Source organism: Lissotriton vulgaris, unplaced genomic scaffold, assembly GCF_964263255.1.
Source record: "Lissotriton vulgaris unplaced genomic scaffold, aLisVul1.2 SCAFFOLD_1931, whole genome shotgun sequence".
NCBI classification, from domain to species: Eukaryota; Metazoa; Chordata; class Amphibia; order Caudata; family Salamandridae; genus Lissotriton; species Lissotriton vulgaris.
Window position 1 is genome coordinate 127,363 of NW_028248650.1, and position 144,179 is coordinate 271,541.

Genomic DNA, 144,179 nt, shown 5'->3' on the forward strand with positions numbered 1-144,179 from the left:
AAATATTTAAGGCTATTGCAAGTTATTGTTAAATCAGAAATCAAACGTGCAAAATACCACAAACATACTGGGTTTGAGAATAACACAAGTGCGTTATCAACCATGTTGGCCCATCAGGAAACGCAGTCATGGGATGTAGACAAATATATCCCCGACCCACAGACAGTAACCAAGAAAGAAGAACCTGACACATGTAATGAGCGCTTTAGTTTGTCATCGCTACTAAAGCTTCATCAGCGAACGCACACAAGAGAAAAACCATTCAAGTGCAGTGACTGTGTGAAGAGTTTTTGTAGGTTATTAGAACTACAAAGACACCAGCGAACACACACAGGAGAAAAACCATTCAAGTGCAGTGAATGTGTAAAGAGCTTTAGTAGGTTATTAGAACTACAAAGACACCAACGAACACACACAGGAGTAAAGCCATTTAAGTGTAGCAAATGTGAAAAGTGCTTTAGTCAGTCATCAAACCTACAAAGTCATCAGCGAACACACACAGGGGAAAAGCCATACCATTGTACTGAATGTACAATGTGCTTTAGACAGTTATCACAGCTACAAAGACATCAGCTAAAACATTATGGGGAAAACCTCACTACGAAGACAACAGCAATCACACACAGGGGTTCAGTGAATATGCTTTGTGCATCACCCAGTAAAACTGTCTTGATTTGTTTTGATCCTTTTAAAATCTTTGTTTTAATCACGCTTCAGAATTGCAAAATAATGGATTTTATTTTGCTTTCCAAACTGCTGATATATTCTGACATAAATCAGCAGTTAAGAAAGGTTAAATAGTGTGTGTTAGAAAAAATGACACCCTACAGCCTTTCCTTTCACACTCTATTCACACCAGCGAGATTGACACATAGTTCACTTTAAAAACACCAATCGCTTTGGAATCAGAGTAAGAAAAGTAAACACCAATCCCCATGTTAACAGCGTAAGCAGGAATTTGTCAGAGGACAACGCCGTAAGTGTAACCTCTGCCTTTAAAGCACAGCAGATGTGATGAGATAAATACAAAATGTAAAGGCACCGTCATTTGTTACTCTTTCACGACACCCCAAAAATTAACTGGCAGCCCACAGTTAGGGGAATGCTGTTCTATGATATTTATTGATCTACTGATTGGAATATACATGAATTCTAAAATAAATGTTAATCGATTAATTTACTCAAATTCTGTCAACTCTTCTGTGATTTTCTTGCTTTTGGAGAGAGAGTGCTTGAAATATATGTCTACGTTCCTCCTCATCAGGAACGTGTGAGGGACCCAATGTACCACTGTTGGTCCGTCAAAGCTTAAAGTGGTGGGCACAGAGACTCAGCTGGAGGGTTTCAATATCATACCTGTTTATCAATACTACTCATCCTCACTGATTGAAATAAGTGACTGATCTGGTTCCCTCCTCCCTTGTCCACTAGCTGGGGGTGGGGGAGGGTCAGTATCATACCTGTTTGTCAATACTACTCATTCTCACTGATTGAAATAAGTGACTGGATCTGGTTCCTTCCTCCCTTGTCCACTAGCTGGCTGAGTTCAGCATACATTGTAAAATAAGGTTTTCATGATCTAAACAACAAAGGCAAGGGAATCACGTAGGTTTTATGATCAAAGGAGAGAGAGAGGAACCAGAGACGCTAGTTATTTTTCCCTAGGGTATTGTAGTTAAAAAACAAGAACTAGCTCTGTCAGTGTGCCATGTGTCTGTGTGGGAAACCATTTGTTTTTTATGAAGGTCCTCACCCACCAACCTAGTTGGTGGCATGCTTCATCATCGGGCCCCACTCGTGGCACCGAGTGTGCCTCAGGTGTGCTGTGACGCCAGATTACTCCGGAGCGGGTTTTATTGAGTTGTGAGTGTGCTATGCGTGTGTGTTGCATGAGATTTTAAAATACTGTCCTTGGGGTCCCAAAGATTGCTTTATTGGTGGGCCCCAGGCAGTAATTAAAAACAAAGGCTTTGGACGTGCATGGTAGACTTATGGTCTCCAACGTCCAGTGCGGTTGACTTTCAGCCAGGCCTTTTCTTCTACTGGCTTTCTTCAGGACCTATTATGCGTATCGGTGTTACAGGGATCTTTATGTTTGTCAGTGCCCTGTGTGTAAAGCACGCGCTAAGGTGCTTGTATATGCAAGAGGTATTTCCTCTCAGTTTGTACCTGTTAGGGATTTAAAAGAGAGACAGACAAAAAAACACATCATGTAAAGGCACATAGTATTCGGCCATATACACGAAGTGAGTCAGCGCCAGGTGCCTAAACGTGTCAGCGAATAAGGCGGTAGTGTTGGCGCTGGTGGCGGAACGTGGCATGTAGCCGATCTCATTATATATGCGATATGGGTGCTAGTGTCTAAATGCGGTCAAACATTGCTGTGAAGCACTGCTTACACCTATACTCAGGGGACAAAGCTCCATGGACCTCTGCCGGGGCCGGGACCTTTTTGCACTCTGGAATCAGTGGAGAGAAAATGAAAATTCATTGTGTGGGGGTGGCTTCGGCCATGTGCTACAGGCGGTAAAGGCAGCATGACTGGCAGCTGTACCACGAGCGAGGCCGGCCTCTCTTACTTACTTCGCATGGTCTCCAGACCCGAAAGGAACCTGTTGTCCGGTCGTGAGCTCTGATGGAAATGAGCTCCTGGAGTTGCGGCATTTAAATACCTTAGCGGTATCACAGGTGTAGTTCATTGCTAGCAAGCAGGGACTGAGTGAGTAGTGTTCTCCCCGATCTCGCGCTGCTCACAGGAGGCGTGTCATGAGGGGTCTGTATTATTTTGGAGATCATAGTAGTAGAATGAGGTTTAGGATGAGTCAGAGAGTGGAGACAGGCAATATATTGAGAGAGGTACAGGGTGAAATATAGGGTAGTGCATTGGATATACCATGGCTAAAACACTTTCGCAAAGGCAATATCTCTTTGATTGGTCAGACCTATTGGCTTTGCCAAAGCTTGTTATAATTTAACTTTATGGTCCACTTGTATTACGGCAAGAGCAACGGCCGTTATCATTTCACTCCCAATTGTGCCCTTTTTGAGGTGCCGTTTTGGAAGCGTGCTCTCTAGTCTTTGCTAGTTTGGATATGCCATCCATCCACGCCCTATTTTTGACAGGCAGCAGCGAGAAGCACGCTAAAGGTAAGCCTTTCTCCGTCCCTCTATGCCCAGACAATGGCAGAGCCCAGGGACACTGCCCAGTCTTCTTTCCACAGTCGATAAGCAAAGACTCAATACTACTGTTGAATGATTTGCATCTGTGCAGCATTGAACCTATTAATTTGAAGTTCCTCACTAGTGCAACCGAGCAGCTAAGGCGCAACACACACATTTCATCTTTACCCTCTCTCCCCGTATCTTCTAGAATTTCTAATCGAACTGTACATCATACTTGTCAGAATCTCAATATAACATGAATTCTAATCGATGTCTGATGGTTAAACCTGTGCCCGAGGGGAGGAGCCTGGACGACTCATTTTGATTCTGCAGGAATAGCAGAAACCGGCTTAAAGCGAGCTCGGACCCTGATCTTACATTCTTCCTGGTTATTGTTTCAAATTAGCCAAAGGACCCATATGATTATTTACAAAAATAAATGTTTAGTCTCCTCATTCACTATTGAGGCATTTTTATTTACAGAATATATTCTCAATATTTCTCATTCAAAATGTCATTTAATATAAATGTATCCAATAAAATGGCACATGCTCTCTGGCCCTGTGAAGAACGTTATTACTTCAATACCGGAGTCGATCTCTCTAATCTAGAAACTAACAGTTTTAGCTTGCTTTAAGAATTTAATCTCCATGTGGACAGGGAGTCTGACAGGGAACTCATAGAAATGCTATTTATTCAGCCTTTGATTTGCTGTAACTTGTACAAGGATCAACTCACTGAGCAGGCCATATTCTTGCCCTTGTCTCGTACTCCAAGCTTTCGTCACCACTCTTTCTACTTTAGAACTGACGTAGATGGACTACAAAGCAATATTGTTGTCAATCAAGGAGAGAGAGCAAAATCTGGAAAGCCTTTAGAATTTCATTGTATTGCCGCGGAGCTTCTGTTATTCATTGTAATCACTCGCATTGCTGCCCCAGGACCTTCCCCGACCAGTCGCTGCCCGGGCCGCTCTCAGCCGAGCATTGACGCTGAGAGCACGGCCCCGGGGAGGCGAACGTGGTTTTGGCGGCCATATTGGGGGAATTGAAGCGCGCGGACGCGCTCTAGTCGCCCTTAAAAGGGGACGTCCCTCCTTACCGCGCAGCGGACGCGCATAGCGGACGGGCCGGACTCTAGCCGGAGTCATGCCAGAGTCCTGCCCGTCTGCGCCCGTCAGCACCAAGGAGTCGCCAGGAGCCTGGCATGCTGTTCTACCCCCCAGCACATCTTCTGATGCCTTTGGGGATCTGCTGGGCTTTCTTACATCTCTTAGGCCCCCCAGACAAGCATGCCATCATACTCTTTCCCCTGAGCAACTGTATCCTGGCTTTACCTGTAGCTGCTCGATCACCTCCTGCGCGCTTAACCATGCATACGTTGCTAAGCCCTCTAGGGCCCGGGTGAGACATGAACCCCTTCCTCCTCCTAAAGAAGTGGGCTTTCTTATCAACGCTCGTTCTCTGGTTAGTAACAACGTCACATTTAGAGAATTCGTCTCGGAAAGAAAACCCCCCTGGGTCTTTGTCACCGAAACGTGGGGCTCGGACTCTTCCAGCCCCGATCTAATCAATGCCCTCCCTAATGGTTATGCCATGGTTAGACAGGATAGAGAAGACCGCAGAGGGGGTGGAATAGGGATTGTCTATAAGAATTCTATCACTTGTCACATAGAGCCCCTCCCTTCCCCCAGAAATCCTTTCAGGCTCTTTTCTTCTCTCTTAATACTTCCCCTACACAAAATTTTGCAGGCATTCTTATCTACAGACCCCCGGGCTCTAGGTCCCCATTTGTAGCCGACTTACTTGAAACAATTGAACCATTCATTAATAGGCCTTCTCTGACTATTCTTGGAGACTTTAATTTTCATTTAGAAAATTCCAATTCTGCTGACACTATATCACTTTTGGACGCTCTTGCTTCTCTTGATCTTCCCCAAAAAGTGTTATCCCCTACACATTCTGCTAGTCATATCTTGGATGGAGTTTTCACTAATGACCCCAGACTAGGGATTGGGTCCCCTCTGCCCCTCTCCTGGTCAGATCACTTAGCAGTTCCTCTGGAATTTCTTCCAGTTCCCCTTTCTGCCTCCCACACGGACAGGAAATGTTGGGTTTTAAAGAGGAACTACAGGGGTTTGACCAACGAATCTCTTGGCCCTTTTTTTGCCAGCTTTAACCCTCCCCCCTCTCAGGATATTGACACCACCGCCAGTGAGCTTGCAAGTACCATTTCTCTGGCTATTGATACCTTAGCCCCTCTCAAATCTCATTATTGTGCTAGGAAAAGTCCGTCAGCACCTTGGTACTCTGAAGCTCTTCGACTTCAGAGACAGGAGTGTAGGAGATTCGAAAGGCTGTGGAGAGCTCAACTTGATGCCGATCTTCGGATCAAGCATAAAAACCTCCTTACGAGCTATAAAGCAGAAGTGTTAGCCGAAAAACAAATGTACTTCTCTAAGCTAACGTCATCTCTTTCCTGCCCTGGTGAGCTCTTTAAGGTGGTAGAAAATGTATCCCAGGTCCAACACCCTGATCCCATAATACCTTCTCAAGAACTCTGTGATCAGATTGCCACTTTTTTCCACACCAAAATCTTGGATATTTATACTGCCCTCCAGAGTCATAATCTTACCCATGTCCCCTATCCCTCCTTAGATCAGCCCTCAGCCTCCATAGATACCTTGACCAACTTCCCTCTTCTTTCGACTGAGACACTGGACAAATTACTAGACTCAACCAAGTCTGGCTCCCCTCTGGATCCCTGTCCCCTTAAAATTCTTAAAAATTGCAGGGATACCCTACTTCCCCCTTTGCTGGAAGTTATGAATAGAGCCATCTCCAGTGGTGAATTCCCTGCCCCTTGGAAGACTGCCATTGTCAAGCCCCTTTTAAAAAAGGCCTCCTTGGATCCTGGGATTCTGAAGAATTTTCACCCCATTTCTCTTCTTCCCGCTCCAGCTAAGATGTTGGAGGCTCATTTAAACCACCATCTTTGCGCCTTTATAGATAAGATCTGCCTGCTTGATCCATCTCAGCATGGCTTTCGAAAGGCACATAGTACAGAGTCAGCCCTTACAGTGGTGGTCAATAACATCCGCGTCAAGGTTGATAGTGGTCAGACCACTCTTCTGATCCTACTCGACCTTACGGCAGCATTTGACACCCTGTCCCCCACCATTCTGGCCGCCCGCCTCAGTGAGACGGGGGTGAAGGGGCTGGCTCTCAGCCTCCTCACTTCTTTTCTTAACCATCGGGAGCAAAGGGTCAAACTGGGTGACTTCCTTTCCAATGCCATGCCTTTGCAATGTGGGGTACCACAGGGCTCCGCTTTGAGCCCCACATTGTTCAACATCTACGTGGCCCCACTTGCTAGACTGGTAAGATCTTTTGGACTGGAAGTACTCTCATACGCCGACGACACTCAGATTATGGTCTCCTTGTCCCACTCTGTTGAGACCACGGCCCTAAATTTCCGAAACTGTATGGAAGCTGTGGCAGGCTGGATGGCCTCGAATTTTCTTAAATTGAACGGGGAGAAAACAGAGATCTTGATCTTCGGGGGAAAAAAAGAGATCTGGTCAGATGATTGGTGGCCCCAGACTCTTGGATCCTGTCCCCAGCCTTCCCTTTCTGCCCATAACCTGGGAGTCATTTTTGACACCTCACTTGCTTTTGATAAGCAAGTAAGCAGAACTGTCGCAACCTGCTGTGGGGTCCTAAGAATCCTAAGAAAACTTACTCTTTACCTCTCTCCTGATGCCCGGAAACAGGTGGCAGTTGCCCTTCTATCCTCGCGACTGGACTACTGCAATGCTCTTTACCTTGGCATGAGCGCTAAACTACTCCATCGCCTGCAGGTCATCCAGAACGCGGTAGCAAGATTCGTTGTCAACGCCCCCAGACGTTCTTCCGGGACCAGGATCAGGAGAAACCTTCACTGGCTCCCGGTGTATGCCAGAATAAAATTTAAAATTCTGACCATCACCCACAAGGCTCTTCACGGTGCTGGCGCTGAGGGCATCAGGACTTTAGTGTCGTCCTATACCCCAGGCAGGGCACTACGCTCCTCCGGTCAGTATCTGTTGTCTATTCCCCGAATTGCCAAGGCGAGATGGGGTGGTAAGGCATTCTCCACACTAGCTCCCAGACTTTGGAACGAGCTTCCCCTGGAACTCAGGGGCCAGGATTCCCTGCTGCTCTTCAGAAAGGGCCTCAAAACCCTGCTCTTTACTGAAGCCTACTCTTAGGCTTTTTCCCACCTCCTTTTCATTTCAGTACCTGGCTATTTTATTCCATCTTTTGCGCCTTGACGCCTTTGGGCAAAGTAGCGCTTGTATAAATCGCCTTTCATTCATTCATTCATTCATAAGCCAATGAGTCGTACAGCATTGCTTATCACCCATGGTCTAAATTGGGCCCTCTAAAATTGATCCCCTGCTTAGAGCATACTGTGCCTGAGCCAGTCAGTCAGTCAAATTAACTTTATTCAATTTGATAAAATCATACAAAGTACATTAAAACGGTATTATTTACAATTAAAAAAGAATTAAACAGTTTCATTTGTAAACAAGTTAATTTGGCAAAATGTATGCATTAAAATATTTAAAAACACGTTATGTACATCAGTTTTCCAAATTCATACTCCTTCTGGCTCTGGTTGCTGCCACAAGGAAATTGGCCATGGTGAAAGTAATACAGATATTGCCCAATGATTTTAAATATAGCATGGCTGGTCTCACCTGGGAGAAACCAGCTTCTCTTAGGACTGGTAGCAGGTATTTTTTCCTTTGCGCAGAGAAGAAATCACAAAACATAACAAAATGTAAACTGTGCCTGAGCCTCCTGGTAGCATCAACAACTATGTAGATTAGTTTAATGAATGGATCACTGTTAGAAATGGGGTCTCTAGTTTGGCAAGTGCTTGCACCTTTGTCCAAGTAGGGACCCTTCTTCCTAGTTAGGATAAGGGAGTTACACTCCCAAAGTGACCCCTGCTCACCCCCTTGGTAGCTTGGCACGAGCAGTTAGACTTATTCTACAGGCAGTGTGTAAAGCATTTACACATAAACAACAGTAATAAAGTGTAAGTACTACAAAAGGACACCACACCAGTTTAGTAAAATATCCAATATAGACCAAAAACGATAAAAATCCACATTACAGTACTTAGAAATCTTCAATATCAAAATAACCTTGAAAAACAGTTCCTTGAAGTCTATAGCTCCGCCCGGGGCTATCGCGGCGTCATGAACAAACAAATCCAAATAGTTCTGGCTGACCGTGGCGTTGCAGGTCAACTACCTTTTAGAAATGCAGGGCGTCAGCGACCTCTCTTGAGCTTCCGAAAGTACGGCGTCCACAGGCGTCAGTTCCGTAGGTCGGTTCACAAGTCCTCGGGCCCCACCAGCCCCTCTGTGCCCGTCACTAGGTCCCCTCGCCCTTGTGTCTCCCACCGTGATCCCAAGCTCTCGTGTGCTCATTGTTATGACCCCTGCCTTGTTAATGAACAGTGACCCCCTCCAGCCCCTCTGTGCCCATCACTGTGTCTCCTCGCCCCGTGTGTCTCTCACCGTGATCCCAAGCCCCCGTGTGCTCATCGTTATGCCAAACCAGCTCTGAAGCGTCTCCATTGGCTTCCGGTGAGAGAACGTGTGATGTTCAAGGCCCTCTGCCTGGCACACAGATTGCTTCAAAACAATGGCCCCCCCAAGCCTGAAAAAATTTATCAAACCATACAAAGCCTCTAGATCCCTCCGCTCCGACCAGGAACATCTCATCGTCACTCCCAGAGTTAAGAAGGCCCGAACAGGAGGAAGGCGCTTCTCGGTCCACACTGCACGCCTCTGGAACGCCCTACCTCACTACCTGAGAACTGAACCCAACTACCTACGGTTCAGGAAGCAATTGAAAACCCACCTCTTTCCTTAACCTGTCTCCCTCCCTGCCCCCGCTGACCCCCAGCTGTACTGATCTTAGCGCTGGGATACTTACGGGTGACTACGCGCTCTATAAAATTAAATAATAATAATAATAATGACCCGCGCCTCGTTAATGAACAGTGACCCCCTCCAGTCCCTCTCTGCCCGTCACTGCGTCCCCTCACCTCGTGTGTATCTCACCATGATCCCAAGCCCCTGTGTGCTCATCATTATGACCCCGAACCTCGTTAATGAACAGTGACCCCCTCCAGCCCCTCTGTGCCCGTCACTGTGTCCCCTCACCCCGTGTGTCTCTCACCGTGATCCCAAGCCCCCATAGGCTCATCATTATGGTCTGGTGTGCCTTGTGTGTTCTTGAGGAGCCTCAGATTCAGCCCCTCATGCCAGCTCTGCCTCCCTCCTTCAGTGAAATACCAGCAATTTGTTCATTTTTTAAACTTCTGCAAAGGAACAGACATGACATTCAGGAGTGAATTTAACACCATGGCTGCTAAGCTGATTCCTCTCCTGTGCTGATATTTATAGAATCCCATGGTTCATGACGAGCTCAGCTTGTCATGAGCACACGACCAGTGTACTGCATGACGAGCTGAGCTTGTCATGAGCAGCGAAGGGGTTAAATGAGGACTTGTATTTCATTCAATGTGTGAAATGTAGACACAGCTGCTGCAATGACACTGGGCAGCGTCTTCTAATGTTCCTGTCGGTGATTCTTTATATTTGACAGGGCCGTGAATCCCCAAACCATAGCTGCCAAGGTTTCAGACTGCTATGCGTGACATTTTCATAATTTCACTGAAATTATGAGTGACATTTCAATGACTATGAGTGACACTGTCTTGCGGCGGGAAAAATCAAGTAATGAAGATTAGGGAAATAAATATCGGAAATGACCCCCATTTGAGCAACAAGAAACTGTAATAAGGTCTTAAAACTGAAGCAAAGCAGCAGAAATGGAAGGAAGGGCACTAACTGGAGACAGCAGCATGACTGCAGCTCTCAGAGACAGACTGCATGACTGAAGCTCTCAGAGACAGACTGCATGACTGCAGCTCTCAGAGACAGACTGCATGACTGCAGCTCTCAGAGACAGACTGCATGACTGCAGCTCACAGAGACAGACTGCATGACTGCAGCTCACAGAGACAGACTGCATGACTGCAGCTCTCAGAGACAGACTGCATGACTGCAGCTCTCAGAGACAGACTGCATGACTGAAGCTCTCAGAGACACACTGCATGACTGCAGCTCACAGAGACAGACTGCATGACTGCAGCTCTCAGAGACAGACTGCATGACTACAGCTCTCAGAGACAGACTGCATGACTGCAGCTCTCAGAGACAGACTGCATGACTGTAGCTCTCAGAGACAGACTGCATGACTGCAGCTCTCAGAGACAGACTGCATGACTGAAGCTCTCAGAGACACACTGCATGACTGCAGCTCTCACAGACAGACTGCATGACTGAAGCTCTCAGAGACACACTGCATGACTGCAGCTCTCACAGACAGACTGCATGACTGCAGCTCTCAGAGACAGACTGCATGACTGCAGCTCTCAGAGACAGACTGCATGACTGCAGCTCTCAGAGACAGACTGCATGACTGCAGCTCTCACAGACAGACTGCATGACTGCAGCTCTCAGAGACAGACTGCATGACTGCAGCTCTCAGAGACAGACTGCATGACTGCAGCTCTCAGAGACAGACTGCCTGACTGCAGCTCTCTGAGCAGAGACATTTTCCCCCTGAAATAAAACCAAACACGTAGGCCCACGGAAAAAGCTAAATATCAGAAATTACGCCCTTTAAAACAGTAGTAAGCTTTGGAAAGAGGTTGAAGCTTCTGCATAGCCCCTGAATTGCAAACTTACTAACCTACTGCCCCTTTCTAAGATGAATGTTACAGAAAGGGGACCCGTTTTAAAACTTCATGGGATATAAATTGCACACAAATGATCAATCATGGTTATTAAGAAATCATTTTTAGAACCATTAAATGTGAACTGTAACTCGTCCAAGTTATTATTTTTTTCAAGGGACCATTTCTCCCTTTTCCGTCTTCATACTGCTTTTCAAAAAGGTTTTTGTTTTGGCATTTATAAAAACAGAAGAGTTCAGGTCTTACAAGCAATATTCTGCATTGGCCGCATGTGGAGAGCAGGGCACGTGCACACTCCAGTACGGATGACAGCGCTAGGTCAGGTGTAACATGAAAACGCAGTACAGAACTCCCATGATCGCTTTTAGGTGACCTCAAGACACCACAATGTACTAAAATGCAATTGTTTAGACAAAAACGCAGTCATGTAGATAAGAACCGGAGTATGTGCAAAACAAGAGTCGTTCGGTATTAAAACACTCGTATCACTGCTAAACAATTTCCAAGCAGGCCTCTGCAAAAGGTTATGAAATAATTGCATAACATTATAATGTGAATGCAGATGAACAGAAGGCCCTGCACACATTTGTTTTCAGAAGTTGCTGTCAAGGAGAGCTACTACAGAGATACTGAGCACGTGCGCTGTGCTGAATTAAGTTCGCTAGAAGAAACGAAGAGAACCCGTTTACAAAATAGATTAATTCAGTCTAAAAACAAAGCTACATTGGCACAACTTAGCTGAATAGCTTAGACAATTGTGACAAATGAGGCCTCTGTCTTTACAACAATGGAATAAGACACCTACAATGTATTCGCATGTCTTGTAAAAAGAAAAAACTCTGCCACACCCGCTAGTTACATGAGGAAAGAGAGCGCACAAAGGGAACGTTGTACCACACATAAATCAAGACAATTTACAATTAAAAACATTTTAACTTTTTAAGGAACGCTAAAAATTGAAGATATTTTCCATTCTTATTGAACAATGCCACTCCAGGAAGCAAAAGCATATCCCGGACTGCATAGAAGAGGGTTTCGCTGTGAATAAGCAGCACAACCTTTTACTATTTAGTACAAACAACTCAGGTCACAAACTGGCACTGAAAGTATTAGGAACAGCAGCACTGGCAGCGCGCTAGCGCTATTAATAAAATGTAAAGTACACTTCGAAGAAAACCGATACCTCTCGAGGAGCAGAAATTGTACGGGCTCCTTCAGTCTCTCCCTCAGTGGATGGGGTCTGATGGAGTGGGTATTTCACCCACACAGGGGTCTCTCACTCAGTGGATGGGGTCTTAGGACGGAGAGGATATTTCACCCACACAGGGGTCTCTCACTCAGTGGATGGGGTCTGTGGACGGAGGGGGTATTTCACCCACACAGGGACGGTGGCGAGGGCGAGGTCAGCGTGTAGAAGGTGAGTCGTTTGTTGAGGTATGCTGGTCCGGTGTTGTGGAGTGCTTTGTGAGCGTGAGTGAGGAGCTTGAAGGTGATCCTCTTGTTGACGGGGAGCAAGTGCAGGTCTCTCAGGTGGGATGTGATGTGGCTGTGGCGGGGGATGTCAAGAATGAGGTGTGCAGAGCCATTCTGTATGCATTGTAGTCGTTTCTGGAGTTTGGCCGAGGTTCCTGCGTACAGAGCGTTGCCGTAGTCCTGCCTGCTGGTGATAAAGGCATGGGTGACTGTCATTCTGGTCCCGGTAGGGATCCATCTGTAGATCTTGCAGAGCATGCAGAGGGTGTTGAAGCAGGAGGAGGATACAGCGTTGACTTTCTGGGTCATTGACAGCGATGAGTCCAGGATGGACCCCAGATTGCATGCGTGGACAGTGGGAGTCGGTGCAGCTCCCTGTGTGGCTGGCCATAAGGAGTCGACCTAGGCGGACGGGGTGCAGCCGTCTTGTCCGAGTTCAGTTTCAGGCGGCTGTTCTTCATCCATTCGCCGACGGCTTTCATTCCTTCATGGAGGTTGGTTTTGGCAGTGGTGGGGGCCATGGTGAGGGAGGGGATCAGCTGGGTGTCGTCGGCATATGAAATGGTGTTGAGGTCATGCGATCGGGCTTTGTGGGTGAGCGGTACCATATAGACGTTGTAGAGTGTTGGGCTGAGGGATGATCCTTGGGGTACACCGCAGATGATCTTGGTAGCTTTAGATAGGAACGGAACTATAGACACGGGCTGGGTGGCTGGTGTCGCAACATTGTATGGGGACCCAGCCTGCTCCTGGCAACTAGGGTGCTACACTAAAAAGACCACGCTGCTGTAGTAGGGGCCAGTGGCAGCCATGTTGGAAGTAGAGAGCACCTGCACCCTAACACAGATTAGCTATGAAAAGGTGCCCGAAGACCTAAGGGCCAACAAAAAGTAGGTGGAAAAAATTAGGCAAGGGAAAAAAATCACAGGGAAAGACCACCCTAGGGCTGACAGGTCTAACACCCAGCCTTCGTGGGGTGGACATAGCGTGGTGTACAGCGGCTCACGAAAACGTCGGGAGGAGCTGGTCAAGGCAGAGGCCGAGGTGGTGTCTCTTGAGCATCACAGTCAAGAGGCGAGCGGGGGTCTGGTGGTGTGTCAGCTGTTACACGCTCAGCAGTCGTACGTCTCTCTACTGTTAGACGAGACCCACCAGGTCTGGCTGGCGACAGGGAGCAGAATCTGCCAATGGGGTGACAAGTCGAGTAAAATGCTACATTGGCTCTGCCAGGGGGGTTTTCTTCCACAGGCCCTTCCAAGGGTGCTGGATGCAAATGGGGCGCTGTTAACGGATCCCCGGGTCATAGGGGAGAGCTTCGCCACTTATTACGTGGATCTTTATGCTTCACGGGAATGCCTCCCAGAGGAGACAGTCGAGAAGTTTATCGCGGATCTCCCGCCTAAAGCAGTGTCCGACGATACGCGCCAGCGGCTTGAGCACCGCCCTGGGAGAGCTCAATGCAGAGAAGGCCCCAGGCCCTTACGGGTTTCCCGCAGAGTTTCATCATCGCTATAGTCTACAGTTGGCCTCTTACTATCAGGCGGCGGTGGAGGAGGCTAGGGAGATTGGCCGTCTCCCTCCACACTGGCACCATGCAGAAGTGGTGGTATTTCATAAGCCGGGCCGGCCTCCGGGGCAACATGCCTCCTACCACCCCATTTTTCTCCTTAATGTGGAGGCGAAGGTTCTGGCCAAGGCCCTGGCTAACCGCCTTCTGCCGTATATCCCTGAGTTGGTTCACCCGGATCGGGCCGGGTTTATGCCCCAAAGGGTGACGAGACATAATATACAGCGGGCCCACGTGGCCCTAGCAGCTGTCCGGCAAATAGGGGTACAAGCGATGCTCCTAGTGGCAGATATGTACAGGGCGTTCGACTCCCTGAGCTGGATCTATCTGTTCGCCCTGCTTCGTCGGCTTAATTTTGGCCCCCGGTTTTTGTCATATGTTAATGTTAATGTTAATGTTAATGTTAATGGGACTTCTAGAGCGCGCTGCTCCCCTGAGGTGTCCTGGCACTATGCACTACCTACTAGAGAAGCTGTGGCAACCGCTGTGGGCGGGATTCAGTTAACTAAAAGCCAGGTTTTTAATCCTTTCCCGAACGACAGCAACTCTGTCCAGTTCCTTAGGGTGAAAGGAAGGTAGTTCCAGGCTTTGGCGGCGCAATGCCAGAAACTCCTACCGCCCCATTTCTGTTTATTGAAGCGGGGGAGTACGACTTGTTTCGCCTGCATGTAGCGCAGAGCTCTTCCGGGGACATACCATTGAATGGATTGCTTAAGAAGTCAGGGCCAAGGCCATTAAGAGCCTTAAAAACTAAGCACATGGCCTTGAACTGGATCTGAGATTTTATAGGGAGCCAGTGGAGAGCTTTAAGTCCTGCCCTAACTGAAGCAAACTTAGGAGTCCCCAATAGCAGTCTGGCTGCCGCATTCTGCATGGTCTGGAGCAAGGCCAGCTGTCTCGTCTGGATGTTAATGAAGAGGCTGTTGCAATAGTCCAGACGTGATGAAATGAGCGCTGTGACGGCTGTTTTCATGCTTTCAGGTGGAAGAAGGTATATTATTTTGCGCAAAATACGCAAGATGAAAAAGCAGGAGAGACAACCTTACTGACCTGATCACAGTATGTCAGTTTAGAGTCCACAATCACTCCGAGATTTTTCGCCCCGGCGACCGGCGTGGGAAGTGCGCCCATTGTGTCTGGCCACCAATCAGTGGTCCACAAGTGTGCTGTGTTTCCAAAGAGGATAACCTCAGTTTTCCCTGCGTTAAGTTTCGGGCAGTTTGACGCCATCCAGGCAGCAACTGCCTGCATGCAGTTGTGACATTTTAAGCTGGTCTCTGCCTCATCGCCTTTTTGAATAGATAACACAATTTGTGTATCGTCGTCGTATGAGATTAGCCGAAAGGCAAAGGATCTACTCAGAAGAGCCAGCGGGACAACATACACATTAAATACGGTCAAAGAACTGGCAGGCGCTCAAACTACAGCAACTGCCCGGCCTTTAAATAAGCAACAATGTCAGGACCTTGCTCTTTTTTTCAATGATAAAATTGATAACCTAATTCTAGAGATTAATAATAATAAGAGCGATGCCACCACCCAAGGAGGGTCTGATAACACCGCGATAGCCAAGGCCACCCTAGAGTGCTGGCCTCCCATTACAATGGAGGGTCTAAAGTCCATCATAAACACCATTAAATCAGGATCCCCCAGTGACCCAATCTCCATAAACGTATTAAAACAACTCAATACACCTTTTCTGGTAATAATACTAGACACTCTGAACACCTCCTTTGAGCAATCAACGGTTCCCACACTGTGGAAACATGCTATGGTGAACCCGCTACTAAAAAAGCCAACGGCAAATCCTGAAATTTTGTCTAATTATAGACCCATCTCGCTCCTATCAGTATTTTCTAAAATGCTTGAGAGACATGTCCACTCAGCCTTGACTCAATTCATTGAAGGAAACAATCTTCTTCACCCCTCTCAGTCAGGCTTCCGAGCTGGTTTCTCGACGGAAACAGCACTGCTGGGAGTCACAGAAAAGATCCGGAAACTCCTTGACGAAGGTCAAACGGTAGACCTCATTTTATTAGACCTCAGTACGGCCTTCGATACTATATCACACAAAAGGCTGCTAACCACTCTGGAAAGCACTGGGATATGTGGGGAAGCATTGAAGTGGATTAGCTCCTTCTTGGAAAAACGGACTTTCCAAATCATATCATCCTCAGCATGCTCAGGAAACTTTGCTTCACCGCACGGAGTACCCCAAGGCTCAATTCTGAGCCCACTGTTTTTCAATCTGTATGTAAAGCCACTGGCAGATCTAGCAGATAAAGCAGGTCTAACTCTTATGACCTATGCGGATGATTCACAAATCATCTTCTCCCTTTCAGAATCTAGTACATTGTCCCCTTCACATCTCAAATAAGGTCTCAGTGACATATTCAACTGGATGACTAGCAACCAATGGAAATTAAACAGAGATAAGACAGAGGTTATTTTACTGGGAAAACAGAAGGATCTGTGGAATGTCTCCCATTGGCCTATTCAGATGGGAAATCTCCCTACACCGACCACCCAAGTGCGTAACCTGGGGGTTATGGTGGACAGCACTCTTTCCATGAAGCCACAGGCAGGCAAAGTGGTGGCTCTATGTTTCACCATATTAAAATGGCTCAGGAAAATCCTCTGGATGCTGCCCATCTCCACCCAAAAGACCGGAGTCAACGCCCTCATTACATCTCGGCTTGACTATGGAAACATCCTTTACCTCGACGCAAATAAAGCAGTAGTGCGGAGACTACAGCTGGTTCAAAACTCGGCTGCCAGGTCGCTTTGTAGAGTCCCAAAAACCGCCAGTATCTCTGGCCACCTACGAGATCTACATTGGCTCAGGGTCGAAAACCGCATCAAGTTTAAAGCCCTGAGCTACATGTTCAGAATAAAAGCGGGTACAGCGCCTAAATATCTTCAAGTCCATCCTTACACACCTAAACGCAACCTACGATCTCAATCCGCAGCAAATTTCTGTGTACCCAGATTCAAGTTGGCAAGAATGGGTGGTAGATCCTTTTCATACTTGGGTCCATCCCTTTGGAATACGCTACCTTCCCATATCCAAAAGGAGGAAAGCTACTTAAGGTTTCGTAAAAACATCAAAACCTGGTTGTTTGAACAATAACTTACTAGGTGACCTGTAATCTGATGTGCTCCGTCGTGGCGCCGGGAAACCCTTGTTGGGTAGCTGTGCGCCTTATAAGTTTGACATATAAAAAATAAATAAATAAATAGAGTTGGGCTAAGCGAGGAACCCTGTGGGACTCCATATGTGTGGCTGCTGTACACTGACTTGACGGCGTCGGTCCGCGTGGCGGGTGCAGTGTCATCTGGGTTCTCCATCCACTGTGGCACCAGGCAGGGGTGGCTCCTGTTGCCCTAATTATTCGCTCGCGGCCTGGGTGCGCATTGATGCACAACTGAAGGGATTTGAGTGGGCGGCGGGTCCTTCGGATAGGATCGCGCTCTATGCAGATGACGTCCTCTTCTTTTTAACGGCCTTGAATAAGTCGGGCCGCGGATTCTGGAGATCATGCGGATCGTTGGGGAGACGTCTGGGCTCTACATGAACCCTCGTAAATCTATGCTATGGGTACTGGGAGCGTGAGATGGGGTGGGTGCCTGGGCGTCCATGCTGCAGGTGGTGGTAGGAGACATCAGATACCTGGGCGTTTCCTCTCTGATGTACCAGCGGTATCCTGGGAGCGGAATGTGGTGCCAGTCTGGGAGCGCGTTCAGGCGGATCTCAAAATTTGGTCCTGCATGCCACTGATGATCTATGGCCGATGTGACATATTCAAAATGGTCGCACTCCCACACCTGCTCTATCAACTGAAGAATCACCCATACCCGATCACGTCCAAATGGTTCAGACTGGTCAACTCTGCTTTGGGGCAGTTCCTCTGGTGGGAGGGAGCGGTGCGTGTTGTTATTGTGGACGTGCATCCATTCTACATACTGTGGAGGGCTAGTGACCTTGGATATCCTTTCCTACTATCAAGCCTGCCACCTGTTGGTCCTCAATGAGTGGTGGTACAGGGACAGAGAAGACCCAGTCTATGCAGTGGAGCGACACCTGATGGGGCATTCCACTCTCCATACAATTCTCTATTCCGCTGAGCTGCGTGGCGCATTGCCGCTGGCGACAAAAGTAGTATTCCAAATTTGGCGACAAGCCCTGAGGCATATGGGGTGGTGGAACACTCTCACGGATAAGAGCCCCCTATGGCACAATGGACGCCTACCAGCCTTGGCAGCTCTTCAGGGTTTCCGGGGCTGGGACGCCATTGGCGTCTCCACCCTGGGGGATGTTGTGTGTGATGGTTCCCTCAGGTCGTTTCATGACCTTCAGGTGGAATTCGGCATGCCTCAGTCGCAATTCTTCCAGTACCTCCAGCTCCGGCCGCGGTCGCCCCCAGCCTGGAGGGCTCGACTCAATTCCTGAGTTTAGTCCACTGGAAGCGAAAGTTTTCATGGGTGACCTAGAAACCAAAAAGATATCAAGAATTTACCAGACCTTGGTCACTCACAGCGCGACTCAACTGGGGAAACTGTGGAGGTATGGGAGGGAACTGTGGGGGCTATGGAGGAAGAAGACTGGAGGGAAGCCCTTGCCGCACCACGAGGGGCGGATATAGCGGTTCGCCTCTACCTCATCCAATTTAAATATCTTCACCGTGTCTACTTTACTCGGGTGCGGTTGTGGCGGGCGATGTTGGTTGCGTCCCCAGAGTGCCTTCGGTGTCGCGGGGTTGAGGGCACCTTTTTACATACTGGTGGTGGAGGAGTGTGGCTCAATGGTTAGAGCGGCAGACCCTGATGCAGAGTTCTGGCCAGGGACCAGGGTTCTATTCCCGCCTCGGCGGGGCCTCGGGCTCAATTTCCTCGGACCTGTTAATTCTCGCCTCAGTGCCTATTCTAATCACGGGCCCCACGCTGCAACTCTGGGCAATAGCTTGCTTAGCCTCCACACCGGCCCCAACAGCGCTAAGGATGCCTGGCTTCACCCTGGGGGTGCCCAGGAGTGGACACTTCACAAGGGAAAGCCAGGAGGGGTTCCACAGCGGTATGAGTATCAGTGCCAGGAAGCCGAATAGGTGACACCGCAAGGTGACCGTCTAGTGACAGTGCTCTCTATAAGTACCATGACATTTACATTTACATCCTGTCTGGCAATCCCTATCATTAGACCGGCTCTGGAGAAATATCTTTGCTTGCCTTTCTGAAGTTCTGGGGTGGTCGCTCCCACGTACGCCTCAGCTTGCTCTATTACATGTGATGGAGGGATGGGGGTAACATTTATAAACGGCACCTTCTCCAGCTGGGCCTCACATTGGCGAAACGTGACATTGCCCGGATGTGGAAAGATGCACGAGCGCTTTCTGTGGCTGCCTGGAAAAAAGTTTGGACTTCAACATGGGGCTGGAGCGGCTGATCTTTGTGGAGCGGGGACGCCCGCGTAAGCATTACAAAATTTGGAAGCTGTGGGCTGACTATAGGGGCCTGTGGCTGGAGCCGCCGATTGAACTAGACGATGTTACGGTGGATCGAGGGAGTGGATGGGAGGGATGGGTCTGGCTCGGGGGGAGGGTGGTCGGGGGAGTGTTTGTGCTCGGTGTGCATGGGTCTCGGTGGTGGTGGCACAACCTGGGAGGTGGGAGGGGGAACAGTTGGGGTTCAGGGGGATGTTATTCTTTGTAATACTCATGGTATTGCTTGTTTTGTTTTTGCCACAAAAAGGTCAATTGCTGCCATTAAACTATGTGATGTGATACTGCAGTAGATTCTGGTGTGCAGAGTTGTGTTCTTGGTGCAACTTAATAAATAATTTTTTTTTTTAAGGACACTCCGGCGTACCGGGAGAGACCCAGACTGGAGCACAATCACTATAATCGGAAAGTTCTAAGCAATCTTGGCAGTCAGGCCACAATTTATCCGCCATACGTAGGGTCTTTAAACAAAATTTTTTGAAGAATTTAGGAGAGCTGAATTTATACATGAAACCTGGCTCCCCTACCCCTACACGCATAGCTTTGAACATTCGGCCTGTCAAAGAGTCATCTGGGGAAAGCAATAACATCCAAGAGTTCTTTAATTAGTAGGCCCAACAGTACAACGGAAGATCTGGTAGGCCCATTCCCCCTCGCTGAAATTCTCGTTAGAAATGCGCATGCGCGGGCAGCCGCGCATGCGCATTAGTAGCCAAGATGGCGGCGCGGTTACCAGAGGGAGCCCCAGAGACGCAGCCGACAAGGTAAGTGGTGTTTATTGTTTTTAAAATCATTATTTAAGTATTTAGGGAGGGCGGGAGGGAGGCCGGTAGTATTTAGCGGTGTTGATAGTTGGGCCTTCTATCATCTGGTATTTCAATGTCCCACATAATTTGAAATGTAATTTTTCCGTAATTCATTCCTCGCACAATAACTGTGTGTTTGCTGATGTCTTTGTAGGTTTTCTAATCGACTAAAGCTCTTCACACATTCACTGCATTTAAATGTTTTTTTTTTCTCCTGTGTGAGTTCGCTGATGATACCTTAATGCTGAAACTACTGTCACACTCATCACAATGATAGGGTTTTTCTCCCGTGTGTGTTCGCTGATGAATTTGTAGGGATGATAATCGACTAAAGCTCTTCCCACATTCACTGCACTTGAACAGCTTTTCTCCTGTGTGTGTTCGCTGATGTCTTTGAAGGCTTGATAACTCACTAAAGCACTTTGCACATTCAGTGAACTTGAATGTTTTTTCTCCTGTGTGTGTTCGCTGATGACTTTATAGCTTTGATAATCGACTAAAGCTCTTCCCACATTCATTGCACTTGAATGGTTTTTCTCCTGTGAGTTCGCTGATGTTTCCTTAATGCTGAAGAGTCGCGAAAACTACTGTCACATTCACTACAATAATAGGGTTTTTCCCCCGTGTGTGTTCGCTGATGACTTTGTAGGTTTGATAATTGACTAAAGCTCTTCACACATTCACTGCACTTGAATGGCTTTTCTCCTGTGTGTGTTCGCTGATGTCTTTGAAGGCTTGATAACTCACTAAAGCACTTTGCACATTCAGTGCACTTGAATGTTTTTTCTCCTGTGTGTGTTCGCTGATGACTTTGTAGCTTTGATAATCGACTAAAGCTCTTCTCACATTTATTGCACTTGAATGGTTTTTCTCCTGTGTGAGTTCGCTGATGTTTCCTTAATGCTGAAGAGTCGCGAAAACTACTGTCACATTCACTACAATAATAGGGTTTTTCCCCCGTGTGTGTTCGCTGATGACTTTGTAGGTCTGATACCCGACTAAAGCACTTTGTACATTCACAGCACTTGAATGGTTTTTCTCCTGTGTGAGTTCGCTGATGATACCTTAATGTAGACGAGATGCGAAAACTACTGTCACATTCACTACAATGATAGGGTTTTTCCCCTGTGTGTGTTCGCTGATGATTTTGTAGGTATGATACCCGACTAAAGCACTTTGTACATTCACAGCACTTGAATGGTTTTTCTGCTGTGTGAGTTCGCTGATGATACCTTAATGTAGACGAGACGCGAAAACTACTGTCACATTCACTACAATGATAGGGTTTTTCCCCTGTGTGTGTTCGCTGATGATTTTGTAGGTATGATAATTGACTAAAGCTCTTCACACATTCACTGCATTTAAATGGTTTTTCCCCTGTGTGTGTTCGTTGATGTCTTTGAAGGCTTGATGAATGACTAAAGCACTTTGCACATTCACTGCACTTGAATTGTTTTTCCCCTGTATGTGTTCGCTGATGACTTTGAAGGTATGATAACTGACTAAAGCACTTTGCACATTCACTACACTTGAATGGCTTTTCTCCTGTGTGTGTTCGCTGATGTCTTTGAAGGTGTGATAACTGACTAAAGCACTTTGCACATTCAGTGCACTTGAATGGCTTTTCCCCCGTGTGTGTTCGCTGATGTCTTTGTAGCACTGATAATCGACTAAAGCTCTTTACACATTCACTGCAATTGAATTGTTTCTCTCCTGTGTACGTGTGCTGATGAAGCCTGAGTAGTGATGACATACTAAAGCTCTTGGTGCATGTGCATGATTCTTCTTTCTTGGTTACTGTCTGTGGGTCGGGCATATATTTGTCTACATCCCATGACTGTATTTCCTCATTGGCCAACATGGCTGATTAAGCACTTCTGTTTTCTCACACACTTTATATGCGTGCAGTATTTTGCACATTTGATTTCTGTTTTAACAATAAATGCAATAGCCACCAAATATTTGCCACACTCCTAATATGTGGAAGAAGTCTTTGTAGGGGATTGTGCCTTCAGATTGGATTAGGGCTATGCACGCGTGAGGGTAAAAATGTATCTTCCTTCTGGCCCGCGCAAATTAGGACAGTCTATGGTATTGAAGATACAAGAACTCCTCTTTCCTTTACCCGTCAGTTGTCTGGCTCCGCTCTGTTGTGCTCTTCTCTGGTTACTGTTGTTTGTCCAGAAAGAGTTTAAAATTCACCTAGAGCACGGAATGATGGCTTGTCATCATATTAGAAGACAGAGCTCTGCGGTAATCACACCATACAGATCCCATGATCAAAGTTGGTATTGGACACTTGTTTATACAGGAGGCGGTTTGTTATTGTTGTTGCCTTAATTTTCCTAAGATCATTTCTTCATCTTGTGGCGTGGAGGTGCACAGCTCAGACTCTTACAATCACTGAACTGCCCTTGATGCTTCATCCGGGATCTGTCAGTTTGTGTGCAGGTTCCTCTGTCGCCGACTACGCTGATGTTTTGCTGAATACTGTAGCTCATTATTTCTGCTATTATTGAAGATTTACAGCATTCGCTTCATTATTGATGGTCATTTCATACAGCCAAGGCTTGTTTTCTGTTGGATGTAAAGATATTGAAAATTACTAAATTGAAACATATTGGAATTATAATTCACAATGTTAACTGCTTGTAAAAGACATTTCGGGAGAGATTTACCAAATATCCACGCAATGCAGCACAGCCCTCCCCCCGCGAGGCTACGCTGCATTGTACGACAGGGAGGGAGTAGGAGAGCACCATATTTTCAAAGATATGGCTCTCTCCTTCCCTTTCCCTTGCGCCCAGCACTGATTACAGCAGCCCTGCGCCATGCACACACCTTTTTTTTTTTCTTCAAATTATTTTTATTCACTTTTGTAGCAATAAAAAACTTCACAATACATCAATCGCTGTTGGAGGTGGTACAACAGTGCAGCCCTGCCAATAGAATGTATACATTAGTTTGCGTATATACAGACTGAGGGCATGGGGTCACACATAACTGATGCAGCGTGAGACCGGCGGGCGGTACTCGAGGGGAAGGAGGGGGGGGGGGGAACTAGGTACCAGTTGTGGGAAGAGGGAGTTTGAGACCATAGGTCATGTGACTACAGGGAGATGGGAGAGAATACCCTAATGAGGGGAGAAGCAACTAGGGGAGGGGGGGAAGGAATCAAAGGGGCGAAGGCTGAGGCAGGGGGGCAGAGTTAAACGGATTGTACTAGGCATATCTGTGACGAAGGCAGCGAGGGGGACAATGAAAAGGGGGGGAGAACGTAGGGCGCCCAGCTGGGGAGGCAGGATGCGAGGAAGGGATGGAAAATTAGGCCATGTGCGTGTTAGAGAGGCGTTGGTGCTGACGGGGACGCCGCAGTGTGTTGTGAGACGGTCGGGGCGTCGCGTCTGTGGGCTTGCAGGAATTGATGGGACAGTGTGGCCCACTCTAAGGATATAGGGTTCTTCCGCTGGCCCCTTGCCTCCTCCTCCCGCAGTGTATCTTCCTCTGCCATAGCCCATTTTTTTACCGCTCCCACCCATGTCTCAAATGAGGGGCCGGCAGCCGCCCGCCATTGCATGGCTATGTTCCTTTTCGCTAAGAGCAAGGATAGGGCTGCATATCTGACTTGTACCTTGTGTGTCTTCGGCCGGCGGAAGATTCCCAACGCAACTGCCTCCCAGGAGCGAAGGTCTGCGAGGCCTGTGAGGGTGCAAAGTGAGTCAAGAATGGCCGGCCAATAGGATTGAAGAGTCGGGCAACTCCAGAACATGTGTAGGAAGTGTGCATCCGGAGAATGACATTGGGGGCATAGGAACTGTGTGTCGGGAAGAACCGCTGTAGGCGTGCAGGGGACTGATAGGCCCGGTGTAAAATATGGAATTGGATATTTTTTAACCTTGCGTTTCTCGAGACTTTCTTTGGGAATTCGAGCACCCTATCCCACTCCCCGTCGTGAAATTGCCGTCCGAACTCGTCCTCCCAAGTGGCCAGCAGAGTGAGTAAAGGTTTGTGTGTGAGTTCCCTGATTGACTTATGGAGCCAAGTGACAAGGTGCCTGCCGCAGCCCATGTAAAGGATGGAGTGGATTACGGGGTGTGTTGCAGGTTCGCCTGCTGTTAGGTCACCATGTGGACGGAAGCAGTCAATGAGTTGGTGGTGCGTCAGAAACTGTCCGGGCGGGAGGTCGTGGTCCTCTTTAAGTTGGTCGTACGGACGAAGTTGGCCCTCTGCAAATAGCGTCTCCGCTTCCGGGATCCCTGATTCTGTCCATACGTGCATCATGGCGCTCGTGAAGTATGAGTCCCCACGCGGCCAACCCACTAGTGGTATTTGGGGGAAATAGCAAGGAGTCCCTGGCGCCAAACGGTGTATACGTAACATACATCGGCGGGCAACCGATACCTGCAGAGGATATGTCCGGCGGGGCTTGGTACCGGGGAGCAGCATGCAACAGAGTTCTGGTGTGGGGATAGGGCCGTGTGATGTGTGAGTTTCCCCAGCGTGTCTGCCAGCCGTCCAGTATGACAGCCACTGGAGGTGCGCTGCTAGGAAGTATGACTCGAAGGCAGGGGCACCCAGGCCTCCCCGTGTGGTGGGTAGTTGAAGCTTGGTGAGGGCTATTCTATGCCGGCCGTCTCCCCACACCAGTGTGTGGAGTTGCGTGTCCAACTCCCGGAAGAAGCTTCTAGGTGGGACAACCGGGAGGTTGGTGAAGTAGTACAATAGTCGGGGACGATGACCATCTTTGCAAGTGCTACACGACCGATAGGGGCCAATGGGAGGTGTTTCCAAAAGCCTACCAAGGCTCGGATGCTGGCGAGGACTCTGCCGTGGTTGCCCTCGTACATATCAGTGGGCGACCGATAGAGGCGGACTCCCAGGTACCGTGAGGCGCCCTCGGCCCAGGAGAGGTGCTGCATACCGATCTGGACTTCTCGAGGGTTTAGGGAATGATGCAGGGAATACACCACCGATTTCTCCCAGTTCACTCGGAGGCCAGATGCCTCTGCAAACTCGGAAAGGATCATCCATATGGGGGTTAGGTCCCTGGTGATGTCCCGGACATATAATAAAAGATCGTCCGCATACATGGAGACACAGTGAATCGTATCAGCTATGGGAATGCCCCATGCCGTGCCCTCCTGGCGCAGGCGAATCGGCAATGGCTCTACGGCTAAGGCAAAGGTCAGTGGCGATAGGGGGCAGCCCTGTCTTGTACCTCTTTTGACTCGTACCGGGGCCGAGATGTATTTGCCAAGTCTGACCCGAGACGTCAGATTAGTGTAGAGCAGTCAAGTGTATCGTGTAAGGGTGGGACCTATTCCCGTCCGGCGGAGTACAGAAAAGAGGTATGGCCAGGTCACAGTATCGAAGGCTTTTTCGAGATCTCAGATAATACGGGCGTCGCCCACTTGGTCCTGAATATGAATGACTGGTCTGATGTTCTGGGATGTGTTCCTGCCGGGGACAAAACCGTTTTGGTCTGGGTGTATTAGGGGACGAAGTATTAGTTCAAATCGGGTGGCCAGAATTTTCACCAGGATTTTGCAGTCCGCTGAAAGGAGTGTGATGGGGTGGTAGGAGGATAGCTGTTGCGGGTCTCTGTGCGTTTTGAGAAAGGATACAATCACAGACTCTCGGAGAGAGCTCGGGAGCTCCTCCCGCTCGAGAGCGTCCGTGATCATGGCTGTGAACCGGGGGGTCAGCAATGTGGAGAAGGTACTGTAGTACTCGAGAGGTAGCACATCAAGGCCTGGGGCCTTGTTCCGAGCTAGGGAACGTATCGCGCTGGAGACGTCGGTCGCTGTGATTTTCACATCCAGGGTGTCCCTGGTTGCTTTCTCGATATGGGGAAGTGGCAATGAGTCTAGGAATTGTGAGGCCACATCCTGCTGATAGTGTGTCTGAGTGCTGTACACGGCGGCATAATAGTGCTGGAACGCATCTAGTATGTCTTGTTGAGAGCGTACTAGAGTGCCCGCGGGGGACAGAACTTCTGTAATAGGTGTTGCATCCGAGTCTTGCCCTGCCAACCACGCCAGTAGTGTGCCCATTTTGTCCCACTCTTTGTGGACGCGGGCGGCATATTCTCGGAAGTTGAACTTGCGCATATCCGCCAGAGCGGTGGTGTATTTCGTTTTGGCCTCAGCCACCTGGGCCGCTGTAGCCGCTTGTGCATCCTCCTTCTTGGTGAGTGTTGCTAGCGTACGTTCTGTGTCGACGAGTGTGCGTTCAAGCGTGCAGCGGGCCCCCGTTATCTGTTGAATGCTAGCGCCCGTGCCACTACTTTGAATGCGTTCCATTCCACGAGTCTGGTGGTGGCGGTCCCGGTGTTGGAAGTGAAATACTCTTGGATCGTCTGCGCATGTTCATGTCTGAAGACCTGGTCTGTGAGACAGTCCTTCGGGAGGCACCACGTGGGTACCGGAGGGTGGGGTGGTCTTCAGCGGATGCTCAGGTTGTGTGCGTCGTGGTCTGAGATTACGCGGCCTAAGTAGTCAGTGGGTTGGATCATGGGTAGTATTGACTGGGTGCATAAAAATCTGTTGAGTCTTGTCCGCAGATTATGCGGGATGGAGTGGAATTAGTACAACTGACTATGGGGGTGGTGTGCTCTCCAAGCATCTACTAGTGACCAGTGTGTGACCCAGCTACGGAATCTTCTGGTTCGTGTGTGGGCTGGGGAATGTAGGGGTGGAGGATGGGACCTGTCGAGTGTAACGTCAAGCTCACAGTTGTAGTCGCCCCCTAGTATCCATGGGAGCGTGGCAAATTGGGCCAGTACGCCCGAGAGGGAGTCCCAGTATCTATCCTGCTCTGTGTTGGGTGCGTAGATGCTACCTAAGAGGATTGGCCACCCATCCAATAGACCCTCCAACAGAGCATACCTTCCCTCCTTATCCACCACCCTACGTGTCTCCCGAAAGGGGGTGCCTGGTCGAATCCAGATGAGTGCACCGCGCGCATATGCCGAGTACGATGTGCCAGCGGGATCTTAATTTGTCTGACTCTACTGCTGTAAGATGTGTTTCCTGTAGGAACGCGATTTGAGCTTGTTGGTGCTTAATATATGCAAAGGCCGCATATCTCTTTCGCGGCGTATGTAAGCCGCGCGCGTTCAGGGTGATTATATTAATGTCTGCGTGCAGCATGGGATGGTATGAAAAGGGTGGCTCGCGCCTAGAAGTGGCTGCTCGCATACAGGAGATATGGGCCTGTCTGTGAGCGTGTTGGTGCTGTGCGTGGGGATGGCCCTCGCTTGCTTTCCACCATGTGTGTCATCTGCCCATATGTGCATGCCTTCATTGGGGTGCAGGGAAGGTGAGAACAGGGTAAACGAAACCAACAACTGCATGGGAAAACTGTCCCAATACGTGGGGCGCATCGGCAAGCTCGATGAGTCCAAACCAGCTCTCCTAGAACCGGGGAGCGAACAGTTGAGTCTTGGGGGTGGCAGGCTGGGCCTGCGAGGCAAATTCCTTTTCGGGCGTTTGCAGGAGAAGCGGTCGTCCAATTAGGGTATACAGTGTCCATCATGTCCTGACCAGGGTTGTGGGTGTTCTCCAGGGGGAGAGTGCCCACTCGCCTTGGTCCTCGAGCTGGGCATATTGTCGGGTTGTGGCCAGCGACATCTCTATTGAGCAGAGTCAGCGATCAAGGGTGTGACCGGGACCATGGTGATGGAGTCCGATGCGGGGTGGGGTGAATTACTGTTGTCTTCACTACTTGATGAGAAAAGGTGCGGGATCCCCTCGATGTCTTCCCCTGGTTGGGGAGCCTCAAGGTCCGTGACAGCCTGAAGGGCTCTATGGCACTCCTGCAGGAGCTGCTCCAGGTCCGGGGATTCAACTTCTCGGCGCTTGGTAGGATCCCTCCAATTCTGTCGTCCCTGCTGTTGCGTTTGCTGTGTGGCACCCTTCCTATTGCGGGGTGTCCTGTGGTCGCGTTTCTGTGGCTGGGTTGCAGGCGGTCCGCGTGTGCAGTGGAGATCAGCCCAGTCGCACGCCTCCTCGGCCGTGGAAAAGAAGTGTGTGGAGCCCTCGTGGATCACTTTCAGGCGGGCCGGGAAGAGCACAGAGTATTGTACTTCATTCTCCCGCAGGCGCCGTTTCACCTCCAGGAATGACGCCCTGAGTTTTTGTACCACCTTGGCGTAGTCCGGGAAGATCATGACATGTTGGTTTTCGACCTGCAGAGGGCCCGCACGTCTTGCCGCCTGCAGCACTGCGTCCTGGTCCTGGAAATGAAGGAACTTCGCTAGCAGGGGGCGAGGGGCGCTGCCAGGTATCCGATTCCGGTTAGGACCCGGTGGGCCCGTTCCAGTGAGAAGAAGGTGGTGCGGTCCTTTGTCGGGTGAAAGATTTAACCCAGGCCTCCACATATTCGATGGGGTGTGTTCCCTCGACCCCCTCCGGCAATCCTATTACGCGTATGTTGCAGCGCCGAGAGCGTCCTTCCAAATCGTCCACCCGGTTCTCTACCGCGGCGAGGCGGTCCATGGCCGAACGGAGTGTCGACTGCTGGGTCTTCAAAATGGGTTGAATGTCTGCCAGGGTCTTCTCCCCCTCTCGGACCTTATCCGCCAGCTTTCATTGGTCGTCGCGGAGTAAGTTGATGTCTGTGGTAAGAGTGCCCAGGCGTTCCTCCATAGATGCCCTGGAGAGTTCAATGGCCGCCAGGACTTTGTCTAACTTGTTCGATATGGTGGGGTCCTGATGTGGCGGGGGCGCCTTGGTGAAGGTGCTAGTGCGAGGTTGCTTTTCTGGCGCGGTTTCAGGGACCGCCGTCTGTTGTGTGGCCTTTGGCTTTCCCATGGCGATGATCTGGGGTACAGCGTCCTCGTTCGTTTTCTTCTGGCGCGGGAGTGGCGTTGGGGTGCTGCTTCCCTGCGTGGTAGCCGTGTGGCTCGCCGCCTTCTTGTGGTAGGGGGCGTAGTGCGCCCTGAGACCGCCCGCGCCCCAGCGGGGCTGCCCCGCCGTGACGCCAGTCGTGCTCGTTTGCTGGGGGCCACCGTACTCAGTGGGTCTTGCGTGTATCTTCTCCGTGCACCTGCGCTAGTAAAGAGGGCAGGGGGGTATCACCCCTCGAGAGCAGTCTGGTGCCTGCCCAAAGAAAAGTCCAGTGAGCTCCCGGGGGGCGCCGCCAGCTGTGGAGGTGCCAGGAATGGGGCCGGATCACTGCCCAGGTCAGTCGATCCCGGCCGCCATCCGAGGGTCAGGCAAGGACTGTTGTGGCTGTTGGTGTGCCTGCAGGTCTCTCTGGCCGTCGGTAGTATCCCGTGGCGGGGGGGGGGGAGGAGGGGCATGCAGGAGCGACTTCTGGGCGCCGCACTCACCCCCCAGAAGTCTGTGTGCCAGGTCAGGAGGTCTCCGCGCTCCGACGGAGTCTCGGCGTGGGCGCCATTTTGGATTCAGGCAGGCACCAATTCCAGCCGTTCCCAACCGAACTCCGCACCCCCGGTGGGGGTGTGAATTTATCCACTGTCCCCTCCTGGAAGTACGATGTATGTCGGGGGGGGCTAGGGGCAACCCCGCCTCCCGTAGTAGTTCGTTGCCGGGCGGTGATCACTAGTTCCCGCCGATTGCCTCAGACTGGTGCGGGGACGTTACCGGCACTCCGCCCCTGTTCAGCGCGATTCTTGAGGGCAGGGGAGGACACCGCGACGCAGGATCCGGCTCTTCACGGCCGCTGGGCCTCGCACGTTCAGGCAGGTCGCGGCTGTCCTTCCCCGTCCCTGTTAGTAGCGGGTCGCCGCCATCTTGGCCACGGGCCCGCGAAGCTGGAGCTGTGCTGCTTCGTCGCTCCTCTGGCGCGAGGGACTCGGGTCTCTCTGGCGCTCCTGGTGCCGCCGCCGGTCCAGGGTCTAGTGGATGTGTTCTGACCCCAAAAGGATAGCGATGAATGGACAGTTGGGCCGCCCGTGGCAGGAGCCTCAGAAAGCAGCAGCCGCCATTGTGGCTCGCTAAGCCACGCCCCCACACCATGCACACACCTTAGCACCAGAGCGCTAGGGCGTGTGTTTGTGTGAGTCCAGCACAAGTTTTGTACAGAAAGGACACCCTTCCTGTTCAAAATACTATGCCAGACACGAGGGAAAGCTTTTACCACTTTGAATGTGTGTTGCAGAGTGCAGCACGCATGCAAATTCAGAAAAGGAAGAAGAAATGACAGCATTTCTCCTTCCTTGCACCTAGTTTTGTTGTTGCACGAGAACACCCATGCACCAACCTTGGCAGGCCCCCATGGCACAAAGTAATGCCAAACAATGCTATGCGCAGTGTCACATTACTTTATTGTTATTTCCAGTGCTAAACAAGTTTAGCCCTGGAAAGTAAATTAGGAAACAAGATTTTTGCCATTTTGTGCCACTTTTGTGACGCAAACAGTGCAAAATCTTAGTAAATCTCCCCCTTCTTCTTTATCACTTTTGAAACTTAGCAAGGAATATTTCATCATACACAGATATTTAACTAAAAGTTCTGTTGATCAGGTGACATCTTATTAATGCCTGAAAAGGAGGGGATTTACCAGTGTTTACAGAGTAACTTAGCTAAGTAAGGGCACTCACGGAGCACCCAAGTGCTTGAGGTATAGCTTAAGATAGACGCATATGGTCAAGATTTCATTAAAAACAACAGTAGAGTATAGAAAAATAGCTGGATCAGGCTGGGCTGTAAAATTTCCAGTAACTCTTCATGAAGTATACCACAAAAATAACTCCAGTCACACACTTCTTCTCATTCTTTCCGATTTACTTAAGATCATCTCAAATACCAACTCCTGTCTTTACTCGCTGTTCATAAGTCACCTTTGACACTTTCAACAGCTCCCTTGGTTCAAGCATTTCTGGTTTCTTCTAACCTGGAAGATTGGAACATTATTGTGAGTTGAGGGGGGTTTCCTATCACCATAACATCTGTCCATCTCCCTGAAACTAGTGCAGCTTACAGAGCCTGGTTCTGGCCATGGAAGACAACTTTAAAAAGCAAGTCTTTAGTTATTCCTAAAGTAGATAAAGTTCTGTAAGATGCAGCTCCTTCTGGGGCTTTTGTGTAAAACAGAGTGAGGGGTTCAATGTAAACCCCATCCTTTACATTATAAGCGCAGATAATGCAAACAAATTTTGATTCATATAATTTAATATTCAACTATCTCAGTCATTTACTACTTATAGAGAATCCATCACAACCAATAATTTACCTGACATATCCCCGCAGCAGATGTGTGCATATTACTCTTTTCCCCCCTTTTCCAACATTACATGGCATCTGGCATGATGTTGTCCTTTTGGGGGCCAGGATGCCATTTGTGACCGGATGGGCATTTGGACGAGCGGGAGGAGGTGTCAGTTATCCACAGGTGATGCGGCATTTCTACCTTTCCATATTTCTCATATTCAAGTTGACCTAATTTCATGTCCTTCGGCCCCCCTACTGCCCTCTGGCTGCACACTCACTCTGTGGGGTTCTTCAGAAGTCAGATAATTGCTTCATACTCACAAGGCCATGGATCTCACTTCTTCTACAATTATTGCAGACAAAGGGCCTAGTTAGGAGTTTGTCCAACAGATTATTGCCAAAAAGCTAGGGGTGGGTGAAGAATTCCGCTCTGCCGGCGGAGCTGGCGAAGGTTGCCCACTGGTCCAAAAAACTCTATGTAGAACAGAGTTCTTTTCTCAAGCGGTTCACCAACGGTAAGGTGACGAGTGCTTGTGAGAAAATATAACGCGCTAGACCTCCTCCTGGTGAGATTTCTCATTGGAGGAGGTCACAGCAGGTCACGACAAGTCAAGTGTTAAAATCTGCCATTCTCGTTGATGAAGCTGCCATTCGATTAGAATATCAATTCGAGCGGCAGAAAGCAGCGGCGCCCTCTGGCATGACGCGTAGTGCTGTTCGTGCTGATTTTACAGTGGGGGTTAAATTCCTGGCACTAAAAATCAGTGAGAGCAGTGCAACTACAACCTCTGCCACTTGTGGAAGTCTGCAGAGTGCGGCGGAGTTTCCCTGGCACTTCGTGGAGTTCCACAGAGTAAAAATCTGCAAACTACACCAAGGCATTTTCAAAACGTGACAGATATCCTGTCTGCCTTATTATAATTGCTATAGGATGCAATGCATTTTTAATGGGGCGGGCAGGATACCTGTCACATTTGTGATGGAATAAACCATCCGCTGAAATCTAAATCAGGCTTTTGGTGTACATTGCGTCCAGTGTGGCTAGCTGGGCTTGAAAGATCTTGTTGTTTGTCGGTCTCTCACTGCTTTGAGGTCACCGCCAGGCAGAACTACTGCCAGCTGCACCCTGTACAGATCTTCCTTACGGGCAGGACATCCGTCAGCTGCGTCTTGTGCAGATCTTCCTTCCAGTCAGGACTTCTGCCAGCTGAGCCTTGTGCAGATCTTTCTTCCAGGCAGGGCTTCTGTCAGCTGCGCCTTGTACAGATCTTCCTTCCAGGCAGGACTTCCGTCGGCTGTGCCTTGTGCAGATCTTCCTTCCAGTCAGGACTTCTGCCAGCTGAGCCTTGTGCAGATCTTCCTTCCAGGCAGGGCTTCTGTCAGCTGTGCCTTGTGCAGATCTTCCTTCCAGGCAGGGCTTCTGTCAGCTGCACCTTGTGCAGATCTTCCTTCCAGTCAGGACTTCTGCAACTGCGCCCTGTGCAGATCTTCCTTCCAGGCAGGACTTCTGTCAGCTGCGCCTTGTGCAGATCTTCCTTCCAGGCAGGACTTCTGTCAGCTGCGCCTTGTGCAGATCTTCCTTCCAGTCAGGACTTCTGCAGCTGCGCCCTGTGCAGATCTTCCTTCCAGGCAGGACTTCTGTCAGCTGCGCCTTGTGCAGATCTTCCTTCCAGTCAGGACTTCTGCCAGCTGAGGCTTGTGCAGATCTTCCTTCCAGGCAGGACTTCTGTCAGCTGCGCCTTGTGCAGATCTTCCTTCCAGTCAGGACTTCTGTCAGCTGTGCCCTGTGCAGATCTTCCTTCCAGGCAGGACTTCTGTCAGCTGCGCCTTGTGCAGATCTTCCTTTCTAGGCTGGACTTCTGTCAGCTGAGCCTTGTGCAGATCTTCCTTCCAGGCAGGACTTCTGTCAACTGCGCCTTGTGCAGATCTTCCTTCCAGTCAGGACTTCTGTCAGCTGCGCCCTGTGCAAATCTTCCTTCCAGGCAGGACTTCTGTCAGCTGCGCCTTGTGCAGATCTTCCTTCCAGTCAGGACTTCTGCAGCTGCGCCCTGTGCAGATCTTCCTTCCAGTCAGGACTTCTGTCAGCTGTGCGTTGTGCAGATCTTCCTTCCAGGTGGAACTTCTGTCAGCTGCGCCTTGTGCAGATCTTCCTTCAGGCAGGACTTCTGTCAGCTGCGCCCTGTGCAGATCTTCCTTCCAGTCAGGACTTCTGCAGCTGCGCCCTGTGCAGATCTTCCTTCCAGTCAGGACATCTGTCGGCTGTGCCTTGTGCAGATCTTCCTTCTAGGCTGGACTTCTATCAGCTGTGCCTTGTGCAGATCTTCCTTCCAGGCAGGGCTTCTGTCAGCTGTGCCTTGTGCAGATCTTCCTTCCAGGCAGGGCTTCTGTCATCTGCGCCTTGTATAGATCTTCCTTCCAGTCAGGACTTCTGCAGCTGCGCCCTGTGCAGATCTTCCTTCCAGTCAGGACATCTGTCGGCTGCGCCTTGTGCAGATCTTCCTTTCTAGGCTGGACTTCTGTCAGCTGAGCCTTGTGCAGATCTTCCTTCCAGGCAGGACTTCTGTCAGCTGCGCCTTGTGCAGATCTTCCTTCCAGGTGGAATGTCAGGATTCGCCCTCTCGGCGGCTCCAGCAGCCTAGGAACTACATTTCCCATGAGTGTTAGGGGTTTTCAGGAAGTGACTTAACCGGTACCGGATTCCATGGTCCTTGCGCGTAATTCTGTTTGTTTGGGAACCTTCGGCGGCGGTCGGAGGTGTGTCTGCAGGAGGGAGAGCGTCTGGAGTCAGGAAGCGTTCTGCCTTCCAACTTTCCCCCGTTCGTGAGTACGGAGCTGCTGCGCTGTTCGGCACCGGCTGGTGTCCGGTTTGTTTATGTTCGAATTGCGGAGTTCTGGCGAGGAGGAACAGTACTGTACTGCCTATCCGTTGCTGTTTGCCAGTGAATTCCTTTATGTTTAACAGGCATACCGAGTCAGAGTGCGGCTGCTTTTGTCTCCGTATGAACATCCTTTGTTTATTGACCACAGACATTACAGCGGGTTACTGTGAGCGGCTGCCACGTAACGCCGGCTGTGTGGGAAGATTGTTATTTGCATACGGACTTTACAGCGGGTTACAGCGTGCTCGGAGGCAGCGTAACACCGTCTGTTCTTTGGAATAGGGTTACTTTTGCAGGACAGTACAGCGGGTTACTGCGGGCTCGGATGCAGCGTAACGCCGGCTGTCATTGGGATCCCTTGTTTTTTGCAAAGAAGGAGCGGAGCCTTGCTGTGGACGCAACCGCAGGTTACCGTGTCTAGGAGTCATCATTTGGGGTGTGAAAGATGCTGTGAGGATAACAGCATTGTTTGCTTTCTTGTATACATTCTGTACTTAACAATACTAGGTAGGGGTGTCTCACCTTACAGGTTCTCAAGGTGGGCCATGGTTCTCCAGTATCCACATGTTGCATCCTTGTAAAAGATGAAAATAATCTTTTGCATTTCTGCTGTGTACAAGCAGTGAAGGAAGGGTGCACAGTCCTGTGAAGTGATCAAGTTGCATAACAGGGTATGGTGTGTGATGAAGCATATTCATATTAGGTTGCATACAGTACATACAGACTCTGATGTTTGACTCTGCTTTCTTCTTCAGATGATGTCATATGGGGGTCTTTGTTGATGTTAGTTTAATTCGTGTCCCAAGGACACAGGTATTCTTGAACTTTCTGAATTAGCGAGAATTGAAGAGAGTAGATTTGCTTACCCTTGTTTAATTATTGTGTTTATGTTTTTCAGAGCCTTTGTCCCTGCTGACCCCTCCCCTACCTGGTGTCCCTCGCTTGATAGCTCGAAGACCCTGGGGGGTAACCCCATGTCAGGGTGCTTGGGGATGTCAGGAGATGGTCCTTTATTCTTCTGCTGCTGAACCCTGCGGAGCCAGTCCTGACATGGAACTTCTGTCAGCTGCGCCCTGTGCAGATATTCCTTCCAGTCAGGACATCTGTCGGCTGTGCCTTGTGCAGATCTTCCTTCCAGGCAGGGCTTCTGTCGGCTGTGCCTTGTGCAGATCTTCCTTCCAGGAAGGGGCTTCTGTCAGCTGCGCCTTGTGCAGATCTTCCTTCAGGCAGGACTTCTGTCAGCTGTGCCCTGTGCGGATCTTCCTTCCAGGTGGAACTTCTGTCAGCTGCGCCTTGTGCAGATCTTCCTTCCAGGCAGGGCTTCTGTCGGCTGTGCCTTGTGCAGATCTTCCTTCCAGGCAGGGCTTCTGTCGGCTGTGCCTTGTGCAGATCTTCCTTCCAGGCAGGGCTTCTGTCAGCTGTGCCCTGTGCAGATCTTCCTTCCAGTCAGGACTTCTGCAGCTGCGCCCTGTGCAGATCTTCCTTCCAGTCAGGACATCTGTCGGCTGCGCCTTGTGCAGATCTTCCTTTCTAGGCTGGACTTCTGTCAGCTGAGCCTTGTGCAGATCTTCCTTCCAGGCAGGACTTCTGTCAGCTGCGCCTTGTGCAGATCGTCCTTCCAGGTGGAACTTCTGTCAGCTGCGCCCTGTGCAGATCTTCCTTCCAGTCAGGACATCTGTCGGCTGTGCCTTGTGCAGATCTTCCTTCCAGGCAGGGCTTCTGTCGGCTGTGCCTTGTGCGGATCTTCCTTCAGGCAGGACTTCTGTCGGCTGTGCCTTGTGCGGATCTTCCTTCAGGCAGGGCTTCTGTCGGCTGTGCCTTGTGCAGATCTTCCTTCCAGGCAGGGCTTCTGTCAGCTGTGCCTTGTGTAGATCTTCCTTCCAGACAAGGGCTTCTTTGCTCAATGATCAGTTCAAAGGTCGGGAGAGGTGGAACTGGTCTAGGTCATCTTCTTTATTGCAGTTCTACTGGTCAAGCCACAGAGCTGGCGCTCTGAGATGAAGGAGAGTCTGGATTTTCTGGGCTCCGTGGAGCATTGAGACAGTTCTATGGCATCCAGCAAAACCAAGCGTCAACGCTACAAGTGCTGCTCCAAGGTTTAATTCAAACACTGCATCTGAACATCCCCTGGCAAATGCCAACTAGAGAATAGACATCCTGCCTGCACCAGCAGAGCGCAGAAAGCTTCTCAAGCACCTCGAGGTACATGGACTTTCTCTATCTGTCGTAACTGAAGATGTTAAACCTTGGTAACATCAATCCCCTTTGGACAAGGTCCTCCATTTTGCTATCAGCATGGGACTCATCCTGCGCATGCATAAACCCTCTAGTCCAGAGGTCTTCAAACCTTTGGATGCCGAGACCCCCCTGTCAACATTTTCAAACGTAAGGACCCCCTCCTGACAAACATTTCTAAACCTCTGGGCTATGAGGAAGGTGAGGACCAAATTAGCGACAGGCTTGACTAAATTGTGTGAGTAGAAAATGTAAATAATGTTCTGTGATGCTGCGTATTTTGGGGTAGCATTGCTTTATTATTTAGAATGTTTTTAAACATAGTACCAGTTTATAACCAAAATACAGCAATTAACATCAGAAAGATGTGTATTCAACCTCTGTGAAGGGCCTCCCAATCCGCAGGAATACGCGCTGCCACATTAGAAGCTCACCTGGCCATGGCCGGGAGCAGCAAGGGTGCATTAAAACCGTGGCGGTCTTGTGCAGAGTTAAGGAGTTTACCCATGCCCCTTTCCTCTCACCCCCTTCCTTCCATCCCTCTCTTCTCTCCTCTCCTCAACCTAGGATCCCTCTCTCACATTGCAGGCAGATGGTTATTAGCCCCAGGACACCTTTTGGTAACAGTAGCGCACTACAAATGTAAATAATAGGCAGAAACAGGGGATCCACTAGACCCGAACTTCAGGGGGGGGGGTTAACATTCCCAGCCAGGGCTTGTCCAAGCACTGGTCGCACACGGTGCAACAGTCTTTCCACCTTCTCCATGAATTCAATCACTACCACTCACCAACAATACACCTCATCTCTCTATAGCACCTGTCTGACAAACATTTCATTTCTTTATAGCGCTACTCATAGTTTACTCACACTCAGTTCTGTGATGTGCATGGTACATCTTCTTTGTACCAGGCACTTTAACCTTCTGCACTGTGTGGGTGACAAAAGTGCCCATGTGACTGCATGGTGAGCAATGCAACAGTGTGAAAGTAGGGTAAAAGGAGTGACTGCAGGGTGAGTGAGGTGACCATATGAATTTGGGACGAATTAGTGCATGGTTAGTGATGGCCTTGTTTGAGTGAACAGTAAGGGGGGGACAGGTGCGTGGAGTGTCACATGAGTGCAGGGTGAGAAGTGTGCCAGTGTGACAGCAGGGTGAGGTACAGAGTGAACAATGCAAGCAAATATTTAGTGCAGAGTGATCACTGTGACTTCAGGGTGAGTGGGTGAATGTTGTGAGTGCATGGTGATCAGTGTCCCGGCCTGGTCACCCACACGCTCCTGAGCCTCCCGCCACCCCAGCCACCGAGGGCCGCCGAGCCCCCTGCCTCCCGCCACCCCAGACACCCGAGGACCGCGCCAGATTTTCCCGCCGCCCCAGCCCGAGGCCCCGCCCCCCGCCAGCCGATTGGCTCCCGCTCCCGCCCCCCCCCCGCAGACCCTCCCTCCCAGCTCCCTCTTAAGGGGAGCCCGACCAGAGCCAGGGAGTGACCACTGCGCCTCCCGGCCTGGTCACCCACACGCTCCTGAGCCTCCCGCCACCCCAGCCACCGAGGGCCGCCGAGCCCCCTGCCTCCCGCCACCCCAGACACCCGAGGACCGCGCCAGATTTTCCCGCCGCCCCAGCCCGAGGCCCCGCCCGCCCGCCAGCCGATTGGCTCCCGCCCCCCCCCGCAGACCCTCCCTCCCAGCTCCCTCTTATGACGCCCCCAGAGCGACCGCGCAGCGGACGCGCGCAGCGGGAGCGCCGACTGAGCGCCGAAGGCGCGCCAAAGGTAAGCCCGTCTGCGCCCGTCCGCGCCTGGACCGCGCCCAGCGCCAGGACCCCTGGCCCCCGCAGACCCCAGCCCACCCGCCGAACGTACGACGCCGCCACCCTCAACGGACTCAAAGCCGGCCGAGTCCCGGGCTGCTACCGAGCCACCCCGAGACGCACCCACGGACCCTTCTGCTGCAACTCCTGCAAGTTCACCTGCATCCGGACCTGCTCTACAACTAAACCAACCAAGACGAGCAACAGCAGCAGCCACCTGAAATGCATCCTGCTCAACACCCGCTCCATTCACAGGCACGCCATTGAGGTCTGGAACCTGCTCGACACCACAGCCCCAGACGTCGCCTTCTTCACGGAAACCTGGATGAACGCCTCCTCAGCACCTGACATCGCCATCGGCATCGCCATCCCAGGCGGCTACAAGATCATCCGAAGAGACCGCATCAACCACACCGGAGGAGGCATCGCCATCGTCCACAGGAACACCATCCGCATCACGACCAACACCGATGACACCCTCGCAACCGCCGAGCACCTGCACTTCCAAGTCCACATCAACCCCAAAACCACCCTCAGAGGCACCCTCATCTACAGACCCCCTGGACAACGCACACAATTCAGCGAAGACATCGCCGACTTCATCAGCCCACACGCCCTCTGCTCCACTGACTACATCCTCCTAGGGGACCTCAACTTCCACCTGGAGAACAACAACGACCGCAACACCACCACCCTGCTGGACAACCTCGCCAACCTGGGACTCAAGCAACTGGTGACCACCCCCACCCACTACGCCGGACACACACTCGACCCCGTCTTCTCATCCAGCAAGGACATCGCCTTCAGCCACGCCACCGGACTCCACTGGACGGACCACAGCTGCGTCCACTTCAGCTTCGCAAGGACCACGATCCACCACCACCAGCAACAGGCTGCACGCAGGAACTGGAACAAGATCACAGCCGACCAGCTCACGTCCTCCCTGAGCATGAACCCTCCCACCAGCACAACGAACCCTAGCCAGGCGGCCACCAACCTCACGAAGTGGATCAGCGACTGCGCAGATGAGCTCGCCCCCCTGAGGACCCCGCCCAGTAGACCCGGCAGCAAGAAAGCCCCATGGTTCACCGACGAACTCAAGAGCTCCAAGAAGAACTGCCGAGCCCTCGAGAGAACCTGGCGCAGAGACCCAACACCGGACAACATGACTGCCCTCAAGCTCGCCACCCGAAAACACCACCAACTCATCCGCGCCACCAAGAAAACTGCATTCAAGGAACGACTGGACAACAACGCACACAACAGCAAAGAACTCTTCAACATCGTCAAAGAGCTCTCCAACCCCAACGCCGGAAACAACGACATCACCCCTTCGCAAGACCTCTGCAACTCCCTCGCCTCCTACTTCCACAACAAGATCGCAGACATACACAACAGCTTCAGCACTCAACCGACGAACACCACGACTGAACCACCGCCCCCCACCACCACCCTCCGCGCCTGGACTCCGATCAGCATCGAAGACACCGTCCGCACGATGAACTCCATCCACTCCGGATCCCCGACCGACCCCTGCCCTCACCACGTCTTCAACAAGGCCGACGCTGTCATCGCACCCCACCTACGGGACATCATCAACACCTCCTTCGACACCGCTACCTTCCCGGAGAGCTGGAAGCACGCCGAACTCAGCGCTCTACTCAAGAAGCCATCGGCTGACCCCACCGACCTCAAAAACTACCGCCCCATCTCGCTGCTCCCGTTTCCTGCTAAAGTCATCGAGAAGACCGTCAACAAGCAGCTGGCCGCCTTCCTCGAGACGAACGGATCCCTCGACCCCTCGCAGTCTGGCTTCCGGGCCAATCACAGCACCGAGACCGCCCTGATCGCAGTCACCGATGACATCCGAGCGCTGCTCGACAACGGAGAAACAGCGGCCCTCATCCTCCTCGACCTTTCCGCGGCCTTCGACACTGTCTGCCATCGTACCCTAGTACAACGCCTCAGCAACGTCGGAGTCCAGGAGAAGGCACTGGAGTGGATCATCTCCTTCCTCGCAGGAAGGACACAGAGGGTCCGCCTCCCTCCGTTCAGATCTGAAGCCACTGAAGTCATCTGCGGCGTCCCTCAAGGCTCCTCGCTCAGTCCAACCCTCTTCAACATCTACATGAGCCCCCTCGCAGACATCGCACGCCAGCACCACCTCAACATCATCTCCTACGCCGACCACACCCAAATGATCCTCTCCATTACCAACGACCCGCCACCGCCAGAGCCAACCTTCACAAAGGGATGAAAGAGGTAGCCGAATGGATGAAGAACAGCCGCCTGAAACTGAACTCAGATAAGACGGAAGTCCTCATCCTGGGATCCTCACCCGCCGCTTGGGACGACTCCTGGTGGCCCCCCGCCCTAGGCAGCGCACCCAAACCAACAGACCACGCACGCAACCTGGGCTTCATCCTGGACTCCTCCCTCTCCATGACCAGACAAGTCAACGCGGTCTCCTCGTCGTGCTTCAACATCCTGCGCATGCTACGTAAGATCTTCCGGTGGATCCCCACCGAGACCAGGAAAACAGTCACCCAGGCCCACGTCACTAGCCGTCTGGACTACGGCAACACCCTCTACGCCGGAACCACCGCCAAACTCCAGAAGAGACTCCAGCAGATCCAGAACGCCTCAGCACGACTCATCCTGGACATCCCCCGTCGCAGCCACATCTCCGGACACCAGAGGGATCTGCATTGGCTCCCGGTCAACAAGAGAATCACCTTCTGTCTCCTCACCCACGCACACAAAGCCCTACACAGCCAAGGCCCAGGATACCTCAACAGCCGCCTCAACTTCTACGCTCCCAAACGCCAGCTTCGATCGACCAGCCATGCCCTCGCCGTCGTCCCCCGCATCCGAAGAGCCACCACAGACTTGGGACTCCCTCCCGACCCACCTCCGCCTGACCCAGGACCACCTCGCCTTCAGGAAGCAACTCAAGACCTGGTTGTTCGAGCAGTGGCAGATCCCCCCCCCCCCCCCAGCGCCTTGAGACCCTCTGGGTAAGTAGTGCGCTATATAAATGCAATGATTGATTGATTGATTGATTGATTGATTGAGTGTGAGTGGATTATGATCACTGTGAGTGCAGGGTGAGCGGGTGAATGGTATGAGTGCATGGTGATCAGTGTGAGTGAATTGTGATTACGGTAAGTGTAGGGTGAGCGGGTGAATGGTGTGAGTGCATGGTGATCAGTGTGAGTGCAGGGTGAGCGGGTGAATGATGTGAGCGCATTGTGATCAGTGTGAGTGCATTGTGATCACTGTAGGTGCAGGGTGAGTGGGTGAATGTTGTGAGTGCATAGTGATCAGTGTGAGTGCACTGTGATCAGTGTGAGTGCAGGGTGAGCGGGTGAATGGTGTGAGTGCATGGTGATTGGAGTGAGTGCAGGGTGAGCAGGTGAATGATGTGAGTGCATTGTGATCAGTGTGAGTGCATTGTGATCACTGTGGGTACAGGGTGAGTGGGTGAATGTTGTCAGTGCATGGCGATCAGTGTGAATGCACTGTGATCAGTGTGAGTGCATTGTGATCACTGTGAGTGCAGGGTGAGTGGATGAATGTTGTGAGTGCATGGCGATCAGTGTGAATGCACTGTGATCAGTGTGAGTGCATTGTGATCACTGTGAGTGCAGGGTGAGCGGGTGAATGGTGTGAGTGCATGGTGATTGGTGTAAGTGCAAGGTGATTGGTGTGAGTACATGGTGCTCAGTGTGAGTGCATGGTGATCAGTGTGAGTGCATGGTGATCAGTGTGAGTGCATGGTCGCCCTGCCCTCACTGAAGGGCAGTAAAGGCAAGCACAGGAGGCTGGGAAGAGCAGAGCAACAGTGTGAAAAGTGACCATGACTTTTAACTTTGAAGGTATTTAACGTATATGTGGCCCCTCTGGCTGAGATTATTAGATCTTATGGGTTCTCACCAATTTCCTACGCTGACGATACCCAGCTGTTGTTTCCCTTTCAAACCATCACACCTGCAGTCATGCAATCTTTTCAAAACGGCATGAGAGCGGTGGCTGGTTGGATGGCCCAGAACTTCCTCCAGTGCAATGTGACCAAAACGGAGGTCATGGTGTTTGGAGGGGCCACCCTGCTATGGTCGCCGGATTGGTGGCCATCTGAGCTAGGACCTGTCCCATCACCCAAACAGACCATCAAAAATTTGGGGGTACGCCTGGACCAAAATCTGATTATGAAAGATCATGTCAGCCAGGTCGCGGGAACGTGTTTCCGCACAATTGGTCTCCTACGGCGTATCTTTCCTTTCCTTCCGAACATCCATAGGAAAACGCTGGTTCAGGCCCTAATCCTTGGACGGGTAGACTACTGCAACAGTCTACTCAGTTCCGCAAACCAAGAACAACTACGCAGACTGCAGGTGGTGCAGAACACCGCGGCAAGACTCATCCTGAATGTTCCTCCCCGTACTCCTTCTCGTCCCCTCCTTTGCCACCTTCACTGGCTCCCAGTGCAACAGAGGGTGAGTTTTAAACTCTGCTGCATTATGCATAAGTGCATATATGGGTCTGGTCCCAAATATCTAAAAGATATTTTTTTTCCTCTACTCTCCCGGACGTGCTCTGCGATCTAGCAACACTATGCTGCTACACATACCGAAAGTTACCAGAGCAAGGCAGGGTGGCCGAGCACCCTCCCTAAAAGGCCCCTTGCTGTGGAACTCTCTACCACCGCAGCTGAGACAAATCTCCAATCTTTTTTCCTTTAGGAAGAAATTAAAAACTTTCCTATTCACATCTGGTTAACCTGACCTTTTTCTCTGTCATCCCCTTAATACGATTTATCCCTCTTATTCAGGAGCCACGTGCGGAGATAACCCTTCGGGGCTGATTCAGGCGCGTTATAAGAATACAAATAAATAAAATAAATAAACAAATGGTGATCAGTGTGAGTGCAGGGTGAGCGGGTGAATAGTGTGAGTGCATTGTGATCAGTGTGAGTGCATTGTGATCAGTGTGAGTGCATGGTGATCAGTGTGAGTGCATGGTGATCAGTGTGAGTGCAGGGTGAGCGGGTGAATAGTGTGAGTGCATTGTGATCAGTGTGAGTACATGGTGATCAGTGTGAGTGCATGGTGTTCAGTGTGAGTGCATTGTGATTAGTGTGAGTGCATTGTGATTAGTGTGAGTGCATTGTTATCGCTATGAGTGCATGGTGATCGCTATGAGTGCATGGTGATCAGTGTGAGTGCATTGTGATCGCTGGGAGTGCAGGGTGAACGTGAAAGTGAAGGCGAGAATGAGAAGTGAGTAGTCTGAAAGCAGGGTGCATTCCCAGAAACTTGAAGCGTAGGGTTTCAGATATAAGTTAAACTATTGCTATAATGGCATTAATCAGGGTTTGAGGAGGAAATAAATAATGTGCTGATCCTGCAACAAACTTCCAGTCTAATGATTAGGGTTACCAGCTCATTATTTTGATGGCCCAGAAATAAGCAGTCACCTACAGCTGTATTTTTTGCACTTATCTGTGAATACTTAGAACAGCAAATATAAATAGAAAGCACTTTTAATTGTGTTCTAGGGATGCCTCAATGATCCATGACTAAAAGTTAAAGAGAATAAAGACAGAAAAGTCACATAACTAATTAATACATACTTTTTTTATTTATAACTCAATTTAGTGTCAAGAGCAGGTCTCTGCAGGATCTTTAAACAACACATAGCAGGCATGTTTCTTTTGGCAACCCAACTTTAAATTTCTTTTCATTAAATGCATTCTTACACTACAGCAGTAAGTGTAAAAAGACAAATGTAAGGAATAGCCAGAGTGGGGGCCAAGGGGGTACAGGAACCATAAAAAAAACTAAGCTTTGGTAATCAGTTAACAAAGGCATGTAATATTTGCTAATGGTCTTTAAAGACCTGTGAAAAACTCGGGCCGGAGGTAAGACACCAGACACTGCCCAGCCGAGGCCTCAGGAGCGCGAGCTGCACTGCAGCAGCCCGGGCCGAGACACAGGATGGGGGAGGAGGGGGGCTGAAGCCCTGGAGGCCAGGGCAGAAGTGACACTGTGAAGGCGCGACCCCCTTTGCATCGCTCCACGGCCCCCCTGGGGTTCGCGCCCCTGAGGTTGAAAGACCCCTGCTCTAGTCCGTATTGCATGAAGCTGTGTGGTTCACACCCAAAAGATGGCCCTCCACAAATTTCTGACATTTTCCTACACCCCCTGGACAGCCGTGGAAACACAGACCAACTACACGCTCTCAGGGATCACCCGTCCATCTGCCAGGATCAAGACTCAGATCTTTCAACCTTCTCTGTTACCGTCTTTGGAACGGCCCGTCTCTGAGATTCGTGGAAGCTCCACACTCAGTGAGCTCAGAGTTGCCTTGTAAAACCATCTCATGAGAGTGGAAGAAAAGAACATTAAGTGACACACACTGCACAGACATGTAAATAACTCTACCATTATCATTTCATGAACCATTGTCCTACTGCTGATGTTTCGACATGGATGTTTTGTCGTCTATCACAGCAGCTTCTTTATTTAAAATCTTACTCACTACTGACCTATGTACTGTTTCTGGCCCTACGACATCTCTGGCAGGCATGTTGTGCTGTCTCTTGCTACATAAATAGGAAGCAGATTGCTACTGCAGGAAGAGTGCAGTGTCCTTGCAGTCAAATGCACTTGATTGGGATAAAAGGTGTCATGTTTGTTAGAAAAGCTGCAACTATTAGAATAATAACACACCAAAAGCAGCGCATATAATTCAATATCACAGACCATGTACTAGAAAAACATGACGCGAACAATGCAATAACACAGTCCAGGCGTTAGGAGAATACAGCACAAACAATGCAATAACACTGGCCAGGCACTAGGTGAATCTGTCGCAAAAAATGCAATAACACTGGCCAGGCACTAGGTGAATCTGACGCAAACACTGCAATAACACCGGCCAGGCACTAGGTGAATCTGATGCAAACAATGCAATAACACTGGCCAGGCACTAGGAGAATCTGATGCAAATAATGCTATAACACAGGCCAGGCACTAGGATTGATGCAAACACTGCAATAACACAGGCCAAGAACTATGAGAATCTGAAAGAAACAATGCAATAACACAGGCCAGGCACTAGGAGAATCTGACGCAAACAATGCATTAACACAGAACAGGCACTATGAGAATATGATGCAAACAATGCAATAACAAGGGCCAAGAACTAAGAGAATCTGACACAAACAACGCAATAACACGGACCAGGCACATGGATTGACGCAAATAATGCGATCACACAGGCGAGGCACTAGGAGAATCTGATGCAAACAATGCAATAACACAGGCGAGGCAATAGGAGAATCTGGCACAAACAATGCAATAACACAGGCCTGGCGCTAGGAGAATCTGATGCAAACAACGCAATAACACGGACCAGGCACATGGATTGACGCAAATAATGCGATAACACAGGCCAGGCACAAGGAAAATCCGATGTAAACAATGCAATAACACAGGCCAAACACTATGAGAATCTGATGCAATCAATGCAATAACAGAGGCCAGGCACTAGAAAAATCTGATGCAGGTGAGCATGTAATAGCTGGCGGGATCTAGTGTACTGTGTGGACAAGAGGGTGGGAGGGCAAAGACTAGCTTCATATGGACTGAAACATGGGCAAAATGAGCAATATTTTAAGGAAGTATTTACCATATAGTAAATCATGCAGAGTCAGTTTTTTTGTTTTTGGGCCAGGAGTGGGATATTACGTACCAAGGGGTGTCAGAGAGATTATAATCTTCCCTTCAAGGGTCATCTGCTTTACAAAGAATTTCAATACGAGGAGTGTCTCTAAAAAGCAGCGACGGGGCATGCAGTGAGAGGGGAGAATGCAGATTGTCACTAACGTTATGGAACAGCACACAACTTTAGAGGCTACTTAGATACAAGGGAGACACCTGAAATGGGCTCTGCACCTTACATGAATCCAGAACAGGAAAGCGCCTTTACACACAGACCAATCATCCTAGGAGGGGCCGAGGGGAGACATAGTTTAAAGGAGTTTGTAAAGTTTAAAGGAGTTTGTAAAGCGCCTGGTGACGCCTCCCGGCGTGTCCCCGCGCTGTGGAGAGAGAGTATAAAGTAGAGAGATAGACCATTCACACTGTAAAGAGGCAGGTTTTCAACTTCTTTCTAAAAGAGGATTCATTACTCTCCAGCCTGATATCCAGAGGCAGGAGGTTCCAGTGCTTAGCCGCTAAGGTGCTGAATGATCTGCCTCCCATTCTAGCTTTTTTGGGGCAGGCAGTTCTGAGCAGACCCATTCCTTTGGATCTGAGAGATCTGTTGGGTTCATACACAGATACCAGACCCGACAAATAGGCCGGTGCTCTGTGATGAATTATCTTATGGCACCAGAGCATGGCTTTAAAGACAATCCTCTTACTGATAGGTAACCAGTGGAGGGCTGCTAGAGAGGGGCGTGAAGGGGCTCGGCGGGGAAGCCTTAACACCAGGCGTGCTGCCGAATTTTGTAAAACCTGTAGTTTTTTAATGTTTTTCTCCGATGTACCCATGAGCAGCACATTGCCGTAATCTATCCGGGACGTTATCAGTGCCTGCGTCATGGTACGCCTGGAGTTGATAGGTAGCAGGTCAAGGGTGCGATTGAGCGTTTTCATCACCCCAAAACATTTGCCTACAGTTTTTTTTATGTGGCTATCAAAGGACAGCTTATTGTCAACCCATACGCCTAGATTCTTCGCCTCTCGTGTGGGAGAGGGCAGGGGTCCCAGGCAACTGGGCCACCACTCTGCCGTCCATTTGACCTCATTGCCTCCAATAATGAGGACCTCCGTTTTTGTCCCATTAAGTTTCAGACAATGCTCAGTCATCCAAGTGGCCAGTTTGGTCATACAGGCATTAAAGTTATCAGCTTCCTTAGATGGAGCTTGGGTCAGAGATATGAGAAGTTGCGTGTCGTCGGCGTAGGAGACAAGCTCCACGCCGAACGATTGCACCACCTCTGCCAGAGGGGCCATGTAAAGATTAAACAGGGTGGGACTCAGGGCAGAGCCCTGAGGGACCCCCTGTTCAAGCATCACCCTGTCTGAGAGGAAAGTCCCTCTTTGAACTTGGAAGCTCCTGTTAATCAAGAAGGATTTCAGCCATCCCAGTGCCTTGTTGGTAACTCCCGCTTTGTTTAGACACTGTAGCAAGATGGAGTGTGCTACAGTGTCAAATGCGGCACTGAGATCTAGCATGATGAGGGCCATGGTCTTTCCCTCATCTGCTCCCTCTCGTAAGGATTCAGTGGCCCTCAGGAGAGCAGTCTCCGTCGAGAAGCCAGATCTGAAACCCGACTGGGATTTATGGAAGACATTATGGGTCTCAAGATGTTCCATAAGTTGATTATTAGCGATTTTCTCCGCTAACTTGGCCACATAGGGTAGCAAGGATATTGGTCGTAGGTTATCCATTATGTCTTGGCTGATTTTCGGTTTTTTCTTGATGGGTAACACTATTGCCTGTTTCCATTCCTCCGGAAGGCAGGAGGTGGTAAAGGAGATTTGTAGTAAGTGCCTGAGGTGAGGTTCTAATACAGAGAAGGCTTCAGCTAAGATTTTCGGGGGCGCCGGGTCCCGAGGAGATCCCGATTTGATCTTGTTGCACAATTTAGACAGGACTTCATAAGAGGGAACTACAAAAGATTTAAGACATTCAGGTGTATTTACAAGGTTGTCATTTTCAGTGAAGTCCACGGCCGGCTCTATCTGTTTGGAGAAGCTAGTATAGATTTTGTTGATTTTACCTGCGAAGTATTGTGCAATATTATTACAAGATTCCACGGAATCATTTTGAGCGGGGGAAGTCACATCCACTATGGATATTTCTTTATATATCTGAAACAGTTCCCTGGAGGAATTGCCTGCTTCCATGATACGGGTGTGATAGTGTTCTGCTTTGGCCAGACGTACTGATTTATAGTATTCTCTCTGTGCTGTTTTATGTTGCATTTTAGTGTCTGCACAGAAGTTCTGGCGCCAGGCTCTCTCAAGTTTCTTACATGCCGTTTTCAAGGTCTGCAGTTCTTGGCCAAACCAAGGAGCAGCTTTTTTTGACCTCCTGGCATTGGACAGGGTGCGACTGGGGGCTGTGATGTCCAGGGCCTTAGTGACGATATTATTTAAATTCTTATTAGCTGCCTCACAGTCGACCCCTTTAGGAGGGCCTTCGTCTAGGGCGATTTGAATGAAAGAATCTAGAGAGAAATTCTTCCATTTCCTGCATTTGTATCGCAGGGATTGATGACGAAAATGCTCCGTTCTGTCAAGTTGGACTGTGATGGGAATAATATAATGATCCGACCAGGGTACGGGTATAGGATCAGAGGTATACACTCCCTGCCAATTTCCAAAAATGGGATCTAGTAGGTGTCCTAATTGATGTGAAGGTTCTTTATTTTTTAAATCTAGCTGAACCGAGTGCAGTTCCATTCGAATATCAGCAGCGTCTTTATCTGAGTGATCTTCAAAATGAGTGTTGAGATCCCCTAGCACTAATAGTCTGGATTTCCTTAGTGCTAGATGAGTTATAGCCTCCATTAGGGTAGATGTAAAATCATACAATCTACCAGGTGGTCGATATATCAGAATGCCTGAAATGGAATGGTTAGGACCAGTGTTGATTGTGAAGGAACCGGCTTCACTGTGATCAACCTGTATGTGTGCTAGGGAACAGACTAGAGGAGCTTTCGTGGCTATGGCAATGTCGCCTCCTCTGCCGTCCTTCCTATCCAGTCTAGATAGGGAATAGCCGTTGGGCATGGCCTGGATAATGTCCGGGTCCGAGTGATCATCTAGCCAGGTTTCGGTCAGGAAAAGTATGTTAAGATTTTGGTCTTCAAGTAGATGGTAGATTTCTAGAGCGTGTTTGCGTAGAGATCTACAATTTAGTAATGCTGCTTTGATGGTAGAACCCGTGCTGGTAGCTGGGTCTTGAAGGATGGGTTCAAAACTGCACCTCATGCATTTAGTTAGCGACTGGGCAAGCAAGGTATGTTTGCAAGCGGCAGGCGTGTCAGGTTGTAGTGCAAGTAAAGCATGTCTGCCATACCTTATGGTGGTTTGAGTCAAAATACCAGGGTCTGTGGCCCCGCGCCCCGTCCGGCCGCGGACGGGCGCAGACGGGCTGGACTTTGGCTCGACTTCGGCGCGCTTCCGGCGCGCCCGCTGCACGCGTCCGCTGCGCGGTTGCTGGCCCAAACACATTTATGCTGGAGGGAGGGGTCGCTAGAGCGCTGACCTCTGCTCCCTGAGCCCGGATGTGCAAGGCTCCTCCTCGCCCTCCGCATCAAACGTCCATGATTGGACGCGGCGGACAAGGGCGGGAGTAGGAGAGAGACTAACTGACAGGTAAATGCAGAAAATCACAATAACTGTGTCCGATTACCCCACACTGAACGTGTTAAAAAACAGATTCAATTACAACATTTAAAAGCTTTCGCTATTAGAACAGCGCGAACAGTGCAGTAACGCGGTTGTAAGCGCTGAGTGAATGGAGGCTGCCTCTGCCACCGGCAACACTCTTCTCCACAGCGCGTACCTTTTTCTGCTGGTTTAAATAAGCTATCCACCTTCAGCGTCGCTAGAGCGCTGACCTCTGCTCCCTGAGCCCGGATGTGCAAGGCTCCTCCTCGCCCTCCGCATCAAACGTCCATGATTGGACGCGGCGGACCGGGGCGGGAGTAGGAGAGAGACTAACTGACAGGTAAATGCAGAAAATCACAATAACTGTGTCCGATTACCCCACACTGAACGTGTTAAAAAACAGATTCAATTACAACATTTAAAAGCTTTCGCTATTAGAACAGCGCGAACAGTGCAGTAACGCGGTTGTAAGCGCTGAGTGAATGGAGGCTGCCTCTGCCACCGGCAACACTCTTCTCCACAGCGCGTACCTGTTTCTGCTGGTTTAAATAAGCTATCCACCTTCAGCGTCGCTAGAGCGCTGACCTCTGCTCCCTGAGCCCGGATGTGCAAGGCTCCTCCTCGCCCTCCGCATCAAACGTCCATGATTGGACGCGGCGGACCGGGGCGGGAGTAGGAGAGAGACTAACTGACAGGTAAATGCAGAAAATCACAATAACTGTGTCCGATTACCCCACACTGAACGTGTTAAAAAACAGATTCAATTACAACATTTAAAAGCTTTCGCTATTAGAACAGCGCGAACAGTGCAGTAACGCGGTTGTAAGCGCTGAGTGAATGGAGGCTGCCTCTGCCACCGGCAACACTCTTCTCCACAGCGCGTACCTGTTTCTGCTGGTTTAAATAAGCTATCCACCTTCAGCGTCACTAGAGCGCTGACCTCTGCTCCCTGAGCCCGGATGTGCAAGGCTTCTCCTCGCCCTCCGCATCAAACGTCCATGATTGGACGCGGCGGACCGAGGCGGGAGTAGGAGAGAGACTAACTCACAGGTAAATGCAGAAAATCACAATAACTGTGTCCGATTACCCCACACTGAACGTGTTAAAAAACAGATTCAATTACAACATTTAAAAGCTTTCGCTATTAGAACAGCGCGAACAGTGCAGTAACGCGGTTGTAAGCGCTGAGTGAATGGAGGCTGCCTCTGCCACCGGCAACACTCTTCTCCACAGCGCGTACCTGTTTCTGCTGGTTTAAATAAGCTATCCACCTTCAGCGTCGCTAGAGCGCTGACCTCTGCTCCCTGAGCCCGGATGTGCAAGGCTCCTCCTCGCCCTCCGCATCAAACGTCCATGATTGGACGCGGCGGACCGGGGCGGGAGTAGGAGAGAGACTAACTGACAGGTAAATGCAGAAAATCACAATAACTGTGTCCGATTACCCCACACTGAACGTGTTAAAAAACAGATTCAATTACAACATTTAAAAGCTTTCGCTATTAGAACAGCGCGAACAGTGCAGTAACGCGGTTGTAAGCGCTGAGTGAATGGAGGCTGCCTCTGCCACCGGCAACACTCTTCTCCACAGCGCGTACCTGTTTCTGCTGGTTTAAATAAGCTATCCACCTTCAGCGTCGCTAGAGCGCTGACCTCTGCTCCCTGAGCCCGGATGTACAAGGCTCCTCCTCGCCCTCCGCATCAAACGTCCATGATTGGACGCGGCGGACCGGGGCGGGAGTAGGAGAGAGACTGACAGGTAAATGCAGAAAATCACAATAACTGTGTCCGATTACCCCACACTGAACGTGTTAAAAAACATAACATCTAATCCTGGCTTTACCACTTTACCTAAAGATGCTTGTAGGAAATGGGACCCCCGGCCGGCCAGGGCTTGCGCCACAGCCAGTCAGAGACCGCCACCCCTATGTAAAAACAACCCCCTGCTCACCCATCTAGGTAACGCGGCGCGAGCAGTCAGGCCTATCTCGGAGGACATGTGTGAAGCATTTGCGCATGCACCCACCAACAACAACGTCCCGGGCCTCCCACAAAAGGAACTCCACACCAAATATATATATGCAAAGAATCTTTGTATTAGGAAGGACACATAGGAACATACACTTTACAATGTGCCAGGGGCACTGCAGGAGTTACAAGGGAAAAAGGGTACAGGGCAGGGCCAAGGGGCCCCTGCCGGGTGTAGACATATCAACTGGGAACTTCCTAGCACTAGCAGTAGAACCCACTCTGACCAAGAATCACATACATGGGACATCGGGTATTCAGGGGAGAAGGGACAAGGTACATAACACGACAGAGGCCCCCATCAGCAGGACAACACATGATAATTCTCCGCATCACATTGATATTGGTCAAGAGCATTCCCCAGGCCAGCTGGCCTTTCTGGGACAAGGGCACCCCACAGTCTCGATGTCCAGGGCAGGCTGCTGGTAGCCTACACTCAACCTAAACGTGGCGGCTGCCCACGAAGTGCTGGGCAACCGTGGATGATGGGGACATCACGTAGGAGCCTCGCAGGCTCGAGAGGGCAAGGGACAATGGGGGAGCCCCTCGGGGCTCGGGTTACTGGGACCCGGGGTGGAGCCTCCTGGGCTCAGGAGGAAATGCGCCAAATGGGAGAGCCCCTCTGGGCTCGAGAAGCCAGGGGCCACGTGGGAGCCATCTCGGGGCTCTTAGGACAAAATAGTGGGCGGAGCCTGGCAGGCTTGTCTGAACAGCGGCCAAAGATGGAGCATCTCGGGGCTCAGGACCAGATATGGGCAAGCGGGGTCCCCCTCGGGAGACCCGGCATCACTGGGGGCCCCACAGGCCCAAAGGCACATCAGACGGTCGTTGGAGGGGAGGGGCGGGCACCGACAATGTGCCCCGACGCCCCCTCCTCGTAGCTGCACTCACCGGGTCGGGTGGCAGCCGTTGGAGGGGATCTCCTGCTCCATGGAACCCTCCAGGCGTGCGGGCGGCCTTTCCTTTTCTCCCCGGGCTCGCCTTCGCTCGGGGATCTCCCTCTCTCTTCGGGGGAAGCCTCGCTGCCGGCCAGGCGGGGACGCCCTCAGGGCCGGGCCAATCCCTGCGCGGCCCCGTGATGACGTCCCGGCGGCCAGGACCAATCAGCGGACAGCAGTGCTCTCTCCAGGGCCGCCAATGGTAGCGCGGCCCTGGGTAGGAAGGCGGGAGCAGCGCCTCCCCGGCTAACTCCGGGCTGCAGCGGTGATCACGGGGGAAGTGACGGGGGCCGGGCTCCCTCGATCATGTAGCGAGGGCGGGGGCAAGCGAGGTAGGCACTCGCTGGGGGCTCGGGCCCCCTCACACGAACGGCCAATTGCCGGGTGGCACCGGCTGGTGAAAGATAGCGCTCCCAGCGCTAGAAACCTCAATGAAGCGCCCCAAGGCGCTAGGCCAGCAGGAGAGCGCTCCCGAGCGCTCGAAGCATAGATGAAGCGCCCAAGGCACTAGGACAGCAGGAAAGCGCTCCCAAGGGCTAGTGGCATAGAAAGCAGAGTCCATAGGAAGTCCAGGAAGTCCGTAGTTCAGGAGCAGAGCAGGGCCCAGGGAGGCACGCCCTTCCCTGAGCCCAAGCAGCAGCACGACCCTGGCAGGGTCCCAAGCAGGAAGAAGAAGAGAGAGAGAAGAGGGCCCACCCTCCTTTTATACATGAGCTCCCTTTGTCTCCAAAGGGGCAGGCAGGGAGAGAACCAGCTAGAACTGGTTATAAGGAATTTCTTGTTACTGGCCAGGCTAGGGACACTGGACGCACCCCAGGGGGGTGGGGCCAGCCTAGTGGGGGAAGGCCCAGCCGGCTTCAGCCAATCATACGCCAGCACACCTACTGCACAAACGCACCAAGGTCTAGAAGTGGCACTTCCCTTCTAGTCACACACATGCCGCATACATCATCTTGTAGCATTCAACCTCACGAGCGCACACATACCAAACTCGACCCGGGCACGCCCCACGCATCAGGGACTACCAGAGCCACATACATTCCCCATGCATCCCTATGGGAGGCAGGTCTCTCTCACCACACACACACTCAGAAGGGGAATCACCATTCCCAGGTCACATATAACAAGCACAAAACTTCAGGGGTGGACCTGCCAGATGGGCCAAGTCCAACACATGCCCCTCCCAGCCCAAACGCAGGGCAGACCAATCACTACCGTGATGGACTTCCCTGCTGCAGGGCGATAAAAAATGGACGCGGCTCGCACTGCCGGACACTCTCCAGTTCTACGCCCCATGGACCGATAGACATACACAGACTAAAAATAATAAAAATTAAAAAAAATTAAATTAAAAAAAATGAAGACATAGGCCCAACCAGGCTACCCACCTGGTACTCCTTAGTTGTCCATGACTAGGACCAGGCCCTAAGCCATCCAGATACCACTGGTCCCTGCTAATCCGAAGTGGGGGGCGGTACCCCTGGCCCACAATAGCCATTCTCCACTCCCGTTCTCAGTGTAGCCATGACTACCACTGTTCCTTCCACCTAGGGTCCACACCCTCAGGCTTGCCAGAGGTCACGTGCAAGAATGCCCCACCCTACCTCTACTTCTGAGGTTCCGCGTTCTCCCAGGAGAAACACCCTCAGAACACACTTTCCTACTAGTCTTGGAACTTCCTCCCTCCACTGGTCTTCCACCTGGGAACTAAGCGTTCAGCTCTCCCCAAGGCAAGCTGCGGCCGAGCCAGTAGGTCTTCCTTGTCCGGGATACAACTTAACATAAATTCAACAAAAATGAGCCGCGGCAGCGCCAGCAGGTCTCAGTGTTCAGCTCTCCCCAAGGCAAGCCGCGGCAGCGCCAGCAGGTCTTCCTTGTCCGGGATACAACTTAACATAAATTCAACAAGATGAGCCGCGGCAGCGCCAGCAGGTCTCAGTGTTCAGCTCTCCCCAAGGCAAGCCGCGGCAGCACCAGCAGGTCTTCCTTGTCCGGGATACATCTTAACATAAATTCAACAAGATGAGCCGCGGCAGCGCCAGCAGGTCTCAAGGTTCAGCTCTCCCCAAGGCAAGCCGCGGCAGCGCCAGCAGGTCTTCCTTGTCCGGGATACAACCTAACCCAAATTCAACAAGATGAGCCGCGGCAGCGCCAGCAGGTCTCAGTGTTCAGCTCTCCCCAAGGCAAGCCGCGGCAGCGCCAGCAGGTCTTCCTTGTCCGGGATACAACTTATCATAAATTCAGCCAGGGCGACACCTGACGCCTAAAACACATTCAGCGGGGTACGGAACACATGATGCATCCAACACATTCAGCGGGGTAAGGAAGGACACTATTATCGTTGATTCAGCAAGCTCCCCATCCCAGAGAACTTACACTCCATTACTCAGCACACCTCAACATTCATCCACACACCGTCCCCTAGACTGGTAAGACAGTTTTCCACCGCCCCTAATTCCTCAACCTGACCCTTGTGGCACAGGTACCATTACTCTAAGGAAGGGACAAGGACCATACACACTTGAACACAATTACGCAACTACTACTGGATCCCACCCTTCTGGTGAATCCAGAAAACCATATTGTACTAGGGAGATTATTTACCCTCCCAAGCTAGGGACACCTAACTCACAGTGTATACACACACATTTTTCCACAGAGCGGACATTTAAGTAACCTTTAAAAACTTTCCACAGAACGGGGATTTCTATTAATCTAAAACATTTCCACAGAACAGACATTTTTAGCAACCTGACCTGACCCCATGTGGCACAGGTACCATTACTCTAGGGAAAGGACAAGGACCATACAAATTTGAACACAATTACGCAGCCACCACTGGATCCCACCCTTCTGTAAATCCAGAAAACCATATTGTACTAGGGAGACGATTTACCCTCCCAAGCTAGGGACACCTAACCAGAACACATTTTTCACAGAACGGACATTTAAAGAACCTTTTAAATACAATAATCTCCTTTCTTTGCGACCATTCACAATGCAGAGTTTTGTAGGGAGGCCAGTTATCGTTGTGGTACTACGCAAACACAAGTGCAGATCCCACCGCTGCCACCAGTGTAGGAAATGGGACCCCCGGCCGGCCAGGGCTTGCGCCACAGCCAGTCAGAGACCGCCACCCCTATGTAAAAACAACCCCCTGCTCACCCATCTAGGTAACGCGGCGTGAGCAGTCAGGCCTATCTCGGAGGACATGTGTGAAGCATTTGCGCATGCACCCACCAACAACAACGTCCCGGGCCTCCCACAAAAGGAACTCCACACCAAATATATATATGCAAAGAATCTTTGTATTAGGAAGGACACATAGGAACATACACTTTACAATGTGCCAGGGGCACTGCATGAGTTACAAGGGAAAAAGGGTACAGGGCAGGGCCAAGGGGCCCCTGCCGGGTGTAGACATATCAACTGGGAACTTCCTAGCACTAGCAGTAGAACCCACTCTGACCAGGAATCACATACATGGGACATCGGGTATTCAGGGGAGAAGGGACAAGGTACATAACACGACAGAGGCCCCCATCAGCAGGACAACACATGATAATTCTCCGCATCACATTGATATTGGTCAAGAGCATTCCCCAAGCCAGCTGGCCTTTCTGGGACAAGGGCACCCCACAGTCTCGATGTCCAGGGCAGGCTGCTGGTAGCCTACACTCAACCTAAACGTGGCGGCTGCCCACGAAGTGCTGGGCAACCGTGGATGATGGGGACATCACGTAGGAGCCTCGCAGGCTCGAGAGGGCAAGGGACAATGGGGGAGCCCCTCGGGGCTCGGGTTACTGGGACCCGGGGTGGAGCCTCCCGGGCTCAGGAGGAAATGCGCCAAATGGGAGGGCCCCTCTGGGCTCGAGAAGCCAGGGGCCACGTGGGAGCCATCTCGGGGCTCTTAGGACAAAATAGTGGGCGGAGCCTGGCAGGCTCGTCTGAACAGCGGGCAAAGATGGAGCCTCTCGGGGCTCGGGACCAGATATGGGCAAGCGGGGTCCCCCTCGGGGGACCCAACATCACTGGGGGCCCCATAGGCCCAAAGGCACATCAGACGGTCGTTGGAGGGGAGGGGCCGGCACCGACAATATGCCCCGACGCCCCCTCCTCGTAGCTGCACTCACCGGGTCGGGTGGCGGCCGTTGGAGGGGAGCTCCTGCTCCATGGAACCCTCCAGGCGTGCGGGCGGCCTTTCCTTTTCTCCCCGGGCTCGCCTTCGCTCGGGGATCTCCCTCTCTCCTCGGGGGAAGCCTCGCTGCCGGCCAGGCGGGGACGCCCTCAGGGCCGGGCCAATCCCTGCGCGGCCCCGCGATGACGTCCCGGGAGTCCCGGCGGCCAGGACCAATCAGCGGACAGCAGTGCTCTCTCAAGGGCCGCCAATGGTAGCGCGGCCCTGGGTAGGAAGGCGGGAGCAGCGCCTCCCCGGCTAACTCCGGGCTGCAGCGGTGATCACGGGGGAAGTGATCATGTAGCTAGGGCGGGGGCAAGCGAGGTAGGCACTCGCTGGGGGCTCGGGCCCCCTCACACGAACGGCCAATTGCCGGGTGGCACCGGCTGGTGAAAGATAGCGCTCCCAGCGCTAGAAACCTCAATGAAGCGCCCCAAGGCGCTAGGCCAGCAGGAGAGCGCTCCCGAGCTCTCGAAGCATAGATGAAGCGCCCAAGGCGCTAGGACAGCAGGAAAACGCTCCCAAGGGCTAGTGGCATAGAAAGCAGAGTCCATAGGAAGTCCAGGAAGTCCGTAGTTCAGGAGCAGAGCAGGGCCCAGGAAGGCACGCCCTTCCCTGAGCCCAAGCAGCAGCACGACCCTGGCAGGGTCCCAAGCAGGAAGAAGAAGAGAGAGAGAAGAGGGCCCACCCTCCTTTTATACATGAGCTCCCTTTGTCTCCAAAGGGGCAGGCAGGGAGAGAACCAGCTAGAACTGGTTATAAGGAATTTCTTGTTACTGGCCAGGCTAGGGACGCTGGACGCACCCCAGGGGGGTGGGGCCATCCTGGTGGGGGAAGGCCCAGCCGGCTTCAGCCAATCATACGCCAGCACACCTACTGCACAAACGCACCAAGGTCTAGAAGTGGCACTTCCCTTCTAGTCACACACATGCCGCATACATCATCTTGTAGCATTCAACCTCACGAGCGCACACATACCAAACTCGACCCGGCACGCCCCACGCATCAGGGACTACCAGAGCCACATACATTCCCCATGCATCCCTATGGGAGGCAGGTCTCTCTCACCACACACACACTCAGAAGGGGAATCACCATTCCCAGGTCACATATAACAAGCACAAAACTTCAGGGGTGGACCTGCCAGACGGGCCAAGTCCAACAATGCTGGAAATAAACACCAAATGTTACTTCTCGACAGGGCCACTATACAGGTTCTTATTCTGGGATTGTAGTCCCTCGGCCTCTCCCTCACGATCTCCACCACCCCACATGTGGTTTATTGCACTAGGAAACTGTGCAACCAGGAGACTCTGTGTTTAACCCTGACCTACAATTTGTAAAATAGTGAGCTTCAGGAGTTACTAAGTACATTTATGCCTCTCCCCCCATTTATGTCCAAGATCGGGGTATTTACAACCATCCTAAAGTTGTAAGTAAAACTGTGCTTTTAAAAATGGGCCCAGGCTGTGGTGATGTGTCTTTAACTAAAGATTCCTTCCAGCGGCTCCTGGAATGTTGTTGTTGATGCATCGCCAGGAGTGTTGTTGATGCGTTGCCAGGAGTGTTGTTGATGCGTTGCCAGGAGTGTACCCGACAGTTACGTTCCTGGTGCAGTTGGGTGAGTGGTGAATAAATCTTACCCTTAGCCTACCGATGACACGAGAGTTTGATTACCACATAGACATTGCTGGGGTGGGGGGTACAGAGAGCCCACTCTCATGGACTATTCACCAGAATGTAACATGGCCAAGTAATAACCTTTGGAAAAAGTAGTTCTGTGTTCATCAGACTTAAACTGTTTAGTACTAGGCAAATCCTCCTCTTTCTGTGCCTCTGTCCCCTTATCTGACAATGTATGTACCTAGAAGGAGGCTGGATGGAAGAAATAAACATGAAAGCCACCTTCCCAGCTCAAACCACCAGCATGGATTTCATTCACTCGTTCGGAGCTGCTTAACTGCAGGTCTCCGCACTGCATATCAGCATCTCTAAAGGCAAACACTGTTGAAGCAAAAGGAGGGGGAGAGTCCTATGATCCTCTAGAGCCTAGGCCGCTCACTAGAAAACAACCACGAAGGACAGGACAGGACGCTAATAGGATAAACCGATCCAACTCAAATATGAGGTCAACGTATTATTTATCGCCTTAATGGTGCAAAAGTCACTCTGGAATGAAATCAATACTATTCGAATAATCAATGTTCGATTTATAATAGAGGCATTGCTGTGCTGCAATAAAGGAAATCAGCGGCAACAATAGCTATTCTCACAACAAAGTGTACTTATTTCAAGATAGGTTTGCATATTTTACAAGAAGGGGATAAAGCGACAACTGATAGACAACATTATAAAGCTTATCGACTTGCCTTATAAAGGTTACTGGTACTTTTAGAACCACACAAAGGTTAAGGAAAAGCAGAAGTATCAAGTTAGACAGTGTATCCGCAATGATGAACAATAACCCCTTATTAATAGTGACCACATAACAACAGTCTCCAGGTAGGAGTGCCTAATTACAAAAGACCTGCTAATACGGTGAACGACTACAGTGACTATGACATTGGTCTATCAAAACATTTGAACTCTGCGTTTGTTCTTTTCATTAGGTGTTGATCCTGGAAGATATAGGCTGATGGGTTTCGGGCTTGTGCTTTATGCACGCTTCAGGAATTTGCAGAACGAATGTCACCCAAACATCGCACCATTTGAGGAGGCCTTTGGGGTGAGAGATGGTCGCCTAAAATGAAGCGCCATGATAAAAGAACTGTTCGAAGAAGCACTGGGGTTACCAGCTTCTCAAAAGGGCATGTCCTCTGTTTAGATAGCTGTCTAGAGGGCCAGAGACCTGGGTGGGGCCATCAATGTAAGCAATTGCCCGGAACCGCCATGGTAACTTATAACTCCTGGGTCAGTTTGCTTGTTTGGTGGCTGCAAAGAATCGTAGTATGCTGATATGGTTGGGTTGCTAACACGATCCACAAACTGGCATGTGGACACTCACTTCGGGATCCTTGCTGCCTGGCAGCTCCTGCCACCCAACGAGCAGGACTTTTATAGCTGAGATGTGTGCACCCAGCCAGGCTGTTCCAGTTGTGCTGGCATCACCGAGCTGCACTAGATGAGTGCAGACAATGGAGCAGACCACCCGAGGGTGCGACAAACCTGGAGGTTCACGGTGACAAAGAGTAATTCGTTTTAAGATTACTGTGAGGGTGTTACCAGTACTTCTTTAATGCAGTATTTTCATGGAAACCTTAAAAAAAGGTTAACACTAGCCACAGTATGATTGCGGTAACTAAACATGTAACATCTGATAGCACAGTAAGAATTTACACTTTTTCTCTTTTTACAAATTAGGCTCGACTGATCTTATACTCTGTACAGCCCATCCTATAATTTGTGTAGCCTATTTTATATTTAGTTTAATTCTTTCTTTAAACTATTGGCTTTCCTATTCAAAGTGCTGTCTCTCATAGGCAGACGTCACAGCACTGTAAAAATATACAAGTCACTATTCCCTAGTGCACCAACCAGGATTCAAATTAGCGACCCTCCAGTTTGAGAAGAAGACATCAGAAATTATAACACTAAGCCCAGTGCCCCAGGTGATCTGAATGGCGTCTGAGTTGAGCCCATTTACGTAAATGCAGGCCACAGGCTGTGTGCCCAGCAGCTTCATACGTGATCTCAAACTCCCTGACATACCAAGCCGCCTAAACGTCTCGATCATAAAAGGCTACTCCAGGGAGTCAAACGCCTTATCGGCATCAGCTGACTTCATGTTTGGGTTTACCTAATGCAGCACTGCGAATATCGTCGATAGATGAACCGCTGTGGATTTATGTGGGACAAATCCCAACTCTACATGGGAGATTATTTTCTCTAGTAGGAGGGATAGCCGAGTCGCATCACCTCAGGCAGGAATTTATTATCACTATTACGCAGTTGCAGAGGGCGATTAGATGTACACTTACAGGGTCTTTTCCAGGCTTAGGGGGCACTGATATGACTGCATCACTTATAGACGCCAGCGACACACCGCCCTTCAATGCCTCGGCATAGACCTCCTGGATAGGCCGCACCTCGACTGAACCCCCGGCCCAGGCCAGGCCTCAACTCCTCTTCACTCCCTGAACAGGTCTCACCTCCTCAGCACAGTACAGGTCTCACCTCTGCTGCACCCCCTGGACAGGTGTCAGGGTGCAGGAAAAAGGAATCAAAGCTCTTCTTTGTCTCGCAGTATCTGCCATTGAACCGGCATTGCAAAGATCACCCGCTCGCAAAAGGTCACGGGTGATTATAGCACGGACCCGGGCATTCTCCCCCAGTACTACCAACAGGGAAGACTGCGGTGGAATTTGTCGGTCTAGTCCTGAGTTCCTGGACACGGGCATGAGGTCTAGACCAGCTGTGAAGTGCGCCGGTTGATTTTAGAACCGAGGCACTTCACCAACGGATTTTCAGAGATTAGTCACGTTCTTTCTGTAGTCTAGTTTGATAGAAATAGTGCAATTTTGTGCCAGGCTTAGGCGCAGGTTCGGTGCGTCGGTTAGTTAGTTCGATAATTTAGAACTAGAGAGAAATACCAATTTAATGTAAATAGGAAAAAAGAAAAATAAAGAGAAGATTTAATACTTACCCATTGAATACTTCAGCTCCTGATTTCTTCGTCGCTTGGTTGGCAGCGGAGGCTCCAGAAGGTTTCTAAGGGAGAAGAAAGAAGAATTCAGAAAATAAGAAAGTAAGGCAGAGAGTGAATGAACGAATGAGTGAAAAATAATAAATGAACCCACAGAGTTAAAGGGTGCTAAAATGTTGTTTATAATGCAGGTTACCAAAGAATAAAGGCCCACATGCATCAAGCACTTTTTCATTCGCAAACGGTGCGATTCCTTAAAATCGGCCGTTTGCGAATGCAAAAGTGCTTTTTGGGATGCATGAAGCAATTTTAGAATTCGCAACATTGTTGCGAGTTCTAAAATTGCGGGTGCTTTTAAGAAGTCGCAGATGTGCGACTTCTTAAAAGCAATGCATCATTACTTTGAGAAGTTGAAATTCGCAATTAGGGTTCCAAATTTACCGAGTGGTTGAACCACTCGGTAAATTTGGAAAAAGTGTTTAAAATGTTGAAAATGCTTTTTTTTCAACATTCATGTTACGGACTCACATGTCCTTAGGACATGTGTGTGTGCAACATGATGCGAAAAATACATTTCAGGGGTGCATGGGGGGGTCCTTTGGACCCCCCCCTGCACCCATGAAATTTTCTAAGTGCCACTCGCAATTTGCATTGACTCCTATGGGCCTTTTGGCCCATAGGAATCAATGGGAATTGCGAAAATTAACTTAAGAATTCGGTATTTCTTTGGGATTCGGTAAAAATTACGATTTTTACCGAATCACAAAGAAATACCGAAAAAAATGATGCATAGCATTTTGCACTTCTTAATTTGCGATTCCTTATTTTTCGCAAATTAAGAAATGCAAAATGACACAATGATGCATGTGGGCCAAAATACTTATATTGAAGAATAGATGAGGAGTAAAAGCCACAGGCACTCTGGGTAAGGAAATAGAGAGAGAGAGAGAGAGAGAGTAAGAAAGTGGAGAAGGAATTGAAGGAAATTAGTAATGGTGTGCTTTTCTGGTACATCGATTTCCACTCATGCTTGAAGAGAGAGAGGGAGTAAGAAAGGCATAAAACGGAGTTCGGCAGAAAGTAAGAAGTAGAGTGGAAGAGCCAGAAGGTCAGGCAGTCTCTTCTCTGTCCCATTCCCCTTTCCTCCGGCTGGGTTCGCACGGCCACTAGTTATCTCTTCAGTTGGTGGCTGGGCTGTGGGAAAACCAGTGGTGGAATTTGGAAAATCTCATCGTTCTGCTCCGGGGACTGTCGGCACTGTGAGTAACCACGACCCTTGACAGAGTGAAGTGCCCACGTCAATACTCACCCGATCAGAATGGCTAAAGGGATCAATTAAAAAAAATTAGGAAATATTCTTAAAGAGATTCAACAAGAATTGATAGGAGTCAGGGAGAAAAATACGGTAATCAAATTTGTAATGAAGGCCCAAATTTTCTTAACTCAGTGCTCATTGTACTTCATGTGTCAGCCCACTGTCTTCCCAGATGCACAATCTCGTATAGCTTTCATCTTGTCGTATCTCAATGGAGATGCAGCTTCGTGGTCAATGCCCCCGGTCACCCAAGATTCACCAATTTTATATAACTTTGAGGAATTCAAGAAAGAGTTTTTGCGAATTTTTGATTGTCGGAAGGAGGCCCAGGCTACGGATAATGAATTACTGGAGTTGAGGCAAGGGAATCAAGAGCTTGTCACTTACCTGGCCAAATTTAACAAACTTGTTGTAGAAACTGAATGGCCGAAGGCCAAAAGGGCAGCCTTGTCCTATCTGTGTTTGAAATATGACTTAAAGGATGCTTTGTCACAGATCCCAAATCGCCCTACAGAAGTTTCAGCTTTGATTGATCTCATTTTAGAGATAGACTATCGACAAACAGAAAGAAGGGGTGAAAGACGCCGTGAATTTCGGCCCAGTGTACCACGCTTTGACCGGGTCAGAGCAGAGGTTGTTAAATCTGGTAATAAAGTACATGGAGTCAAACCTATGCAAATTGAAACTATTAGAGGCTCCCTTTCCAAAGAAGAGAAAGAAAAGCGTCGACAGAATAATCTATGGCTTTATTGTGATATAAGTGGACATTTTGTAAAGGAATGTCCCAAGAAGCCAAAAACCTTCAAGAAGGAAAACTCTCTGCACCACCAGTAGAAGGAGTTGAGCTGGTGGTTGCTAACAAGGATACAACTTCAATTTCTCATCAAGTGGGCAATACTCTACAATCTTCCGCTCCACACCTCATTCTGACGATGACCCTAAGATTTCAAGACAGAGTTCTTTCAGGAATGGCCGTGATGCTGGACTCCGGTGCTACGGGGAACGTTTGTCACCTTAAATATGCCTCGAAAATATGTTCTGAGTCATTACCTAAAAAGAGAAGTGAGGCAGTTAGGGCTGCTGAGGGTACAAATGTATCTTCCGGCCCAATAACCAGTCACACGGAAGTTGTGGAACTTGTCTATGTCAAAGGTCAAAAGGAAGACAATCAATTTAACTTGATCGGTGCTCCGCAGTTTGGAATCATCCTGGGTTTGACTTGATTAACTGAACACAACCCAACAATTAAATGGAGTGATCGAACCGTGAAGTTTAACTCAAGTTATTGTTTGGAGAATTGCTTCGGAGAAAAGCAAAAAGAGCAAGATGGAAATCCAGCGGCTTTATTATGCGAGCAAAAGATGATGGTGTGTGAGGTGCAAACTGTGAGTATTCCCGTAGAATGTCAAGACTTTGCTGAAGTTTTCAGTGAATTGGATTCAAAGAAGTTGCCCTCACATCGGTCGTATGACTGCAAAATTCGATTTGGAACCTGGATCTAACCTTCCTTGTAGCCAAAAGTATGTGCTTACTGAAGCTGAAAACCGGCATCTTAAAGATTACATTCAGAAATACTTAGAAAACGGGTTCATACGACCATCTCAGTCCCCCGTTTCTTCACCGTTATTTTTTGTTCCGAAACGTGACGGAGATCTGAAAATGTGCATAGATTATTGTGCATTGAACAAGATTACAATAAAGAATCGTTATCCTCTTCCCATGATTTCAGTTCTTCTTGATCAACTAAAAGATGCCAAAATCTTCATGAAGTTAGATTTACAGGGAGTGTGCCATTTAATTTGAGTGAGATGTGGAGACGAATGGAAAACAGCATTCAGAACAAAGTATGGATTATATGAGTACCAAGTGATGCCCTACAGTTGAGCAACGCTCCTGCAGCGTTCCAGTACTTCATTAATGATGTCCTGAAGGAGTTCATTGATCAATGCGCGATTGTTTACATCAAAAACATTTTGATTTATTCCTCATCAGAAGAAGATCGGCAACAGGTCAAAAGAGTTTTGCATTGCCTGAAGGAAAGTGAGCTTTACGTAAAACTTGAAAAATGCGCTTTTGGGGTGAAACGTGTGGATTTCTTGGGACTCGTAATTGCCCCAGAAGGTCTTACCATGGATGCTAAAAAGAATGAGACGTTCTTAAATCGGCCTCCTCCAACCTCAGTGAATGAAATACAGAGCTTCATCGGGTTTGCAAATTTCTATCGCAGATTCATTCGAGAATTTTTCCCGAAGGTACCTCCAATTACTAAATTGCTATGGAAAGGAGTACCTTTTTAATAGTCGGCCGAGGCAGAAGATGCTTTCCAGTTCTTAAAGAAGAGTTTTTCCACTGCGCCAATTCTGCTGCATGCGTATCCTACCCAACCGTTTTACCTAGAGACTGATGCTTCTGAACAGGCCATCGGAGGGGTACTTTCATAGAGACACTAAGAGACCGAACAGTTGAATCCGGTGGCACATTACTCTAGAAAATTGCAACCAGCGGAAATAACTGATACTATTTCAGATAAAGAACTCCTTGCTTTCAAAGATGCCTTCCAAGAATGGCAACATTACCATCTCAGAGCAAAACATGTGGTGCATATGCTCTCCCTATTATAAATTAATGTATTAATCAGTGGTTTCATGTTTGGCTATTTGGTTTACTTATCAGACCCTAGTCTAGTGCACTAAGTGTGCCCAGGGCGTGTAAATCCAAATGCTGCTGGTGGGCTTGCAGCACTGGTTGTGCCACCCACAGAAACAGCCATGTAAAATGTGTCTAAGGTCTGCCATTGCAGAGCCTGTGTGCAGTCTGGTACTGTCATGCTGACTGGGCAAGTGCACCCACTTGCCAGTCCCTAAACCTTCCCTTTTCTTCAGATCAGATACCCCTAAGGTAGGCAGGGTGCATTGTAAGTATAAGGTAGAGCAAGCCCTGATATGTGTGGCATGTCCTAATAGTGAATTACAACCATTTTCGTTTTTCACTATTGCAAGGCTACCTGTTCTCCATTGGCCGGAATGGGCTGTTAGACTTGTTACATTTTATAATCCTAACCGACCCCAAGAACATGGTAGAAAATGGAGTTTAGTAATAGTATGCCTGAACTCAGAATAATAAAACACATCTTTTAGTGAAGGTTATTTTAATATTCTCTGTTTGCAAATACCACTTTTAGAAAGTAGGTATTTGCTTGTCTAACTATTCAAACCTGCCTCTGCTAGTTTGTGTATTCCTTTGTCTGGTTTTGTGAGTAACAGGGCTGGGGGCTTCCAAGAGACAGGATGAGTCACCCAGTGGTGAATAGAGAGATCTGCATCTAGATGGGAGGGAGGAATTGCACCTGAACTCTGAATAGGGTTGTGCCTGCCTTCCACAATGCTGGCTCCACCTCTTGGGGAGCGGCTGATGTCTCTGCCCTGCACACTGAAAGAAGAGAAGGAGTCATGTAAACAAAGTGCTCCAGGACTGCACTTGCCTTCCACAATGCTGGCTCCCCCTCCTGTGCGGCGTCTGATATGCATGCCCTGCACTATGAAAGGAAAGGAGAAGTCTGGTAAACAGAGAGCTTCAGAACTGGTTTGGATTGGGCAAAGGCCCGTCTCCACTCAGAGAACAAAGGATTATGGGGTATAAATATTGGGACCCTGATCCCATGGAGTTAGATCAATTTGGACTACAAGAAGAAACCTTTACTGAGGAGAGGAACCTGAAGAAACTGAGGAGAGACTATTCCCAAGCTGAAGTGCTGCTTGGGGGATTGGCCTGCAGTGGTTGCCTGACTGCCCAAGGAAGGAGAAAGGAACTTTGTGTACTTTGCTTTCAACTTGTGAAGAATCTCCAAGGGCTTGGAAAAGAGCTAGCCTCCTGCTGAAGTCTCAGGGACAACAGACTTCAACCTCCAGCTCCCCAGAGTTTTTGTGGAAGTGCCTGCTGCTGTTTCTGGCCTTCTGAGGAACTGCGTGTCGCAAGGAGCTGGAACCGCGACTCAACGAGAAGAAGCGTGTTGCCGTCGCTGTGCCTGCCGTCGCAACTCCGAAGGAGGGTGTCGCCACTGGAACTCTCGCACTGCACCGCATCGGAGAGAAGCGTGCCGAAACAAAGTGGAATCGTGTCGCAGTCGCAACTCCGAAGGAGGGTGTCGCCGCTGTAGTTGATGCACTGCAACACATCAGGAGAAGATTCTCGCAATGAGGTCGGAGCGTGTTGCCGTCGCTGTGCCTGCTGTCGCAACTCCGAAGGAGGGTGTCGCCACTGGAACTGTTGCATTGTACTGCATCGACCAAGAGCACCTCGCATCCCCCGAGAAGCACGCCGCCGTCGGAGCTGCTGCCGTCGCATCTTGGATTTCGCCGCTGTAGTTGTCGCATCGTGTGGAAGCTCCACGCATCGTGGGAGAAGAGCGTCGCCGCTGGAGCTGCTGCCGTCGCATCTTGGATGTTGCCGCTGTAGTCCACGCATCGAACCGAGAACTTCTCGCATCCCCGAGAAGCGTGCTTCATCTGGAAGATCTGTTACAAATATGGTGGTCCTAGACGTGAACTTCCACACACAATATTTGATATTATTTCAAAGAAACTTTCTCAATTCTTATTCCACATGCGAAATCAATCCTGCAATGAAAAATTTTGGAAACAAAAAAGGAAAAAACACAATAGCCCAAAAACAGATGTCCAGTATACACACAAAAGAATTGTTCAATCGTTTTAAAAGTAGAGGAGAGAAGACTCTACTGTTTATTCTCAATAAAATTCCTCCTCATGGTACAGTATACACATATGCAATTATTATGAAACAAAGGGGTTACCAAAAAAGTAAGGTGCATAGAGTGAGAAGTTCAGTGCTCGTGTGAAAGAGAGAAAGGACCGAGAGGTCAGGGGATGGTGAATTGCACAATTGTCTTTGAGTCCAAGGCTAAGATAATCCTTGGTATGGTTCAACAGGAGCCTGCCCTCAATAGTTTTTGCAAAGAAATGTCAATGTTTTTGTCTTTGCGGCGATCAATTCGCTCGGAGCTTCGTATCTTCAGAGGGGGTGAGTGGGCAGGGGCATAGGAGATGCAGGCTCAATGCAGGGGAGATTGTCGACGTTTCGACCCAACGATTGAACAATTCTTTTGTGTGTATACTGGACATCTGTTTTTGGGCTATTGTGTTTTTTCCTTTTTTGTTTCCAAAATTTTTCATTGCAGGATTGATTTCGCATGTGGAATAAGAATTGAGAAAGTTTCTTTGAAATAATATCAAATATTGTGTGTGGAAGTTCACGTCTAGGACCACCATATTTGTAACACTCGATACCCAGGTCCTAGGACTTTCTTTGGGTTACCCCATATATAATAACGATCATCTGGAAGATCTTCACGTCTTTATTTCTTTGCACCTGAACTTTGTCACATTTCCCATCGCTGCGGCATTGCTTGTCGTGGAAGCGCAACGCAACCTAAGGTACATTGACGCTAGAGTGTTGCATCTAAGAACTGAACTGAATTAAGCTTAAATCTACCATCTTAAAGTAATCGTAGTGTGTAGTTTTGTCGTTTATGGTCTTGTGGTAACTCTATATAAAGTCTACTTATTTTTTTATATAAAACCTGTGTGGTGTCCATTTGTAGTGTTGTCACTGGGTTACTGTATGTGGTCACAACTGCTTAACTTACAACGCCTCGGAAATAAGTCTTGACTGCTCATGCCAAGCTACCTAGAGGGTGAGCAGGGGTTATTTTAGGAGAGTAATCCCCTTGTCCTGATTAGAGGAGAGGGTCCCTGCTTGTCACAAGTACCTACCTGTGCCAACCAGAGACCCCAAATCTAACAGAGATAGTTCCTGAAACTAAGATCATTGGAGCCACTAGTGAGAAAACTCTCGTAGACAAGGTCAATGAAGCCTTAACTTCTGAAGAAATGCGGACCTGGGCAGAGAAGGAGTCAACTCGAAAAATTGTTGATGGATTACCGTTTCATTCGAAGGCCTTGTACTTACCAATCAAATAACTTCAACAACAAGCATTGATCGACTGTCATGACAGTCCATTGGCTTGTCACCGTGGAATCCATCAAACGAGGAGTTGTTAAGGAAACAGTTTTGGTGGCCAGGGTTGTCCAAAGATGTTCGAGTTTATGTGGAAGGCTGTGAGATTTGTGCAATGGGGAAGACAGATAAGCTGGCTCCTCAGGGTTTATTGAGACCTTTGCCTATCCCACCATTTCCCTGGCACACTGTGACTATGGATTTGATTGTTGAAATGCGTTCTAGTCAGGGATTTAGGGCCAGATGTAGGTAAGTCTGTTTTACCGATTCATAAATACCGAATTTTACTGATTCGGTATTTATGAATCGGTAAAATAGAAGGGGGGAAATTTAGGTAGAATCGGTAATTGAATTACTGATTCTGTAAGAATCGGTATTTACCGAATCGGTAAATACTGATTCGGTAATGGCCATTGATTCCTATGGGCATTGAAGCCCATAGGAATCAATGGGCATTACCGAATCGGTATTTACCGATTTGGTAAATACCGAATGTTGCAAGGGTGCAGGGGGTGTCACTTTGACACCCTCTAGCACCCCAAATTCAGGCATGTGTGCCATGTGGCACACATACATGCCCTAAGGGCATGTCTGTGTGTCACATGGCGCAGGTGTGCATGCACACATGTGCATGCACACCTGGATTCAGTATTTTACCACCCAATTGGATTGGGTTGTAAAATACCGATTCTTAAAGCCCTGTGGCACTCTGACATGTGCCAGCTACATCTGCATTTACAGAATCGGTATTTTACCGAGTTTGTATTTACCGATTCGGTAATTTTACCGAATCGGTAAATACAGAATCGGTAAAATACCGATTCTGTAAATGCATGCACTACATCTGAAAACCCTAATACTGGTCAGAAACGGCCAAAATCGGCCGTTTCCGACCGGTATTATGGCTCCTACATCTGGCCCTTAGTTCAGTATTAGTCATAGAAGACGCCTTCTCAAAAATGGAGCATTTTGTTGCCCTGAAAGGGAAGTCATCTGCAAAACAAATAGTCACACAATTCAATCAAAGTGTTATTAAGATACATGGCATTCCAAAGGTTTTGATCACAGATCGTGGATCTTAATTTCTATCCCATTTTTGGAAGGCTTACACAAGGGGTTTGGGAATTGAGACACGTTATTCAACGAGTTTTAATCCACAAACAGATGGTCTATCTGAAACGGCCAATCAAGAGTTAGAAAAGTATCTCATACTGTTTCTCTTGGATCAAGAGGGAGAGTGGCCTGATCCTCTTTGGAACGCAGAGTTTGCACATAATAATGCTAAGAATGCCTATACTGTTCTTCCCCTTTCTACTTGAATTATGGAAGGCATCCAAATTCCTCTAAAGAAGTGTCGGTGTCTGCAGCACAAAACTTTGTACAGCATCTTAGCAAGGTACACGAGTCTCCCACCAAGAACTTAATGAAAGCTAAGGAACGCTACAAGCAAAGTGCAGATAAAAAAAGAAGACCTGAACTAGATTTGAGTACAGGGGACAGGGTTTGGTTAAGCACAAGAAACCTAAAGCTTAAAGAAAATAGAAATTTTCAAACCCAATTTATAGGTCCATTTCTTGTGGAGCAAGTGAATCCAATGACTTTCAAACTAAAACTACCAACACAGCTAATAAAAAACACCCAGTGTTTCATGTTTCCCATCTTAAAAAGGTTTCACCCCATTTGAAAGAATTGAGAAACAGAGAACCTATTTTAGTGGAAGGACAAGAAGAATTTGAAGTTAAAACAATCCTAGTTTCAAAGTCCATTCGAGGGAAAATCTTCTATCTTGTAGACTGGAAGGGTTTTGGCCCAGAGGATAGGTCGTGGGTGGAACAATCAGATGTTCATGCTCCCTGATTAACTAAGATTTTTCACTTGTAAAATCCTCACAAACCTCAGCCCGGAGGCTTAACCTTGCGAGGGGGTACTGTCAGGGTGCAGGAAAAAGGAATCAAAGCTCTTCTTTGTCCCGCAATCTGCCATTGAACCGGCATTGTAAAGATCACCCGCTCGCAAAAGGTCGCGGGTGATTATACTGTGGAACCGGGCATTCTCCCCTATACTACCAACAGGGAGGACCGCGGTGGAAGTTGCCGGTCTAGTACTGTTATCTTGGACACGGGTGCCAGGTCTAGACAAGCTGTGAAGTCGCCGGTTGATTTTAGAACCACGCACTTACCAACGGATTTTCTGTAGTCTAGTTAGATAGAAATAGTGCAGTTTTGTGCCAGGCTTAAGCGCAGTTAGAGCGCTTCGGTGCATTGGTTAGTTAGTTAGGTAATTTAGAACTAGAGAGAAATACCAATTTAAAGCAAATATAAAAAAATATGTAAAGAGAAGAATTAATACTTACCCATTGAATACTTCAGTTCCTGATTTCTTCGTTGTTTGGTTGATGGCGGAGGCTTCAGAAGGTTCCTAAGGGAGAAGTAAGAAGAATTTAGAAGATAAGAAAGTAGGGCAGAGAGTGAATGAACGAATGAGTGAAAAAGAATAAATGAACTCACAGAGTTAAAAGGGTGCTAAAATGTTGTTTATAATGCAGGTTACTAAAGAATAAAATACTTATATTGAAGAATAGATGAGGTGCAAAAGCCATCGGTACGCTGGGTAAGGAAATAGAGAGAGAGAGAGAGAGAGAGAGAGAGAGAGAGAGAGAGAGAGTAAGAAAGTGGAGAAGGAATTGAAGGAAATTAGTAATGGTGTGCTTTTCTTTTACAGCGATTTCTACTCATGCTTAAAGATAGAGAGGGAGTAAGGAAGGAATACAACGGAGTAAGGCAGAAAGGAAGAAGTAGAGTGGAAGAGCCCGAAGGTCAGGCAGTCTCTTCTCTGTCCCATTCCTCTTTCCCCCTGCTGGGTTCGCACAGCCACTAGTTGACTCTTCAGTTGGTGGCTGTGGGAAAACCAGTGGTGGAATTTTAAAAATCTCATCATTCTACTCCTGGGAGTGTCTGCACTGTCAGTAAACAAAACCCTTGACAACAGGCCTCACCTCCTCTGAACCCCCTGAACAGGCCTCACCTCCTCTGCACCCCCAGGACAGGCCTCACATCCTCTGCACACCTGGACAGGCCTCACCAAATCTGGACACCCTGGACAGGCCTAACCTTGTCTGCACCCCCTGGATAGGCCTCACCTCCCCAGCTCCGCCTGGAGAGGCATCTTCTCTGCACCCCTCAGGACAGACCTCACATCCTCTGCACCCCTGGACAGGCCTCTCCTCCTCTGTATCCAAGGACAGGCCTTACCTCCTGTGCACCCCCTAGACAGGCCTCACCTCATCTGCCGCCAGGACAGGCCTCCCCATCTCTGCTACACATGGACAGGCCTCACTTGCTCTGCTCCTCCAGGACAGGCCTCACCTCCTCAACGCCCCCTGGACAGAACTCACCTCCTCTGCACCCCCTGAATAGGCCTCACCTCCCCAGTTCCCGCTGGAGAGACATCTTCTCTGCACCCCTCAGGACAGACCTCACATCCTCTGCACCCATGGACAGGCCTCCCCTCCTCTGTATCCCAGGACAGGCCTCACCTCCTCTGCTACCCATGGACAGGCTTCATCTCCTCTTCTCCTCCTGGACAGGCCTCACCTCCACTAATCCTACTGGACAGGCCTCACCTCCACTGCCCCCAGGACAGGCCTCACCTCCTATGCTCCTCCTGGACAGGCCTCAACTCCACTGCTCGCCCTGGACAGGCCTCACCTCCTCTGCTCCCCCAGGACTGGACTCACCTCCTCTGCACCCCTAGACAGGCCTCACCTCCTCTGCAGCCCTGGACAGGCCTCACCTCCTCGGCACCCCTGGACTGGCCTCACCACCTCTGCACCCCTGGACAGGCCTCTCCTCCTCTGCACCCCTAGACAGGCTTCACCTGCTCTGCTCCCCCAGGACTGGACTCACCTCCTCCCTACCCTAGACAGGCCTCTCCTCCTCTGTACCCCTGGACAGGCCTCGCTTCCTCTGCACCCCTGGACAGGCATCGCCTCCTCTGCCCCCTGGACAAGCCTCATCTCCTCTGCACCCCTGAACAGGCCTCACCTCCTTTGCACCCTGGACAGGCCTCTTCTCCTCTGCACCCGGGACAGGCATCTTCTCCTCTGTACCCCTGGACATACCTCACCTCTTCTGGACCCCTGGACAGGCCTTACCTCCTCTGCACCCCTGGACAGGCCCCTCCACCTCTGCCCCTCCTCTGGACAGACCTATCGGTGAAGGATTATCATTAAGGACAGAGGAGCCCGGAGTTCATTCCACCTCATCCAGCACCTCTGACTCCACCCTGAGTCTCGGGGCGCTATGCACATTCCCTGAAGAAAGACACTGCACCCCTGGACAGGCCTCGCCTCCTCTGCAACCCTGGACAGGCCTCAGCTCTCATGCACCCCTGGAAAAGTCTTTCCTCCTCTGCACTCCTGGATAGGCCTCTCCTCGTCAGACCACCTGGAGAGGCCTCTCCTCCTCTGCACTCCTGGACGGGCCTCTCCTCCTCTTCTCCCCAGGACAGGCCTCACCTCCTCTGCACACCTGGACAGGCCTTACCAAATCTGGACCCCCTGGACAGGCGTAACCTTGTCTGCACCCCCTGGATAGGCCTCACCTCCCCAGCTCCCGCTGGAGAGGCATCTTCTCTGCACCCCTCAGGACAGACCTCACATCCTCTGCACCCCTGGACAGGCCTCTCCCCTCTGTATCCCAGGACAGGCCTTACCTCCTGTGCACCCCCTAGACAGGCCTCACCTCCTCTGCCCCCAGGACAGGCCACACCTCCTCTGCTACCCATGGACAGGCCTCACCTGCTCTGCTCCTCCTGGACAGGCCTCACCTCCTCTCCTCCCCCTGGACAGGAATCACCTCCTCTGCACCCCCTGGATAGGTCTCACCTCCCCAGTTCCCGCTGGAGAGGGATCTTCTCTGCACCCCTCAGGACAGACCTCACATCCTCTGCACCCCTGGACAGGCCTCCCCTCCTCTGTACCCCAGGACAGGCCTCACCTCCTCTGCTACCCATGGACAGGCCTCACCTCCTCTGCTACCCATGGACAGGCCTCACCTCCACTAATCCTCCGGGACAGGCCTCACCTCCTCTACACCCGTGGACAGGTCTCACCTCCTCTGCAGCCCTGGACAGGCCTCTCCTCTGCGCCCCAGGACAGGCCTTACCTGGTCTACACCCCTGGACATGCCTCTCCTCCTCTGCACTCCCTTGGACAGGACTCACCTCCTCTGCACCCCTGGAGAGGCCTCACCTCCTCAGCACCCCTGGACAGGCCTCTCGTCTGCACCCCTGGATAGGCTTCTCCTCCTCTGTACCCCTGGATAGCCCTCACCTCCTCTGCACCGCTGGACAGGCCTCATCTCCTCTGCACCCCTGGACTGGCCTCACCTCCTCTGCACCACTGGACAGGCCTCTCCTCCTCTGCACCCCCTTGGACTGGAGTTACCTCCTCTTTCATACCTGGACATGCCTCTCCTCCTCTGACACCTGGACAGGCCTCATGTCTTCTGCTTCCCTGGACAGGACTCTACTCCTCTGCACCCCTGGACAGGCCTCACCTCCTCTGCATCCCTGGACAGGCCTCACCTCCTCTGCTCCCCTGGATTGGCCTCACCTCCTCTGCATCCCTGGACAGGCCTCACCTCCTCTGCACCCTGGACAGGCCTCTCCTCCTCTGCACCCCTGGACAGGCCCCTCCTCCTCTGCTCCTCCTCTGGACAGACCTCTCGGTGAAGGATTCTCATTAAGGACAGAGGAGCCCAGAGTTCATTCCACCCCATACAGCGCCTCTGACTCCGCCCTGAGCCTTGGGGTACTATGCACAGGCCCCAAAGAGAGACACTGCTCCCCTGGACAGGCCTCCCTTCCTCTGCACCCCCTTCAAAAGGACTCACCTCCTCTTCACCCCTGGACAGGCCTCTCCTCCTCTCCACTCTGGACAGGCCTCTCCTCCTCTGCACCCCATTGACAGGCCTCGACTCCTCTGCACCCCTGGGCAGGCCTCACCTACTCTGAATCCCTGGACTGAACTTTCCTCCTCTGCACCCCTGGACAGGCCTCACCGCCTCTGACCCCTGGACAGGCCTCACCCCCACTGAGTGCCTGGATGGGCCTATCCTCCTCTGCACCCCTGGACAGGCATCACCTCCTCAGACCCTTGGACAGCCCTCACCTTCTCTTTTCCCATGGACAGGCCTCACCTCCTCTGCACCCTGGACAGGCCTCACCGCCTCTGACCCCTGGACAGGCCTCACCCCCACTGCGTGCCTGGATAGGCCTATCCTCCTCTGCACCCCTGGACAGGCATCACCTCCTTAGACCCTTGGACAGACCTCATCTTCTCTTTTCCCATGGACAGGCCTCACCTCCTCTGCTCCCCCTGGACAGGCCTCATCCCCTCTGCATCCCTGGACAGGCCTCACCTCCTCTGCATCCCTGGACAGGCCTCTCCTCCTCTTCACCCCGGACAGGTCTCCCCTCCTCTGCCCACTTCACCCGTTGCTACTGCCACAACGCACCTGCCTGGATACATCACAGCGGGTTAGACACCTCACCCGTTACTATTGCCACAATACACCTGCATATATACATCACTCCAGGTTAAACGCCTCACACGTTACTACTGCCACAACACACCTGGATGGATACATCACAGCAGGTTAAACGCCTCACCCATTACTATTGTCACAACGCACCTGCCTGGATACATCACAGTAGGTTAAACACCTCACCCGTTACTATTGCCACAACTCACCCTCATGGATACATCACAACTGATTAAACACCTCACCCGTTACTATTGCGACAACACAGCTGCATGGATACATCACAACAAGTTAAACACTTCACCCGTTACTACTGCCACAACGCAGCTGCATGGATACATTACAGCTGATTAAACACCTCACCCGTTACTACTGCCACAACGCACCTGCATGGATACATCACTCCAGGTTAAACGCCTCACCCGTTACTACTGCCACAACGCAGCTGCATGGATACATCACAGCGGGTTAAACACCTCACCCGTTACTACTGCCACAACGCACCTGCATGGATACATCACAGCTGATTAAACACCTCACCCGTTACTAATGCAACAACGCAGCTGCATGGATACATCACAGCAGGTTAAACACCTCACCCGTTACTATTGCCACAACGCACCTGCATGGCTACATCACAGCAGGTTAAACACCTCACCCGTTACTACAGCCACAACGCAGCTGCATGGATACATCACAGCGGGTTAAACACCTCACCCGTTACTACTGCCACAACGCACCTGCATGGATACATCACAACAGGTTAAACACCTCACCCGTTACTACAGCCACAACGCAGCTGCATGGATACATCACAGCGAGTTAAACAACTCACCCGTTACTACTGTCACAACGCACCTGCATGGATACATCACTCCAGGTTAAACGCTTCACCCGTTACTACTGCCACAACGCACCTGCATGGATACATCACAGCAGGTTAAACACCTCACCTGTTACTACTGCCACAACGCACCTGCATGGATACATTACAGCGAGTTAAACAACTCACCCGTTACTACTGTCACAACGCAGCTGCATGGATACATCACAGCAGGTTAAACACCTCACCCGTTACTACTGCCACAACGCACCTGCATGGATACATCACAGCAGGTTAAACACCTCACCTGTTACTACTGCCACAACGCACCTGCATGGATACATTACAGCGAGTTAAACAACTCACTCGTTACTACTGTCACAACGCACTTGCATGGACACATCACTCCAGGTTAAACGCTTCACCCGTTACTACTGCCAAAACGTACCTGCATGGATACATCACAGCGGGTTAAATACCTCACCCGTTACTACTGCTACAACGCACCTGCATGGATACCTTACAGCGGATTAAATACCTCACCTGTTACTATTGCCACTACGCACCTGCATGGCTACATCACAGCGGGTTAAACAACTCGCCCGTTACTATTGCCACAACGCACCTGCATGGATACATCACAGCGGGTTAAACACCTCACCCATTTCTATTGCCACAGCTGTGTGGAGATACAAACATGCTTCAAGGCCCTCTGAACCGGACGCACATGGCATCCATTTACCCAATCAAGGGACGAATAACCCCCCATGCCTATTCTTTCAACAATGTCGATTGTTTCTGTGTTTTAGCCAATATCAACAATGTTTTAGTTTAGGCGCTATATCTTTACACACACGAAAAGAGTGCCTTGGCACTCACCTGCCCACAGCCTGCTAGGTAACCACGTGGGCAGAGCCGTCTGAGGACTGTGACATGGGGACAGTTCCTTCACATCACCTTACTTACATTTCTATCATGATATGCATGGAACAATTAGTTATAATGATCACTGGTGCAGGCTTCGACCGTTGTGTCTTCTTCAGTCAATTCTGGTTACACAGCTCACCAGCTGTAGGACGACAGCATGCTATATCACAGGAAATGATGAGTTCGATTAAGCGTTGTGTGTCTGAATGGCATATTCTGGTGCATAAAACTGCCAGCAGAACACCGGATGCATCCATCCCATGTGCAATAACTGAAATAGCTGGTTGCTTTAGAAAATTTCACTGCAGCAGCCACTTTAAAAGCAACTCGGCCAGCATCCTGGCGGCCTGGCCTGGGATCATAGGCCTGCACAATTCTCTGTTAGAGGCCAGGAGAACCCCCTCACCACAGCTTCCAAGCACACAGCCAGGATATAAGAACTCCATGACACCACAAACAGTTCAAAAACAACTCATCTGGCAAGCCCAGACCCTCACCCCCCCATCCTCAAGACTCCATCCCACACAACTAGCCTGCCCTCACATTCATGCAACCTGGGCAACACACACTGTGTGCTGTAGAAGCCACAGGGAACACAAGACAATTTGGTTCATACACTTGCTCACTCACTTTGGGTCCTTAGTGACTATTAAAAGTTAACTGCTTTCTGTTTTGACTGCATTTAAAAACAAGCGCGCGCGCCTCGAACTAAAAGTAAAACATCAAGAGGACAGGAGGAGGCAGCAGGGGCAGGGGAGAGAGGAAGGGGCCTGCACCTGTTCCCCTTGCGGGAGCGAGCACGAACCATCTGTTAATTACAAACAGATGGTTTCAAAGCTCGCTCCCACAAGGGAATCACCAAACGTGCACACGTTGCTATTGAAAGCAATGCGAAAAGGAAATTGATAACTAAAGGTCTCCTCCTATGCGTGCTGCGTACGCGGGACCCAAAAAATTACTTTGGTGTAATGCGTAACAATATCAATGTAGAACTTGGTAGACCCTTACATGTTCTGGAAGTGTATTTATTTAATTTAAAGCACCATGTGATTGTGAGTTAAATATGAATTTTCCCAGCAGGTGTCGACACAGAGGAATAATCTACACGCTAAGACCACTGCTGCTGCTCTGTCTTTAGGACTCTCTGCCGTGCTTTCATTTAACATTAGCGGTGAACATTTGCCCCGGTCAGCAGTCATGAGTAAAAGGTCGCTACTCACTACATTGATAAGTTTCCTACAAACATTTTTATACGAATGTGAACACACACAGGCATGGAAGAGACCACTGCGGCCTTGCACAAAGGGCCCCTCTTACTTTAAATGTTCCCCAAGCTTTGCAGAGAAGGCAGAGAGAGAACGGAGTACCCTGCAGGATGGACTGCACCTCTAAATGAAGACAAGAATAAACCTACAAGCAGCTGATATCACCCTGAGGAGCCGTGGAGAGCCGGCACAGACAACGCATCCTTTGTGGAGGTGTCACATTTGGATCAGGCCAGGGCAAGGAAGGGCGGCTTGTAGGGGATGCGGACATGCCGCTGCAGTGCGACCACTGTGTCTGCTCCTGACCTCCTGGCTGCCAGTGAAACACAGGCACCGGAGCTGCAAATGAATAATGGCACCCTGCTCCCACGTGCTCGAGTCATCATTAGACGCGCGGGAAGCCGACGCCTCGAGTCTGCGCAGTGTGTCTTCAAAGTCCGGAACACAAAGTGCGCAGACTCAAGCTCCCAGCTTTCTGTTTGCCCGCAGCCTCTACCCCACCCTTTCACAACTCATCACAGGGATGAATCCACCCCCTATGACGAGTTGGGAAAGGGAGGGGTGACCATCCTCGCTAGGAGGCCTCCAGGTAGCTAGCGCTATACAAATCCAAATTAATTCATTCATTCATTCACCATCCTCTCCACTCCCTGACTGACGTGGAGCCCCTGCACTGGGACTAATATTGCCAATTATTAAGTTCCAGAGAACGATCGCGCATCTGCACCGCAATTCCCAAAAGCAGCGATTGCTGACCATGCTGGGTGGCCAAGCTGGGTAGCCATGCTGGGTGGCCATGCTGGGTGACCATGCTGGGTGGCCATGCTGGGTGGCCTTGCTGGGTGGCCATGCTGGGTGGCCATGCTGGGTGGCCATGCTGGGTAGCCATGCTGGGTAGCCATGCTGGGTGGCCATGCTGGGGGGTCATGATGGGTGGCCATGCTGAGTGACCATGCTGGGTGGGGTTCGTGTATAAAATAGTGCCTGTTCAGAACCGTCTGATTACTATTCCAGGAAATGATCGAAGTAACCCCTTCTTTCCTGAGCTCCCGCGATAAACTGGATCACTCAGTTTTGCTGATGAAGTTTGTTGGCCAACGTTTCTTATTTTAAATTCTTCTAAAGCGCAGGAATCAATCCCGTAAGGGTATCTCCGCGCTGTGCCAGCAGTAGGAAACTCAGTCAGTGAATAAGGAACATTAAATTAGATGGAGAGAAATGCCTCTTGATAAAGGATAGTTTTTAGTATTTTCCTAAAGGATAGGTAATTAGTAGTTGTTCTGGCTTCAAGGGGCAGTCTGTTCCATAGGGCAGGTCCGACTGAGGAGAAGGCCCGGTCTCCTTGTCTGGACTTCTTTGTGGACGGGGGTTTTAGCAAGGCTTGACTACTTGAGCGAAGGGACCTACTGGGCTGATATGGCACCAAAGATTGAGACAGGTATTTAGGACCTATGCCATAGATGCATCTATGGACCGTGCAGCAGATCTTAAAATCGACGCGCTGTCTTATTGGGAGCCAGTGCAGCTCCCTGAGCAGGGGTTTGGAGGGGGTCCTAGCTGGTGCCCCCATAACCAGTCTTGCTGCCGTGTTCTGGACCACCTGCAAACGACCTACTGCGTCAGCATTTGCTAACGTCAGCAGGCCGTTGCAGTAGTCCAGACGGCTGGTCACTAATGCCTGCACAAGTGTCTTCCTGTAAGAAGCAGGAAGATACGGAAAGACACGTCTAAGCAGGCCAATAGTGTGAAAGCACAATCCTGCGATGTAATTGGTGTGCTCCTTCAAGGTCAGCTTTTGGTCCAGTTTCACCCCAAGATTCTTCACATGATGTTTAGATGAAGGTACTGGGCCAAGATCTATTGGCCACCAGTCAGGGGACCAAAGAATGCTTGCTTTACCAAAAAGCATGACCTCAGTTTTTGTGACATTACATTGGAGGCAGTTCTTCGCCATCCAATGTGACACCGCCCTCATACCCTCAGCAAAGTTCTCTTTGACTTTAGAGTCAAGGGAGCTGAAAGGGTAGAGGAGCTGGGTGTCATCAGCATAGGAGATCGGTGTGAACCCATACTTCCGCACAATCTCAGCAAGGGGGGCCACATATACATTGAACAATGTAGGGCTAAGGCAGGAGCCTTGTGGCACCCCCTTCGTGAGCCCCCTGGAGATGGAACGGAAGGGGCCCAGGCTGACAGATTGTGATCTCCCGGAAAGGAAACTCTCCAACCATGATAGTACTAGGCCTCCGATTCCTACTCCTTGCAACCGGCCGAGAAGGATGTTATGATCCACGGTATCGAAGGCTGCAGACAGGTCCAACAGCACTAGAATCATGGAGCCTCCTCTATCCTGTGACATTTTGATCTGATCCGTCACAGAAAGAAGGGCTGATTCAGTGCTGTGGTTGGGCCTGAACCCAGATTGTGATTGGTCCAGGCCCCCTGTCGCCTCGATAAAATCGGAAAGGATGGTATTTACGTGCTTCTCAGCCAGTTTGCTAATGTAAGGGAGGAGAGAAATCGGGCGAAGGTTGGAGAGTTCAGACCAGGGCAAGGTGGAGTTTTTGCGTATAGGGTTCACTACCGCTTTCTTCCAGGCTGATGGGAGCATACCCTCAGCGTATGAAAGATTAAGCAATTTCTGGATGGAGGGTCCTACTATGTCAATTAGCGGGGAGAAGAATTTAGCAGGTAGCAGGTCAGTAGGGGAACCAGTCTTTATTTGATTAATCAGTATGGTCAGGTCCTCAGCAGTTATTCCTGGGATAGCCTGAAGAGTTCTTTCAGAGGTCAACATAGAGGATATTTCAGGAGCTTCATTTCCCAGAGAGTCTGAGACAGCGGTGATTTTTTTATATATCCCTTCTATTTTGTCTTCAAAATATTGGGATATATCGTCACACAGAACCTGAGTAAAGGTATTAGGGCTCTCGCACACCTCAGGGTTAGTAAAGGTCTGAATAATTTTAAAGAGTTCTCTTGTTGAATTACCTGCCTCTCCAATTTGGGTTGTAAGGCTTAATTTCCTGGCCTTTTTTATGTTTTTATAATAGGAGGACATTACCTCCAGATAGCGAGTCTTATCTTCCTCCTTTCCTGTTCGTCTCCAGAGTTTCTCTAATTTTCTGCATCTCTGCTTTTCAGTTTTTAGAGCCTCAGTATACCAGGCTTCCCTTTTAGCCATGGTAGATTTTTTTTACGTTTTTCTGAGGGGCAAGAGTGTCAATAGCTGCCGTCAGAGTGGAATTAAACTTGGAGAGAGCAGTGTCGATGTTATCGGAGTTGGAAGATATTGGCTGTTCCCATACTTGCACGAGCTTAGCAGAGGTTACTTTATGCCAAGGTCTGCGTTTAGTGTACTGAGTGGGCAAGTGGTTCAAGGGATGGGTTGTATGTGTAAAAGAGAAGTTTATCAGTTTGTGATCAGACCAAAAGACGTACTTAGGGGGGTAACAATGAACATTTGGATGGGAGGTGAAAATCGAGTCCAAGATATGACCACCTGAGTGCGTGGGTTCATTATTTCTTGGGTGTAGACCTAAGAGTGCAAGGTCTGAGAGAAAAACTTTGGTGTCCGGATGATCACTAATATCCAAATGTGGAGCTAGCAATTCAGTGAGGGCCAGAGAGAACCCAGCATTGGGTCCAGGTGGACGATAGACTAGAGCTCCTCTCCAGTGTACCTTGGGGCTGATTGTGAGATGAAAAATTAATACTTCTATAGTAGGTAGCATCACTTGATCTAGAACTCTAATATTCAGGGTGTCCCTGTATATGATGGCAATTCCGCCCCCCACTTTCACCGGGCGGTCCAGTCGGATAAATCTATATCCTGTGGGTATCCCCAAAGTGATAGTGGGGGTGGTGTGAGGTTTCAACCATGTCTCAGTAAGGAAACAGATCTCGGGTTGGATGCTATGGATAGTGTCCCATAGATGTATATGGTGTTTAGGGAGAGATCTTAGATTCAGCAAAAAGCTTTCCAAGCCTCCCTGGGGGCCGATGCTGTCCAAAGGCCGTCCAATGATGACATGGGAATCCATAGCTTGGAAGCCGCATTTACGACATGAGAAGGGGCCCTCTGGGCAGCGTGGTCTTCAGCTGAGCGCTTTGGTGGTGAGTACGCCCGCCCTGCCACTTGGGAGAGAGTGAAACCCCTGGTAAGGGCTGAGTCGGCCGAACTTTTTAGCGTTGCAAACCTCATCATAGTTTAGTTCTAACTCGAAGGAATATACTAAATGTAACCTGATTTCTTGCGCTACAACTAAAGACCATTATTAGTTGAAATAATTCCAGGGAAGGCAGCTCCGTAGAGACATAACAGTTTGGCTGAAGAATAAAGAACATGATTCATGAATATTATTGTTCAGTTCATGTAACTTTCTTTCGCAGCCAGATGACTTAACCTGGGGCATTGAACTATTGAAGAAGAGGGAGAGAAATGTTTAATGAAACTCTTTACGGAATGTATCCTTGTAGCAGTGTCTAGAATCAGGTGTAGCTAAGGTGTTAAAAGATTAGCGTTGAACAAGTGACTTCACCTGATCCCCTTTATCTTGCAGCCTAATTTTAAGAGAGCCGGTATACAAACAGAAACCCTCAAAAAAGCAGAATATAGAGAGAGAGTTCTAAGTTCACCAAACAGGGTAAAAAAACCTAATCCTTCAAAAGCGGGGGATGTTTTATGCGGAACTCAAAACTTAGGTTCCATCTGAATATTATGTATGCTTTTTTGGAATCTAGCTCCTCGCAGTTCCTATCCCCTAAACCCCTTTCCCTCGCCTGGCCACTCCAATACTCAGAGTTGGTGGTGCCTGAAGGTGGATCTCTTGATCTTTGTACAGACCTGGAAGAAGTTCCGACTTGAGAGAAACACACCACTGTCCTCCCACAACTGAGGAAACCCCCTCAAACCCTTAAACGCTTGCCAACCACAGGCTGATCTCCCTGCGGCCATTCCCGGTTTACGTCTTGGAGAAAATGGTCAACAGACACTTTGTTGAATACCTCAAGGACCACCATCTCCTCAAACCCACTCAGTCTGGTTGAGCCCCAATCACAGCTTGGAAACTGTCCACATCCCCGCCATGGATGACATCCGCATGACTCTGCATGACTCTGGACAGAAGAGGCATGGTGATCTCATTCTCCTGGTCCTCTCTGAGAGTTTGAGACAGTCTCCCATCCAATCCTTATCCAACGCCTGCAGTGTAGGAGAGTAGGGTCTGCTATCCTATGGTCACCCCAATTTTTGCTTTTTGCTTCACTGGTTTTCGACTTACTGAGGCTGTGGGCCTGCTAATCAGACCCCCAGCCTGCTGTTCTCTCTCTAAATTTATAATACATGTGCTATAAGTACATACCACAATTGGAAATGGACTCCTTGTCAGCCCCTGTACCATGCACTATAGGTGCTCAGGGCATAGGTGCCACCAAGGCCTACCAGGGGCTGAAGCATAGCTTTTGCCACCCCTGGCTGGTTCTTAAATTGACACAACTGGCTGATCACTCAGCTGGGGCAAGTGGGTGTAATCACCCCTTGCTTAGATATAGTATACCTATATCTAAACCTATATCTGGACACATATATAACCTGTAAGCCACTCCTATGGAAGGCCTCATCAATCCTGGAGGCAGAGTGCGTGGTTTTATGTGAGGTGGTGCTCTGGCATGAGCTGAGCCTGTCTGCAGCTGTCGGGAACAACTCCCTAAGCTGATCCGGGATAATGCCATACCATATACTCTTAAGCGCCTTATAATCCTCGCGGTTATATAGCAACTTTGGTTTGGCTTTATCAAAACATGTCGTGTAAGGTGTCATACGAATTGGAATACTACCCCCTCGCCAGTTCTGGCGACGGGGGTAGCATTCCACCCTTCTAGAGGGAGAAGACATGTTACTTTACTGAAACGCGGTTGATTTAAAATGAGCCTCAGATCCACAAAATGGATGCCCCTGCCACAGACACGGGTCTGGCCTCCTGCTGCTGACCGAAACCCGGCAGAGGAGGCCTGGACAAAGAGTTTCCTGTCACAGGGCGGTGTCAAACCACCCCAGACAGGAGATAGTGGATTGGAGTAGGGAGGTTTCAAAAGAAACCAGACACTGCCTGGGGAGCACAAGGCTGCCCCTTGCAGGATCCGGCCAAACCGGTTCTGGGGCCTCCCAGCCCCTGTCCCAGCGCGGCCAGGATCAAAGGAGAGGGGTGTAACCACCCCCTTCCTGGGTCCCACCCATAGGAGGGGACCTAGCAGGATGTCCAACCCCCCAGATTCGAATAAGAGGGGGAGCAGTCCCAATGGACCTCAGATCATCCTGAAGAAACATAAGAAACGAAATCTGGACCCTTCGACTTTCTACACGACGTGAGAAGACTGAAGAATCTCCCTTGTGGTCAAGGAGTGACCACCCTGTGCAAACAGGCACCATCCAGCCCTCGACCCTTGCTTTGTTGCAGTTCCCGCCGGAACTCGAGCGACAGAGATCGACGAGATCAAGCTTGCCTGCCTTCTACCTGCCCGATCCACAGTCCCTGCAGAGCTGAGACCCGTGGAGGCGACCGGAAGCGTGGGGCACGCCATCTTGAAAAGGCCACGAGACACTGACCGTGCGGCCCACGAGTGACCCTCGAAGCTGTACACCGGGGTTTGAGAAGCCCCAGCCCCGAGCTCCACTTGCACCAAAGCTCACCCCTCCACACTCGACGAGTGCTGCGTGGGGCCCTTCTGCTTGTGTGCGCTCGACGCGTTGGCCCGGTCACTTGCCAGCTGGCTTGTGGCCCCTGTGCCGACGAACTTTGAAATACGACTCGCTTTTCTGGTTGCTCCAGATCTGCACCAGCTCCTGTGAAAAGGAGCCCCCACTCTGACCCTCCTGGTTCGAGTGATAAGCAATCTCCCGGTTCCGCGTGGATTGCTTTTGCCAAGTGCTGTTTGCTGCAATCTTGAAGCCGACGGTGCTGACGGCGAGAGCCTACGTGGGACAGATCGTGACCTGCTCCTGGACGTCGCAGATGCCCCAGAGCCCACGTGACAGCGGAGAGAAGCCTATCGACAACCGCCTGATTGCGCCCGACATTGCCTGGTTCCGTCCTGGTTCCACCCTGGTCACTGCTGAGTGACCCAGACTCTGTCCCCTCTGCTTTCAGGTACTTTTCTACTTCGATCCACCCTTGGATCGCACCGGACACTTCTGCTTCACAGCGCCTGCAGCTGCAACAGCTCCAAGCACCAAGAACCTGCGTGACAGAACCCGACGCCACTTCGACCCTGTGCACCCACGGCCTGTGGGTGAGGTAACATTGCAACGCCGGTGTCCATACACTGGTACACACCTCTAGGGTCTGTGTCTAAAGTTTTGTGTTCCTAGGTTCAGCGGAAGTATCTTTTAATTCACTTTAACTGACTTTTACGCACCATTGACAGTGCATTGGTGCGCGCCGCACTTTCCGTGCTGCACCCGTCTCCTGTGGGCTACTCCCGACTTCATCATTGCTAGTCCTGACTGCTCCCAGCGAATCTCTAGGCCCTAGGCCTAACCATTGTTCGATAAGTGTTACTTATACCACTTTTTTAATATATGGTCTGAGTGGCCACCCGCCCTCATCCATAATCGTGCAACTTTATATGTGTAACAGTGCTTTTGATTTAACGCTTGTGCCCCTTTCCTCATAAAGAGTACTGGGGAGTAATTTAGAAATAAATACATATATTTTTATAATATATACTTGTGTGGTGTCCTTTCATTTGATTACAGGATTGTATGTGGTAAAACAGCTCGCTTAACACGACCTCTTAAGTTAAGCCTTTAAGGCTGCTTAGTCCATGCTACCACTAGGATAGCTTGTCTAATAAGGTTGACTTACAACCAGACATCTTTGGGGTTTGTTTGGACTGATACCCAGTGGTTCCAGAATTGGAAACACTACATATCAGGCCAACTTCTCACATGCAGGGGATCAGAATCCAACGAGACACACTCCGATAGATCTGCTTCTTCCTGATTGGAAGAACCAAGTCAGTCATCCTGTCACCGTACACGTTGCATGCCGGTGACCTTGTCTGCTGAGTTCCATGCAGATCTTCCTGGAGCCTGACCCTCTTCAATGCATACATGATCCCTTTAGCTAGAATCACCACTCTCATAACATCAACGTTCTTTCCTACACTGATACACAACTGTCTCTCATGGTCAAGACGCCCAGTACCCGGATGAAGTTTTATTCCTGTGTGACTGGAATTGCCCACTAGATGAAGATCAACTGTCTAAAACACTGACAGACTTAAACCGTGATCTTCGGGAAAAGCACATCAGCGTGGGACTGCACCTGGTGGCTACTAAAGAGAGGACGAACATCTACCCTCACCACCCATGTCAAGAATCTCAGGATCGTCATAGACAGCAAACCTTGACCCGCCAGATCAACACCCTCGCCTCCACCTGCTTCAACTCCCTCCACATCCTCTGCAAGACCTTAAAGTGGATCCTCACAGAATGCAGAAAGACCGTCACCCATGCACTCATAATGAGCAGACTGGACTACGGCAACGCCTTCGATGCCGGAATCAACAAAACCCTGCTACACAAACTCCAGACCAACCAGAACACCTCAGCCAGACTCGTCCTCTGAATCATATTCTAGTATGGGCACCCTCAAATTTAGAGATGTACAAATAACAGTTTTGTAAATTGGCCAGTGTGACAGATATTCACAGATGAAAACGTTGTCACAAACGGCATTTTTGTCCTACTCATTTTCAATATTTTGTTATTTCAACAGTCAGCATCTTTGAGAAAATCTTGAGGGATCTACACATATGACCCCTTTGTGAATTCTGAGTTTTGTCTCCTTTCAGAAATCTGTAACTTTCCTGGATCCCCCCTGGGTTTCACAGTGGATTCCACCAAAAACTGGAAGAAAGTTGAGAGCACAAAAAATAGGCAAAATGGGCTACAACTGTTGTAAAAAAATTGTCTTTGTCCCTCCAAGCTGGGAAGATAGTGACCTTAGCACAGAAAATGTTCGCTGATGACATTTATAGGAAACAAGCATTAGAAATGCAATAGGTCTCGCAGCATTAGAGTTAGTGCTTTTAGAATTGTTTATGGGTTTTTTTGTAAATCTTTAGCATTTTTGTTTCCTGTAGCCAATGCTAAAGAATTAAAAAAAAAAGCCATAAACATTTCTAAAAGCTCTAACTCAAATTCTCCGAGACCTATTGCATTGGAAATGCAATAGGTCTCGCAGTAGGAAAGTTTGAGCTATAGGTGTTATTTATTTTTTTGTTTTTTATTTATGTGTTGTTTTTTCTAAATAGCTAAATTAATAGCTTTCTTCTTTACAAAGCCAATAGTTATAATTTTTGTAAATGTGACACCTCTAGCATTTGTAAAGCAACATGTTTTGTATTAACGGGACTTATATGTGACTTATATGTATTGATATTAAAAAAATCAATGGCTTTAAAAAACAATTAATAATTAATACGTAAATAAAATGGATTTTATTTTATATTGCCAATAGCTTAAAGTTTATTAAATATATTTAGTGAAGATGCTGTGGTTGCGCTGAGTGAGGGTGAGTGAGGGTGAGGGTGAGTGAGGGTGAGTGAGGGTGAGGGTGAGTGAGGGTGAGTGAGTGAGGGTGAGTGAGGGTGAGTGAGTGAGGGTGAGTGAGTGAGGGTGAGTGAGTGAGGGTGAGTGAGTGAGTGAGGGTGAGTGAGTGAGTGAGGGTGAGTGAGGGTGAGGGGGTGAGAGGGTGAGGGGTTGAGGGTGAGTGAGGGTGAGGGTGAGGGGGTGAGGGGTTGAGGGTGAGTGAGGGTGAGGGGTTGAGGGTGAGTGAGGGTGAGGTGTTGAGGGTGGGTGAGGGTGAGTGAGGGTGAGGTGTTGAGGGTGAGTGAGGGTGAGGCGTTGAGGGTGAGGTGTTGAGGGTGAGGCGTTGAGGGTGAGTGAGGGTGAGTGAGGGTGAGGGGTTGAGGGTGAGTGAGGGTGAGGCTGAGGGGTTGAGGGTGAGTGAGGGTGAGTGAGAGTGAGGGTGAGTGAGGGGTTGAGGGTGAGTGAGGGTGAGGGGTTGAGGGTGGGTGAGGGGTTGAGGGTGAGTGAGGGGTTGAGGGTGAGTGAGGGTGAGGGTGAGTGAGGGTGAGTGAGGGTGAGGGTGAGTGAGGGTGAAGGTGGGTGAGGGTGAGTGAGGGTGGGTGAGTGTGAGTGTGAGAGAGGGTGAGTGAGGGTGAGTGTGGGTGAGTGTGGGTGAGTGAGGGTGAGTGAGGGTGAGGGTGAGTGAGGGTGAGGGATTGAGGGTGAGGGGTTGAGGGTGAGTGAGGGTGAGGGGTTGAGGGTGAGTGAGGGTAAGGGGTTGAGGGTGAGTGAGGGTGAGTGAGGGTGAGGGGTTGAGGGTGAGGGGTTGAGGGTGAGTGGGGGTGAGTGAGGGTGAGGGTGAGGGGTTGAGGGTGAGTGAGGGTGAGGGGTTGAGGGTGAGTGAGGGTGAGGGGTTGAGGGTGAGTGAGGGTGAGGGTGAGTGAGGGTGGGTAAAGGTGAGTGAGGGTGGGTGAAGGTGAGTGAGGGTGGGTGAAGGTGAGTGAGGGTGAGTGAGGGTGAGTGTGGGTGAGTGTGGGTGAGTGTGGGTGAGTGTGGGTGAGGGTGAGTGAGGGTGAGGGATTGAGGGTGAGGGGTTGAGGGTGAGGGGTTGAGGGTGAGTGAGGGTGAGGGTGAGTGAGGGTGAGTGAGGGTGAGGGGTTGAGGGTGAGTGAGTGTGAGGGTGAGTGAGGGTGAGGGTGAGTGAGGGTGAGAGGGTGAGGGTGAGTGAGCTACATCTAATGACTTCAGAGGACTGCTTATAGACTGTTTAAATTACAACCACTGTCGATAGTAAGTACTATTGACCCTGATAACACCCTAATATATGTCCAAAGTCACAGTTTGGTAGGACTGGGCCAGACCAATGTATATGTTTCTATAAGTGTAGTCAGGACCATACAAGGGTTAGTTGAATAGCCTTGGCGGAAAACCCTGCTTCATTTTTTCGTATGAAACGATCCAGAGCGCCGCCTCAAATTGACAGGCGAAAGTATGATCTTAACATTACTGACATCTCCATCCTGAGGCGTGGGGTCTATAGCGTGACAGCTCGGTCTACACTTCATGCCCTTGGACGAACGCGGATTGGCTGTTCCGTTCTATGTGTCAGGAGCTCAAGGCTGACAAAACTGATGCCGAACTCCTAAAGGAAGTTTGAGAAAAAATGCGCTTGAGATGAGTAGCAACCAAATCGAAGGCAGGCAGATTTCGCTTCATTTATATCCAGTATCGTTGTTGTCCTGAGCGGCACCCTCGGGGCAACAGAAGCCGCTGCCATTGCTAAATAAAACAATGCAAACAATAGTTTAAAATATGGCGCGCTGAAGGATCTTAAATACAGCCTTTAACACCTTAATCCTCGCTAATTGTACAAAACACCCACTGTAACGCAAGAGTCGAAGAGCGTTCTGACGTACCTTGCCTCGTAGTTTTTGCAGATGCGTAAGAAGTAGACAGAGGACTAACGCTTCCCCAGGGTAGGGTAACGGGGCGGCCATTTCAGAAGAGAGCGTTTCCGGTCGAGAGGAATGGCAGCTTCTCGGATGGCCACCATACCCTGCAGATTTGCCGTTTGATGGAGAAAGTAAACACAAATTGAGACAGAACACTTTATTGGTCTAAATGGAGGGAGTCTCCCTTCCAATTAGAAAGCCTGCTTGTGCGTGAGCTTGAGGTCCTTTCTAAGCAAGTCTGGTGAAGATATAAAACACTTTATTGCATTTCGGGTTACGTTATTAAGTGGAGAGGTCATTGAGTCGGTACTTGTTTTTCTAGCCTCTCCAGTGCATGTTTTGTTTGCTTCTTTACTTTTGTAGCAGGTAGTAAGATCTGATAATGTACCCCGAAGGACGGCAATAGGAGACTATACAAAAATGCAAATTCAAACAAATCGCCCAGCAAAACGTGTGCTCAAAGTCCTGAAACGCAAATAGATTTTCTGCTTGTGACAGGCCAGCTGTTTCTGTAATTCTTACACTATTACGTGATTATGCATGGAGTAAAAGTTTTGAACGCGACATGGCAGGCAGGGGAGGGGGCGGAGCGGGGGTGTGGGAGGAGTGCGGGAACAGACGGGGAGGAGAGTAGGAGGAGGAGAGTAGAGGAGGCACGGCCTAGCGGCCGTGCAATCAAGAAGTGAGGGGGTGGAGCTGGGGGAGGCTGTGTGAGAGAGTAGGCAAGGCAGGCGGCTGGGGGCATGTGCACGCGCATTTAAGCTCAATGCGCATGCGCATTGAGCTTAAATTTCTCGTGCACTGCAAGGAATCGCCACGATTCCTTGCAAGTTGGGGATAAAGAGTGGATAAGCCACCATAGACTCGCAAGCTCGATGCGCATGCGCATCGACAGGCGAGACCTAAAAACTGTTTTCTCTGGAGCACTTTTTCCCTATTTTGCTAATGTTCTGGGTCCCCTCCAGGGGAATCCAAAAACCCTAGGTACCTTTACAATCCCCTGGATGTTAGACATAAGAGGGTGCCAAATTTGCCATGGGTACCTTTGTGAAAAAAAGTTATGTACTCTAAGCACAAACTACCCAAAATACATTAAAAGAAAGTGCTCAGCCCGTTGGGGAGTGGAGAGAGAGGGGCCAGCATTTAAGGGGTCAATGTGAGCAGTAAACAGACATTTCAGGTAGATTTTATTTCCAGAGCAAATAATTAGGGGAATTGTTCAGCACAAAACTACTAATCCAAACAAATTTGTGGTATTTGCACATTGTATCTTTCGTTAGTTGAAAGGGTTCTTTAAACATGGAGCTCCTGGTTTGATTGGAATCAATTACAGGGCAGAAGTTACACAACATTGTGAAGACAGAGGCAACATTGAGCACAGGGGGGCAGTAACATGCGTTGTACATGCACATGCAGTGTATGCCTTTGAAATGTTTTATTCATGGGTGAACTTTGGTCCTATAGATGCCGGTACTACGCTTTCCACTCCTACAAAGATGCAGCCGTTCCGACTCAGCCCCAAGCATATCACGACCCGGTGGACCCTTTCACCCTTCCAGTTCATAAGATTGGTTTGTTGGTCACTTAGCCCCCACATACCGCAGAATGTCAGACAGGGTACCCTAAAGTGGGGTCACCTGATACCGTCCTGGCTCGGTACACACAGTATCCTGTATAGGTGGCTCAGACAGTATGTATTGCAGAAAAAAGCAGGCAGAGCGGGTCGAGTCGGACCTGTACCACAGACACAGGGTTCCTTACAAGCAATCTGTCCACAGACTATAAGCACCACTACGGGCAAAGTGCATGTAAAAAGCAACAAGACTGCCTTCTGGATCGCAAGCAACACCAACCAGAGGAGCAGCATTTTGGCGATGAGACGTCCCCTTGGAATGGTGCCATCTTCAGAGGCGTACAACACCTGGGAAAGTATCTACACTGCTACGCACGGCACACCCTCATTGGTGGTACCACCTGATGTACTAAGGAAAGTACAAATGAGTACAAGGCTGCACCCTCCCTAGATCTAGGAATGAGATGAAATATCAACCGTACTACCCATGGCACACCGGCATGGGCGGTTCTACCTGATGTACTAAGGCAAGAACAAATGAGTACAAGGCTGCACCCTCCCGAGATCTAGGAATGAGATGAGGTATCAACCGTTGTTAGAAACGGGACCCTGGCCGGCCAAGACTCGCGTCGAGGTCAGTCAGGGATCGCCATTTCTAAGTGTCAGGGCAAGGGAGTTACACGCCAAGATAACCCCTCACTCGCCCTCTAGGTAACGTGGCGCGAGCAGTCAAGGCTAAACTTGGAGGCGATGTAAGTTAAGTATTTGCGCATGCACCCCAGCAACAACACCCAAGGCCCACCACAAAGAAACACTCCACACAAGGTTATATGAAAATAGCCTTTGTATTATAATAAATATACATCAGATAAAACACACATCTTGTTACACTGTGCCAACAGGCACGGGCGGAATTTACAAGGGATATTTGTACAGGACAGGGCCACTTGAATCACTGTCAAGGGTATCAACACTTTTAGCAGCAATACTTTCAGTAATAAAGCAATACTTTCAGTAATAGCACTTTAGCAATACCTTCAGTAATAAAGCAATACTTTCAGTAATAGCACTTTAGCAGTACCTTCAGTAATAAAGCAATACTTTCAGTAATAGCACTTTAGCAATACCTTCAGTAATAAAGCAATACTTTCAGTAATAGCACTTTAGCAATACCTTCAGTAATAAAGCAATACTTTCAGTAATAGCACTTTAGCAATACCTTCAGTAATAAAGCAATACTTTCAGTAATAGCAATACTTTCAGTAATAGCATACAACCAGTAATCACTGGTAACAGGGCCTCTCTAGCACCACCTGTACTAGGGAGAAAACAACCACCTACACGTCACACTACCTGTAGGGGTGTAAAAGCAAAACACATGATGCCGTAACATTCAGAGGTGTAAAGGCACATGACGCATAAGCAATACATTCAGAGGTGCAGAATCAATAACAATTGCGCCAAACTTATAAGTCACCACCTGTGACTGTCCCGGTGTCCCAATGTCAGGGCCTAAACGTGGCAGTTGCCCACAAAGTGCTGGGCAACTGGAGCAGGGAAAGTTAGGGCAACGTTGGAGCCTCTCTGGGCTCAAAGAACCACCACTGTGGCACTGGTGAGCCTCTCTTAGGCTCTCTCACCAGTAAGGGGGGCTGCTGAGCCTCTCAGGGCTCCAGCAACGAACAGGTGCAGCCTCGCTGGGCTGGGGGGTCCCTCGCTCTGGGGACCCGGATTACAGACAAATGCTCCTCAAGAGCCTCGCAGGCTCACGGACGAAATGCCCCTCAGAGCCTCTCTGGGCTCGTAGTTAATGTACTCGCGAGCCTCTCTGGCTCGCCAAACAAGAAATGCGCCGGTCGTTGGAGCCTCTCTTAGGCTCGGGTTGGAGTCCCCCTCTTGGGGACTCGGATCGCTCAACAATGCCCCTTAAGAGCCTCTCTGGCTCTTCATCACTACAGGCGCGAGGTCGCGCTACAGAGAGGGGGCGGGGCGGACACCGGCAATGTGTCCCGACGCTCCCCCCCTCCTCTGCAGGCACCTGCACTCACCGGGTTCGCGCTGGGCTTTCCAGCGACGGCGGGTCTCTCCCGCTGGTCCCGGGGCTCTCCTCTCCTCTCGGGGAGCCTCGGCAGGCTCTCTCGCGGCTCGGCGGAGAAGGCGGGACTTCCGGGTTGACTCTCCCGGGCCGCGCGGTGATTGGACGGCCGTCCCTTCACTTCCGGGTCGCGGCGGCTCGCTTTAGGCAGGCAGGCGGGCTCCCAGATGATCCGAGGAGTGGGCTCCCTCGTAGATCAATCAAAACCGGGCACAACAACGAGGCAATGAGCGGGGTGGCACCCGCGCCGCCAAACCACCACACGGGGCGGACAAAATACAGCGCTCACGGCGCTCGGGCAAAATCCAGCGTTTTCAAGCGCTAGGCAGGCGATCTCAGCGCTCCCAGCGCTGAAGGGCAGAGAGCAGCGCTCTCAGGCTGCAGGCAACGAAGTCCTCAGTGCTCCCCAGCACTGGAGGACAGGACAGGGCTCCAGCAGGGCTGGAGGCAGGCAGGGGGGGCAAGGCTGGGCCAGAGCCAGCACACTGGGTCTCCAGGCAGGGAGACTCCCCAAGTGGCGGTCCTTCTGGCCCCAGCAGCGGCACAAGCCCCCTCTGGCAGGATTCCAAAGTAGAACATTTTCCAAGGGGACACAGCCCCTTCTTATACTGTAAATTCCTTTGTTACAATGTGCAGGGTGGGGGGAAAACCAGTCGCAGCTGGTTCTGGAGCACTCTTGATGGCCCAACCACCCATTTCATTCACTGGGGAGGCTAGGGTCGTTAGACACACCACAGGGGGGTGGAGCCAGCATTGTGTGGGGAAAACCCAGCCCATCCAGGACCCAGGTACACTCCTCCCACACATCACTCATGCTAATCTCCCACTCACCACCGGGCAGACCCATCCAGACTTCCTGGAGCCTGGCATGCCAGCCAGCTCCAGCCAATCACGCTCCAGCACCCTCACTGCACACATATCTCAATGTCCAGAAGTAGCACTTCCCAACTAGACACATACATGCCGCAGCCACCATCTTGCAGCATTCACTCTCACGAGTTTAAGCATACCAAACTCGAGCCTGCACTCCCCACGCATCAGGAACTACCAGGGACACACACATTCCCCATGCATTCCTATGGGAGGGCAGGCCAGCCATACTACACGCACGCACTTTCACTCTGGGACTCAGGGAAAAGTGCGCAGAGACCCAAAAATCACTGACACAGGGTCACAAATAAGGCAAAAAGTCTAGGGGTGAACCTGCCCTGCGGGCCAAGTCCAACACAACCCCCTTCCAGCCAAAACACAGGGGAGAACAATCACCACCGTGATGGACTTCCCTGCTTGGGGCGATAGAACACGGACGCAGGCCCGCCACTGCCGGGACACCCTCCTGTTCTATGCCACAGTGAACCCCTAGGGTTCCTTCTAAAGCTACTGTAAGGACCAACTGGGCTACCCCACTGGTACTCCTCAGTTGTCCGCGGCCAGGACCAGGCCCTGGGCCACCCAGGTGCCACCGGTCCTTGCCAATTCGCAGAGCGGGGGGTAGTAACCCCTGGCACATAGTGTCCATTCTCCACTCTCCCTGTCTGCAAGACAGGACTAGACTGCCACTGGTTCACCAGCCTTTGGTCTACAACCTCAGGCAGACCAGGAGTCTCAGGGAAGGCTCTCCTCCCCTTACCTCGCCTTCCAGGGTTCCTCCTCCTCCTGCGAGGGGTACCCTTACAACGCCACTCCAACCCAGGGTTTAACCCCTCAGGTTGCGCCGGGGTCAGAGGTGGGCTTTCCCACCCTCTGCACCCCCTTCCAGAGGTCTGCCCTCTCCCAACTGGAGAAGTTCCTCTGGAAGAACCGGTCAGGACACTGGTTACAGTCGTCCTACCCTTCAGGTCAGGCCGAACCTGAACCTGGCCTCCCAACCTCCGGTCTAAAACCTTTGGCGGAATAATTGCCTGGCACTCCAGGACTTCTGTGGACTCACACGCAATCCCCCTGAGGCTGACACATGACCCATGTGTCGTGTGACGGTCTGTCTGGCGCAGATCTCCCGCCTCCTGTCCACCTGACAGTGCGCAAAGATCCCCCAGACCAGAAGTGGCGCCACCCGGGTCCACCCAAGAAGATCTAGCCCCACTGGCTAGTCTCTGGTCCACTGGTGCATCCACTGGGAAACTCATCCCCCAATCACTCCTCGCTTCGGACTTCTGTGCCCTCCCAACTGGAGCGACACTGCCGGACACTGGAACCCCTGGAGCTCTGATTACAGACGCTCCAGGTTCCCTAGACACTAGGAGATCCTCCTCAAGTGTACTCACAGGACAGCCTAGGCCCCCAACCTGGTGTTCCCTCAAGAAACCACCCAAGTTCTGAGACAGGGCTTCGGGCCTCTGGGGGCTCTCAGCCACCCACTGACTCCTGCTCCGCTGAGCCAGGCAGTCAGCCCCTTCACCCTTCTCACTATACTGGGACCTAGCTGGGCTACACTGAGCCTCTTCCACCACGCTGGGCTGGAAGCTCCCTGTACCACTGCTGTTGGACTCACTCTCCAATGACTGTACAGAACCTCTGGCCCTCTCCCAGCGGTCTGCTTCCTTTGCAAGCTCCCCTGGTTCAAACAATCCACACCCTAACAGGTGTTGTCGCAACCCGGGGGAACAACAACTGAGCAACTGCTCTCTGAGAAACATATCGAACAATATGTCCCAATCACATTTCGTGGGCTCCTGTACCCAATCACACAGGGCTTCACAACAGTCCTCCTCAAATTCTACCCAAGACTGGTGAGGCAGCTTCCTACTGCCCCTGAATTTCAACCTTAACTCCTCCTCTGGAGAAACAGGAACTGTTGGACAGGCCACATGAAAGGCCGCTCTCCCCCGGCCCGACCAGGCCTGAGCCCGGTCACGCAGGTACTACACACCACCCTTGCACGTCCTCCGTCCCCTCAGGGACCCCTGCCCTCGAGTATGTCAACCTCGTGGGTCCGATCCACTGCCAGCCTACGCGCCCATCCTGGGGCGCCATCTTGGACACTCCCCCACGTGGCCGCCTGGCCCCCGGCCGACCTCAACCCTGGGCATGGCCAGGCCTCAGACATCCCGGCACCACCATCCACCCAGGAGGTGAGCGGGCTACTTGGCAAGTCAATGGGAGGAAGAGGCGTCGATGGCTCTCCCCCGCCAAGTGCCGCTCGCCCATCGCCTCCCCGGGCGCTGGCTCCACCCCCCTGCTGGGTGTCTGGACTCCCTCATCCCGGACCTCCCGACCTCCAAGTGCGAGGGTCCGGACATCAAAGGGCACCAGCCCTATAACTGGGGCAGCTCCAGAGCAGGAAGGCAGTTGTATCTTGGAGTCGAGAGACGTAAAGAGGAACTCATCCTTGACGGACTACAGGCGCTGCCGTAGCTCTGTCTTGTGTACCATCGTCCTGCCTGTTGGCGCTGCCACAGCCGTCGCAACCTTCATATCCTTCATCGTCGTCGGGACCTGCTGGCGTGGCCGCGGACCGTTGTAACCGTCATCTTCACCGGGACCTGCAGGCTCCGCCGCGGACCGTCGTTTTTCCTTCGTCCATCTCGGGACCGGCTGGCTCCGCCGCGGCCCGATCATCTAGAACGCCGAGCTCGAGGATTGAGAGCTATTTTCCACTCATTGGTAACAAAGACTGTCCCGCTACCCCTTTCCTAAGCCAGAGACTAGAACCGAGGGGACCCCTGAGTCCAGACCTCCTTGTATCACATCATCGTAACCTAAGAATTGCATATAAAGTCTCGTTAACCTTCAACCTTGTGTGGTGTCCGTCTGTGGGGGGGAAGTTACTTGTCTGTACAGTCGTTGGAGACGGCTCTCCCTGGAGACCTCTCCCCGTAGTCTCGGCCGACCCTCCCGGTCCGTCTAACATTGGTGGCCAGCGGCGCGATCCGAATCACCGCATAACGTACAGAGAGTAGCTCACCCCACGACGAAATCACAATGACAACTAAAGAAAGCGGATCAACCGAGAAGTTCCAAATGGAGAAATTGGAGGAGTACAGCCATCGTGAACTAAAACAATTCTGCATCGAACTGGGTATCGCTACCACCGGACTAAGCACCAAAGACGATTTTAAGCATGCCCTAGAATCTTGGGCAGAGACCGGGGCTGCCGGAACCCCCGATCAAAGCACCGCAGAAAAAACCACCACGGCCCCTGAAGGGCAAAGAACGGGTCTCTCGCAAGACGAGATCCAGGAAAGAGAAAGAACCCGACTACACGAGCTAGAAATGGCCCGGCTCAAAATGGACGTTGAACTTAAGTTGGCCGAACAAAAAATCAACTTAGAGCACCTGCGTCTCCGAGAAGAAAGAGAGGAGAAACAGAGACAAAGGGAGCTCGAGGAAAAGAAACTGGCGTACGAACACGAACGGAACCTAGCCGAGATCAACCTGCGCAAGCAGAATAAAGAAGTAGGGGTGCCCGAGCGACCCCACACCTCAGGGGTCACAGAGAAAAAGGTACACATCCCCAAGGATGTTGTCCGAGAATATTTCCGAGAGGACGACATCCAGCAATGGTTTAAGGCCTATGAAATCGCTATGACTGCACACCGGATCGATAGAAGCGATTGGGGAGCCAGTCTATGGGGGAGATTCCTCAATGAGGGCCGCGATACCCTGCTACAGCTCCCGGACCACCAGATGACCTCCTATGACCATATGAAAGCGGCACTCCTCACCCGCTATGGCCTTACACCCGAGATGTACCGTCAGAGGTTCCGAGACTGCACCCGCATCCCGGGTACAACTTGGGTGGACTATGTAACCTACTTTAGCCGAGCCTTCGAGGGCTGGATCAGAGGAAGCAACGTCACGACCTACGAACAACTGTTCAATCTGATGGTATGGGAGCATCTGTCGAACAATTGCTTCATTGAACTCCGCCAGCACCTCCTCGACAGCAAGTTAACGGATCCCCGGCAGCTCGCAGCCGAAGCTGACCGGTGGGAGATCACCAGAGTGGGCCGGAATGGGTCCTACGAACAGAACCGGAACAGCAATGGTCAGCACCGACCCAGAGGAGGAGGAGGGGGCCAAGGACGAGGAAGAGACAACGCTCCGGTCGCCCCCGCTACCAGCACCACCCCCCCGGCCAACCGGGGCAGCACCCCGGCGCGACCGGGGTACAGAGCCAATGTCACGTGTCACCGATGCCAACGGGTCGGCCACTATGCAAACGACCCAAATTGCCCGCAGTACCAGAGCCCAAGACCCCGCCAAGTGGCCGCTGCGGCCCTAGGGGAAGAACAGATCTCCGAGGAGCAGGAAGAATACGAACAAGAGCATCAAGAGTGGGAGCCAGCCGCCATGGCTCTAGCATGCTTAGGGGGGAAAGACATGGTCCCGCGGGTCCCCCTACCCGCTAACACCCAGAAGTACAGCCAATGGGTGAGCATCAATGGACGCCGGGCCGAAGCCCTTCGTGACACCGGGGCCAGTGTAACAGCCGTCCGCTGTCACCTGGTGACCCCAGAACAGTATTTACCGAACATTCTCTGCCCTGTACGATCAGCCGATAACTCGGAAAGTCTGTGTCGGATGGCCTGCGTCCCTTTCGAATGGGGAGGGGTCTCCGGCATGTTGAAAGTAACGGTCCGAGACGATGCCCCCGTAGACTGCCTCCTGGGAAATGACCTTGAAAGCTCTCCGTGGGCAGCCGTGGAGCGAAGAGAACACCTGGGGATGTTAGGCGTCCCGGACTGGGCGTGCGTCACTACCCGGTCCATGGCCGCCCGTGCCAACCACCGCCCAGAAGAACCCGAATGGCCGGCACCACCGCCCCCGGTCGCCCCAGCCGAAACCACCGACCGTGACATTCCCCCCGAACCAGCTCAACCTTCCGACCTCGCTAACCTCGACCAGTGGCCTCAAGAGGGGGGGCCCACGCAAGAACAATTTCGCCAAGAACAGAAGACCTGTCCCTCCCTCGAGGGACTCCGCCAGCAAGCGCTCGCCCAAAGCGCAGGAGAGACCTCCGGAACTCATTGGGTCTACTGGGACAATGATCTGCTGTACAGCGAGCAAAGAATCGCCGAGCTGGGGGCCAACCGAGTATTAGTGGTGCCCCTCTGTTTTAGAGACTTTCTGCTCAACCTGGCCCACGATGTCCCCCTGGCAGGACACCTGGGACAAGATAAAACCTACAGTCGCCTAGTGACCCACTTCTTCTGGCCCAAAATGAGGAACGATGTGCACCAGCATTGCCGATCTTGCCCCACGTGCCAAGCCAGTGGAAAGAGCGGCCGCAAACTAAAGGCTCCCCTGCAACCTTTTCCTGTGGTCACTACCCCGTTTGAGAGGGTCGGAATAGACATTGTGGGGCCCCTGGACCCGCGCACAAAACAAGGCCATTGATTCATCTTGGTGCTAGTGGACCACGCCACCCGCTACCCTGAGGCTGTCCCTCTGCGGACTGTGACAGCCCCGGTAGTCGGCCGGGCTCTGATGGGGATCTTCTCCCGTGTGGGCTTCCCCCGAGAAGTCGTCAGCGACAGAGGCACGAACTTTATTTCTAAATACATGAAATCCCTCTGGCAACAGTGCGGGGTCACCTACCGATTCACGACCCCCTATCACCCTCAAGGGAACGGACTCGTTGAGCGGTTCAACCGCACGCTAAAGGGGATGATCGGGGGGTTGGAAGAGCCCCTCCGTCGCCAGTGGGATGTGCTGCTGCCGTGCCTCCTCTTCGCTTATCGAGAGGTCCCCCAGAAATCCCTGGGCTTCAGCCCATTTGAACTGCTATATGGACACCCAGTGCGGGGGCCGCTCAGCCTAGTCAAAGAAGGCTGGGAGATGCCTCCGTTAAAGAACCCTCCAGATGTCTTCCGGTATCTCTTAACCCTCCGCAACCAGACCCGGCGGTTCCGGGAACTGGCAAAAACCAACCTGGAGGCCAGTCAAGAGGACATGAAAAAGTGGTATGACCGGAATGCCTCATCCATTGAATTTGAACCTGGCCAACAGGTATGGGTGATGTCCCCCACCGAACCATGCGCCCTACAAGACAAATGGACGGGGCCCTTCAAAGTAATCGAGCGCAAGGGCCCTGCCACCTATCTCATCGACATGGAATCCTCCCGGAACCCACTCCGGGTCCTCCACGCTAACAGACTAAAGCCCCACTTTGTGCGTACAGAACTCAGCCTCCTGATGGCCACAGACACTGGGGCTGAAGAAGACTCCGAGCCCCTCCCTGACCTCCTACGGACCCGGGAGCAAGACGGCTCCGTGGATGGGGTCCGACTCTCGGAGGCCCTCACCAGAGAGCAACGCCAGGAATGTCAAGCCCTCCTATCACAGTTCGCCAGCCTGTTCTCCCTCACCCCAGGTGTCACTTCCTGGTGTGTGCACGATGTGGACACGGGGGACAGCCCCCCTATCCGCCACCGGGCCTACCGCGTGCCAGATCGGGTACGGGCCTGCATCCAGGAAGAAGTAGCCAAGATGCTCACACTCGGGGTCATCGAGGCCTCAGACAGCCCCTGGGCCAGCCCTGTAGTACTGGTCCCCAAAGCAGCTGCCCCCGGCACCACGCCAGAACTCCGGTTCTGCGTCGACTACCGGGGCTTGAATGCGGTCACCCGAACAGACGCACATCCCATCCCCCGGGCAGATGAACTGATCGACCGCATGGGAGCTGCCCGCTACCTCAGTATCTTCGACCTGACGGCGGGCTACTGGCAGATCGGCCTCACACCCCGGGCGCAAGAACGTTCTGCCTTTTCCACACCCGATGGCCATTACCATTTCACCGTCATGCCCTTCGGCATGAAGAACGCCCCAGCGACATTCCAACGGCTCGTCAATCAGGTCCTGGCGGGGCTCGAAGGATTCAGCGCCGCCTACCTAGACGACATCGCTGTGTACAGCCACCATTGGTCCGAGCACCTCCACCACCTCCGAGCAGTGCTGCAAGCCCTACAGCAGGCTGGCCTCACGATCAAGGCCAGCAAATGTCAAATTGGGCAAGGGTCTGTAACCTACCTCGGGCACCAGGTGGGAAGCGGCCTGGTGGCCCCTCTGCAGCTAAAAATTGCCGCCATCCAGTCCTGGCAGTCCCCCATCACCCAGACCGAGGTACGAGCCTTCCTGGGCCTCACAGGCTACTACCGAAGGTTCGTGAAAGACTATGGGACTATAGTGGGGCCCCTCACAGAACTCACGTCGAAAAACCAGCCCAAGAAGGTCAACTGGACCCCAGAGTGTCAAGCTGCCTTTGAACAATTGAAAGCCGCCATGTGTTCCGCCCCTGTGCTCCAGGCCCCCGACTACAGCCGGGAGTTCGTCGTTCAGACGGATGCCTCCGACCATGGCATTGGGGCAGTCCTGTCTCAAGTGAACACCGACGGCCTTGATCAACCGGTGGCCTTCATTAGCCGGCGACTCCTACCACGGGAACAGCGCTGGAGCACCATAGAGAGGGAGGCCTTCGCTGTGGTATGGGCCCTCAAGAAGCTCCGGCCCTACCTTTTTGGCACACACTTTCGGGTACAGACCGACCACCGACCCCTGCAATGGCTGATGCAGATGCGGGGGGAAAACCCGAAGTTACTACGCTGGTCCATCTCCCTACAAGGTATGGACTTCACAGTCGAACACCGGCCTGGGCCAGATCACGCCAACGCGGATGGCCTGTCCCGGTTCTTCCGCCTCGACGAGGAGAGTCCCCAAGAGGATGGGTAACTCTCCCCGCCTTCAGCTGGGGGGGACGCATGTTGGACAGGCCACATGAAAGGCCGCTCTCCCCCGGCCCGACCAGGCCTGAGCCCGGTCACGCAGGTACTACACACCACCCTTGCACGTCCTCCGTCCCCTCAGGGACCCCTGCCCTCGAGTATGTCAACCTCGTGGGTCCGATCCACTGCCAGCCTACGCGCCCATCCTGGGGCGCCATCTTGGACACTCCCCCACGTGGCCGCCTGGCCCCCGGCCGACCTCAACCCTGGGCATGGCCAGGCCTCAGACATCCCGGCACCACCATCCACCCAGGAGGTGAGCGGGCTACTTGGCAAGTCAATGGGAGGAAGAGGCGTCGATGGCTCTCCCCCGCCAAGTGCCGCTCGCCCATCGCCTCCCCGGGCGCTGGCTCCACCCCCCTGCTGGGTGTCTGGACTCCCTCATCCCGGACCTCCCGACCTCCAAGTGCGAGGGTCCGGACATCAAAGGGCACCAGCCCTATAACTGGGGCAGCTCCAGAGCAGGAAGGCAGTTGTATCTTGGAGTCGAGAGACGTAAAGAGGAACTCATCCTTGACGGACTACAGGCGCTGCCGTAGCTCTGTCTTGTGTACCATCGTCCTGCCTGTTGGCGCTGCCACAGCCGTCGCAACCTTCATATCCTTCATCGTCGTCGGGACCTGCTGGCGTGGCCGCGGACCGTTGTAACCGTCATCTTCACCGGGACCTGCAGGCTCCGCCGCGGACCGTCGTTTTTCCTTCGTCCATCTCGGGACCGGCTGGCTCCGCCGCGGCCCGATCATCTAGAACGCCGAGCTCGAGGATTGAGAGCTATTTTCCACTCATTGGTAACAAAGACTGTCCCGCTACCCCTTTCCTAAGCCAGAGACTAGAACCGAGGGGACCCCTGAGTCCAGACCTCCTTGTATCACATCATCGTAACCTAAGAATTGCATATAAAGTCTCGTTAACCTTCAACCTTGTGTGGTGTCCGTCTGTGGGGGGGAAGTTACTTGTCTGTACAGTCGTTGGAGACGGCTCTCCCTGGAGACCTCTCCCCGTAGTCTCGGCCGACCCTCCCGGTCCGTCTAACAGGAACCATACTCTGGGAACTGGGAGTGGGACTGTCAACACCAACACTTAAAAAGCTGCCACCACTGGACCCCACCCTCCCTGGGGAATCCAGAAAATTCTGACTGCGGTCAGGGGATAACCTACACTCTAGGGCTATCTTCTCCCTGGCCAAGGCCCTCTCAGCCTCTGCAATCCGCTCATTCACACCCAGCTGCGCCATCCTCCAGGCATGCTCTAACCTGAGCTTCTCTATGGCCAGCTGGTGCTCCCTCTCTTCTCTCCTATCCACCCACTCCTCTGGGGACAGGGAAAGGGATGGGGTGCTACATCTGACACTGGACCCAGCAAGGGACTCCCTATCTAGGGGGTACTCGCTCTCTGCTGGCGCCCATCCACTGTCAAACTCACTCTCCACATCAGACTCTTCAGGGCTCCCCTCAGACCTACCACCCTCATGGTGTGCGGTCCGGGCCCTCTCCCTCTCACTGTGCTCACGCTCCCAGTCGCTCTTCTGCCACAGGATCATGTTATCCCTAAGCTTGGACTGGGTGTCTGACTCACTCACTGGGATGTCTCTCTCCTTACATAACCGTACCAATTCATGCACACTGTACTTAAACAGGCTTCACAGGTTAAAAGGAGATTCCATCTTGACAGGATGCTCACAGACACGTGCAACACCAGGGAACTAGCAATCTGAAGTAAGAGTACACAATTCCAAAACTTCCACTCTCCTTAAAAAAAAGAACTCACTCATGCGTCCAGGAAAACACACCATTCATCCACACACACCCTCCCCTCGGATCGGTAAGGCAGTTTCTACCACCCCTGACTTCTCAACCTGACCACAAGTGACACAGGTACCAAACTCTGGAAGCAGGGCGGGGGACAAATGTACTGAACACAATTATCAAATGACACTCTTCAGGAGAAGCAATAATGGAACTTCACCACAAACACAATAATCCCCAAAAATGTGGTCATCTAAAATGCAGAGCTTTGTAGTGGCCAGTTGCCACTGTGGTACAACGCAAACACAAATCCTTATCCTCACCGCTTGCCGCCAATGTTAGAAACGGGACCCTGGCCGGCCAAGACTCGCGTCGAGGTCAGTCAGGGATCGCCATTTCTAAGTGTCAGGGCAAGGGAGTTACACGCCAAGATAACCCCTCACTCGCCCTCTAGGTAACGTGGCGCGAGCAGTCAAGGCTAAACTTGGAGGCGATGTAAGTTAAGTATTTGCGCATGCACCCCAGCAACAACACCCAAGGCCCACCACAAAGAAACACTCCACACAAGGTTATATGAAAATAGCCTTTGTATTATAATAAATATACATCAGATAAAACACACATCTTGTTACACTGTGCCAACAGGCACGGGCGGAATTTACAAGGGATATTTGTACAGGACAGGGCCACTTGAACCACTGTCAAGGGTATCAACACTTTTAGCAGCAATACTTTCAGTAATAAAGCAATACTTTCAGTAATAGCACTTTAGCAATACCTTCAGTAATAAAGCAATACTTTCAGTAATAGCACTTTAGCAGTACCTTCAGTAATAAAGCAATACTTTCAGTAATAGCACTTTAGCAATACCTTCAGTAATAAAGCAATACTTTCAGTAATAGCACTTTAGCAATACCTTCAGTAATAAAGCAATACTTTCAGTAATAGCACTTTAGCAATACCTTCAGTAATAAAGCAATACTTTCAGTAATAGCAATACTTTCAGTAATAGCATACAACCAGTAATCACTGGTAACAGGGCCTCTCTAGCACCACCTGTACTAGGGAGAAAACAACCACCTACACGTCACACTACCTGTAGGGGTGTAAAAGCAAAACACATGATGCCGTAACATTCAGAGGTGTAAAGGCACATGACGCATAAGCAATACATTCAGAGGTGCAGAATCAATAACAATTGCGCCAAACTCACAAGTCACCACCTGTGACTGTCCCGGTGTCCCAATATCAGGGCCTAAACGTGGCAGTTGCCCACAAAGTGCTGGGCAACTGGAGCAGGGAAAGTTAGGGCAACGTTGGAGCCTCTCTGGGCTCAAAGAACCACCACTGTGGCACTGGTGAGCCTCTCTTAGGCTCTCTCACCAGTAAGGGGGGCTGCTGAGCCTCTCAGGGCTCCAGCAACGAACAGGTGCAGCCTCGCTGGGCTGGGGGGTCCCTCGCTCTGGGGACCCGGATTACAGACAAATGCTCCTCAAGAGCCTCGCAGGCTCACGGACGAAATGCCCCTCAGAGCCTCTCTGGGCTCGTAGTTAATGTACTCGCGAGCCTCTCTGGCTCGCCAAACAAGAAATGCGCCGGTCGTTGGAGCCTCTCTTAGGCTCGGGTTGGAGTCCCCCTCTTGGGGACTCGGATCGCTCAACAATGCCCCCTAAGAGCCTCTCTGGCTCTTCATCACTACAGGCGCGAGGTCGCGCTACAGAGAGAGGGCGGGGCGGACACCGGCAATGTGTCCCGACGCTCCCCCCCTCCTCTGCAGGCACCTGCACTCACCGGGTTCGCGCTGGGCTTTCCAGCGATGGCGGGTCTCTCCCGCTGGTCCCGGGGCTCTCCTCTCCTCTCGGGGAGCCTCGGCAGGCTCTCTCGCGGCTCGGCGGAGAAGGCGGGACTTCCGGGTTGACTCTCCCGGGCCGCGCGGTGATTGGACGGCCGTCCCTTCACTTCCGGGTCGCCGCGGGCAGCGCGGCGGCTCGCTTTAGGCAGGCAGGCGGGCTCCCAGATGATCCGAGGAGTGGGCTCCCTCGTAGATCAATCAAAACCGGGCACAACAACGCGGCAATGAGCGGGGTGGCACCCGCGCCGCCAAACCACCACACGGGGCGGACAAAATACAGCGCTCACGGCGCTTGGACAAAATCCAGCGTTTTCAAGCGCTAGGCAGGCGATCTCAGCGCTGAAGGGCAGAGAGCAGCGCTCTCAGGCTGCAGGCAACGAAGTCCTCAGTGCTCCCCAGCACTGGAGGACAGGACAGGGCTCCAGCAGGGCTGGAGGCAGGCAGGGGGGGCAAGGCTGGGCCAGAGCCAGCACACTGGGTCTCCAGGCAGGGAGACTCCCCAAGTGGCGGTCCTTCTGGCCCCAGCAGCGGCACAAGCCCCCTCTGGCAGGATTCCAAAGTAGAACATTTTCCAAGGGGACACAGCCCCTTCTTATACTGTAAATTCCTTTGTTACAATGTGCAGGGTGGGGGGAAAACCAGTCGCAGCTGGTTCTGGAGCACTCTTGATGGCCCAACCACCCATTTCATTCACTGGGGAGGCTAGGGTTGTTAGACACACCACAGGGGGGTGGAGCCAGCATTGTGTGGGGAAAACCCAGCCCATCCAGGACCCAGGTACACTCCTCCCACACATCACTCATGCTAATCTCCCACTCACCACCGGGCAGACCCATCCAGACTTCCTGGAGCCTGGCATGCCAGCCAGCTCCAGCCAATCACGCTCCAGCACCCTCACTGCACACATATCTCAATGTCCAGAAGTAGCACTTCCCAACTAGACACATACATGCCGCAGACACCATCTTGCAGCATTCACTCTCACGAGTTTAAGCATACCAAACTCGAGCCTGCACTCCCCACGCATCAGGAACTACCAGGGACACACACATTCTCCATGCATTCCTATGGGAGGGCAGGCCAGCCATACTACACGCACGCACTTTCACTCTGGGACTCAGGGGAAAGTGCGCAGAGACCCAAAAATCACTGACACAGGGTCACACATAAGGCAAAAAGTCTAGAGGTGAACCTGCCCTGCGGGCCAAGTCCAACAACCGTACTACCCATGGCACGCCATCATTGGTGGTACACCCGATGTACTAAGGCAAGAACAAATGAGTACAAGGCTGCACCCTCCCGAGATCATGAAATGAGATGAGGTATCAACCGTACTACTCTTTGCTCACCTGAGGCGGAAAGCCGGGTGATAGTTTGCTGCTGCCACTTTGAAATACTTGCTTTCTTGATTTTTCTTATTTGCGCCGCATTTTAAATAAAACTAATTTTAACCCTCAACTCTCGCCACATTGTCATTCCCACCTCCCGTTACAACCAGCACTGAATACTCTGAGCTCCGTAGCCAATTAGGTGCTGTGGTCGGAGACGCTTGAACTGCTTGCAGTGCAGGTACCTTGAGGAACTACAAGTCCCAGCGCTCTAGCGCTGCTGACGGGACTTTAAAAGAAAATGGCTACTTCTCCGTGCAGCAGACGCGAGCAGCGGGCGCGCCATAGTCACGCCAAAGGCAAGCCTAAGTCCAGCCCGTCCGCGCTAAGGATGGGCAAGAGGACGGAAACTCTGTCCTGGGACCTACCACTGTTAAGATATCCAGAGATAGATTACTCGCTTTAAATACACAATGCATGCACTGCCATTAGGCCCTTAATGTAGAGAAATGGTGAGGACCGTTAAATTGCATTGACTGTAAACAAACAGTAGAACTGTATCAAATACCGTCAGGGAATGATAACAGGACATGCAGAGCCATAAAGGGCGGCCTTATAAATGCCCGATCTATGTGCACAAATGCACTGCACATCTATGACCTCATTCTAGAAAATGCCCTGAACTGTCCATTACTTACGGAAACATGGCTCAGAGATTGGTCCAATCCGGATATAATTCAGGCTTTGCCTGTGGGTGTTTTAATCCAGAGGCTGGACAGATCTCTTCAGCGGGGAGGGGGACTGGCGATTATTTACCGGGACTCCCTAAAATGTACCACTATGGAACTATCAGATATCAAAGGGGCAGAATGTCTCGAATTTAGACTTCAAGCCCATGACTCTTTTTCCTTCACTGGGGTTCTGATATATCGCCCACCGGGACAAGCGACCCAATTTTTAGGAAGTATAGGGGAAGTCCTATCTAGTCTCTCTCTTAAATCAGCCAATTTCACCGTATTGGGAGATCTAAATCTTCACTTGGATAGCACTACTGATCCAAATGTGAAGTCCTTTAGAGATACTCTTCAAGTCCTGGGACTGTCGATTTTAACAGTGGAATCCACACATAAAGCAGGGCATATTTTAGACTGCATTAGCTCAAATTTAGACACTATGAAGGTTGAATCCCCTTTGATTCAAACTTGGACGGACCATAAATGTATCGCTTTTAGCCTCAAAACGGATGGCAAGAAGGCGATGAGATCGGTTATACCTGAGAATAAGACGCCTACCCCGTGCTGGGGGAAAATTATTGAACACCCAGACCTTAACACCTGGGTAAAGGAAAGCAGACCGCCTTTAGTCGGGATTGCGACCATGGATAATAAGAGCTATGAGGGCTGGATGAGGAACATAGGGGAAAAAATTAAATCTCGGGGGCCAGTGTTAAACCAAGACAAAGGAAAATATCTGCTCCCTGGTTTACCTGTACATTGAAAGACACTCTAGGAAAAGTGAGAGTCCTAGAGCGGTTATGGCGCCGACATTATAATTGTAATGATCGGGAGGCCTACAAAACAGCTAGAAGAGCTTATCATGCAGATATTAAAGGAACTAAAGCAAGTTACTATACGAACTTGATTGAAGCCTCCAAAAATAATCAAAAGGAAATCTTCCAAATTATCAATTATTTTAGGAACCCCAAAATACTTTTACAAGAAATCCCCCCATCTCAGGCCTTCTGTAACGAGATAGCAACCTTCTTTGAACTAAGGTCATAAACCTCACCAAAGATTTTCCCCAGGTCAATCTGGAAGCCTTAAATGAATCTCTCAATCCTAAAAATGAAAAACCACACCTGGCAGTGTGGGAAACATTTACCCCGATTACCCTGGACGAATCTTCCAAAGTTATATCCAAAATCAAATCAGGATCACCATTTGATCCGTGTCCGCCAACATTGCTAAAAGCGATAACAGAGGAGGTTAATCCTTTTATTAATTCAATCCTCAATTCCTCAAACAGGGGAGATTCCAGCTTGCTGGAAAGTTGCTGCTGTAAGATCCTTACAGAAAAAAGCATTACGGGATCTAATCTACGGCCTATTTCACTTCTCCCGACTATCTGTAAAATGACAGAAGCCTGTGTTAATAAACAGCTGGTGTCCTATTTGGAGGAGAATCATATTCTTCACCCTAATCAGGCCGGGTTTAGAGCTCATCATCCTACTGAATCTGCAGTATTGCACACCACAGAGACCATCAGGGCTGCATTGGATCAGGGGAAGAGGGCTGTCCTGATTCTATTGGATCTTTCTGCAGCGTTTGACACAGTGTCTCATGCTATTCTATTACATCGTCTTATGAATGGAGGCACTGTGTCAAAGTGGTTTGCAAACTTCCTTAAGGATAGAAGGCAGATTACAATGTTAGGCCAGTTCTGTTCCGAGGAGATGGTGGTTCGGTCTGGGGTACCGCAAGGCTCTAGTTTGAGCCCTATCTTATTTAATTTATATATGGTCCCCCTGATTGAACTCATCTCCACCTTTGGAATTAGTACTATAGCGTATGCTGACGATTCGCAACTGGTCCTTACCCTTGATGAAGACCCGGCAGTGGCCGAAAAGACCTTAAAAGAGTGCCTTGCGGCAACCTTTGCCTGGATGAAAAACAATCATCTGTAATGCAACTCGGCCAAAACAGAAATTGTGCCGTTTGGTCACAATAATCTGTTTTCCCCCCAGAGTTGCTGGCCAAAAGAGGAAGAAGCCCCGCCCCAATACCATCTTAGCAGCACAAAACCTGGCCATAAAATTTGACGAGTCACTCTCGTTTAAACAGCAGGTAAAGGAAGTGGCTGGAGCATGCTTCAATATCATTAAGGGTCTTAGGAAATTCTTTGATCTCCTACCCCTATCGGCCAGGCGTACTGTTGCAGTGGCATTGATTACATCCAGACTAGACTACTGCAACAGCTTGTATGCAGGGATTAATAAATCTGCCCTGCATAAATTGCAGATGGTCCAGCATGCCACAGCAAGACTGGTGCTCAGATGGCCAAGGAAATCTTCGGCCTCTGCTGCACTGAAGGAGCTTCACTGGCTTCCTATACAGAAGCGTATCCTGTTTAAGGTGTTGGTGATTGTCTTCAGGGTCTATCATAAACATGGCCCCCTATAACTCTCCAAATATTTTTACAGATATTACCCCACCCGGAACCTTAGATCCGCCACAGCCAATCTAGTGAGTGTTCCAAAATGTAAACTCATAACAAAGGGAGGCAAGTCCATAGCAGTGTTGGGTGCCAAGGCATGGAACACGCTGCCTCCGAATTTGCGCAACACCACACCTGAAAAAACAATTCAAGAAATCCCTTAAGACTTGGATTTTTAGTCTGGCAGACTCAGCCTGCAAATTACTGGTTTAATCATCTTGATTGAGAACTTTACTTCCACCCATCCTTTTTAGCATATGAGTCTAAGCGCCAAGATGCTCCCTGGAGTGGTAGTGCGCTCTACAAATGTCTTTCACATTACATCACACATCACATCACATCACACCCATGGCACGCCGTCATGGGCGGTACTACCCGATGTACTAAGGCAAGAACAGCCCGGATAGAAGAGCCCAGCTCAGACCCGGGGTCCCCCTGATAGCAGAGCCCAGATCAGCCCCAGAGCCCCCCGGATAGAAGAGCCGAGCTCAGCCCCAGGGGCCCCGGATAGAAGAGCCCTGTTCAGCCCCAGGGGCCCCGGATAGAAGAGCCCGCTCAGAACCAGGACCCCCGGATAGAAGAGCCCTGCTCAGAACCAGGACCCCCGGATAGAAGAGCCCAGCTCAGCTCCTGGTGCCACCGGATAGAAGAGCCCAGCTCAGCACCAGGACCCCCGGATAGAAGAGCCGAGCTCAGCCCAAGGGCCGCCAGATAGAAGAGCCCAGTTCAGCCCCAGGGGCCCCGGATAGAAGAGCCCAGCTCAGCTCCAGGTGTCACCGGATAGAAGAGCCAGCTCAGCCCCAGGACCCCGGATAGAAGAGCCCTGCTCAGCCCCAGGGGCCCCCAGATAGAAAAGCCCAGCACAGTCCCAGGGCCCCCATGGATAGAAGAGCCCAGCTGAGCCCCAGGGCCCCCAGAAGAGTCTAGCTCAGCCCCAGGGGCATCCGAATAGAAGGGCCCAGATCAGCCCCAGGGGCCCCCAGATAGAAAAGCCCAGCTCTGCTCAGCCCCAGGGCCCCAGATAGAAGAGTCCAGCTCAGCCCCAGGGTCCTCCAGATAGAAGGGCCCAGAGAAGCCCCAGAGGCCCCCGGATAGAAAAGCCCAGCCCAGCTCAGCCCCAGGACCCCCGGATAAAACAGCCCTGCTCAACCCCAGGGGCCCCGGATAGAAGAGCCCAGCTCAGCCCCAGGGGCCCAGGATAGAAGAGCCCAGCTCAGCCCCAGGACCCCCGGATAGAAGAGCCCTGCTCAGCCCCAGGGGCCCAGGATAGAAGAGCCCAGCTCAGCCCCAGGGGCCCCCGGATAGAAAAGCCCAGCACAGCCCCTGGGGCCCCCTAGATAGAAGAGCACAGCTCAGCCCCAGGGCCCCCAGATAGAAGAGTCTATCTCAGCCCCAGGGGACTCCGAATAGAAGGGCTCAGATCAGCCCCAGGGGCCCCAGAGAGAAGAGCCCAGCTCAGCCCTAGGGCCCCCAGATAAAAGAGCCCAGCTCAGCCCCAGCGGCCCCGGATAGGAGAGCCCAGCTCAGCCCCAGGGGCCCCCCTGATAGAAGAGCCCAGCTCAGCCCCAGGGCCCCCAGAAAGAAGAGCCCAGCTCAGCCCCAGGGGCCCCCGGATAAAGAGTCCAGCTCAGCCCCAGGGGCCCCGGGATAGAAGAGCACAGCTCAGCCCCAGGGCCCCCAGATAAAAGAGCCCAGCTCAGCCCCAGGGGCCCCTGGATAGAAGGGCCCAGCTCAGCCCCAGGGGTCCCCCGGATAGAAGAGCCCAGCTCAGCCCCAGGGGCCCCGGATAGGAGAGCCCAGCTCAGCCCCAGGGGCCCCCCAGATAGAAGAGCCCAGCTCAGCCCCAGGGGCCCCCGGATAGAAGAATCAGCTCAGCTCAGGGCCCCCGAATAGAAGAGCCCAGCTCAGCCCCAGGGCCCCCAGATAGAAGAGCCCAGCTCAGCCCCAGGGGCCCCCGGATAGAAGAGTCTAGCTCAGCCAAAGGGGCCCTGGGATAGAAGAGCCCAGCTCAGCCCCAGGGGCCCTGGATTGAAGAGCCCAGCTCAGCCCCAAGGCCCCTGGATAGAAGAGCCCAGCTCAGCCCCAGGGGCCCCCAGATAGAAGAGCCCAGCTCAGCCCCAGGGGCCCCTGGATAGAAGAGCCCAGCTCAACCCCAGGGGCCCCGGATAGAAGAGCCCAGCTCAACTCCAGGGACCTGGATAGAAGCGCCCAGCTCAGCCCCAGGGGCTCCGGATAGAAGAGCCCATCTCAGCCCAAGGGGCCCCCGGATAGAAGAGCCCAGATCATCCCCAGGGCCCTGGATAGAAGAGCCCAGCTCAGCCCCAGAGGCCTCCAGATAGACGAGCCCAGCTCAGCCCCAGGACCCCCGGATAGAAGAGCCCAGCTCAGCCCCAGGTCCCCCGGATAGAAGAGCCCAGCTCAGCCCCAGGGTCCCCCGGATAGAAGACACCAGCTCAGTCCCAGTGCCCCGGATAGAAGAGCCCAGCTCATCACCCCAGGGGCCCCCGGATAGAAGAGATCAGCTCAGCCCTCCAGGGCCCCCGGATAGAGAAGCCCAGCACAGCCCCAGAGGCCCACAGATAGATAAGCCCAGCTCAACCTCAGGGGCCCCGGATAGAAGAGCCCAGCTCAGCCCCGGGGTCCCCGGATAGAAGAGTCGAGCTCAGCCCCAGGGCCCCCAAATAGAAGAGTCGAGCTCAGCCCCAGGGCCCCCAGATAGAAGAGCCCAGCCCCAGGGGCCCCGGATAGAAGAGCCCAGCTCAGCCCCAGGTGCCCCCGGATAACAGAGCCCAGCTCGGCCCCAGGACCCCCGGATAGAAGAGCCGAGATCAGCCCCAGGGCCCCGGATAGAAGAGCCCAGCTCAGCCCCAGGGCCCCCCGGATAGAAAAGCCCAGCTCAGCCCCAGGGGCCCCTGGATAGAAGAGTCCAGCTCAGCCCCAGGGCCCCCGGGATAGAAGAGCCCAGCTCAGTTCCAGGGGCCCCGGATTGAAGAGCCTAGCTCAGCCCCAGGGGCCCCCGGATAAAAGAGCCCAGCTCATCCCCAGAGGCCCCGGATAGAAGAGCCCAGCTCAGCCCCAGAGGCCCCAGATAGAAGAGCCCAGCTCAGCCCCAAGGCCCCCGGATAGAATAGCCCAGCTCAGCCCAGGGGCCCCCAGATAGAAGAGCCCAGCTCAGCACCAGGGGCCCCGGGATAGAAGAGCCCAGCTCAGCCCCAGGGGCCCCTGGATAGAGACCCCAGCTCACCCCCAGGGGCCCCGGATAGAAGAGCCCAGCTCAGCCTCAGAGGCCCCAGATAGAAGAGCCCAGCTCACCCCCAGGGGCCCCGGATAGAAGAGCCCAGCTCAACCCCAGGGGCCCTGGATAGGAGAGCCCAGCTCAGCCCCAGGGGTCCCCCAGATACAAGAGCCCAGCTCAGCCCCAGGGGCTCCGGATAGAAGAGCCCAGCTCAGCCCCAGGGGCCCCCCAGATAGAAGAGCCCAGCTCAACACCAGGGGCTCCGGATAGAAGAGCCCAGCTCAGCCCCAGGGGTCCCCCAGATACAAGAGCCCAGCTCAGCCCCAGGGGCCCCTGGATAGAAGAGCCTAGCTCTGCCCCAGGGACCCGGATAGAAGAGCCCAGCTTAGCCCCAGGGGCCCCCTGATAGAAGAGCCCAGCTCAGCCCGGCTCCTGCAGAGATTCCCTCCAGGATTATTCAGTCTATTTCTATAAACACAGCAGAAGGTGCTGACAATCTCCTACCTGAGCAGAGACCTGTGCAGGCGTGTCCAGGCTCTCTCGTCCTCCTGGGGGGCCGGATCTGGGGTCCGAGGGGGGCAGATCTGGGGTCTGAGGGGGGGCAGGGACTGATCTGGGGTCTGAGGGGGGCAGATCTGGGGTCTGAGGGGGGGCAGATCTGGGGTCTGGGGGGGGGCAGGGTCAGATCTGTGGTCTGAGGGGGGGGTCTGTAGATGAAGTTCGCTGCACAGACAGACAGGGCTCCTTCCTCCTCTGCAGCAGGCTGCACGCAAATGGAGAGAAAGGAAGTGATGTCAGCACCGCTGCTGGTGCTGTCTCTGCCTCCGCTGACCCGGAAAAGGAAACCCTTCTCCTTTCATCTGATGTGCAGCTCAGTGGATGCATCATCAGGCAAGGAGCGCCATCTGGTGGCCGCTGACGGAACCGCCGCCTCCAGCAGTGAAACAAGCATTGGCGCCTGTAAACACACAGACATACACCTGTTACAACGCATTTGTTACAACGCACTACTGTTACAACGCGACTTTTACAACGCATACCATTACAACGCATTGCGCTGGGGGGCGCTCTAGGATAGGGAATAAGTATAATTTACTATCCAACACCTTCCCTAAGGTCCACGGGGACTGGAGTTAGAAAAGTAAATTATACTTACCACTATCCAGCACCCCAAAGCGCTATGCGTTGTAATGGTATGCGTTGTAATGGTCGCGTTGTAACGGTAGGTAGTTGTAATCGTATGCGTTGTAACATGGTACATCCCACATAGACATGGGGGTTTGAGTCCATGACAGGGTGTCATATGGGAAACAAGCATTGGCTCCTGTAAAGACACAGACATTGGTGTTATGGGAAACAAGCACTGGCTCCTGTAAAGACACAGACATGTGTGTTATGGGAAACAAGCATTGGCGCCTGCAAAGACAAAGACATGGGTGTTTGAGTCCATGACAGGGTCTCATATGGGAAACAAGCATTGGCTCCTGTAAAGACACAGATGTGGGTGTTATGGGAAACAAGCATTGGCGCCTGTAAACACAGACGTGGGTGTTATGGGAAACAAGCATTGGCTCCTGTAAAGACACAGACATGGGTGTTATGGGAAACAAGCATAGGCTCCTGTAAACACACAGACATGGATGTTATGGGAAACAAGCATTGCAGCCTGTAAACACACAGACATGGGTGTTATGGGAAACAAGCTTTGGCTCCTGTAAAGACACAGACATGGGTGTTATGGGAAACAAGCATTGGCTCCTGTAAACACACAGACATGGGTATTATGGGAAACAAGCATTGGCGGCTGTAAACATACAGACATGGGTGTTATGGGAAACAAGCATTGGCACCTGCAAAGACACAGACATGGGTGTTATGGGAAACAAGCATTGGCTCCTGTAAAGACACAAACATGGGTGTTATGGGAAACAACCATTGGCACCTGCAAAGACACAGACATGGGTGTTATGGGAAACAAGCATTGGCTCCTGTAAACACACAGACATGGGTATTATGGGAAACAAGCATTGGCGCCTGTAAACACACAGACATGGGTGTAATGGGAAACAAGCATTGGCGCCTGCAAAGACACAGACATGGGTGTTATGGGAAACAATCATTGGCTCCTGTAAAGACACAGACGTGGATGTTATGGGAAACAAGCACTGGCTCCTGTAAAGACACAGACATGGGTGTTATGGGAAACAAGCATTGGTGCCTGCAAAGACAAAGACATGGGTGTTTGAGTCCATGACAGAGTCTTGTATGAGAAACAAGCATTGACGCCGGCAAAGACACAGACATGGGTGTTAAGACACTCACAGTCGGAACACTTCTACTTCCTGGTTTCTTAAGCAAACACCAAACAGGGTCCATCTTCGACTACTTTTGAGAAATGTCACTCGAGGGGATTTAATTCAGTGTAATCTCACGCATCCGTAGTTCTTTCGAATTTTAGTTTTTGTTTCTGTTTTGTTTCTTGTGCATCGATGTCTGTGCATGAGACTGGCTTCTCTGAGCCAAAGCAGGGACCAGAGCTGCACACCTGTGTGTGTGTGCGTGTCTCTGTGTGTGTGTGTCTGTGTGTGCGTGTCTGTGTGTGTGTCTGTGTGTGTCTGTGTGTGCGTGTCTGTGTGTGTCTCTGTGTGTGTGTGTGTCTGTGTGTGTCTGTGTGTGCGTGTCTGTGTGTGTCTCTGTGTGTGTGTCTGTGTATGTGTCTGTGTGTGCGTGTGTGTGTGCGTGCCTGTGTGTGCATGTCTGTGTGTGTGTCTGTGTGTGTATGTGTGTCTCTGTGTGTGTCTGTGTGTGCGTGTCTGTGTGTGTCTCTGTGTGTGTGTCTGTGTGTGCGTGTCTGTGTGTGTGTCTGTGTGTGTGTGTGTGTGCGTGTCTGTGTGTGCGTGTCTGTGTGTCTCTGTGTGTGTGTGTCTGTGTGTGTGTGTCTGTGTGTCTGTGTGTGCGTGTCTGTGTGTGTGTCTGTGTGTGCATGTCTGTGTCTGTGTGTGTGTCTGTGTGTGCGTGTGTGTGTGTGTGTGTCTGTGTGTCTGTGTGTGCGTGTCTGTGTGTGTGTGAGTCTGTGTGTGCATGTCTGTGTGTGTCTGTGTGGGTCTGTGTCTGTGTGTGTCTGTGTGTGCGTGTCTGTGTGTGTGTGTGTGTCTGTGTGCATGTTTCGGTCTGTCTGTGTGTGCGTGTCTGTGTGTGTGTCTGTCTTTCTGTGTGTCAGTGTGTCTGTCTGTCTGTGTGTGTGTGTCTGTCTGTGTGTGCGTGTCTGTGAGTGTGTCTGTGTGTGCGTTTGTGTGTGTCTGTGTCTGTGTGTGTGTGTGCATGTCTGCGTGTGCGTTGTAAAGAAAATCAGAGAACCCTGCCCCTCAAGTATTACTATGGTCCTTCTAGAGCATGGGTACTCATAGTACGGCCCGCGGGCCGTCAGCGGCCCGGCAAGCCTTCCCTGGCGGCCCACGGACCTTGCAGACAATTTACCCGTGTTAAAAAAAAAAAGAATATTTCAGTGTCTGCAAACACTGGGGGCCGAGACTCTGCTGCTCTGTTGGGGCCCGGGCATTCCGTGATAGTCAGAGTGGAGCTGCAGGGGCAATAAGAGGTGAAAGACAAAAGACTATTTTAACATATAAGTGGTCTTTTAAAGACCTGTGAAGTGCTCGTGCAGCTGTGTGTGTGTGTGTGCCAGGAAGCTGTCGCAGCCCGGGCACAGACAGGCAGGGACAGATGAAGAGGGTGACAGAGGGAGGTAGAGGGAGGAAGACAGAGGGAGTGAGAGAAAGGGAGGAAGACAGAGGGAGAGCGAGGGAGGAAGGGAAAAGGAGAGGGAGGGAAAAGGAGAAGGAGGGAGAGGGAGGGAGGGAACATGAGGCAGAGAGAGGGAGAGCGAGGGAAGGAAGGAAAAGGGAGGCAGACAAGGAGAGTGAGGGAGGGCAGGAAGGGAGACAGAGAGAGGGATAGGGAGGGAGGAAAAGGGAGGCAGACAGAGGGAGAGCGAGGGAGGGAGAGAAAGGGAGGCTGACAGAGGGAGAGTGAGGGAAGGAAGGAAAGGAGGGAGGAAAAGGGAGGCAGACAGAGGGAGAGCGAGGGAGGGAGGGAAAGGGAGTCAGGCAGAGGGAGAGTGAGGGAGAGAAAAGGAGGGAGAGGGAGGGAGAGTGAGGGAGGGAGGGAAAGGGAGGCAGAGAGAGCAAGAGCGAGGGAGGGAGGGAAAGGGAGACGGAGGGAGAGCGAGGGAGGGAAAGGGAGACAGACAGAGGGAGAGCGAGGGAGGGAGGGAAAGGGAGGCAGAGAGAGGGAGACAGACAGAGAGACAGACAGAGAAAGGGAGAGGAGGGAGACAAAGGGAGACAGATGAAGACAGACAGAGGGAGGGAAACAGATGGAGACAGACAGAGGGAGGGAGACAGACAGAGGGAGGGAGACAGACGAAGGGAGACAGACAGAGGGAGGGAGACAGACAGAGGGAGACAAACAGAGGGAGGGAGACAGACAGATGGAGACAGAGAGAGGGTGACAGACAGAGGGAGGAGGGAGGCAGAGGGAGACAGAGAGAGGGTGACAGCCAGAGGGAGGAGGGAGGCAGAGGGAGGTGGGATACAGAGGAAGGGAGACAAAGAGAGGGAGACAAAGAGAGGGAGACAGACCGAGGGAGACAAAGAGAGGGAGAGGGAGGGAGACAGAGAAAGGGAGAGGGAGGGAGACAAGGAGGGGGAGGGAGACAGAGAAAGGGAGAGGGAGGGAGCCGGAGAGGGAAGGAGAGAGAGGGAGCCAGAGAGGGAGAGGGAAGGAGAGAGAGGGAGACAGAGGGAGAAGGAAGGAGAGAGAGGAAGACAGAGAGGGAGAGGGAAGGAGAGAGAGGGAGACAGAGAGGGAGAGGGAAGGAGAGAGAGGGAGACAGAGAAGGAGAGAGGGAGTGAGACAGTCAGAGTGAGTGAGACAGAGGGAGTCAGGGAGAGAGAGGGAGTGAGACAGTCTGAGTGAGACAGAGGGAGAAATAGGGAGAGAGGGAGGGAGAGAGGGAGAGAGAGGTTGAGAGAGGGAGAGAGAGGGAGATAGATGGAGAGAGATGTGTGTATGCCGGGTCTGGTCACTCAGTGGACGAAAGCGTCCGCTGCAGGGACCTGTGTTCAAACTCATGGTCACTGGTTTTTTTTGTTGCTCTAGCCCCGCCCACTCCTCCACTGACCCCACCCCCACCGGTGCGGCCCTCGGACACAAGCCACACTTTAAATTTGGCCCCCGAGAGAACGTTTGTGAGTACCCATGTTCTAGAGGATCCTTGAATTCTAAGTTCGGGTGATACTTGACAATTTCAGAGCCACACGCACATATAATTTATTCGATTTATTTTATTTGTATTTCATTTTAGAAAAATAGATTTTTTGACATAATATGTATATATAAAAGGTGTGTCCTTTTGGCATTCGAAATGATTCATTTTGGACAAGAAACACATCTAAAAAGGATTAAAACAAATAAATACACAATCGGTATCTATAAAGGTCCCACACACTCAAAGTACATCAACCTCACTAAACATTCATACTATCTCCACTATTCGACATGCACATTCATTCAAACATCCATGTCTGTGTGTGCGTGTCTGTGTGTGTGTGTCTGTGTGCGTCTGTGTGTCTGTCTGTGTGTGCGCGTCTGTGTGTGTGTCTGTCGGTGTGTGTGTGTGCATGTCTGCGTGTGTGTGTCTGTGTGTGCGTGTGTGTGTGTGTGTCTGTGTGTGTGTTTGTCTGTGAGATGTGTGTGGTGCACTTCTAAGTGTGACCGCCCAGCTCTATGAGTCATAATTTGAAGGGGCTGAGAAAAGATTTGTTTTTAGCAACTATGTTTGTGTATGTGTCTGAACTGTCAGGGCCTCTTGTCCCGGAACAGCTCTCCCCGATAGAAGATTAATTCACACATATAAAAATGTATACAATACATGTTAGAAGGGGCGATCCCAGAGGGCCAGGTTATGCTCACCCGACCACCCCGTGACCCACGTCTCCCACAAATAATGCCGAGTCTTAACGTGAGGTCCTCGCCGGGGAGGACTTCGGGTCTAGGATCGTACACACTGAGCTCACACCACACTTACGAATGGACACCACACCGTGGATTTCAATAAACAGTTCTTTATCAACAGTAAAAAGGATTCAGCATTCGTATTTACAAGCGATCGAGGGATCGTAAAGTCTCAGGGATTCAGGAAGAGGGAAGCGGGAGAGTCTCAGTCTTTAGGCCAATATGGTGCGTACCCTGCGCACAGCTCTCAATCCTCGAGCCGGGGGATACAGAAGATGATGATCGTACTGGCTGCTTCACTCACTTCAGGGCGAACCAGGTCGTGATGGTAGCGTTGATGGTCCAGCCGGGCCAGAGTACTCCTCGAGCCGCGACGAGGTCAGCAGGGCTCGATCCGGAGGTTAGTTCTTGAGGAGCCGCGATCACGTCAGCAGGGTTCAGGATGTTTCCACGCAGGTCTTTAGAGTTCACGATCGAGCCACGACAGCGTCAGCAGGGCTCCGATGTTCTAGTTCTGTCTTTACGAGGAGGGAGCCGCGACAGCGTTAGAAGGGCTCTGGTGTTTCAGTTCCGATTCCACGAGGATGAGCTGCGACAGCGTCAGCAGGGCACAAAGAGTTCGAAGGTTCAGTTTTCCCCAAGGGTAAGCCGCGATCAGATCAGCAGGGCTTTCTTGTCCAGGATACAACTTCCCGCTAGTTGTTGGGTGAGCCTTGATATAGTCCAGTGGCCCTTTGATGTCCGGACCCTCGCAGGCGGAGGTCTCATGCCTTGGGGGCTGGTCGTTGGAGAGGTCCGTCGGTTGGCCCTTTGATCCCTTTGAAGATGCGCCCGGGACTTCCCAGACCCCCAGCAGGGTCTGGAGCCAGCTCTTGGGGAGGCCAGAGGTGCGATCAAAACCAGCCCACAGGGGAAGGCCAGAGGTGTGAGAGAAACCAGTCTCTCAGGGGAGGCCGGAGGTGCAATCGAAACTCCCTGTCTTATCTCACTCTGGGAGCCCTTTATCCCCCAGCTGGGACTGGCGTGTCTGGAGCCTAGGTTACGCTGGGGCCGGGGTGATAGAAGGCCCAAGGAGTCAGGGACCTCGGGAAGGGAAAATGGCTGCCGGGGCCCTGTGGGGTGATGCAGGTTCCGGGTGCCCGGGGCCGGGAAGGAGGACGGGAATGCGGGGCTGGTCGTCAGCTGGTGGGGTCGTGTAGGGAGTTTGGGTGTACATGGACAGGACGGCCAGGGGTTTCTGGGTGCAGAGCTAGGCTAACGGGGTGCTGAGGAACGGGGAGGAACCACGCCACAAGGCCAGGTCCAACACTCTTCCCCCCCAGCTGAAAGGCGGAGAGAACTACCCATCCCCTTGGGGGTTCTCTTCACTGAGGCGGAAGAATCGGGACAGGCCGTCCGCGTTGGTGTGGTCAACACCAGGCCGGTGCTCAACAGTGAAGTCCATCCCCTGGAGGGAGATGGACCATCGCAACAGTTTGGGGTTCTCCCCTCTCATTTGCATTAGCCACCGGAGGGGTCGGTGGTCGGTTTGGACCCGGAAGTGAGTACCGAACAGGTAGGGCCTCAGCTTCTTCAGGGCCCAAGCCACCGCGAAGGCCTCCCACTCGATGGTGCTCCACCTTTGCTCTCCAGGGAGTAACCTCCGGCTAATGAATGCTACTGGCTGGTCTAGGCCTGTGTCGTTCATCTGAGATAGGACTGCTCCGACGCCATGCGCGGACACGTCCGTTTGGACCACGAACTCTCGGGAGTAGTCGGGGGCCTGTAGTACTGGGGCAGTGCACATGGCATCTTTCAAGGTTTCGAACGCCTCTTGGCAGGCGGGGGTCCAACTAACTTTCTTTTGCTGGTTTTTGGAGGTCAACTCCGTGAGGGGGACTACGACCCTTTTATAAATCTTCGGTAGTACCCCGTGAGCCCTAGGAACTCCTGCACTTCTGTCTGGGTTGTGGGGGACTCCCAGGCCACGATCGCATCGATATTGGGCTGAAGGGGTGCCACTAGGCCGCTCCCGACCTGGTGCCCCAGGTAGACCACAGACCCTTGTCGGATTTGACATTTGCTGGCTTTGATGGTGAGGCCCGTCCGCTGCAGGGCCATCAGCACCTCCCAGAGGTGGTGGAGGTGCTCAGTCGAGTGGGAGCTGAATACCGCGATATCGTCAAGATAGGCGGCGCTGAATTCCTCCAACCCAGCCAGTACCTGGTTAACCAGTCTCTGGAAGGTGGCGGGGGCATTTTTCATTCCGAAGGGCATCACCCGGAAACGGTAGTGACCATCCGGGGTGGAGAAGGTGGATCTCTCTCTGGCCCTCTCTGTGAGACCGATCTGCAGTATCCGCAGGTTAAGTCGAAAGTGCTGAGATAGCGAGCAGACCCTAGGCGGTCAAGGAGTTCGTCTGCTCGGGGAATGGGGTGGGCATCGGTTTTGGTGACCACGTTGAGGCCACGGTAGTCTATGCAGAACCTCAGCTCGGGAACAGTGCCGGGGGTGGCCGCCTTCGGAACCAGGACCACGGGGCAGGCCCATGGGCTGTCAGAGGCTTCGACAACTCCCAGGGCTAGCATCTTGGAGACTTCGGTCTTGATGCAGGCTCAGACTCGGTCAGGGACGCGGTAGGCTCTGTGCCGTGGAGGAGAGTCTCACTCACTCTATGGAGCCATCTTTTTCCTTCGCACACAGGAGATCGGGTAGAGGCTCCGTGTCCTCTTCCGCTCCGTCGTCGGTGGAGAGGAGCAAACTCAATTCGGACCGCACAAAGTGGGGTTTGAGGCGGTTCACATGAAGGACCCTCAAGGGGTTCCTGGGGGACTACACATCGATGAGATGGGTCACCTGGCTCTTGCGTTCCACCACCTTGAAGGGCCCGGTCCGCTTGTCCTGCAGGGCACAAGGCTCCAACGGGGCCATCACCCAGACCTGCTGTCCGGGCTGAAACTCGACCAGAGTGGCATTCTGGTCATACCAACGTTTCATTTCTTCTTGACTGGCCTCGAGGTTGGCTTTGGCCAGCTCTCGGAGCTTCCGCGTCTAGTTTTGGAGGGCCAGGATGTATCAAAACACATCTGGGGGGGGATCCTGTGCCGCCGTCTCCCAACCTTCTTTGACCAGGCTGAGGGGCCCCCAGACGGGGTGCCTGTACAACAGCTCGAAGGCGCTACACCCCAAGAATTTCTGGGGGACTTCTCGGTAAGCGAACAGGAGGCAGGGGAGAAGGACTTCCCACTTTCGCCTTAGGGGTTCCTCGAGACCCATGATCATTCCCTTGAGGGTACGGTTGAATCGCTCAACCAGGCCGTTACCTTGGGGGTGGTATGGGGTGGTGAACTTGTACGTCACCCCACACTGTTGCCAGAGGGACTTCATGTACTTGGAGATGAAGTTCGTTCCTCGGTCGCTCACCACTTCTCGCAGAAATCCCACTCGGTAGAAGATCCCCATGAAGGCCAGCCCCACTACGGGGGCCGTCACCGTTCCGTCACCGTTCGGAGGGGAATGGCCTCGGGGTACCGGGTGGCATGATCTACTACGACAAGGATGAACCGGTGGCCTAAGGAGGTTCGGGGGTTTAGGGGCCCCACGATATCGATTCCCACCCATTCAAAGGGGGTACTGACCACGGGGAAGGGTTGGAGGGGAGCCTTGCGCCTCCCTCCGCTCTTCCCGCTGGCCTGACATGTGGGGCGGACTTGCAGTGGGCCTCCACATCGGAGCGCATGCGGGGCCAGTAAAAGTGGGTGACCAGGCGGTGGTAGGTTTTGTCTTGTCCCAGGTGTCCTGCCAGAGGCACATCATGGGTCAGGTTCAGGAGGAAGCCGCGGAAGCGTAGGGGTACCACCAGCACCCGGGCTGACCCTAGTTCGGCGGACTTCTGTTCACTGCATAAGAGGCCGTTTTCCAAATAGACAAGGTGGGAGCTGGACTGGTCACCGGCGGCCTGGGCGGCGGCCTGGGCGGCGGCCTGCTGCCACGGCCTGATCAGAGAAGGACAGGAGGTCTGTTCCAGGCAGAATTCTTCTCGGGAAGGTCCTCCTTCCTGGCGCCACTGGGCTAACTCAGGAAGGTCATCCAAGTTCGTGGTCTATTCGACGACAGGGCCTAGGGGACCTGCATCTGGGTCAATTCTCTCACTGGGGGCAGCGCGGGGACCTCGGGTCGCTCGCTACCCTCTGGGTCATCAGAGACTGGGCGAGTGTTCTCGGGTTCCATCCCCCCCGGGGTGGGCACTCGGGCGGTCATAGATCGGGTGTTCACGCATGCCCATTTGGTCAGGCCCACCATCTCCAGGTGGGTTCTTCGCTCCACCTGCTTCCACGGGGAGCTCTCCAGGTCCTTACCCAGTAGACAGTCCACGGGCATGTCGGTGCGGACCTCTACTCGTAAGTCCCCGGAGACTCCCTCCCACTCGAACGGGACCTGAGCTATTCGGCAGGTGTGGACTGAATTGTCGGCTGAGATTACCCTGTAGGAGGCGCGGGGTATAATTTGGTCTTCTGTGACTAGGTGACACCTTACTGCAGTAATGCTGGCCCCTGTGTCTCGGAGGGCCCCTATGCGGTGCCCGTTGACGGTCACCTGCTGTCTGTACTTTTCAGTGTTGTCTGGCAGGAGAGCTCCGGGGACCATTTCTCTATCCCCCAGGGAGACTAAGGTCATGGCTGCTGGTTCCTACCCCTCTGGGTCCTCGATCTCTTCCTCTTCTAAGGCTACTGTGGCTAGCAGGCACGCAGGGGGGCTTGCAGCGGCTGTTTTCTTGAGCAGGGGGCACTGGGGGTCATTGGCATAATGCCCTGTTTGCTGACATCGGTAGCAGGCTGTGCTGATTTGGGTCCTTGTCTAGCTGGGGGGAACCCTGCTCTCGCTGTGGGAGGGGAGGTGCCGGACTGGTTTCTGGGAGGGCTGCGTGGGGGCCCGGCCTGGGACCTTCTCTGTCTGCCCTGACCTCCACCTCCCCTCTGGCGGGAAGATCCTTGCTCGTTTCGGCCATAGTCTCCCACGGGACCCCTTCGGACTCTGGGGCTCACCCAGCAATCTGCTTCGACAGCCAGCTTCCAGGGGTCTACCAATTTGCTGTCCAGAAGTTGCTGTCTCAGTTCCACAAAGCAGTTGGTAGATAAGTGTTCATAGGCGATGAGATCAATGAGTACTTCAAACGTGGTCACCTTGCTGCCCTTGATCCACCCTTCCAAGGCCCGGCTGTAGAAATTCACATACTCTACCCAGGTGGTGCCGGGGATCTTTTTGCAGTCTCTAAACCGTTGCCGGTACATCTCGGGAGTGAGCCCATATCGTGATAGCAGAGCGTCCTTCATATGGGTGTAGGAGTTCATGACGGCAGAGGGCAAGTCCAGCATGGTGTCTCTTCCCTCACTGAGGAAGCGGCCCCATAATCCGGCCCCCCAATCCTTTTCGGGTACTCGGTGGGAGGTCATGGTGACCTCATACGCCTTGAACCATTGCTGGATGTCGTCCTCCTTGTAATATTCCTTCACAACATCATTGGGTATATGTACTTTGACCTCCACCGGGGAAGGGGCTTCTCTGTTCCCCGGGGTTCGGGAGTCTTCGCTTCTGGCTTTGAGTTCCAGTTCTTTCAAGTTGCGCTCATGTTCGAGCTGGAGTTTCTTTCCTTCATGCTCCATCTGGAGCTTCTTCTCCTCCAGTTCTCCTTGCAGCCGTAATTGTTCTAAGGCCAGTTTCTTTTCGGCCAACTTGAGTTCTCCTTCCATTTTAAGGCGTGCCAGCTCTAGCTCGTGGCTTTGGTTGCGTTCTCGGTCTGTCATCTCCTCCGGTGACAGACCTCTCTCCGTGCTGGGACTGTGGGTCAGGGAGTCGGTTCTCTCACCTTCTTGGCCGCGGGTTTCGGTCTGCGGCCCTCCCTCTCCGCTGTCTCCTTCTGGTGAGGGGAGGAGGGCCCGACCTCTACCCAGGCTGTCAGGGCTTTTTGGTAGTCTTCTTTGGTGCTTAAACCAGTGGTAGCGATGTGGAAGTCTTTACAGAATTGTTTCAATTCTCGGTGGGTATACTCTTCCAGAAGTTCCTTTTGGAATGCGGTCTTTTCGCTTGTTCCGGTGAGACTCATGGTTGTTCCTCGTTCAGGTAGTGTGTCAGTCGTTTTACTGTACGATCTCTCAGACGTAGACTCTTATCCCGTCGCTTGCCACCAATGTTAGAAGGGGCGATCCCAGAGGGCCAGGTTATGCTCACCCGACCACCCCGTGACCCACCTCTCCCACAAATAATGCTGAGTCTTAACGTGAGGTCCTCGCCGGGGAGGACTTCGGGTCTAGGATCGTACACACTGAGCTCACACCACACTTACGAACGGACACCACACCGTAGATTTCAATAAACAGTTCTTTATCAACAGTAAAAAGGATTCAGCATTCGTATTTACAAGCAATTGAGGGATCGTAAAGTCTCAGGGATTCGGGAAGAGGGAAGCGGGACAGTCTCAGTCTTTAGGCCAATATGGTGCGTACCCTGCGCACAGCTCTCAATCCTCGAGCCGGGGGATACGGAAGATGATGATCGTACTGGCTGCTTCACTCACTTCAGGACGAACTAGGTCGTGTTGGTAGCGTCAATGGTCCAGCCGGGCCAGAGTACTCCTCGAGCCGCGACGAGGTCAGCAGGGCTCGATCCGGAGGTTAGTTCTTGAGGAGCCGCGATCACGTCAGCAGGGCTCAGGATGTTTCCACGCAGGTCTTTAGAGTTCACGATCGAGCCACAACAGCGTCAGCAGGGCTACGATGTTCTAGTTCCGTCTTTATGAGGAGGGAGCCGCAACAGCCTCAGCAGGGCTCTGGTGTTCCAGTTCCGATTCCACGAGGATGAGCCGCGACAGCGTCAGCAGGGCTCGAAGAGTTCGAAGGTTCAGTTTTCCCCAAGGGTAAGCCGCGATCAGATCAGCAGGGCTTTCTTGTCCAGGATACAACTGCCCGCTAGTTGCTGGGCGAGCCTTGATAAAGTCCAGTGGCCCTTTGATGTCCGGACCCTCGCAGGCGGAGGTCTCATGCCTTGGGGGATTGTTGTTGGAGAGGTCTGTCGGTTGGTCCTTTGATCACTTTGAAGATGCGTCCGGGACTTCCCAGACGCCCAGCAGGGTCTGGAGCCAGCTCTAGGGGAGGCCAGAGGTGCGATTGAAACCAGCCCTCAGGGGAAGGCCAGAGGTGTGAGAGAAACCAGTCTCTCAGGGGAGGCCGGAGGTGCAATCGAAACTCCCTGTCTTATCTCACTCTGGGAGCCCTTTACCCCCCAGCCGGGATTGGCGCGTCTAGAGCCTAGGTTTTGCTGGGGCCGGGGTGATACAAGGCCCAAGGAGTCAGGGACCTCGGGAAGGGAAAATGGCTGCCGGGGCCCTGTGGGGTGATGCAGGTTCGGGGTGCCCGGGGCCGGGAAGGAGGACGGGAATGTGGGGCTGGTCGTCAGCTGGTAGGGTCGTGTAGGGAGTTTGGGTGTACATGGACAGGGCGACAAGGGGTTTCTGGGTGCAGAGCTAGGCTAACGGGGTACTGAGGAACGGGGGGAACCACGCCATGAGGCCAGGTCCAACAATACACAAATATTTTAAAGATGTAAAGCTAGGTTTTGTGAGCAGTAAAAGTGACGTTTATGCTGGTAAAGAAATACTATTGGTGCTTTTATGTTGAAAGAACTTAGAAATCGCTTTGTGACTTGGCAGGTTTCCCAGTTTGATCAAAAGAGGGAAACTCAAGCTACGTAAATGCAGACTCGCACTATGTTGGAGAGAGAATCTGGGTCCTGGAGCAGAAATAGGGTTGCCACCTTTCCCAGAGAAAAATACCGGCCTCATGTTTTACATTCCATTATAACATAACGGGGTAACCCAATAAATATCCATGGACCTGGGTATCAAGTGGTACAAAAATAGTTGGTCCTGGACTTATTTGTCGAGCAATAAAGTCTAAAAATATTCACGTTTTTTTCAATTTTATGCATACATCTAACCTGCAAGAATTAGCAATACAAACAAATTCCTCATAAGTGCACCAGATATGAAAGACATAGGCACCTGTTGACTTTGTAAAGGTAAATTCGATTCATTATTCATAGATATACTTCTAGAACTGGTAGAAGGCACTACCTTATTTAATGATAGTCGGGAGGTTGATCCAAGATAAGGGCGTGTATGCTAGTGGTATGGAGCCTGGCCAAGTTTTTGAGAACATCACAACGTTAATTGTGTATAGGGACAGGTTGCATGAGAAGAGTCCTACCTTGGTATCTCAGTTTCCGATGCGAGAGGTTCATCTAATATATCACCCTGAAATACCAGAGTTAACGGTCCAGCCCAGTACTTTTACTAGAGCGGGTGTAGCGGCCCATTTCCAAGAACAGTGGGCCCGATTCACAGAACTAACTTAAGATAAAATCCTAAACTTACGACCATTTTGGAATTCACAGTAGGCACTTACTCATTTCGTATACACAGAAGTCATTTAGGAGTCCTAAAGTTAGGAGTCCTAACTTTAAGACTCCTAAACTGAGAAAAGTCCTAACTTTAAGACTTTCAGTATTCACAGAAGGCATTTAGGAGTCCAAAAGTTAGGACTCCTAACTTTAGGACTCCAAAATGCCACCATTGGTCCCATAGTGTCAGTGTACGATCCAGATCAGGCGAGAAATGGAAATTCATCACAGTCAGTAATAGGAGAGAGAACTAGATCTGAAGGGAATGGCACAGTGAGCGTGATAGCTCAATTGCAGAGACCCAGGGAATTGAGTACACCATTGCCAGTCACTGAAGACTCATCAAGGGGACAGATGGAGATAAGGACGGCGAGGCCGGGATCCCTTGCCGATTCGAGTTCAGAACTAAGAATGTGGTGTCCACCCGTGAGGAATCGGAATGACAGGATGACAGTAAGTTGGGATCATGGAAGCGAAGGGAACAAGTCAGTCCTTATGGATGCAGTCGAAGGGAATAGGTGTAGAGAACAGAGCAGTGGAAGCGAAGAATTGAATGGTGCATCTAGTCGAGGGACTCTGAAAGCAGACATAAGGGCAAAGATGATGGATGTAGTGAGACTGAAAGCAGAGGTAGATGAGATAATCGAAGGAAACTTACCTCTGGAGAGAGTGGAGCATTATGAACCAGATGAGTTATTGTTTGCAGCAAAGGATGAGACTCGAAAGGCAAGGTGAGTACATGAGAAAATGTCTGCCTTAGCGAAGAGGTACAAGGTGGATTTGTCCAAATCAAAGATGTTACAAGGGGGTAACATTTTGCAATACAGTGAGCAGGAACTGGAAAAGAAGAGGGTCATTGGATTAAGGACATTCGGGAACTGATAATTGGGATACGCGCATGGAAAATGCTCGAAAAGTGGGAAGAAACATGGTCCAAAAAGAAGAGTGCTAAAAAGAGCGTAGGAGAGACACCACCTCCGGCAGTGGGAGTATTGGGAGTACAGAATTACCCTTTGAAGGAGGTAGCCTGTAGACGGTATGTGCCTTGGAGTAGAGGTGACTTAGCAGCGTTCACAAATGACTTCCCTAAGCTGAGGGAGAAACCAGTTGAATGGTACAAACAGGTTGATCGCTTTGTTAAGATCTCAAAGGTGTTGTGGTTTGATATGAATACGCTGTTTGACATTGAAGTTCCGAGCGATTTGTGGGCAGCTTGTAAAGTTGCTATTGATTGGCCTACTTATAAACCAGTTAGGGATTCTGTTACAAATGGTCCTTCGCCTATTGTCATAAAGAAGTTTGAACAGATGATCACATGGCTAAAGTCCAAGGTAGAGCCACAGGACATTGATTGGGTCAAGATAAATCGAACTGTTCGGGAACCGAAGGAGATGGTACATGAGTATTATGAAAGACTTTTGCAAGTCTTCAAACAGTGCAGTGGGTTAGATACGTTAGACCCTAAAGACATGGGACAGTTCATTTCAAAGTTTGGGTCTGAGACAAGAGATTAGACTTATGATTCAGCAGCATTTGATCTGTTGGCAGAACAAGTCAGTGGATGAGATACTGCGATATGCCAGGTATTTCAGTGATGAGGTGGACTCGAAACATAGGAAGCTTAAAGATAAGCTGATGTTAGTCCAGATGAAAGCTGCTGATAAGGGACTCCAGATGCAGCCAAGTGGAGTAACATGAGGGAGAAAACAGGGAAGTAATCAGGGAGGAGCACAGAATGGTCAAGATCAGGGAAAGGGAAAACAAGTTTACCCCAAAACGGGAATGGATGTGGTGACACTGAAGAAGACCACTGCATGTCATCTTTGTCACCAAATCAGGCATTGGAAATGCGAGTGTCCATTGAACCCAGCAAATCAGTTGCAGCAGGAGGGAGAGACAGTGCAGGTGCCTGAAATGATTAATAATGTGACGAAGACAAGATCGATGAAAGCGGGACATTGTTTCCACAAGCGCAGGTTCTCCAGCCACCGAGAATCCCGCAAGGGACTCGGACATACCAGCAGATGTCTCTCTTTGATGGGCTTGACGAGTACAGTCTTGACTCGTTGGTATGACGGTGCCTGAGGGGGGGAGGAAGACTGCACTCTACGGGCAGTCTTGGAGGTAGACCAGAGATGACCGTTTGTAGAAGCTGACATTGACGGGCATTCTACCACCTTTTTGGTTGACACTGGTGCTACCTGTTCTACTGTTAGATGTGCAGTAGTTCCCAACCTACCCCTCCCGGAACAATCAATGCAAGTTGTAGGAGTAGCAAACAAGAAAATGACAAACCCTTTGACTGAGCCGATCCCTGTGAGAATAGGGACTTTCCGAAATAGACATCAGTTTGTGGTATGCGACTCAAGCCCAATCTGCCTGTTAGGAAGGGATATTTTGTGTAAGCTTAACTGCATTATTTACTGCATAACAGATAGACAGTTTGATATATATTGTACTAGTCTAGTACTTATCATCATGCATGCATTTCCTTTTCCTTCCATAACAGATTTATGATGCTCGGCTGGCAAGATGAATGGGTTGTCCATGTGTAATGTTTGTCTTTGTCAAACCTTTCCCTTAAATCCCACTTTCCATCCATTCATTGAACACCTAACCCTCTTCCTCCCGGCTGTGTGATTTATTGAGGTGTGGCTAAATCAAATTTACATCATTAATTAATCACACACTTGCTGGGGTGGATGTGGTGAAAGCAACACCAACTCAAGGCGGGGCGAGGATATTCTTCTGCTCTAAGTATATAGCCCACACTGGCATTATTATATATATTAGATTGCCCACCCACCAGTATTCGATATTCAAGATTTTCCAGAGGAACATAATCCATCATAATTGAAAGCATATTGTATAGCGGCTGTTAATTCTGCCCGAACATACAGTAGTGCGCCCAAGTCTAAACCTGGTTACCAGGAGTGTTTGTTTAGCTTTAGTATTGTACAGGTGTGGGCGGCCACGGGGGCAAAGATGAATAGAGATAAAGAAGCACAGGAACCATTCAGTAATTTGAGTGCTGGGTCTTCGACAGGTACAGAAGTTGGCATCACTAAAAAACCCTAAACATGAGGGCCTCAAAGCTAAATTTGTCAAACTAGAACGCCTAAATAAAGCGGAACTTAATAAATGGTGGGACGCTGCTTCCCTTAGGCAATATCTCACACTGAATAGAATCCTGAGAGGGCTTAGATCACAAATAGTCCCAACTTATGAAGATTTGGAACCAGATCTTTTGGAAAAGGAATGGACTAATAGTTTCAAAAATGTAACGGATCGTGGTATTAGAGACTTGAAGAATATTGAATTAAGGTGAGATGAGTGGTATAACGATGAATGCGGAATTTTTGTTACCATCGATTTGGGGATGTATTCCTTATAAATGGGGGTACGTGCCCCTCTGTTTTACAGGAATGGTGATATAACTAAAAGTTATCGACATATCAAGGGGATGTTGCGAGGCATTGCGATCTGCACAGGAAGTTTGTTTGGATAGTGCATAGGTAACGTATGCTGCAAATGACGATAATAATTGGGTAGTATGGACTTGTATTTTCTTTTACTTATATGGACTAATTGGATTAGGGATGAATTGTTTGCAAAAACAGGCAGGAAGGAATCCAGGGTCAAAGGAGTAATAGTCTGCAAGAAGGAGGCATTCTCGTCTCGATTGAAGGCTATACTGTTAGTGATGAAAGCACTATCTCTCACGGGGAGGAGCTTGAGAATATCACTCCTACTAACACCACAACAACGGAATTTTGGTCCGGGATGGCGTAAACGCCATTTGCCATGCAGCCAGCGCTGTGTCTAGCTCTATTCTCAAACACGAATCACAGGTAAGATAAGCATTTTGGGGAGGTAGAATAATGGGCTAGGACTCAGAGGAGAGACCGACAGTAGTACTAGTAAAGTACTAGTAGGCCAATTGAATTCACTAACTCTGTTAGTGGCACTTTAGAGGAGAAAAATAGTGCAAAATCATTACACCGGCAACCGGAAGGGTCAGGAATCATCAGTGGGTCAGGGACTTTGAGTCGTTTTTTTGCAATCTGGAAAGTTTCCCTGGGAGAGTTAGCAGCCAGATCAATCTTTTCCTGAAAGCACAGAGCTTGGGCTTCTTAATCTCCCCTTTGTAAGTTCGTAACATTTCTCTGTATTCTAGCTTCTTGGTGTGGGAAAAGTCTTTCCTCCAAAGCCTCTCCGACTTTTTGCAATGCTGTTTCAGAACGTGCAGTTCAGGGGTAAACCATGCTGCTTTATTGGATCCGACTCTTTTCCGTATAAGTTTTTTCAGGAGTACTAGATTGAGTGTACCATCGATCCATGAATTAAAGCTGTTATACGCTGTAGTAGGATTGGGGTCCGGGGCAGGTGGGGACTGTCCAAGTGCATGGAACCAGGGGCGGCTAATAGTTTGAGTCAGCTGAATGTTTGATCCAGTGAAAACGGGGGACCAGGAAAAGAGAACAAGGAAATGGTCCGACGAAGGAAGGGGGATCTGAGGTTTACCTTCTAGATCTTCCAGGCTGGAGAAAATAGGGTCGAGGAGATGCCCTTTAATATGGGTGAGTAGGAAAATCGTCTGCTGGAGATGATAGGAGGCAAGGTCTTGGACAAGCTTACTGGCAATGGAAGGGTCGTCAACATGTAAATTAAGGTCTCCTAGGAGTGTAAAATTTGCCTTAGTATTTGCAAAAGCCATGGTTGCTTCTAACAAGGAGTTGCAGAATTGGCCTGATGCACCCAGGGGTGATATATGAGAAGACCTGAGAGTGTAAGTGAGGGGGAGAATTCAATGGAAAATAGAGCATTCTCACAATCTGCTATTGGGCTGCTAAGGAGACGGCAGGTTATGTTATTTATACAAATAATGGCAATGCCACCGGCCAAGCCTGTCGTTCTATCAAGCCTTTGGATTAGATACCCCGGCAGAAGGGCTCTAACTATATCGGGCTTTGCACTTGCGGAGAGCCACGTCTCGGTCAGGAACAAAACTTCTGGTTCAAGCTCTGCCAGCAGCAATGAGATCTCTATTGAGTGTTTCGGTAGAGATCTACAGTTAAGCAGTAGTAGGTTAAAAGATGTTCCCGCAACAGCTGAGGGGTGTGGGGAGGCCAGAAGCTCAAAGTGGCAATGTGGACATTTGTACTTCGGATCCTCTGGCATGATGGATTGAGCACATTGTGGCCCCAGCGGCTTGTTCAGCTGCCACAACTGAGTGCTGGTGCAGCGACAGCGGGCGACTATCTAGCATACTTCAACTCAAAACTGAAGACCGAAATTGTGGTAGATGTCAGGCCATTTGGACTAGGTGCGATTCTGGCGCAATACAATGACGAACATGACCAACACCACATCGTTGCGTACGCCAGTTGCAGCCTCACCGACACGGAAAAAAGCATATTCCCAACCGGAAAAAGAGAAAAAGAGAGCCTGACGGTTGTGTGGACGTGTGAGAATTTTCACCTCTTTGTATATGGCAAGCACTTAACACTCATCACTGATCACCAAGCTCTGCCAACCATCTTTGGGAACCCCTGGGCAAAGAGGCCTCCGCGGATCGAACACTGGGGAATCTGTCTGCAAGATTATACGTACACCATCATTCGCAAACCGGGGGGTGGCGGAGAACCCGGCATATCATATCACGGCATCTACAAGCTCTAATGCGAGTGCGGCACTCTGTAGCTGAAGAATACCTCCATTTCGCCCTTGACCAAACCTGCCCACTTGCCATTGCATTAGAAGCCATCATTGAAGCTTCTGCTAAAGATGCCATGCTCCAAAACATCATGCATCGTGTCTGCACAGATTCATGGCGACACTTAGAAGAGCCAAAGATGAGTGACACCATCAACACTCAAGAACTTATTGCATCCAAACACGTCAAGGATGAACTCCCCATCAGTGCCAATGGGTTGCTACTAAGAGATCGGAGGATTGTCATCCCTCACCAACTGAGACAAGGAACCATCAACCTGGCTCACAAAGGACACCGAGGAGTAGTAGCCAGGAAGAAAGCAATGTGAGAGCGCGTTTGGTTCCCTTCCCTTGACCAGATGGTTGAGACCACACTCCAAGACTGCCCACACTGTCAATTGGTAGGGCGAGAAGAATCACATGCCCCCTTGCAGTTGTCGGACCTCTCAGATAGTGTATGGCAACACGTAGCCGTCGATTTGTTTGGCCCGCTGAAGTCAGGAAAGTACATCATCGTCATCATGGACGAGTACTCCCGATTCCCCATCGCTCACCAAATTTCCTCTACCGAAGCAACCACTGTCATACCTGTTATCGACGAAGAATTCGCCGCATGGGGAACCCCCACGGTGGTGAAGACTGATAATGGACCACTTTTTAACGGACAAGAATTTGCAGAATTCGCAGAATTCGGGAGATGCCTGAATTTCAAGCACTGAAAGATCACTCCCCTGTGGCCCCAGGCCCACGGGATGGTGGAACGATTTATGACCACCATAAAAAAAGACAATGCAACAAGCTGAATTAGCTCATCATGTCATTCAGCCGGCGCTAAATGAATTACTATGGGCATACAGGACCACGCCACACAGCACCACAAATCAATGTCCTGCCACTCTGATGCTCTGGCGAATTCCATGCACTCGGATACCAACCACAGATGCTGCCACTCAATCCAGATTCACAACCTCAGACCACCTGGTAGAACTGGATCGACCAAGAAAGCAAAAATGAAAGAATATGCAGACTGCCGCAGACATGCCAAGACGTCTGACATCCGAGAAGGAGACTGGGTGCTGGTAAGACAAGCAAGAAGAACCAAAGCGGACAGCCGCTACTATGCTCATCCGTTACAAGTAACAAGAAGGAAACAGACCATGATTACAGCTGAGTCCGAAATCAAGAGAACTACCAGAAACGTGTCACATTTCAAAAAGTGTGACCCAACAGCATACGCTCAGGTTCCAAAACATGATGAGGACACAAACGTGTCGCGTCAAGAAGAGAGCTGCCATGAAGAACCCAGACAGGTGTCTGAAGCCTGCGACTTGAGAGAAGGGTGCCTCGCCAGCCGACCATGAATCTTCCGACAATGAAGAACCATTCGGAAACCCACTCGACTCATTGAAGAACTCTGAGAGAGACATAGAACATTCAAAATACTAAAGGGGGAGATGTTGTGTCGCCATGCCTGACCTGATTGCATCCCAAGGTCAGGCATGGCAGGAAAGGGAAGGGGAGGAGCCTGGGGGAGAATAGGGCAGTTTGCGCTTGTGCTCGGTTGAATAAAGATGTGTCATAACGCAGCTGGAGTCCCGTGTGTCTTTGGGGGCAGGGAATGTGAAACACTTATAGTGTGAATAAAATGCAGTGCAATGTGCACAGATTCCCATGTTTAATTAAAACCACCCACAGTGTCAGTAATAAGTGATGCAGTGTGTTAATGTTTTCCCTGTAAATGTTCCCTGTAGTGTGAGCAAAAAGCAGCACTCCGATTTCCTCTACTCTAAAGGCCCCTCTTAGTATAAAAATCGGTGCACCTAACAGATCTGTAAACACTGCTTGAATATAATAAAGAACAGTGCAGTGCCCCACGAAATGTAGTAAATGCAGTGCAGAGATTTCTCAGAGTACAGTACGATGCAGTGCTCAGAGTCTTTAAAGTGCAGTAAGATGCAGTGCACAGATTCCTCATAGTGCAGTAAGATGCAGTGCACAGATTCCTCATAGTGCAGTAAGATGCAGTGCACATATTCCTCATAGTGCTGTAAGATGCAGTGCACAGATTCCTCATAGTGCAGTAAGATGCAGTGCACAGATTATTCAGTCTATTTCTAAAACACTAGTAGAAGGTGCTGACAATCTCCTGCCTGAGCAGAGACCTGTGCAGACGAGTCCAGGCTCTCTCCTCCTCCTGGGGGGCACAGGGGGGGGCAGGGGCAGATCATGGGGCTTGGGCAGTCTGTGAGGGTCTGAAGATGAAGGTAGCTGCACAGACACACAGGGGGTCCTCCCTCCTCTGCAGAGGCCGGAGGTGATGTCACTGCCAATGCTGGTGCTGTCTCTGCCGCCGCTGACCCGGAAGAGGAAAACCTTCTCCCTTCATCCAATGTGCAGCTCAGTGGGTTTCATCAGCAGGCAAGTTTGAAGGCCACAGATGCAAAGGGCCTTTTCACTGTCCTTTTGCCTTCTGAGTAGACATTCATTGGCAGGGCCCACTACTGTAATCCGCATGTCAATTACTGGCAGGCTTAGGTAAACAAAAATGCTGCTCTGACCTGCAAAATACAGCCCAACCTTTAGCCTTGCTCAGGGGAAGGGCTAATGGTGGATTATATTCATGGAGGCAATGACAGAAGTAGAGCGAACTGGTGGGTCCAGCTCTGCATGCTATCCTGCATTTGTTACTGACTGTCAGCAGGAAGCGATATTGGCATCTTAGTACACGTAGGCCGTTTGGGGGGAGGCTGCATAGACCTGGGGTCGCTTAGGGGAATGGATTCTCCCCCAGTCAGGAGCTGGAAGCAAGGTTGGGTGACACAGAACCTCCAGGTACCTTGGCTAGCCTCCCCTCCCCCTCCATATGGCGGAGGGGCGTCTAGTTCCCCATTTGGTGTCTATGCCTAGGACAGATCTGATAGGACACCGTCTCCAGGCTCCTAATTGTAATTTGCCATTATAGGAGTCGTGTAGATCTATTAGTTTGGGGCAGCTACAGCGCACCAATGTTTCAGCCAGGCGCATTTGATTCCATCGTACGAGGCCAGCTATTGGCTCTGGGGTGGGTGGATCTTCTGTGTATGCACCCCTAGGCTAGATGCAGGGATTGCAATGTGGGTACAGGAATTCTCATAGGGGTGCTGGCCACCAGTTGTGACCCGGGTATGCGTGCAGTACACTAGTAACGAGTAGTAACATCGCTTTACATGTCTAGCATCTCACGGGGGAAGCTGTTTGGGTGCAGTGTGAGAGGATACCACTCATCGGGGGTTGTTTGTTACCACTAATTAATCTTTGCATGGGGCAGGCCAGGAGCTATGTCCGAAGGCATGAAAAATCTTCACTAGAGCATGGTGGGTGTCAGGCAGTATTTGATACCAACAAGTAAATGGAAAGCCAACAGACCACACTCAGAAGACAGCAAAGTTATTGACCGGTCACATACCCGGTCCCCTATATCTTACAGGAAGTAAGGTCAAGGTCCTATCTAGGAGGGCAGGCACATATGGGGCTATGCAGTGAGTAGAATTAGACTCGGCCAGCAGTGGGTACCACAGGACGCTTCCTCTTGGTCATGAGCCTGCCTGCCCCATAGCTGGACCAGCCAGATGGGTAGGAGTGGTTACCGCAGAGGAGGGCAGGGACCTCAGACTGTGGGGTACACTGGTTGGAGGACTCTGGTTGATAAAGTGGATTACACGTCCTCTCCTGCTCACAGCTACATCTTAATCAGGGGGCTGGGTATTCCACACCAGGGTGGGTACACTGGAACTGCCACACAACGTCCATGAAAGTCCACAGTCAGACTGGGGGTGAGGGGGGGGGGGGGATTAGTCGCAAACTGTCCTCCCATTCTCATCATCCACTGATATGCTTCCGGGTTACTATAGCAGTAGTTTGGCAGGGGGTCACTCACGCCAGGGTTGGGATAATAGCATGGTGACACAGCATCTTTGATCGCTTGCAGACTGTGATGGACGTGCAGGCAATAGGAAAAGAAAGAGCAGGCACGTTATGCGTGTGACTTACCACAAGGCTACACTAGCCATGAACTGTGTACACTTGTCTCTCTTGAGGAAGAGGGATCAGTTGCTAGAGATGAAGTTCTCCAGGTGTAAGTTAGGCAACAATTGGGGGCATGTGCATTAGGCTTTTGCTTGCCTAGTCCACAGGGGGTTTCGAAGAAGATGGGTCTTCACCTGCTAAAAGTGGCCTGGACTTGTTTGCTGGACCGGGTATCCGCTGGATGTTGGTAAAGATGCCTACCCATGTCCAGAGGTGGCATGTACAGGTTTTCTGGACCTGGAGAGGGGCTCAAGCAAGCGTGATGTAGGTAAATAGTCTTGCAAACTGGAGTGTATAGAAAGGTGTGCAGTGCTCAATTAAGGTCGTTCAACAACTCAATTTCTTTATGTTGCCATGATCAATGGTTGGGTATATGGCCTTTCGTGTGTCTTCAGTGTGGCACAAGGGGCGGAATGCAGGAATCGGAGACAGGTGGTGTTTCCACCACTTAGTTATTCGGTTTGAGGCCTATGCTAGCGCTGGGACAGTTTGCCAAAGATAGCTGCGGCACGGACCGGTGGGGGGTGTCTCCCCTCCTAACAGGGGGACATCCACTTAAGAGGTAATGAGTTGTCTTCCATGGGTAGGAAGGCACTGCTGTAAGAAAGGAAGTCCTCCAGGTTTAGGATAGCAACTATTGAGGGACATGTGAGCTATTGGGGTAAAGGATAAACCCTTGCTTCGTGAAGCAAGGAGCCTGGTCAAGGGAGGCCAGGAAGCCTTGTGCAAAGTGTTAACCACGCCACACGTTAATCCACCGAACAGAGTAGACATTATTTGGCTAGGATACCCAGGCATGCGCTGGACCTGCTCGACGTAGACGCTGCAGCAGAGTTCTGGGGGGGGGGGGGAATTTCTCCTCCTAATGTGCTGGTCATACGCCTTGGAGGGAATAATCTGGCATCTCTGGAGAGAAGGGCACTGCTTCAAGCATTGACGGGTGTAAGTTTAGCAACCAGCTGGGGACCTATGGGATATAGCGGTCTGAGATAACGCCCCAGCGGGTGTGGCAAGACGCACAATCAAGGGAAGCATGGAGGTCTTTTGCAGGAAGGTGAACAGCGCCATGAAAAAATTCACTGAGCAAAGGGGGTTTGGCTTCATCCGTCATGGGTTACTGCACACGAAGGCCACAGGGTGTTTTGATGAAGATGGTTTACACCTGTACAGTGTGGGTAGGGACCTGTTCCTACTTGACCTGGGGGAGGCCTTAGAGACAGCAGGGTGTAAGTAAGGAAGGCTATCTTGGTGGGCTGCTCTGGGCTGACGGTGGCCACACCCAGAGCTGTGGTGGATTTACAGGGCAATCCAGAGGCTGTAAGATACATATGGGTACCCTCTGCAGGAGCACAACAAGGGTGCAAAGGCCATATATCCACAGGGAGGTCCTCCGGTTGGACCCTGGAGGAGCGACGGCGCCCCGTTAGTCCTACGGGCGGTTGTGGACCTGAGCAACCAGGGGTTGCCGGGCAGTCTCCGCCCCCCTATGGGGCGTGAGCACAAGGGGTGGACTGTTTGCCCGCCGGTGGGAGGGGTCTTCCCGCCCCTAAACTATGGGAAAGACCGTTGGGCAGCGCCCTGTGTAATTTGGCTCATCAGGCGGCAGGCGGCGAGGGGCTGCCTCCCCTGGGATCGCCCGTAAGCTAACCCGCCAATCTTGGCATCTTTGTAATGCTAATAAACCTGCAGCAATGTTTCTCCACAAAGAAGGTGTCTTGTCTGGTTATTTCTATATGAGATTGCTGCATGGGTGGATGGTGAATGTTGCTGATATTTGCACTAAGTGCGCTACTACCATATGAAACACTCGCAGAATGGAATGACATGCCAGCTAGCGGTTTTCTCCTGCATCGCTCCCTTCTAGCGACCTTCAGGGACAAATAGGGGACATGTCCATGGAAATGCCTACGCACCTGACCATCCAATACCAACACATCATGGGATGGGGCAAGCACTCACTAAATGGTTGGCTGACTCATTACGGCATCACATGGGGGGTGTCCCTTACACCACTGACGTCAGAAAAAAGGTTTCTGTTTCCAGATACCTGAGAGCCTAGCTAGAGGAAAGGACAGCCACTGCTCAATGTGGTTGGCTGTTGGAAGTAGTGTCTAATGTGTAACAAAGGAAAAATTGTTCCTTTTTTAGGTGTCCCCTCACTCACCGGGGTTGCCCCACGGTGACATGCTTCATCATTGGGGCCATCCCAGTCCTCTACGGGCTGGGGCGTGCTACGACTTGCGGAGTTACGTAGGAGCACTTAAATGGACTATGTGTGGTGCATGTGTATTTGTGGGGAGTGGACTATGTGATGAAATTAAAAGTTACCTGCCCAGTAGGTTACTAATAAACTTTATTCTGGCCTCTAGGTGGTAGTATTAAAAACGGGGTAGGGAGATAGGCTATCCTAAACTTAATGTGTCCAGATGTTCCTATCAACTCCTAAGTCGACATGTTTCGTGCATACCCCAAGCACTTCTTCGGGACTACACAGGGACCAGCCCTGTGTTCGCCACTCCTTACTCTATCAATGAGATATTTGTAAAAAGGTTTTAAACTGCAGCAAACTCTGTTAAGTGCATGCATTTATACCTACGTATTTTGTTCCCAAAAACACGTGGTTCCTGAAAGATAGAAAACAACTTTAAAATTCAAGGGGTGGTTGGCCCCATTAGTTATCACACACAGTTTTTTCCAGAAGTGATGTATTCTGTGAATTTTGAACGCGAACTCATTGGCCGTGTTTTCATGCACAAAAAACGTGATTGATTTCGTGCATTTTCGAACGTGGTTTTTAACATAACACCTATCATAGTGTCACACCCATACATTCAACAATCATACACACTCATACATACTTTCTTTTGAGACCTAACTGGGCCCCATGGAGTCGGAGGGGTATCGGTATCCTCGCAACTCTAATGAGAGAGAAATGGAGTTGTTAAGTTCCCCAGTACTGTTCGCTCCTTAGGCAGTGTCTCCGTTTTGAAAACGGCATTCCTTCGCGCTCTATTCTACTTACTTGTGCTCCGGTTCCCTCCTGTATTCAGGCACCTACTCTTTCTCCCTCCGGTCCGGATGTTATCGGACTGGAGGTTCCGAGTAGTTTAAATGCTGAAGGCAGTCGCGGTAGCCCCGCGCTGTCGAGGGAAACGCCCTTTGCGTAAGCTAGAGCGTGTATTTCTCCGCCCGTCTGCGTGGCGGCCATCTTAGGAGTGTCGGTCTTCGCAAATAGTCGAGATTAGGTGTCCAACACGACTATTACAGCAGTTTGACACTTCTAAATTAATTTATGGTGATCTACAAAGTGCTTGCCATATTATCAGGGTTTTAAACCGCCGATTTAAAAAAAAATGGAAATAAAGTTCATAAATTGAACCGATTATTCCGGTTCGTTAACGCCACCCTTCCTAAAGGTATGGAGTGTCACCAATGTCTTATGGTGAGTTTTAGCTGGAAAAAAGCAGTATTTTAGAGGGATCTTAACTTTCAGTGGTGGATCATTTATTCAGTGATTGTGCAGTTATCGCCCAAAGGTGGTTGAGACTATATACATGAGACTTCGTGAATTCCACATCTGCTGGGTCTGGTATTATAATGTTTACATATATTTCTTATGTAAACTGTCCCCAGGGAATGTCATCATTCAATCCCACGATATGGGAGCGAAGCTTAAACACCCAGCGTTGCTCCTTTTCCAATAGTTTCTTTTCCATGTCAGCATGGGGTGGTTGTGTTTCCAGCACCACCCAGCGCATATCGTTGGGTGTGTGTGCTTTTTCCAAAAAGTGTGTTGTCATTTTGGTGTTCGAATGTTTGCACCTAAAGTTACTGCGATGTTCAACCATTCTGGTGTTGACCTTTCTGGTTGTCATTCCAATATAATGCAAATTGCACACACATGTAAACATGTAGACAACTCCTGATGTATTGCAGTTCGAAAACTGTCTTAACTCCCATTTCAGGCCTGTATTACAAATCACCTGTTTGGTGGTTTCTGTCAGGTGGCACACGCTGCAGTTGGAACATGGATGGTGTCCAGCTGGCAGGGGGTGCAGACGTCGGACTGGGCCTTCCATAGATTTGGGGCGTGTGTGCACCATCAAGTCCTTCAGGTTTTTCCCTTTCCGATGACTGAACATTGGTTGGGTGATGTTAAGACCCCCGCTGTTTAGAGTTCTCCAATGTTTTTTCACGATTTTTGTCACCTGTTGTGAGGCTACTGTATATGTAGTAATGCAGATGGGCCTTCTCTCCGATGGATTTGTCGGCGGTTCCTTAGGTTTGGACTCCAACAATGCATCCCTGTGGTTATTGGATGCCCTTTTCTTGGCTTTCTGAACAATCTTTTTTGGGTACTGTCTCTGATATAGTTTGTCGCACAATTCCTTGGCCTGCTTTTCATAGTCACATTTTTCTGAACAGTTCCTTCTTAGTCTCAGGAACTGCCCAAAAGGCAGGTTTTCACGGAGTTGGCGTGGATGGAAGCTCTCAAAACTGAGTAGACAATTTCTAGACGTTGGCTTGAAATGTGTCGTAGTTGTTAGTGTCCCTTTCTCCGCTTTGATGTTTAGGTCTAGGAAGACTAGCTGTTCACGGCTCATTGTAGAGGTGAACTTAAGGAAAGGGTCCTGGAGATTCAGCCAGTTTAGGAACACATCTGCCTCCTGCTCTGTTCCATTCCAGATAAGAATGACGTCATCTATGTAACGTTTCCATATCTGGATTTTGGTAGCATGGGGGTTGTCTGTATTCAGGATCTTTTTTGTCTCTAGCCAGTGCACATACAAACCCGCCACGCTCGGCGCGAATGTGCTTCCCATGCTGGTTCCATGGGTCTGTTTGTATATAGTTTCCTGGAAAAGAAAGAAGTTCTCGGTGAGGGCAAGGCGGCAGCATTCCAGCACTACATGCCTAGGTGTTTTGTAATCCCATTGGCTTTCGAATAGAATGTCCTCTAGGATCTGTAGGGTCTCTCTGTGAGGTAAGCTTGTATACAGGCTCTCTACGTCGAGACCTATCAGTATCTGTGTCGTGGGGTCAAAAGGTAGGTCTTTAAGGAGGCACAGCACTGATTTTGTGTCCTGTAGATATGTTACTGTCTTCTGTACCAATGGTCTCAAGTAAGCGTCCGCAAACTTGGACAAAGGCTCAAGTATTGATCCTATACCTGAGACGATAGGTCTCCCAGGTGGTTTTTCCAACCTTTTGTGGATTTTGGGGATAGTATAAAAGTACGGAGTCCTGGGGTGTTTGTTCTCCAGGAAATCTGCCTCCTTTCTAGTTAGCCAGTCGTTGACCAGACATTCTTCCACCATCCCAGCTATCTCAATCCTCAGACGTTCCGTTGGGTCTGCCCTCAGTACTTCATAATTCCTTTGGTCTGCCAGTAATCTCAGGCATTCCGTCTCATAGTCTTCTGAGTTTTGTATAACAATTGCCCCGCCTTTGTCGGCTGGCTTTATTGTTATTGTTGCATCGTTGGCTAGTTGAGTTATTGCTTCCTTTTCAGCTCTACTGGTATTATGGAACGTATTCAAATCCCTGGTATCCAGATCCATTACATCTTTCAAAATTGCCTTCTCAAAAGCCAATACCTCAACTGGTAGGCTATTCGTAGGGGGGGTAAAAGATGACTTCTTCTTTAGTCCTGTGTCACTAATAGTTCCTGTAGGTTGTGGTTTGTCTTTAAAAAAGACTTGTAATTTTATGCTGCGTACAAATTCCTTCAGTTCACAGTAAAGCTGTACTGTGAACTGAAGGAATTTGTACGCAGCATAAAATTACTGGCAGACCAAAGGAATTATGAAGTACTGAGGGCAGACCCAACGGAACGTCTGAGGATTGAGATAGGTTGGAAAAACCACCTGGGAGACCTATCGTCTCAGGTATAGGATCAATACTTGAGCCTTTGTCCAAGTTTGCGGACGCTTACTTGAGACCATTGGTACAGAAGACAGTAACATATCTACAGGACACAAAATCAGTGCTGTGCCTCCTTAAAGACCTACCTTTTGACCCCACGACACAGATACTGATAGGTCTCGACGTAGAGAGCCTGTATACAAGCTTACCTCACAGAGAGACCCTACAGATCCTAGAGGACATTCTATTCGAAAGCCAATGGGA

At 51.0% G+C, this 144,179-nt stretch overlaps 1 protein-coding gene across 1 annotated transcript; it reads right to left on the reverse strand.

The window, feature by feature from the left end:
• Positions 1–20,105: 20,105 nt before the first annotated feature.
• On the reverse strand, positions 20,106–61,690 carry LOC147663874 (uncharacterized). The gene is made up of 2 exons (XM_086950135.1): positions 61,625–61,690; positions 20,106–22,904 (listed from the first exon to the last, which is right to left on the reverse strand). The coding sequence occupies exon 2, from the start codon at positions 22,186–22,188 to the stop codon at positions 20,842–20,844; it is 1,347 nt and encodes a 448-aa protein (XP_086806261.1). The 5' UTR covers positions 22,189–22,904; positions 61,625–61,690; the 3' UTR covers positions 20,106–20,841.
• Between the last annotated feature and the right edge of the window lie 82,489 nt (positions 61,691–144,179).

What these genes read in the sequence shown, in the direction of transcription:
- LOC147663874 (XM_086950135.1), bottom strand. Translation starts at nt 22,188, where the DNA reads ATGTTGGCCAATGAGGAAATACAGTCATGGGATGTAGACAAATATATG.